Source organism: Arachis ipaensis, chromosome B9, assembly GCF_059453495.1.
Source record: "Arachis ipaensis isolate K30076 ecotype BB chromosome B9, ASM5945349v1, whole genome shotgun sequence".
Taxonomy (NCBI): domain Eukaryota; kingdom Viridiplantae; phylum Streptophyta; class Magnoliopsida; order Fabales; family Fabaceae; genus Arachis; species Arachis ipaensis.
Genome location: NC_142444.1, coordinates 4,272,626 through 4,416,057, shown reverse-complemented (window position 1 = coordinate 4,416,057; position 143,432 = coordinate 4,272,626). Strand labels below are relative to the sequence as shown.

At 30.7% G+C, this 143,432-nt stretch overlaps 14 protein-coding genes, 2 non-coding genes and 1 pseudogene across 20 annotated transcripts; 9 read left to right on the top strand and 8 right to left on the bottom strand.

Moving 5' to 3' along the window:
- Positions 1-3,868: 3,868 nt before the first annotated feature.
- On the bottom strand, positions 3,869-4,711 carry LOC148543564 (uncharacterized). The gene has a single exon (XM_088498570.1). It carries the CDS (start codon positions 4,709-4,711, stop codon positions 3,869-3,871), a length of 843 nt encoding a protein of 280 aa, XP_088354696.1.
- A 1,160-nt stretch (positions 4,712-5,871) lies between these two features.
- LOC148543563 (uncharacterized) lies at positions 5,872-7,458 on the top strand. Its single transcript, XM_088498569.1, has 3 exons — positions 5,872-6,701; positions 6,804-6,879; positions 6,940-7,458. The coding sequence occupies exons 1-3, from the start codon at positions 5,872-5,874 to the stop codon at positions 7,456-7,458; spliced, it is 1,425 nt and encodes a 474-aa protein (XP_088354695.1).
- A 10,195-nt stretch (positions 7,459-17,653) lies between these two features.
- On the bottom strand, positions 17,654-18,714 carry LOC107616595 (dehydration-responsive element-binding protein 3). The gene has a single exon (XM_016318547.3). The coding sequence runs from the start codon at positions 18,673-18,675 to the stop codon at positions 17,881-17,883; it is 795 nt and encodes a 264-aa protein (XP_016174033.3). The 5' UTR covers positions 18,676-18,714; the 3' UTR covers positions 17,654-17,880.
- Positions 18,715-38,799: 20,085 nt separating this feature from the next.
- LOC107619000 (uncharacterized) lies at positions 38,800-42,391 on the top strand. The gene is made up of 9 exons (XM_016321206.3): positions 38,800-39,068; positions 39,667-39,743; positions 40,068-40,296; positions 40,407-40,561; positions 40,698-40,743; positions 40,860-40,951; positions 41,112-41,208; positions 41,446-41,502; positions 41,990-42,391. Exons 1-9 carry the CDS (start codon positions 38,922-38,924, stop codon positions 42,158-42,160), a joined length of 1,071 nt encoding a protein of 356 aa, XP_016176692.1. The 5' UTR covers positions 38,800-38,921; the 3' UTR covers positions 42,161-42,391.
- LOC107618999 (pentatricopeptide repeat-containing protein At2g13420, mitochondrial-like) lies at positions 42,327-44,041 on the bottom strand. The gene has a single exon (XM_016321204.3). It carries the CDS (start codon positions 43,997-43,999, stop codon positions 42,446-42,448), a length of 1,554 nt encoding a protein of 517 aa, XP_016176690.1. The 5' UTR covers positions 44,000-44,041; the 3' UTR covers positions 42,327-42,445.
- Positions 44,042-46,649: 2,608 nt separating this feature from the next.
- On the top strand, positions 46,650-48,968 carry LOC107619492 (uncharacterized). The gene is made up of 4 exons (XM_016321789.3): positions 46,650-46,807; positions 47,028-47,116; positions 47,425-47,522; positions 48,348-48,968. The coding sequence occupies exons 1-4, from the start codon at positions 46,798-46,800 to the stop codon at positions 48,442-48,444; spliced, it is 294 nt and encodes a 97-aa protein (XP_016177275.1). The 5' UTR covers positions 46,650-46,797; the 3' UTR covers positions 48,445-48,968.
- A 186-nt stretch (positions 48,969-49,154) lies between these two features.
- LOC107616797 (uncharacterized) lies at positions 49,155-54,073 on the top strand. Of its 4 annotated transcripts, none has more exons than XM_088500350.1 (14): positions 49,155-49,471; positions 49,984-50,386; positions 50,467-50,558; positions 50,637-50,795; positions 50,895-51,228; positions 51,616-51,734; positions 51,822-51,894; positions 51,969-52,189; positions 52,337-52,393; positions 52,486-52,660; positions 52,912-53,034; positions 53,111-53,281; positions 53,441-53,500; positions 53,588-54,073. In XM_088500350.1, the coding sequence occupies exons 1-14, from the start codon at positions 49,371-49,373 to the stop codon at positions 53,711-53,713; spliced, it is 2,214 nt and encodes a 737-aa protein (XP_088356476.1). In that variant the 5' UTR covers positions 49,155-49,370; the 3' UTR covers positions 53,714-54,073. The 4 variants fall into 4 exon arrangements, 3 of the variants coding, with proteins under 3 accessions (XP_088356476.1, XP_088356475.1, XP_088356474.1); XR_015900063.1 differs by lacking the exon at positions 49,155-49,471 and adding an exon at positions 49,532-49,746 and having other exon boundaries at positions 53,131-53,281; positions 53,588-53,663; XM_088500349.1 differs by lacking the exon at positions 49,155-49,471 and adding an exon at positions 49,532-49,746 and having other exon boundaries at positions 52,035-52,189.
- A 1,988-nt stretch (positions 54,074-56,061) lies between these two features.
- LOC107617951 (ENTH/VHS family protein) lies at positions 56,062-61,102 on the bottom strand. The gene is made up of 5 exons (XM_016319853.3): positions 60,247-61,102; positions 58,836-59,582; positions 58,444-58,599; positions 56,996-57,949; positions 56,062-56,498 (listed from the first exon to the last, which is right to left on the bottom strand). Exons 1-5 carry the CDS (start codon positions 60,451-60,453, stop codon positions 56,457-56,459), a joined length of 2,106 nt encoding a protein of 701 aa, XP_016175339.1. The 5' UTR covers positions 60,454-61,102; the 3' UTR covers positions 56,062-56,456.
- A 20,887-nt stretch (positions 61,103-81,989) lies between these two features.
- LOC107616884 (F-box/kelch-repeat protein At3g23880-like) lies at positions 81,990-83,253 on the bottom strand. Its single transcript, XM_016318773.3, has one exon. The coding sequence runs from the start codon at positions 83,160-83,162 to the stop codon at positions 81,990-81,992; it is 1,173 nt and encodes a 390-aa protein (XP_016174259.1). The 5' UTR covers positions 83,163-83,253.
- Positions 83,254-87,817: 4,564 nt separating this feature from the next.
- LOC148543562 (uncharacterized) lies at positions 87,818-91,067 on the bottom strand (annotated as a pseudogene).
- Positions 91,068-98,712: 7,645 nt separating this feature from the next.
- Positions 98,713-101,112, top strand: LOC107617849 (aquaporin TIP2-1). The gene is made up of 3 exons (XM_016319718.3): positions 98,713-98,975; positions 99,055-99,305; positions 100,429-101,112. The coding sequence occupies exons 1-3, from the start codon at positions 98,849-98,851 to the stop codon at positions 100,795-100,797; spliced, it is 747 nt and encodes a 248-aa protein (XP_016175204.1). The 5' UTR covers positions 98,713-98,848; the 3' UTR covers positions 100,798-101,112.
- Positions 101,113-103,057: 1,945 nt separating this feature from the next.
- TRNAN-GUU (transfer RNA asparagine (anticodon GUU)) lies at positions 103,058-103,131 on the bottom strand. Its single transcript has one exon. It is a non-coding gene; the product is annotated as a tRNA-Asn (tRNA).
- A 690-nt stretch (positions 103,132-103,821) lies between these two features.
- Positions 103,822-104,869, top strand: LOC107617850 (protein THYLAKOID ASSEMBLY 8, chloroplastic). Its single transcript, XM_016319719.3, has one exon. It carries the CDS (start codon positions 104,027-104,029, stop codon positions 104,747-104,749), a length of 723 nt encoding a protein of 240 aa, XP_016175205.1. The 5' UTR covers positions 103,822-104,026; the 3' UTR covers positions 104,750-104,869.
- A 795-nt stretch (positions 104,870-105,664) lies between these two features.
- On the bottom strand, positions 105,665-105,738 carry TRNAN-GUU (transfer RNA asparagine (anticodon GUU)). Its single transcript has one exon. It is a non-coding gene; the product is annotated as a tRNA-Asn (tRNA).
- An 8,529-nt stretch (positions 105,739-114,267) lies between these two features.
- On the top strand, positions 114,268-120,766 carry LOC107617848 (transcription factor bHLH68). The gene is made up of 10 exons (XM_088497789.1): positions 114,268-114,390; positions 114,517-114,724; positions 115,165-115,558; positions 115,929-116,003; positions 116,258-116,323; positions 117,044-117,109; positions 117,985-118,041; positions 118,472-118,516; positions 119,183-119,227; positions 120,207-120,766. The coding sequence occupies exons 2-10, from the start codon at positions 114,558-114,560 to the stop codon at positions 120,336-120,338; spliced, it is 1,047 nt and encodes a 348-aa protein (XP_088353915.1). The 5' UTR covers positions 114,268-114,390; positions 114,517-114,557; the 3' UTR covers positions 120,339-120,766.
- An 11,125-nt stretch (positions 120,767-131,891) lies between these two features.
- On the top strand, positions 131,892-134,428 carry LOC107618604 (putative inactive nicotinamidase At3g16190). 2 transcript variants are annotated; one of them, XM_016320712.3, is made up of 6 exons: positions 131,892-132,025; positions 132,105-132,264; positions 132,356-132,469; positions 132,964-133,198; positions 133,279-133,395; positions 134,028-134,428. In XM_016320712.3, the coding sequence occupies exons 1-6, from the start codon at positions 131,904-131,906 to the stop codon at positions 134,099-134,101; spliced, it is 822 nt and encodes a 273-aa protein (XP_016176198.1). In that variant the 5' UTR covers positions 131,892-131,903; the 3' UTR covers positions 134,102-134,428. The 2 variants fall into 2 exon arrangements, with proteins under 2 accessions (XP_016176198.1, XP_016176199.3); XM_016320713.3 differs by having other exon boundaries at positions 131,894-132,012; positions 132,094-132,264.
- Positions 134,429-134,950: 522 nt separating this feature from the next.
- Positions 134,951-137,171, top strand: LOC148543561 (putative inactive nicotinamidase At3g16190). Its single transcript, XM_088500055.1, has 5 exons — positions 134,951-135,165; positions 135,264-135,371; positions 136,107-136,341; positions 136,643-136,759; positions 136,871-137,171. Exons 1-5 carry the CDS (start codon positions 135,115-135,117, stop codon positions 136,942-136,944), a joined length of 585 nt encoding a protein of 194 aa, XP_088356181.1. The 5' UTR covers positions 134,951-135,114; the 3' UTR covers positions 136,945-137,171.
- The last annotated feature ends 6,261 nt before the right edge of the window (positions 137,172-143,432 follow it).

Below are 143,432 nucleotides of genomic sequence, written 5' to 3'. Positions count from 1 at the left end.
ATCAATCTTAAAGGCCAGGGTGCCTTTCTTTGACTTTGTCTTCTTCATAAAATGGAGAACCTCTTGTGCTACAATGATGTTGTCAGGGGTTCCTCTCCCCGGGATAAACCCTCCTTGAAGGGGCCCAATAATCTCTTTGAGATGGGGACGAAGTCTATTGACCAGGACCTTCGTTATAACTTTGTAAACCACATTACAGAGACTAATTGGTCGGAAATCCTTCATGGAAACCGGGTTTTCTACCTTCGGAATAAGAACCACAAGAGTTTCCATCATCCTTGGATCCATATCCAAACCAGAGAACGCATGACGAACCATAGTCCAAACATCAAAACCAACAATCTTCCAGTATTCTTTAAAGAAGAAAGCCTGAAACCCATCAGGGCCCGGCGCCTTAAAAGAATGCATACTGAAAACAGCCGACTTAACTTTTTCCAGAGTAATTGGCGCTGTGAGGCTACAACAGGCTTCATCATTCAGGGAAGGCAGTGGCACATCACCAAGACAACCTAAGTCTACATCCTCCGACTGGCAGAATAGGTGTTTATAGCACTATGATTGAATTGATTTAATTAAATATACAATAAAATTATAAAAAAATTAATATATAACTAAAAATTGAATATAGCATTCAAAAATTGAACAAACAAAATTTTAACTAAATAAAGACACTAAGTGTTTTATTGTCTCCATCATAAATAGATAATTCAAATTACAAAATTGAATATAGCAATCAAAAATCCAGAATTACAGAATCATAATCAAAAATATTTTATATAAAATTCAAAATAAAAAAATTGAAAAGCAGATTTTGAGTGGTCATCGAATTGTAAAAGAGTCTTTTGTATTTTCGACAACAAACAAACCACACAAGCGGTCAGCACCTATTGAAAATAAGATCATTCATTCATAACAAAGTTCTGTTATAGGGTTTGAACCAACGATGGGTTTAAATACACTTATCTTGAATTAAAAACAAGATCATTCATTCATAACAAGATTATCCATTGAAAACTCTTCTTCCAATATCAAATCAGAGCTAGATCCAGTTGAAGAGCACAAGTATCTCAATTGCATATTGACATATTCATTCCCAGTAAAGTACCATCAACAACTCAGAATTAGAAGTGTTACCTAGATTATTTCTTTATCAATAATAGACTTACCATTGTAATTATTTTTTAGTTAGAGTACATAAAGAGTACATAGTATATAAGGTGTCATTCTCTTCAACAATGATACTCTCCCTCTCTCCCTCTCTTGAAGGCAGAAGTTGGTAGATTCTTGACTTGAATCTTGCATTCCTCACACTGAATCCATATTAAGTGGGATCCAGTGTCCAATGCTAACAGATAAGATTTGTAAGAGATATCACCCTCGATGGTACCAATACCAATCTTTACTACCAAAGGATTTACAAGGTTAAAATGATAAAATGGAGAATTTGGGGGAATGGGGTGGTGGAGGAAGGGGTGATGACATTAATGATAAAACCATGAGGAAGAGGAAGAAGGCTAAAATCATCATTTTCATTAACAGTGGCAATGCCATATATAAATTAGATATTGTTCTGCACACACATATATATATAGGCAAGCAACATCATGGTATCATATCAATTACAAGTGCTTTAATTAATGGTAAGGACTAAGGACACAAATTCAGAAACTGGTGTCACATTTAACAATTCTTTTGCTAATTATTACAAATATTTGATAACAAAAAAAATTAGCCAAAAATAGTTAGAAATTACTTTATTTGGCATTTATAAATATTAAATAAAATTAAAGTTTAGCTATTTTTTTTTACCTTTCTAACATTATGGTAATTTGTTCACCATTCACATATTCTTTTACTAGTATATAATAAAAGAAGCTACCAAATCATTAAATACTCTAATAGTGAAAGAGAGAATAATTTGTTACCATCAACAACTCAGAATTAGAAGTGTTACCTAGATTATTTCTTTATCAATAATAAGTTTACCATTATAATTATTTTTTAGTTAGAGTACATAAAGAGTACATAGTATATAAGGTGTACTCTAATGGGATTTTTCATTCTCTTCAACAATGAGACTCTCCCTCTCTTAAACAAAATTTGTTGAGTTATTACACCTTATATACTATGTACTTTTTATGTACTCTAACTAAAAAAAATTACAATGGTAAGCCTATTATTGATAAAGAAATAATCTAGGTAACAAGAAGAATTAAAAAAAATCAGGAACCAAAATCAGAATCAATATAATAAAACTCAGAAATAAAAATTAATATAACAAACCAAATTTTTAAGTTTAACTAATTTTACTCGGCAACAAGCCAACAACTAGTAAATTAACCCAGAATTAGAAAAAATAACACAAATAACTCAGAAAATTACCAATAATCAACCATAATTAACCCAGAAGTCAGAATAAAATAACAACAATGCAGCAGCTCTGTTAACAACAATGAACAACAAAAAAATTTAACTCAGAAAATAACTAATTAACCCAGAAAAAAATAATCAACAATCACAGAGAGACGGACAAAGCAAAAAAACGCTGACAAGAAACGAACGGCGTGAGCGATGGCGATGAGAGAAGTCCACGACTGAGTTGAGGCGCGCCGGTGGGAGCCATAAGAGAGCTAAACTTAACAAAAACAGAAAAATTCAGCAACTCATGTTCTGGAGCTTGAAGGTGGCTTGACCTTCGATAAGGTTTGGTTCGTTTGAGAGCGAAACTGAAGATATGGTGCTTTTTTTTTTTTTTAATATGTAGTGTAGCGATTAACCACCGATTAACCACCGATTTATCTATTTTTTTGTCAATTTTTTGCAGTTCAGTTTTCAACATCTACTAGACCGATCAGATAATTAATTCTCGATTAATCCGGTCGAATCGATTAATCTGATCTAATTTTCAGAACCTTGTTCTTAACTAAAAAAAATCATTCAATCATCATATATTTATATGTAAATATGCATTACTTAATATACTCATAATATGTATTTGGATTATAATATATATTTCATATAAATAATTAATTTTTAATATATATATATATATATATATATATATAAAATATAGTTGTCCATATAATATAATAATTATCTAATAAAAATGAGTACATTTGAATAGTAAGTCGTCTAATATATTAAAATTTTTTAAATTAACTAATTCATTTAAAATTATAATATAAAAAATTTTAAAAATTAATATAGATATATAAAGTAGTAAAAAGAGATTTATGTGCAAACAATCTTAATATAAATATGATATATCATAGAATATAATGATGTTGTTTAATTCATTTAGCCTATCCTACTTGGTGAAATAACGTTTTATTGTTGTTGTTGTAATGTTGGGTATATGAAGATGGTAAGATGACAAAATCTTATATTTATGTAGTGGTTTCAAGGCACGATTAGATCGCTTTCTTTAGAGAGATATTTGTCCCCACACTTAGTTGCTATAGGGTTAATGACAATACTCTCCCAGGATACAATGAAACCTAAGAATTTCTTAATTAGCAATAATAAGAAATTCTCAACTCTCTTGAACAAAGAAAATCTCTTAATGGTTGAGTAATTTGTACACTTAGTACGTCATATCTGAAATAGTGAACAAGGACTTATTTATACATATTGCACATAGCAATTATGATTGGTTACGTATACAAATGGTTGTGTCTTTTCTATTGCCAATAGATACAATGTTTTGAATATACACAACTCTTAAAGAGTTGTGTCCCTTTAGCCAATAGACACAATGTTTTGAACATACACAATCCTTAAAAGGTTGTGTCCCTTCAACCAAATGGTACTAAACGGTTAGTAACCGTTTATTAATAATATTAATATTAATATCAATAATATTAATTAATCAAATTTGTAAAAGGTTGGTTTTTGATGCTTCCTTTTTCAGAAGTCTACATTCTTTGATATAGTGTCCTTTCTTGTGACAATGATAACACTCTCTTTGTCTCTTCTTATCTTGCTTTGAATCTTTAGAGAACTTTCTTTTCTTCTTATTGATGTTATTTTCATCAATATGATTCACTTTAGAACTTTGAGAAAGATACACAGCATCACGTTTTCGAGTTTCCTCCTCTATACGTATATGCCTTAGTAATTTCTCAATAGTGAAGTCCTCACCAAGATGTAAAAGTTTCTTCCTATAACCATTCCAAGATGAAGGCAATTTTGAAATAATTGCTCCAACTTGTAATGATTCAGGGATCACCACTTGTAGATCACGAAGTCTACTTACAAGGATTTGTAATTCATGAATTTGATCCATGACAGGCATAGTATCATTCATAATAAATTCAAAATATTTCATCATGATAAACTTATCTGTTCCTTGTCGTTCGGTATTGTACTTTTCTTCCAAAGACTTCCAAATCTCTAATGGTGATTGAATTGACATGAAGAGATCATAGAGTCGGTCGGATAAAGTGTTGAGGATATGACCTCGACATGCGAAAGTATCTTCATCACGTTTCTTCTTCAATTGAACGATCTTTTCTTTCTCTTCCGGTATGACGTTTTCAGCGGCATCGGCAATTGGTGTAGTCTTTGGGTCAATCACATATGCAAGATTGAGAACCGAAAGAAGAAACATCATCTTGTCTTTCCAACGGTTGAAGTTCGTTCTATCAAAGCGATCTAACTTGACAAACTCTTGATTCATGACCTTGAACGTGGTGTTTTGATCTTGTGCCATCTTCAACAAATATCTCTCTAAAATTGTTTGGTATATGAAGATGGTAAGATGACAAAATCTTATATTTATGTAATGGTTTCAAGGCACGATTAGATCGCTTTCTTTAGAGAGATATTTGTCCCCACACTTAGTTGCTATAGGGTTAATGACAATACTCTCCCAGGATACAATGAAACCTAAGAATTTCTTAATTAGCAATAGTAAGAAATTCTCAACTCTCTTGAACAAAGAAAATCTCTTAATGGTTGAGTAATTTGTACACTTAGTACGTCATATCTGAAATAGTGAACAAGGACTTATTTATACATATTGCACATAGCAATTATGATTGGTTACGTATACAAATGGTTGTGTCTTTTCTATTGCCAATAGATACAATGTTTTGAATATACACAACTCTTAAAGAGTTGTGTCCCTTTAGCCAATAGACACAATGTTTTGAACATACACAATCCTTAAAAGGTTGTGTCCCTTCAACCAAATGGTACTAAACGGTTAGTAACCGTTTATTAATAATATTAATATTAATATCAATAATATTAATAATATTAATTAATCAAATTTGTAAATACCCTTCATGTAATGTAGAGGGTAAAATACTCAAATAAACTAAAGCTATCCAAATATTACATAGATCACCCAAAGTAAAAAATCTTATGTAAATGTTTCAATTTACATAGGAATGTTGTCTTTACTGTAAATCGAATGAAGCAAACTCAAATTAGAGAAAGTCACAGTAAATCGAATCAAACATACTCGATTTATATGGTGCAAGAATAAAACAAACTATACAAATTCGATTTACATGATAAATCAAAATAGACAAATTTGATTTATAAATATTTGGTGGCAATGGTAAATTGAATCGACCATTGTTGATTTATTATGCATTGAGCTATATCTATAAATCGAATTTGACGAATTCAATTTAGTATGAGACCAACGTATATAAATAGGACCTGAACGTGAAATACTGATGATAGTGTAAGTCACAATGGCTAGTGATGATAGTTTTTAGTTTTGGTGCACTATAGAGGATCGATTAAGAAAAAAAAATGCGTTCCAGAATTAAATTTACTAATAAAGATCAACTTAGTGTTTTCCTAAAAACTTCAACGAGTTTCACCGAGTTTTAGAATACTATAATCAAAAAACTGGGGATGCAAGGCGTGAAACAGGTGGAGAAGTTATTCTACAAAATTTTAATTTCTGTGTTACAGGATGATGTGAAGTACGATTCCTTCATCATAGGCAGCAACGAAGATTTGCAAGTTCTGTTCCATTATCGTCGGCAATTTCCCAAGGTGAGGACCCCTGAGCTATTGGCCAAGCTTGTAGATGTGATCTTTAGTTTAGGAGGTTCGAACCGAAATCTTCAGCCTTCAATCACGATAGCCTGCTCTAGATCGATGCCTGTTGGTGCCTCTACATCTGTGTCCGTGATTGAGCCCGAGGCAGTTTTGGTTGCCTCCCCGTCCATCGTGATTGATCTAAACCACACTCGTGACGGAAAAGTAGGTGATACTGGACCCTTTAGTGATGTTACGATTGCGATGGCCGGTACTCCTAATGTGGTACCGGATTTCCGACAGGGTGGAGCACTAGATGGTGTGAAAGATGTACTGCAGGATGATGATGTGGAGTCCACCACGATTGCCGATGATAGCAATGAAGACATAGCGAGTAGTACTCTAGTTGGGGGTGGTAGAGCGGCTAGTTCAGGAACTCAGCAGTATTTCCCGCACTTTTCAACTATGGACTTGGATGTCATGAGACAGCAGAGGGTACCTGGCGTGCCTGTCGAATTTGGGACCAGAGACACACATGATACAAGAGGACTAGCTAAGTTCCAAGTCAGTCAGCAGTTTCAGGATAAAGAGGAGGTCGTGCTAAGCGTGAATACTTATAGCATCCGACGTGGGATTGAGTATAAAGTGTTGGAATCCAATTATCGTAAGTACCATGGGAAGTGTAAGGAATTCGACAACGGGTGCACATAGTTGATTCGTATCAGTCTCTGCTAGTGCAGAGATATTTGGGAGGTAAAACGGTACAATGGACTGCATACTTGTCTGGCCACTTCGATATCCAGTGATCACAGGAGGCTTGATTACTATGTGATCTCAGCCTTCATACTGATTAGAGCTGATATTGCCGTGTCGATCAAGGTACTGCTGAATACGACAGAGACCTATTTTGGTTTTGGACCTACTTACGGGAGGGTTTAGTTGGCTAAGCAGAAGGCCATTGTTCAGATTTACAGAGACTGGGAAGAGTCATATAATAAGTTTCCGCGATGGGTACTAGGAGTGCAGATGGCGATGTCGGGTAGTATTGCAGTGTTGAGGACGAGTTCTGTGCGAGTGGGCGGGCAAGTTGATGAGTTGCATGCTTATTTCCACCTTCTTTTTTGGACATTCCCACCGTGTATCGAGACCTGCCGACATTGCAAGCCATTGGTTAGTGTTAACGAGACCCACTTGTACAGTAAATACGGTGGTACACTGCTCATGGCGATTGCGATTGCTCAGGATGGGAATTCTAATATCATTCCCGTTGTATTCATACTTGTGGAGGGTGAGAATGCAGAGTCGTGGTCATTCTTCTTATCCCACCTTCGGCAGTATGTAAAGCCTCAATCGGGTATTCTAGTCATATCGGATAGGCACAACGGGATCAAGGCTGCACTAGAGACTCCTGATGGGTGTTGGCTTCCACCTAATGCATACCGGACATTTTATATCTGACACGTGACGACAAATTTTGCCCTGAGTTTTAAGGGCAAGGATGCCAGGAGGTTTCTAGTGAATGCTGTTTATGCGAAGACTGAGGTCGAGTTTGACTACTGGTTTGACATTCTCTTCTCTAAAAATCCTGCAATGTGTGACTGGGCTAATCGGATTGACTATGCCCAGTGGACTCAGCATCGAGATAAAGGTCGGAGGTTCGGGCATATGACTATGATAGTTGTCCGGAACATCAGGCACATGATCCATAGGTGGACCCTGTCCTGGACCTCCCTGCAACGCCTCGGCCGGGATTGCATCTGTTCTAGGGTTTTCGAAGAATAGCTCAGTCGACAAGAATCGCCTACATGCTGATGCCACCACTCTAAGTATGCATGAGAGGGACTTGGATCAGGAATAACATCAAACCGTAAGACATGCAGCGCCCTATTGGTCCAATGAGTGTGCCAACTCTATAAGGTAGTAAGAAACCACCGGTCGCCGCCTCTGCGATGTTCAGTGTGGGTTGCGGCCATTACTACACTTCTCCAAACTGTGCTAGAACTAGATCTACCTAATGCCGCTCTATGACAGCAAAGTAGATTAATGCCGTCATAGACCTCCATAACGCTGTATATCGTAGCTCTAGTATCTTGGGATGCACTACCTGTACTACATCAGGCGAGCTGTACGGCATCCAATCGAACTAAAAAGGAAAATTGGGTCTAAAATAAGGCTTCATGACTAGTAACAAAAAAAAAACTAAAGAAGAAAATGCTAAAGTGTCTGAATCTCACATCGCCAGGAAGAAGTAAATCTATTCTCAGGCTGCAGTGGGTGACTCGAGGTCCCTTCTTGCTCGACATTGGCTGATAACCTGACTACCTGCCACCCAAGATATGTTATCAACAAGTAAAAAAAAAATGGATAAATAGGAACACAGAGAACAACTAGTAATCAATTGAGTACTTCATCGCCAAGGGCCAGTGAAAGGCGTAAAACCTATCCGGCCTAAACCCGAAAACTACCAAAAGATCCATGACTAGAAGAGCTGCAGTGGACCTGCCAACTTAACCACGTGCTTGTTGGCCACACCGCATAGGCAGGAGTATAACCACGATAGAGCGACAGATCCCCAGCTATATCTGTTCATGTCCTCTAACCTCGCTACGTACGACAATCACCTGATATGCATGCAGGTACCAGACTTGTCACTGAAGAGCTAAGTCGATAATAGCATTTTGATGTACGCTTTCGCGTACCTCCTGACTGTCTCTTCGTCTACGCCCTCGGGAAGGTCACTGAATGTCTCCTGCATCCAAGCGCACTTCACAATAAACTTGTCGATGCAGTCCGGTGGTGGCAACACACCCAACAACTCCTCGAACCAAACCCATGCCGGACGACCACCATCGATGTACCGCTCGAATTTCGTCAGACATCCGCTGACATACTGTCCGTTGATCGGGAGCCCTAGTTGGTAGGCTACATCCTGTAGCTTAATCTTGCACTCACCGAATGGCAGGTAAAATGTATGCATCTTCGGACGCTATCTCTCCACAAATGCACTCACTAATGGCTCATCCAACCTAAACCAGTAGTCGTTGAGCCTCGCAAGATCGGCCAAGCCAGTCATCTGCAGGTACGACGTAATCGTATCGTTTAACGGCATGCCATGCTGCCTCCTTATGCTCGTGATATAGTGGTGGGGCTGCATGACATTGAAAAAATTCTCTTAGAATCATAACACTTTAGAAAACAACAATCACTTAAAACATATAATTTTAATCGAAAAATACTTTAACCAGAATTAAATTAAATTCTAACGGAATATAGTTAACCTACAATTTACGGCACACAGTCAAACCCTTTAGTATATAACTAATATTGTAGTGCCTCGTTAATCTACCATTTGATAATTCAAATTTTTGAATAAATTAAATCATTCTAGATCTTGATAATCTTCTGCTGCCTACATAATCCAAAGCTTGAAATCCAGATTAACTTAAATTAAGTTAAATTAAATTAAACTCCACAAAATTTCTAACCTCGTTAAACTTGTAATAATAAAAAATCACAAATCCTAACCAAACCTATTAAATCTACTCGTCAACATACTTAGTTACCCCTTATCCAATATGCATTTGTGATTTCAGTTTTCTAACACACTACTATTCCTATATCAATACTCTAACTACTACTATTTGAGGTTTAAAGATTCTAATCATTATAATATTCAAGTCCTAAACGGTTTAATATCACTACCAATCTTCTAACACACTACTGCCCCTAAATGAATAATACTTTAACTACTACTTGAAGTTTAGATATTCTAATTGTAATGTTTTGAATTTTTTTAGAACATTTTACATTTGATTTCTTTTATTACTAACCAACCATCTAATTTTATTAAAATTTCTATATTACCCTTATTCTGTCTTCCCAACCCTAACCCTAATTTTATCTATACTAACCCTATTCTAACACACACACACTTGAGAAAGAAAGAAAGAAAAAAAAAGAGGTAGAAGAGAACCAAGATGCGAGAGAGAGAAAGAGAAGGAGGCGTCTTCCAGCGTTGTCGTGCCTTGTCGCTGTCGAAGGGAGCTGTTGCTAAGCTTGAGAGAGCGAATGAGTGAGCTTCTTAGAGAGAGAAGGGGGTTCGCAGAGGAGGAAGAACCGCGACGAGGGAAAAAGAGGGGGGTTGCCTCCGTCGCGGACAAGCCATCACCGTTGAGGCCGCCACTGTCTCTGTTGGAGGCCGTCGTCATTGCTGGATGAAGAGGGAGAATTTGAGCTAGCCAGAGAAGGGGAGAAGAGAGTTGCGATGGAGGAGCCGTTCACCATCGTCGTGTCTGCTGTTGCCCTCAACGGAGCTTGTCGTCAAGGGAGCATCATCGACGTAACTGCTAATGAACCGTCTCAGTCCCTGTTTTGGTCTTGCTCAGCCCTATATCCCCTTCATTCTTCTCTCTGAATCAGCACCATTTTCTCTTGTTCTGACTCCATTTGTGAAACTGTAATGCTTCCACCTTTACTCTGCTACATTTTGTTCTTTTCTTACATGCTCTTGTTTTAATTGCGATAATATATGTCTCTGTTTTAGTACTATTACTCTACTTTTGTTGTGTTTCTGCTAGAAATTATCTTGAGTACTGGTAATGGTGCTGTCATAGAACGGTTGGAGCTGTTGATGTTATGATTACATCTGCGATGTAGCTGTGGAAGTTACTGTCACTGTTTCGGTCCAAATTCTCTGCTCTTTCATTCTATTCTTTTCCAACCTTTCTCACCTTTTAATTTGGCACTCTGGACTCGGTCTCTTCGGTCCCTTAGGACCAAGTTGTGAGTAGGCTTTATATTTATAATTATTTAGCTTTACATCTATATTTTTTTTATATATACGGCTTGAATTTATGACTATACTCACAAGTTACCAACAAAGGATTGGAATTTGATTTTAATAATGGATTTATTATAACTAAATATTTATTTCTGTGAAATTCATATTTTCAATCTGCACATGAGACTGTATACATATTTGATGAAGTTTTGTATTATTTTAGAATATTCGATTTTATTTGAATATGTATTTTTGGAACATTGAAGTATTGTTGATACTCACTTTTATACTCTGAATTTGTAAAGTATATTCGACATTTCATATAATTGAAAAGAATTTTTGATGAAAAAGTATTCTTTGATTTGATTTGATACTGTATATATTTGAAAGACCAATTGGTTATATTTGAAATTATATGTTTTGAATTGGTTTGGGAGGCTCGTATTAGAAAATCATAGTTAACGGCGGTTATGACATTAACCTAGATGCATCTGACTCAGACCTTAGCTAGCCTAATGTGTAGGCCACACGTTGGATCTGTTATTTCGTACGGAGACACGAGAAGAAAGGGCTACCCTTAGAGGTGGAGTCGCCTAAGTGCGGACTTTTAATTTAATTTTTGTATGAGAACTCCCTTATTGATTCACTTATTATTATCAACTACTATTTTTTAATTAAAATTACTTTGATAATAATGTTTATATGGTTTCATGTGGATTATAGATGTAATATTTTCCAAGAACAAATACTTGACTACGTGAGACTTTCTATTCAAGAGTCACGATTGCAATGAGTACCTATTCTTTGTTGAGTTCCTAAATGTATATGCTCTATATGTCACAGTCAGGATCCAACCATTCTTAATTATTTTAATTTTGTTAAAAATGTATAATTATTTATTTTAAAACTTGTAAAATATTTGTAACTTTCTTATTCAACTTATATAGACTTGCTAGGGAACTATTTTCTTGAGCGCCGGTCATGGTTCATTGGGTTGTGACACTAATATTTCTAATAATCAACTTCTAAGTGATTTAATATCACTAATAATTATTAATTTCTTAAAGAAAAAAAATTTAAATTTCGTTTACTAATTTCTTTATACACACTACTAGCAATATGAACAATTCTATCCAACCGATAGATTTGATTTAGGTCATCTTCTATTTCCACAATATCAACCTTGTAGTATACCTTACCTTACCTTCTCTGGATTTTCGACTTTTGTGGAGTATGGTGTGGTGAAAAGTAATTCGAATTCTATATATAGAGATTTGTGTGTAAATTGAATGAGGGTGAGTCAATTTACATTGAAGTACGTATATATATAAATAGAATTAGGACTCATAAAATTACATGGAAAGCACGTATAATGAGGGTGAGTCAATTTACATTGAAGTACGTATATATATAAATAGAATTAGGACTCATAAAATTACATGGAAAGCACGTGTGTCTATCTATCTATCTATATATATATATATATATACACCGAATTATCATGTGTCGAGTTACTATGAGTAATTCGAATTCACTCAATTTAATTTACCATGTGCAAAAATTTGTGGGCTAAATCGATATAGCGTATATCAATTTACTATAGGTGATCTCAAAATAATGTACTTCCTTAATAAATCAAAGCTACTTGCATCGATTTACCCTAAATTCTATTAAACTGATATAGATAATTCGATTTACTGTTATAATTCGTAATTTAACAATGCCTAATTCAATTTATATAATTACATAAATAGAGACATCTATATAATATTTTTTATTTTGAATAATTTATGTAATATTTATATGGCTTTGGTTTATTTGAGTATTTTATACTAATGTAAATTTTAACTATCTTTTTAGTAATACAACCTACATATAATTTAACCTATAATTTAATTTCATTAATTTGAAATACAAAAGTAGCTAGGAAAATATGTAATTGAAGGATACTAGCTAGCAATGATTGCAACAACAATTTGAAACCAATTAAAAAACCTACTTACACGAGGATGTGGACTATTTTGGCCCTCATATGAATGAGGAAAAGTTTCGATTATTTAGTACCTATATGGAGTAGGATGGGGAATGAGATCCCCACTAAATAGCCATGAAGATTAATTTACTTAATACTTAAATAATTAATTTATAATATAAGCTCGGCCACATACACACATTCTGATTTTGGCCTTTTTTTTTTTTTTCTTTTCTCATATTTATATATTTGTACGTACCATTGTGATTTATACATTTCTCAAAAATGTATTATTAAATAATATTATAATATACTATGTTATTTTTCCTTTCCTTGCACTGTTGTGTTTTTTAATAAAATCCTGTGGGCGTCCTTGTAGATTTGAAACCCTGCGGGAAATAAGGAATGTGGACCCATGATGAGAATGAAAATGTGTTTTGTGGGAAAAATTACATTTATAAATGATTTGTGAAAAACAATTTTACTGATATGTATATACTTATTTAATTAAATGTTATAATTTGTAAGATTTTTACAAATATACAATCTAATTTCTGAATTCAACCACATTATCTTTTATTTGAGATATATTTGTTAGTACTATAAATTATAGAGGGTATAAAGGAAAATCACATATAAAGTCTTATATTAAAATGAATCAAAATTATTTATATTCATGTAATTAAAAATAAGTTTAATTATTTTATCAGTCTCTATAATTTTATCGAATTTTCAGTTAAATTTTTATATTTTTTTAAATTAAATCTCTATACTATATTATATTTTGTAATTAAGTTCCTACTACTATAACAAAAATATTAAAATTAACATAATATTCTGTTAAATAAATTGAATATATTTAATTATTGATTGAATATTCTATTTTGTTTAAAAAAATATTATATTAATTTTAATTTTTTATTATGATAAAAATTTAATTATAAAATTTAATATAATATAAAAATTCAATTAAAAAATATATATAAAATTTAATTAAAAATTTAGTAAAACTATATAGATAGACAAAAATAATTAAACCTTATAAATATATGTACATATAATATGACGGCGTTACAATTAGTGTATGTGAGGACTACTTGAAGTGGTCTAGTAGGTTACTTTACCAAGCCAAAGATTGGAAAAGTATCTAAAAATTTAATATATTGAAAAGTTAATATTTTAGTGTTTTTTGTTAAGAAATATTATCTGGCGAATATATATTTTTTCGCTTGTATTTAAATTTTTTATTTGAATTAACATTAGGCAACTCTGTATTTTTTTTAACTAAAAATATTAGCTATCTAGTATTCTCTGAATTTTTTTATCAGAATATGTGACATATGTTTACTAAATTTTATAGATAAATATTTGGCAATAGAAAGAAACAATAAATAATTCTGATATTATAATTTATTCAACAAGTTATATTTTATTAAAAGCTTAGTTTTTGGTATAATTGATTAGAAAATGTATTATTTAATTTAGATATACCATTATTTGATCCCAAATGTTCGTTAAATAAAAAAGAGGTTTTGGTGACACAACTTAACTATAAATTAAAATTAATTAATCAATACAGTTGTGATATCAATTTTATGCAAAAATAGTATATTACTATGTTAAGATTACCGGCCAGGATTTATATTAATTAAGCTTCTTCAATAAAAACAAATTAAACAAAATATATAAAAGTGAAGTTAATTAGACATATAATAGGCACCAACTCTAGTGCTAATTAATGTTATAGAAAGGAGTATGTTACTGTTTTAAGATTATATGGACATATCAAATCATGCTCAACTGTAAAGACAAATGAAGAAAATATAAAGAGGGGGAACTTGTAGACAACCAACAACTATCGTACATTATTTAGAATGTCACATGAATCATGTCACGACAAACTTTATCATATTGTATGGAATGGAAAAATGTTTATATTATTAGGAATCTTCCTCAATGTACCATATACTACCCTTACCCGTTGAATGGGGTAACTCTTTCTCTTTTTTTCCTACCAAATGAAAGAAATTAATTAAAGATGTGTATACCGTGAGAAGGGGTCAATGATCCTTTGCTTTCTACGTTCTAGGACTTATTATTATTATTAAAGTAAAACTTTTGTTTATTAGTGACAATTCTTTGTTTAATTAATACTTGAATAAAAGGATTAGTTACCAATTCTCAGTACTTTAATTTATTCATTTCTTATAAATAGTCTCTTCATCAATAACACACAAAATATATCATATATGGTGAAAACTCAGGTGGAGTCGACTTTACGTGAAATTGATAGTTGTGAGTCGTTAGATGAAAATTTAGTCAAATTATCTAACAGCTCTTAGTTATCAAATTACGTAAAATTGATTGCACCTGAGTTTCTACCATATAATATTATGTGATATTTAATTTATTTTTTGTATAATCTATGATAGAAACTCAAGTGTAGTCGACTTCATGTGAAGTTGATAACTAAGAGCTATTAGATGATTTGACTGATTTGACTAAATTTTTATCTAATAATTTTTAACTATCAACTTCACGTAAAATTGAATGCATCTGAATTTTTATCAATAATTTTGTTAAAATAATAAGAGAAGGCGTACTCATAATTATTTAGTTAATTTGAGTCTTGTCTTGAGTGTAAATATTTTGAAAACGTTGTGAAAAATGAGAACTGAGTTTCTAAAAGGTATTTTTATAAGGATTTAACTAACAAAAGGATACTTGTTATAAGGTGTTAAATATAAAAAGTTTTTAATAAAAAATTGAAAATTTTAAAGTTTTCAATGTTTTTGTACATAGTGCATTTATTGAAGATAAAATTAAAAAATATGTACTTTAAGTAACTTCATCAATAAAAGCCCCTTTTATAAATACAAGGAAAAAAGTATATGGAACCAATTCTAAATCAGTCAAGAATAGAACAATTTAATTAATTATAAATATAGTAGTTAGTTTTATTTATTTATGATTTAAAATATTGGTTATTAAATGTTTCACCATATTCAAATTAGGAGGAGATACGTTCAGTATCATTGCAACGTGAATCACAGAAATTGATTCAATTAGCTTTCGTCTCTTCACCCTCCTTCCCTCTCCAAATGCCTAAACATAATAAATCAGAAAACAGATTCAAAACCATCCAATTTACAAAGAAAATGAACATTCTAATGCCTAGCATAAGTACCATCCATGTAAAAGTTTTAAATTCACCCAAAAATATTTAGCTGATTTTTTGCCGAAAGCATCTTGATTCCCTAGCATTATTGTAAATACAATAATAGATGAAATTAAAATTGTGTGTCTTGCCGTTAACTTTTTGTATACTGATCAATTTGAATTAGTTAAATACGGAAATATTTAGTAATAAAAAATAATTAAAATTTATTTTATTTAATATTTATTAATTTTAATAATAATAATTAAAAATATTAAATAAAATAAATTTTGATTATTTTTTTCTAATATTACCAAATTGAATATATATATGTCTAAAAAGACAAGTTTAAAATGATGGTGAATAAGCATTTACATCAAATTAAATTTTATACACTTAGTATGTTAGATATGTGCCATAGATATAATTATTTAATATTTTTTTATTAATTTAAATTTTTTAAAAAATAATTTTATAATATGATGTTAAAATTTTTACGATTCAAAATATCTAGAGTTTAATTTTTTTAGAAATAAAAATATTTAAATTAAGACAAATAAAAAATGTCTATTATGCAAAAATAACTCATGATGTATCTTCTTTTATTATTAGTTTAAGTTTTTAAGAAAAATAATTTCATGAGAATATGAAAGGATGGAATTCAAGTTGATTTTTTTTTTCTTTCTTAAAATTGATTTACAGATTTTAAATGCAAATCAACTTCCGATCCAAAACTGCAAAACAACTTGTTCTTAATGTCAGTTGCTAGTTTGATACACCAAAAAACTGAATCACTGGCCACCTATCCAGAATAAATATTTAATTATTTATTTTCTATTGGTGTATGTATTTCATAACTTGACATAGTCATTGTTGAATGATATTAATATTATTTTCACATTCAAGCCATGTCTACTTAAAATTAATTAGCCCAATTAATTATTTCACTAACCTTCACTTTCACAGGTAGCCATTTTTTTTTTCTTCTAACACAATAAATCTCATTAATTAATTTTGACCTAATCCCCCCTCAGGCAATTAAAACTGCAAAATCTTTAACTAAGCAAAAAAGAAGGAAGCATCAACCTCAAAATAAAATCTGTACAAATCAGTACTACCAATTGTAGTTAAAGAATAAAAAATAATAAAAAAATTAGTCAAAAATAATCAAAAATTATTTCATTTAACATTTATAAATGTTAAATAAAATAAATTTTAACTATTTTTTTTACTTTTCTAACATTATCGTAATTTGTTCACCATTCGCATCTTCTTTTACTAGTATACAATAAAAGAAGCTACCAAATAATTAAATACTCTAATAGTGAAAGAGAGAATAATAAATAATTGAATTCTTCAACATAAGTTGCTAGAGTAGTAGCTGGTAAGTTATGTGATATGAATGATAGATATATTGTAATATAGGAAACATTTCAAGTGCATCGCGAGTACCGGTGCTCCAGTTGTTTTAACCGTTGATCTAAATTATAAAAAATATATATAATATATATTAATTGAAATCAACAGTTAAAACAACTGGTGTACCGGTACTCTCTGGTGCACTTGAAATGTTTCCTGTAGTATATATATAATCACAGCCATGGAAGTGACCCTCCCATCAAATGTAGCCAAACACACCATTGAAGATACCTATCTGTTAATAATGGAACCTTTCTAATAATTTAGAAAAGAAAAGGATAAAAAAAAACCAAATATCCTAACATTAGAATAGAAGAATTAGAAATAGGCACAAAATAGTCAATTTTATTAAAAGTTTATATATAATCCAATTTACTAATATATATATATTTGTATCTATTATTTTTTTCTTCTTATCCACATGACATTATGACATGATCATGTATATCATATGGTTAAGAAAAGAAAAAACAAGAGAGGACTTACTCTATAGTACAATGACAGTGCCAAAAGTGGTGAAGCAAAGTGAATATGAAAAAAAGATCCAAATTTTCAATCATCCCAAATGGGTATCAAAGAGTTACTATCAGCAATGAAATTTGCACAGAATTCAGCACCCTCTAACCCCATTGGAGGATCATACACCCAACCATTGCAGTTATCGACCATGTCGAACCAAATGAACTCGCTCCTTGATGACTCAACCGAGTCAAACCCTTCATCATCTTCAATGTTCGGAAGCTCAACTATCTCGCTCAGTTCAGACGAATCCGTCTCTCTAGACATTGACAATGATGACGATTCCGACGACGGCGATTGTTCTGCCTCTTGCTGCTGCGAGCAAGTCTCAGCATCATCAGACGTGTCTGGGTGGAGCTGAGGCTGTTCGGCAGCAGCAATAGAGTCAAATTTGACCATGGAGGCTGCGGCTGTGGCCGCAGCTTGAATGTCACGTGGGGAACACGTGACTGGACGAGGGAGTGTCCCGGCGAGTTCGGGGAAATTGAGGATGGCGGACTGGCCTTTGATGCACAAGGCGGCGACGTCGTGTGCTCTGGCAGCCATCTCGGGCGTGGCGAAAGTTCCAAGCCAAATCCTGGATTTCTTGCGAGGCTCGCGGATTTCGGAGACCCATTTGCCCCAATTGCGCTTGCGGACGCCATGGTAGAGGGGGTGCTTGCTGCAGTCTCTTGGTCTCTTGGGGTCCTTGTTGGCATGCTCTGTTTTTTGCTTCTTGGAAGAAGAAGAAGATGAGGAGGGTGAGGGTGAGGGTGGTGGTGAAATGGTGCTGGTAGTAGATGTTTCTGAAGAAGAAGAAGAAGAAGATGATGAAGTTGTTAGTGTCATTGTGGAAGTAGAAGAAGAGAAGAGAAAGAATGTTGTGTTGAGGAGAAAACTGAAAAGAGAGAAGAAGAGAAGAAGGGTATAAGTAGTAGAAGTGAATAAAGGAAGGATACGGTATACGCTCTCTCTCTACAGTGACACTTAACCTACCAAGTACCAATAATATGTTTTTCAATTTTTACTCTTTCAAAGATAATTGTTACGGTGAAAATTCAGGTGCAGTCCACTTCACCTGAAATTGATAAATAAGAGCCGTTAGATGAAAATTTAGTCAAATCAGTCAAATTATCTAACGATTATCAGTTATCAACTTCACGTGAAGTCGATTGTACTTAAGTTTCCACTATTCGTTATACTTTTTATATTCACGAGTTTGAGTCTCACTTCTATATTTACAAAAAATAAATCAATAATTAGCTATTTTTTAATAAATACTTAATCTAACTGATGTTTATGTATACTTAAAAATTAATTATTAAATTAATTATTTATATAAAATATATATAAAAATATAAAATATATACTAAAAATTAATTAAATCATATGAATATATATAAATTTTCTTCTCTTAAAATCACTATTGTTAATAAAAAAAATTATGAATTATCCAATGCCTTAAAATTATTTTGTTAAGAAGCTTTGTTATTTATTTTTTTATAAAAAATTATGAGAATTTTTTATTTTTTACTGTATCTTTCTTTCCAATAGATTAAATATTAATTCGTTCCAAATTTAAGTTCTATTTAAAAATGTATCATTAGCCAATAAATTAAATTATAAAGACTTTAATTCAGTAAAAATAAACATGAATAATATTTTTAAGGTTAAATTTTTTTGTTAGATTTTGTGATTTGATGAAATTTATAACAAAAGTATTATTGTGTATATAAGAAATTAATTATAAAATTAATTATTATATATTTATATATAAATATATATTATTTAATTTATTTTTAATATACATTTTATACTCAATTATTTTAATAACTGATTTTTCATATAACCCTAACGTTTTTGAATTTATAAAGTGAGATTGAAATTGTGTATCTGAGTGACAAAGTCTGCAGTGGAAGTTTGTGTGCATGGACTTATGTGCAGAGTGGAAAGCGATTTTGATTGTCTCCCTCTTTTCTTTCTTTTTCTTAATTCAAATAATCATTCTTGTTTGTTACTATTTTCGTACATTTAATATATAACTTAAGTTAATTTAACAGTTGTTACTTTGCATGACGTAATTAAAAATGCTTAATTTTAACATGTTATGTTAACTATTTTTGAATGAGTGATATAAGAAAATGTGAATGATAAAAAAACAAAGCAATAAAAAAAGTGGGTGAAAGATGATATTAAATTTTGACAAGTAGTGTTTATATGAAAGGGTGTGATGAAGGAATGAGTCACTAAGAAGAAGAGGGCCCCACAAGAGAGAAAATAGCACTGACAACGTTCATTAAATGCCACCTCATCAGTTATTTGCCTAAGTCCACATCTCACCTTTCTTGTGTCCGTTGCCGTTGGCCTCAAGCCTCAAATTGTCTTTTTCTTTTGGTGAAATTCATGTGCAGTTGGCTTCACGCAAAATTAATCATTGATAGTTGTTAAATGATTCATGTAAAATTAATCATCAAGAGTCGCCAATGAGTTATAGCTCAAATGGCATAAACTCCCCATACTCAATTAAGAAGTTGCAGGTTCGAGTTACATATCTTTTTAAATTTTTTGCCAATGAGTTATAGCTCAAATAGCATAGTCTCCCCATATGATTTGACTAAATTTTTATCTAATAATTCTCTAATGTTCGACTTCATATAAAGTTATTAGTTAAATATTATTAAATAATAATTTAATCAAATATATTAAATTATTTAATAATTATTAACTAACAATTTTACATAAAAAAGTTATGTGTGAGTTTTTACTCTCATTAAATTAGTTGATATTATTTTGATATTTATATTTTTTAAAATATATTTTATGTATAAATAATGTTATTTTAGAAAATATGCCAACTAATCAGTGATTAATGAGAAATTAGTGTAGTAAGGGTCTTAATTTATGAATTAGCTAGTGGTCTTAATATTATCCATCTTCAATTTACTAATTTTTAATTGTTGAATTTAATTGATTTAAATGTAGATAATTCTATTTAAAAAATAAAAAACAACACCGGGTTAAAACTCAACATAATTATTGTAAATAATCAGACCCTTTCAAATATTTGATCAATTTTGCGATATGAAATAAAAGTAGTAGAAATAAGACTTTAGCCCCCAAAAAAATTAATTTTGGATGAAAGTTTTTTAAAAGAAATAAGTGAATTTGATTAATTTTTTTTAAATAATATGTAACTTATCTAAATGATATATTTTAGTTTTTTATTAATTAATATTTTAAAAAATATTAACAAACAAAATTTTCCCCCAAATCTTGTCCGTTCAAAAAAAAAAAAAAAAAAATCATAATATTCTTCTTTCTCTCAACATGACGGTTATCACTCTCTGTATGGATTGAATTTTTCATTTTTACTAGTATAGACCATTGTTCACCTCAACATACATATATGTCTTTTACATTTTAAACTTTCTAATGTTTTTTAGCTTCGGTATTTTCAACGGCAATCTATTTCATTCTTAAAAGAGAAAAGCCCACACAAAAAATATTATAATGTAAGTTATGGAAGAGTTAGTTGTTTTTTTTTTCATCTTTTTTTTACTACTGAAATTTATGTTTAAATCCTGATTTTGGATTCAATCTTGTTTACCACTGTAATTAATTGAATATCTATCATGCCTACGCTTTTTGTTTTGTTCGACAGAAAAAAGATTTGAAAGAGAAAATTTATTAATACTTTTGAAAATCATATAATGATATATTATAATAAATAAGGGATAAGTACTTTTTTCGTCTCTAAGATTTGAAGTTAAAATCAAAATTGTCTTCGACCTTTTTTTTTATTAAAATCACCTTCAACGTTACAAAATGTTATAAAATTATCATTTTTTATTTTATTTTACCAAATTACTCTTATTAAATAATAAAAATAATTAAAAAATTATAAAATAAAATAAAAAAAGAAAGAAAACAAAAGAGAAGGGGAAGGGGGAATCACGCAGAGGGTGGGGGCAGGGAAAAAGTAGGGGGAAGGGAAAGGGGGAGGACATGCCACCGGCCGTCGCAAACTTGCATGGAGGCACCGCCGCTACCGTCCAACTCCTGACCCTCCGCTGTTCGCTGTTCGCTGTTCGAGTTCTCCCTGCCTCTTCCCGAAGCCGCCACTTGTCCCTGCAAACCCTCGCCGCTTTGTCCTCCGTCTCGATTCCAAGGGAAGACCGCCACCAGGAGTGAGGTCCCGTTGCCATCGCTGGAGTAAGGAAATGAGGGCAGAAAATTAAGGAAAAGGAGGTTTTGGAATTGGCAGCTAGTTCTACTGTTGTTGCAGTTGCTACTGTGTCTTCTATGTTCTCCGGTGCCGGTCGCTGCTACCACTCCATCAACCCAGGGCGTCGCGAGCATCTACTCCCCCTTCACGGAGGTGCCGTCCTCGGCGCCGCTACCTGTTGTCAGATCTGCTGCTGCTTCGTCCTCGACCGGATTTGTTCCCTGCCACGGACGACCACCGGCATTCAAAGGTTGCGTTCCGGCATACAGGTAAGCTGGTCCCTGAATCAGGAAATCTGATTGCAGAATTGAAATTTGGGTTGTTTGTATGTTCAAATTGGTTGAATTTGTTCCTGCAAGAAGATATCTCTGATGCGGTTTTGTTTGGATGTGGAATTAAAAATCTGGATCTAAAATTGTTGATACATTCTGCAAATTTGTTGTGGAATTGTTTGTTGAATATGAGTTTGCATCGAGTTCTTCTTCTGCATCCATGATTTTTGAAGTTTGGCATGAATTTTGTTGTTGTTGCTGAAATTATGGCACCGCATATTTGTAACTATAACTTGACAATGAGGATTGATGAATTGTTGCTTGAACTGCCATTTCTGTTGATTTTGCTTGTTGCTGCTATGGTTGGACTAGGAAACAGAAATCTGATTCTTCTTCTGCGTCTTCTTCATCTTCTTCTTCTGTGTGAACTGAAATTTCTGTTTGTATTGCATAATCTGAGTTTGTTGTGAGATTTTCTGCTTGGATGGAGAGAGAAGAAAGGGAAGAGATAAGGGAGTGGGGGTGCAGGTGGAGGGGGGCAGAAGATAAGATGGCGGTGGCGGTGAGGGGTCCATGAGAGCAGAAATGGTTGAAAGAAGGGGATGGGGAGGGAAGACACTGAAGAGACATGGGGTGGGGTTTTATTTTTATTTTTTAATATTATTTTTATTAATTGATAAGAGTAATTTGGTAAAATAAAATAAAAAAGGACGATTTTATAACATTTTGTAACGTTGAGGATAATTTTAATAACAAAAAAAGGTCGGAGACGATTTTAATTTTGACCTCAAATCTTAGGGACGAAAAAAGTACTTATCCCATAAATTAATTACAATTAATTCTATTATAGTTAAAATATTAATTTTAGTTAAATTTAAACAACTCAAGTTATTAATATAGTTAATAATTAAATTAAAATATTAACTAATAAAAAATTGGCATATTATAAAAAATAAACTACATATTCTTTTAGAAAAGGTTGAATAGACTTTATTAAAAAATATGGTAATTCCTAAATTTTTTTTTACCAAAATGCATATTTTAGGAATCATTTTGATATATTTTATTTGAAAGTTTTTTTTTTATGATCAGACTTGATCATGTCCTAAATAACCGGATTTCGACTAAAATAAGTGAAGTTGTCTAATACGAATTTCGTTTTATTAATTTTAGTTAACTTAATAGTATTAAAATGCATTTATTTTTTATGCATTGATTTGATTTATGATATTTTTGGAGTGAAATAAATAAATCTAAAAAAAAATAGGAGTTAAATTTTATTAGTATAATAAATAAATTCTTTAGTAAATGTATGTTAAAAAGTTCAGATATTTTTTTTAGGGGGCAAAAGCATTTAATTTTCGGATGAAGCAAATTTTTGGAGATCACGATGTTATTTTATATTTTTAGACAATTATACTTTGTAAGAGTAGAAATCTAACGTTGGTTTATTTGTAAAAAAAAAAAAAAATCAAGAAAACCATATGTACTTTGATGTTCAAAAAAGTAATTACTCACTTTTGTTATTAGTTATAATAAAACATCCACAGCCAATTGGTGTTCCACAAGCATGGGCAAAGACTAATACACCATTTGTCCTTGTCTTCCTCTTAGGTTTATTTTCTTTTTATTTTTTGCATTAATGTTTTAGATAATAATGACTTGTTAGGATGATAATGAAGGAATTAGAATCTTATCCTATATTATGTCCTTTCTTATGAGTAATGAGGAATGAACATATCTTATAATAGGCCATATCTCTACCATAGGTAGCAATAATACTAGGAATGAATTTGATTGTCCAACTAGACCCATTATTATTAGGGTCTTAATTATAGTTTCTTATAAAAGATGAAGAAAATTTCTACCATTTTTCTTGCTTGCCTTGTTTAGTTGTGTCATGTGTGTATTAAGAATTAACTAACAACTCAAAATAAAGCCTAATAATATTCTTAGCTATAGGAATGTAAATGCTCTAGAGAGGCTTAGGAGTTAGGGGTGGAAAAAGGCTAGGTGACCTGTCAGGGGCCTGTAACCTGGTCTGTGTTTCGTCTGACTTGACCTGGTCTATTATAAAATAGGCATAGACTTAGACTGTTATAAAAACTTTATTATGTTAATAGGTCAGGTCCAGTTTCACTAATTAGCCTGATCTAACCTGTCAGGTCTGTCTGAACCTTTTAATATATAATTACATATATAAATAATTTTTTTATTATTAATAAAATTATGAGATATTTTAAATTTATTATATTTAATTATAAATAGTTTTGTATATTTTAAATACTTTAAAGTTTAAAAATTCTTATAAATATTAAATATAATATTTTACATACAAATATGTTTATTAAAAAATATTTTTTTAAAATAATATTTTTATTTTTGTAAAAAAAAATTAGCAGACTTTTTAACAAGCTTCAGGCCAATCCAAAATGAATAACAAATTAAATTTAGTACTTTAAAAAAAATTTATAACAAACTGCAAATCAGACTCAAGTCAATCAATTACATGATAGACCAGACCTATTAAAAATAAAGCCTGTCCTATTTTTACCCTAATTAGGAGTTAGGAGTTAAGACTTAGGAACATAGCTCTTGAAATGTATTATTAGATGTGACACTTCAACATGAATTATTGTTTTGGGATTCTTGTTTATAATGGAAGTTAAAATATCAAATTCACTATTTCAACACAAATTGAAGTATTTTATAATTACTGATTTTTATATTGTTAATTATTCCAAATACGCCACACATATGCATTACCACTTTAGTAAACACTATATATGGTACAATAATATTACAAAATAATGTTTTTTTTTTAATGCTATGATTCAACCACTGACATGAACAGTAGCATTGGCTTGTGGAATGGAAGTCTTATTTAATTGGTATTTTAATTTGGAGAAAAAAAAAAGACAAGTATTAATAATAATAACATTTTATAATGGACCCCGGGAATATAAATAATTAGTAATAGCAAGTTTTCATTATGATTAGCATTTGTCTCACATACACGTAATCATTCTCACGCCTCGAAATTACAAAAGATATAGGACAAATCAAGAAAACTAGGAAGTTGTTTAATTATGACCAAGCAGAAGATGGATATTCTTAATTAAGTTTCTAATAAAATAAAATGGGTCTAAAGAAATCATGGTGGCTAACATAAGATTCCAATTTGGAAAGACGATTTATAAATATATATTTAAAATTACTTATTGAATTTTGAGATACATCTTAATTTTGACGAATTCAATTGATGGGTACCAAATTTTCATGTACAGAAATTATTTTTAATAGGTGATGTTTTATTAGTGTATTATAGTATTGTAGAAATTATTTAACATATTTTCACGTATTAGTCAGAATATTATCACGTATTCAACACGCATAAATGTTACCATGTGAACAACATATCCTTACGTGTTGATTCTCTACCTACAAAATTTATTTAATTGTAATTCTAAATAATTTTATTTTTCACAAAAATACTAATATTTTTTTATATAAAAACAAAAATTAGCCCCACATGTAAGGGTGTTTTTTATTTTAATTTTTTCCCAATTTGTCACTACTCTTACAGTCTGACATGTTTACTTGCAAAAGAAAAATAATTGAGCTGGTTTCTTGAAAAGTCTTTTTAAAAAATAAAAATAAAGAACCCTCCTCATGTTTGGTTTCCAAACTTTCCATTATTGGCATGTCTTGAATATAAAATAGAAAGTAACCAACTAAATTGTCAAAAACAGTTTGAATTTATTTTATTTAGTATTTATTATTTATTAATTATTATAATAATTAATAAATATTAAATAAAATAATTTTTTTTTATCTTTTTAGTATTAACAAAAATGAAAATACATTTAATATATAATTTTTCAAAAAAAATATATAAAATAAATTTACATCATTTTCTATGAAAATATTATATGTATAGTATCAATAGACACTTATTAGCAAGACCATGGTACTCATAAAGAAATAATATTAAAGGTGGTTACTTGAAAAGCCTTATCTTTTTTATTTTATTTTTATTTTTAAGGGGTTGGTTTCCATAATGCATCAAACTAACGTGGACATAATTTAAGAAAAAAAATTAAATGGAAGATTCGATAGCCATAAGGCCTTTAAAAAATGAGAATCCAACACTGTCTTGATCACATGATCATTTAATTTGAGTTAGTAAATGGTTAACTTAGGCAAGGGATTTCGATATTCTAACTGTTTAGATCTTTCATATTTCACGTGGTTGATTATCTTAGATAGGTTTATTATGCACTGAGATACATACTTTTTTTTTTTTTAAATGTAAACTTGATAATTAATGGAATAATCTTTAATACCGTAATTGTTTATTTCTTGCTTATTGACTAATAATTACATCATCATAATAAATTAAAGTAGCATAGAGAAAATTAATTAACGTGACTTTTTTTTTTTTCATTCTTATTCAAGTATTTTAGCACTTGTTATTCTTATTCAAGTCCAATGGATAATCTCACCGAAAATACCCTATGGGAAAAATTATTATTATTATTATTATTAAATTAATCTTAAAAGATTACTCGTTCTTTAAACTTGTCTTTGAAAGATTTTATCAATTAGATTAGTCCTTTAAAAATTATAAATTAATTATTTTTGTCTTTCAATCACTCATCACATATAAATTTTTATCAACAGTTAATGATATAGATATACATAACACCTAGCATATCCAATTAGAGGTTGAACAAATATATTTATGAAAATATATTAATTTAGTATCGTTAGATTATATTAAGATTATGGTTTTTCAATTAAAAAATAGACTAAATTGATAAATTTTTATAAAAATATTTATTTAGCGTCCAATTCGACATGCTAGGTATCATGTATGTTATCAAATAATATTTTATATCATCAATCGTTAACGAAAATATTTAATTGACAGAAGGACAAAAATAATTAATTTATAATTTTTGAAAAACTAATTTAATTGATAAAATTTTTTAAGAATAGCATTGAAAAATAACTCATCTTTCGAAAATTAATTTTACCATTAACTCATAATTACTAAGATTAACATTAATTGTCCGTATAGATAAAAAATATTAGCAGAAATTAAGCTTAGCACATTAACCAATATAAATTGTAAGAACTTTGTAATCATTTTTATTAATTTGTAATTTTATTATGTGTCCTTGAGGCACATGTTAGCTAAACTTTAATAATAATAATAATAATAATAATAATAATAATAATAATAATAATAATATCAACCACTAAAAAGTACACTAAATTAATTAATTAATTATAGCCAATGTGATATGAAGAATGTGACGTTATAAAATTAGTAATATTGGACATATGACCTAATTAAATTAACTACTACAATAATTGTCAACTCTTCCCATAACCCTTTTGATCAATTCTCACAAGCCACATACATATGGCTTATTAATTAATCATAATCTTCCATATTCATCTCTGCTGAATTTATTCTTCCAAATTATTAACTCATAATAAGTCATATATATATATATATATATATATATATATATATATATATATATATATATTAATGAGCTATATAATTATTACATTGAGTAAAGTATCATTTTTGTCCCTAACGTTTGGGGTAAGTTTTAAAGTTGTCCCTAATATTTCAATCGTCCTATTTAAGTTCCTAATGTTTTAAAATTGACTCAATGTTGTCCTGCCGTTAGGGATCCGTTAATAGAATTGACGGCGGGACAAAATTGAGACGATTTTGAAACGTTAGGGACTTAACTAGAACGAAAACGTTAGGAAAAAAAATAATATACATAAAAATAAATTTTAATTTAATTTTATCTTTCAATAATATTAATTTTTTACTGTACATAGTATTCAATTATTTTTTAATTACATCTAAATAAATTACACTTAATCACATTACTTTCATTTTAAATAAATTTCATTTTTTATAATTTTAAAGAATTATAATTCATTAGAGACATACAAAAGGTATAATTTATATTTTATTGTATATATATTAATTTTTTTCTGTAAGTTTATATACTAAGTCATTCTACAAACATTTTATGATAACTAAAAATCTTTAAGAGTAAAATTATAAAAAAATAATTTATTTAAAATAAAAGTAATATGATTAAGTGTAATTTACTTAGATGTGATTAAAAAATAATTGAATACTATGTATAGTAAAAAATTAATATTATTGAAGAATAAAATTAAAATTTATTTCTATGTATCATTTTTTTCCCAATGTTTTCGTCCTATTTAAGTCCCTAACGTTTCAAAATCGTCTCAATTTTGTCCCGCCGTCAATTCTGTTAACAAATCCCTAACGACAGGACAACATTGAGTCAGTTTTGAAACGTTTGAGACTTAAATAGAACGATTGAAATGTTAAAACAATTTTAAAACTTACTACAAACAAATATTGGAGACAAAAACGATACTTTACTCTTATTACATTCATCGTTTTCTGAATGAAAATCATTTCACCCCGTTTTGTAATCTTATAATTATTGGAGTAGTAACTAGTTGATTCAATTCATTGACACGTTTAAAATATAAGATGGAGAACGTGCAAAGAACATAGATTTTGAGCAAGTTGGAACATGAAATAAATGTTTATGTATGCGATTTCGCTACGTTACCAACAGCATATCTGCCAACTTCTGCCAACTCTTATTTATAATTATGTTTCATGGAAGTGCGTTCGTGGATGTGTCTAATAAAAATGTCTGTGTTTAATAGAAGTGTCTTTATAGATATATTTTCTGGATGTGTCTCTTTATATATGTATTTAAAATATATTAATTATTAGACACATCCACAAGCATACTTCCATAAAACACAATTATAAATAAGAGTTGGCAAAAATTGTCAGATAATATGTTGCTACCCTATACTTTTCCTTATGTATGTGATGGGTTCAATTTCGAATCAAACATCTCCGATGACTTCATCATCATCATTAGTCTTTGTCTACACTCCATGCTACAACACACACCACCGTCTTCTACTCATTCCAATATCTATTTTTTTTATATATCCATATTTAATTTTTAAATTACATATATTATATGCTTCTTTTATTCCAACATGGATTTGATTCAATCTGACCTTTAATAGAGAGGCTCTAGCCTGGATAATTATTTATATACTTTTATTATATAACAGCTTAAATATTTTAGATAACAATATATATATTTGAGTAATTTACGGTAAAGAATGTTTTTGAATGGACAATTAACGATGTTGTTTTTTTATAAAAGTAAAAATAAAAAAAAAAATTATATACAATGCACCTACTTTTATTAATTTATTGAGAATATTTATTTTTTATCTAATCATTTTCTTCTTCATCAAAGAAATTTTCGATATATTCAACATTTTGACTATTATTAATTAAGTTTTTTATTTGGCACTACAATAAAAATTAAATTTAACTCTCATGAATATTACTAGATAAAATTATTTTATATTCTTAATTCATCCATTACTAATAGTTATATACATATACATACATACATATAACTCAAATAAAAAAGGCTTTATTGAATCAAAGTTCACTACCCTGCATGCTCACTTTCGAAGGGATAACTACTCATAATGAAAATATTAGAATTTTGTGTTTAAAATTAAAATTTTAATTCAATAACATGATATTGATTATTGAGTTCTAGTCTTTCAATTTCTGTTGCAGTCTCTGCAAATAAATATAGCCTAAAAAATTATTTAAAAAAATCAAGTAATGATAGAATATAAAATATAAAAAAATTACATTTAATTTAAATTTTTAGAATATTAAATTTATGAATTTTTTATCTTATAAATTCTTCGCTTATTCTTTTTAATGTGTGATTATTTCTAGCACTTCCTATTCAACACTATGAAAAACTTTGAATCCCCTCTCACTATCTTTTAAATAACACGTAATGAATATAATACTTTGTGGATGAGTGCCAATTTTTTTTTTCCTGAAATACAAAAGCAAATAAATAATAAAATAATATCATATACAAATGTAATATATATATGTTCAAGTCACTCTCGTTTAGCATGCATGCAAATCTCATTATATCGACAAGGAAAAGGACTGAAAGCCAACGAGCTATAGCTCAGATAGCATAATCTCTTCATATTTAATTAAGAGATTGCGAGTTTGAGTGTTATATTTTTAATAAAAAAAAAATCGAAAAAAATGGATAAGCATATATATAGTAAAAAAGAATTTGATATAGGTGTAATATATATATATATATATATATATATATATATATATATATATGAAATCTTTTTTTTTTCTGATTTAAATGAATAAAAAATATATAAATGAAAGAATTTATTTCCAGTAAATAAAAATTAAATTTTAAATTTTTATTTTATCAAACTTTTTTTATATTAATAATTTTTTTAAATTTAAACTGATAAAATAAATACGTGAATCATTATATATCTAATAATTAATAATATAAATACTTTATTTGTAATAGATGGTTAGCTTGGTATAGATGCACATGTATAGTTTGTGGTCGTTTTATAATTGTTTACTCTCTGAATGTGTATATATATAAACAAAGACAACGTCTAATAACAAAAATCAACAAAGACAATGACTAAAACAGTATCTTGATCATTAATATATATATGTTTAATCGAATAAATAATATTATTTATAAACTACTATTAAATAATTAATTTAGGTTGGTTGAGGGTTTAATTCATTTGTTTATTTAGAACCTGTTTGAAAAGTAGTAAAAATTATTTTTTTTAGACATTTAAATTTTGAAAAGTCACATCATGAGTGTTTGGTACCATTTTTTAAAAATATTTTAAATTTTTTGAGAAGTTAATTCAAAACTTTTGAAAAAGTAAAAAATATAATTTCTCTCCTTTTCTATAAATTATTTTATTACTTCTATTAAATTTTTTACTTCAAAATAAAAGAGACCATTGTACTACTTTTATTTTTGGTTCGGTGAAAAATATTTTCTGTTTCTACTAAAAATACTTTCCATCACTATTTTTATGCAATGTTCTATCTGTTATAACTTATAAGTACTGACCTTCTACCACTTTTTTCACGCAATGTTCCATCTGTTAGAAGTATTGGTCCTCCACCACCATTTTCACATAATGTTCTATGTGTAATTTTTTTTATCATTCTATCATTCTATTTTTTTCACATGTGATTTTATTTTTATATACCTGTTATTTTTTTTATAGTTATTACAACAAGTTCTCAACCCCAGTAAAGAAAGAAAAAGTTCTAGTAGGAGTAGCAAAAATAAAAAACACCAATAAGACATATATTTTATATTTATTTTTTATTTTTACCTACCATATTATACACAATAAAATATCAAACACTAACTACACAATATTTTTTTTGGCATTGCCATCAAGATTATTGTGAATTAGAATTTTATTAAAAAGTATTTGTTATCATCGTTATTTTATATCCATTTTTTTATGTAAAAAAATTGTATTTTTTGAGTTATCTAAATGTTATAACTTTAAAACAAGTATTTCTATAACTAAAAATCTAAATATAAAATAATTTATTTATAAGCTGCTATTAATAAACTTATTTAAATTATTTACTCCATCCAACTGAACCTTAAACTATTAGCTAGTTACAAATTCATAAATAGAGCTTACATCGATAATAAATTAGTCATGAGAAAGAATAAATAAACAACGCATATAATAAACAATGAGAACAATGGAGTAAAAAAGAAAAATAAAATTAATTTTAAAATTTAAATCTTTAATTAATTAATTATTATAAGATTTTAAATTCAATTTTTAAATAAATTAAATTAAATTATCATTTTAAATGTATTTTATCCACATTATTGCTTGTTCTTAATTTACGGGACAACATGATTCATAAAGTGACTTGGGCAATGGCGGAAGCAACACAATTCTACGGCACAGACCAAAAGGCCATCCCTCACCGTGAAAAAACTCTAAAACGCCGCTGACCTCCCTCCCCGCAGTTGTGCAGCCGCATCCGCCCGTTTCCGTCACCTTCCCCGTGTTGCCTCCGTCTCTCCTATTCACGTGTATAGGAGTACCGCTGATGCAGTTATTGTCTTGCTGTTTTCACGCTAAGCCCCTCTTCCCTGGCGGCGTTGCTACGTCATCGCACCACCCTCTCGTGGAGTTGTTGCGGTGCCGCTGCTGGCTGCTGCTGCATGAGTAATGCCATTGAGTGCGTTCCCCTTGTGCCACTGCGGCTGTCTCGCATTGTCTCATCGCCGTTCTCCATTCGCCGTCGTGGTTCTCCTCCTCTTCCTCCTCCTCCTCCTTTTCTTCTTCTTCCCCTTTTTCGGATGTGGATGTTCATTTTATTAGGTATGTGGATGGTTGTTTTCATTCTAAAGTGGATGTTCATTTAATTTGGATTGGATTTAAGTAGATACAATGAAATTTGCTGGATGTTCATTTTAATAGGTATGTGGATGGTTATCAATTAAACCCTAGCCATCAACTAACCTTTCGAAGCAGTGACCAGCGACGGCACTAAGAAGCTCGGCGGCGGCCCACGAGCTTGGTGTCTAGTGAGGGAGAGAGCGACGCCGGTGGGGAGATGGTTGGCGAAGCAGCGATGGCGCCCATGAACTTAGCGGCGACGATAATGTCCGGCTGGAGAGAGAGTAACACATGTGCGGGGGCTGGTTATGGAAGCAACGGCGACACTAAGAAACTAGGGGACGACGATGATATCCGATGAGGATAGAGCAATGCCAGTGAAAGGCTGATTGGGGAGCAATGGCACTGATAGGGGTTTTTAGGGGAAGCAACAGTGGCGGATCATTAAAATTCGAAAAGGAAAAGTAAATGGATTTTTTGTTACTTGATTTGGATGAAATTTTTTTTATCTTCGGTAAACCAAAAAATCAACCCATTATTCATGTTGTTTAAATTTTCCGTTGTTTACCTAACGGAGCTCATTAGTCATTAGCAGGTTAGCTTATTCAATGGGGAGATACCATAAAAAAATCAAAATAAAAAATAAACTATTAGCAAGTAGTTTTCTAAATTCCAATGAGGGCGCTTAATTTTCTTTAATACGTATGTAGACTTATGAGAGTCAAATGGTCGTTGTTTGATGTTATTTCTCATCTTTCTAAAATTAACAAATTTGAGCAACTGTATCTTTATGGAGTGATTAGCTGTAGTTTTGTTTCAAAAGAATCTTCTCTTTTATATATGCTATAATATTATCATCTTGACAAAATCATTTTTTTAATCTGCACTTGTTCTAAATAATAATGGATCATATAATTGCAGAAGTTGGTCTAAATTAAGTGGTTTGAAAATATAATTTTCCTTTGCTACAACCATGTATATACTTCATCATCCACATTCCACTCAATATAATTTGTATAGATGCATTCATTTCATAGCAGAAAGTTTTGGCCCATTATTATGAAGCAAAGAATAAAGATGAAGGCCCATATAATAGGCCCAACATAGAGGAAGGTCTAAAAAAAAACGAAAGTTGTTTGGATAACAAGTCCATAACCAACTAGTTTCCATGTCCAAAAGAACTACTTTCAAAACTTGAAACCATTCTGGCAAAAAAATTTTTCTTCCAGCCTCCAAAATAAACAAAAATTTCTGGAAATAATGATAGGAGGAAAAAATAAGTCATTAACCTTTGTTTGGATATAGAAAAGAAAATAAAAAAAAGTAGAGTTATTTATGTATTATTTGGCTAAAAAAAAATAAATAGAAAAATTTTTTTTGTATGTTTAGATGAAAAGAAAGAAAATCATAATAGTATAAAATTACATTAATACTTTTATCATAAAATAAAATATAAATATTTTTATTTATTTATATTTTATTGTATTTTATAAATATTATAATTTTATATATTTAATTTAAATTATTTATCTAATACATATAATGTTTAAATGTGAATCTCTATTATAATAATATATTAAAACTAAATTTATATTAAAAATTATTAATAATAATATAACTAAGGATAGTATTAAAAATACAAAAAATATAGTATTTCTCTCTTATTTTTTTGCTTGTGATGGAAAATTTTTTTTTTAGTAGTATTCACATAAAAATATTCTTTCCTTTCTATTTTCTTTGATATTCATACAAAAAAAATTATTTTTCATTCATTTTTTTATATTTTTTCTTTTTATTTTCTCTCCAACTAAATATAGTGTAAATGTTGTGTTCTTTGTCATTGAGAGAATGGCATGAAGAAAAAAAAAAAGGAATGAAGAAGAGAAAAGGGATGAGAATTTAATGAAAAATAGAAGAGCCAACCTAGACTCCTTATTAGAAATTAACCTTTACTCTAAATTATTACAAAATGGTAATACTTTTCACTAAGTAACTTCACTTACAAATCCCTTACTTATGGTGAAAACTCAGGTGCATTCAACTCCACGTGAAGTTGATAGTTGAGAGTCGTTAGATGAAAATTTAGTCAAATTAGTCAAATTATCTGACGACTCTCATCTATCAACTTCACGTGTAGTCGACTGCACCTGAGTTTCCACCCTTGCTTATAATAGCTCTCTCTCTTCTAATTAACTCTTACATAAATATTGCTATTGAGGACTTTTACTAACTATCAGCTAAACTCATTTAACTAGTTAATATTTTCCCTTAAATTATAGTTTGAGATAAACTGTAACTTACTACTATGATAAAATCCAAACCAAAGAACCCAGAAGAAATAAAAGGAAAAAAATATGAAAAAGAATTGTGATGACAAAATCAAGTAACAGAAGTGGTTGTGTAGGTTCTTGAATTTTCATAGTTTTATAGTCTTTATTGGATATAATTATAGGTTTAATTTATGCTTTATAATTGTCATACATGTATGACATTCATTTACTTATCTGACTAAACTTGCAAGTCTAAATTATAATAAATAAAACTATGTTTAACACAAAAAGGGGTAAAAAATTATTTTCATCGTTTTCAGTTTTTTTTTTCATAAAATTCTATAAAAACATAAAATATTAAAATGAAAACAAAAACCGATTATATCCTATTTTTCTTATTTTATTTCCAAAGTTTAAGCAATCGTCTTTCGGTTGTTTCAAGCAATCTTTAGTAGTAGTGTTCAAAATAAAGAAATATTAATGAATTGAGCTTTGAAAACATTCTTTTTTCCTTTTATCACTAACCGGATACATGAGTTGAGATCAAGAAATTAATTTTTTATGTATAACGACAAATAATATATATAAAAAAATGTTGATGCATTTGATTGGATAGGATGTAAAAGAAAGTAGTTTTGTTAGTGAGTTTGATTACCTAAAGTCCTTGTTTCCATTCTGATGACCATCTTCATCTACCATCTCAATCCTATTTTTGGTACATTCTAAATATTGCCCTTTTAAAATAAAAAAAAAAATCAATAAAAATAGTTCTTTTGACACATTAAATCAAAGTTAACATGGCATTGCATAGAATTTGCAAATTAGTTGGTCAAATGCATCACCAACATCACTTCTTAGTTGTTTTTATAATGATTTGGTGACTATTCTCCCCCAACGGCTCAATGACACCTTTTTTTTTTTTTTTTTTAATTGTCACTAGTGGTATATTTTGAAAAACTTACTAATTTTAATTCAAGATAAAAGAAGGGGGCAAAGAACTTTGTTTATGGTTACATGTTTAATCAATAATATAATTGCAAGTTCCACAAAATTAGATAGAGAAGAACTTTGAAGTGTCCTTCACGTCTTCTTCAACAAAAATATTGTCAAATAATAATGCTATGAGTTATTGAACTATGACTTTATTATTCTGGATTATGAATATTTTAAAGACACGTATTAAAATTTTAAAAATAATATGTATTTGTGTAAAAATAAACTTTTTTAAGCGTGTGATATTTTTAATATATACAAAGAGGGAACAATTATACTAGATAAATGTTAAAAATTTAAGATTGTCAAATGGTCTAAGGCATTTAATTATAAAGTAATTTTTATTATTTCTAATTTCTAGTGTTTATAAATATTCTTTTATTGAGTAATTCTTTTAACAGTCTCTTCACTAGAATGATATCACCTAAAGCTAAGGGGGAAGAAGGGAGAAAAAAATCAGTAAGGAAAAATTGTAAGATTGAATGTGGATAATCTTTTGATGAGTGGGTAGTATAAATAACAAAAATATTATGTCTATTAACTTGCCTTTGTTTTTGAGGATGAGATTAAGATTGAGATTGAATATTGTATTTGGTGATTAAAAAAATTTTAGTTTCCGAATATAAAATCTTAGTAATATTTTAAAAAAGTAGGAACATAAAAGACTAAGATTTTAGAAATGATAACTAAAATTTTAATAATATTTTTTTAAAAAAAAGCTCTCATTTAACTTTTTAAATTTATCACTCAATTCTTATATTTATCTTAAACTAAATATAATATTGAGATCAACAATGCTAAGAAACCAAGAGGGTACCAACAAAAAATCAGCTAAATATCTCTGAGTGAATCCAAAACCTCTACGTAGATAGTGCTTATGCTAGGTATTAGGATGTTTCTTTTCTTTGTAAATTGGATGGTTCTGAATCTATTTTTTTATTTATCATGTTTTAGGCATTTGGAGAGAGAAAGTGGATGAAGAGACGGAAGTTAATTGAATAAGTTTCCGTGATTCACGTTGCAATGATACTGAACGTATCTCCTCCTAATTTGAATGTGGTGAAACATTTAATAACCAATATTTTAAATTATAAATAAATAAAACTAATTACTATATTTATAATTAATTAAGTTGTTCCATTTTTAACTGATTTGGAGTTAGTTCTATATACTTTTTCTATTGAGATATAATTCAATCGAATATATTTTACACCAAATATAATATAAAGACTTAATTTAATTTTTGTCTCTTTATTTTTCAATCCCTCTTTTAAATACAATTTTAAAAATTATTAGTCACCAAATAGTTAGTACAATATATATTAGGGATGTCAATGGGGCAGGGCGGGGGCGGGGGATGCCTCCCGCTCCCCATCCCCGCCCTCAGATTTGCTCCCCATCCCCGCCCCATTCCCCACCGTGGGGGAGTATTGCTCCCCATCCCCATTCCCCATCTACATAATAGTTCTAACTAATTGTTAATTTCCATATGAATAGAGCTGCAAGTATCTATCTTATACAAAAATTGTAAGATTTTATACAAAAAGTCTAAATGATACGATGGTGACTTCTCTCGAAATAACGCAATAGGGGGACGCGACGACGAGTCAAAGGACAAAGCAGTGGACGAGGTAAGAGACGTGGCAACAGAGAGGAGAATGGACACGACGGCAGAGTTATGAAAAAAACGCCGCAAATAGAAATTACGACGCGGTAAGGGTGATGGCACAGTGATGTGTGACGATTCGGTGAGAAGGGTGACGAGGGGGTGGCTGCAGAGAGGTTAGATGGAGTATGGACAGCCTTAGGAATTTCTGAATTGAAGAAGGGTTATGCAAATAAAGATTAGGAGTTTTGGATTTCTATAAATGTGTGTGTGAGAAATGACTAAAAAACATATATGAGAAATAAACTATTAAGGATAATTTAAGGAATTCATAAATTTCGGGGAATAGCGGGGACGGGGCGGGGATCCCCGCTCGGGTCCCCGTGCCTGCTTCGGGGGAATTTCGTCCCCCATCCCCATCCCCGCGGGGAAAATTCCCCACAATCGGATCCCCATTCGAGGCAGTTCCCGCAGGGATCCCCGCGTCTCGGGGAATTTTGCCATCCCTAATATATATATATGGTATAAGGATGTAATAGTAAATAGCTTTTAGTTTTTACTTGATGCATTGATTACAAAATCACGGAGTGGTTTTGGTGCATGACTCCATTTTGCACTTGAGAATTAAGATAGTTACACCCACCCACTTTCTTTCCCTAAAACCGGGCCCATCAACTTTGCATTTTAGTAATGCAAACATTTAGAGACAATAAATAACATGTGGCCAAGCTTAATTAATTAATTAAACAAAATCAACAAATCCTACCCGTTAAATTAAATTATATGGGAAGTTATCAACTTATCATGGTTTTGCACCAAAAAAGCCGGTGAGGTACCACTTTAACCACAAAATTTCTAAGTGCATTCAAAATAGTAATGATATTTGTATTCAAAAGTGAGTATTAAAGTAGACAAAATTCACTCCCTCTAAAGTTCAAGTTAAGAAAAGATCATCTACAAAATGCTAACAATAATAATATTTATTTTTTTTTACTAAAATAAATGTCAATACATATGTGTATTATACTATTATTAAAGAAATGTGAAAAAGCTAAGAGGTTGCGAGTTCGAGTCTCCTATCTTTGATAAAAAAAAAAAGAAATGTGAAAAAGAAAGTAAAAATAGTTTTGACTTTTGGCACATTTGAAATGGAAAGGTCGCAGGTCCCCACGTTTGAGACGTGTGCAACTCGCCGGCGTATAAATTGCTCGCAAAACAACTCAACAAGAAGAAGCAGCAGCTCTCAACACTTAAAAAAGTGTTTACAAGTTACAACACTCAAAACAAAACTAAACAAAAACCGAAATCGGAGAACCTTCGCCGCCGGCGGAAAAAGAAACATTTCCGGCAACGAAATGGCGAACTCCGGTGGTGGCAGTTCGGGCGTGAGATTGGACGAGTCGTTTCGTGCGGTGCCGACGGTGTACCTGACGTTCCTATCGATCTGGTTCGTCTCTGCATTCTCTTGGACAGCTTACACTTACAGGAATCGCCATTCTCAGGTTCCTCAATTTCGAACGCACCTATTCAATTCTTCCTCAATTTCATTGAATTCTATCGACGAAGATTAACGTTTAGTAGTTATGATCATATTGATGCACTTGAGTTTCCAGTTTTGGTAGCTCCGACTCTGTTTCGTTGTTCAAACTTTGATCTTGTTTTTTCTTTTTAATTAATTATTTTAGCTCGATAATATAATTATGGTTAAATTTGTCTAGGTGTGTTGAGAATTTTTGTGTCAATCAAGTATACAATTTCAATTATCTAAGTTTAGTTAAACAGAGACTGATGAGAGATAGAGACTAAAGTCTTTGTATTGGTTTAGCATAAAATGTGCAAGATTGAGTTATGTCTTAGTGTCTTGTTGAAAAAGGAAAAGTGGAGTTATATTTGGAATTTGAAAAGTTGAATAAAGGTAATTTTGAAGGGACTTGAAATATGGTTACTAAACACAATACTGAGTCTCAGTCCTGCTTTCAAACTCTACGTTATAGTTTTTAGTAATAAAATGTGCATTCTTTGAATTTGAAGAAGGTGATTTTTTTTTTCTTCAGCTGTTTGTGACTGCTTTGTTTTTATGATATTATTTTGTTAGAGCAGTGCAATAAGTTGCAGTGGACTCTTACTTCGGTTCCATTGATGAAAGCATTGCAGCTCATGCTATCCTTTCTCTTCTGGTAAATGTTGGACTAGTTATTTCTTCTCTGTTTCTTTCTTTATTATTTATTTTTCTATATGAGAGAAAAAAAAACTTATACAGCTTACGGTTTAGAATTGCTCAATCTTGCATTCAGTATAGAGTATAGACACACACATATTATCTTGGTTGATAGTTCTAGACTTCTACGGACAAATTCATGTTCCATGCCAGTGGCGTGAGTATCAAGTATCAACCAAATAAAGAGAGTAGATTCATAGAAAATTTATTATCCTGGTAATTGAACTCTGTATTTGTTGTTCTCAATGATTTAAGTAAGCTTTTTTTTATACAATTCTTGCAGGTATCCGTGCTACAATTTTCAAGCATGTTCTTTATGGATGTCATTTGGAGTGTATGTAACTGGGGTGCTATTTCAGACAGCTGCTTTTGTCTCCTTTTTGCTCATATCTCATGGTTACTGCATCATGTGTGAGCGTCTTTCTCTAAATGAACGGCGAACAACTGCGGCGCTGGCGTGTGTGTTTTACTTGACACTAGTTGGTTACAAGGCTTGTGTGCCATACTTCACTGTGAGTTTCTTACCTATTTTTACTCAATCTGCAATTTATCTTGTAAATTTATGTGTTTGTTAGTTCTAATTATGATGATTTCTGACTTTTGTAATTGACCAAATGTACAGGTACTTCTGCTACTAAATTATTTTATTTCATTCTATGTGATTTTCCACCACATCTCCCAAAACCTGCTAGTGTTGCGAGAACAATTGAGCATTATAGAAAATGAAGATGTTCATACAATGCATGATGCTGTGTATAAGAAGTACACAATGTTCAAGTAAGTGCCAAAGTATCTCAATTAAAAGTGTTTATTATGACTAATTTTTTCTCAAATATCATATCATATATATACCTTAGCCCTTTTAGAAGAAACTATGCTTAATTATAGACACGCTTTCCTTTCCTTTGTGCAGGAAATTTCAGGGTGCAATGCAGATTGTAGCTATGGCAGAAATTGTGGTATATATATATATATATATATATATATATATATATATATATAATTATGTGTTTCACTCATAAACTTACATACATATTATGAATATAAAAGTGATTTTGACAAGGATTAATTATAGATATGCATGAATGTGGACGACTCTTCGGAGAATTACTGGATTCGCATATTAATCAGAGAATGGGTGCAACTCTGCATCTTTTTGTACATAGGGTATGCATATATATCCAAAGATACAATACTGTCAATACCACTTCAATTCTCTAAACAGTACAAAATGGATCATCATTTTACTACAAAATGCTAGAATACTATTCATGATTTATGTGTCCGTTGCTAACATAAAACTATTATTCTTTTTATTTACCTGCAGATGGATTTTCAAGTCACAAGATTTGGCACCACACTTCTCTATTATGCCTGCCACAAAATGTAAAGGCGAGACTCTGGTGCCTCCCACCTACAGTATTGTAAGTTATCTATCTTCACATTACTGAGGCCAAGAATGCCAACTAAAATGTTATTATATATAAGGAACATTTGTAAGGAACAAGTTGTAAATAGTTTAGATCTTCTATATGTTCTTCTATCATATAAGTGTAGATTAGATCACAAATTATAACCTTTAACCGATTTACTAGGCGTTCATTCCATAATGAATAGAATAATGTCATTCTTTTAACCGTACTGAGTACACTATTGTGTAGGAAATGGATGCAGCAACTTTTAAAGAATTTAGTAGTCATGAATGGCACATTGGGGTGGTAAGTGCTGCTACTTTTTTTTTGGTGTCCCTTTTTTCTTGGTGGTAAGTGTTGCTACTTGAAAACATAGAAAATTGAATAGTCTTTTTTCTTAATTTAATTTCATCAAAATAAGAATTTTATTCAACTGAAAAGAATTGCAAAGATATTCCAACAAAATTTGCCTTTAAGAGGCAATGGCTTAATCAACTAAGATATCTAAAGGAATTTATACTCCTAAACTCTTCCATCATAAAGATCAGCAAAGAGTAAATTTCTTTAGTTGAATATTGCATAGTTTACTACTTCTTGAGTAGTATCTTGTTAATTGTTAAGCAATCATTCAAAGCATGGAACTATCTAAAAGAAGAAATAATTAATCCTCCTCAACATACTTCTGACTACTAAATGAATAAAGAATTGATTGTTTCTTATAATTGAAGACATTGAAAGTATCTCTGTTTTACTTCATCCATCTTTTACTAACACAATCATTATGCTTGTGTAGCCAACTAGTTCACATTATCAAAGCTCCAAAGATGAAGTTCTAGTAATCATTCAGCACCCTGGTGCACAGAGGTCAAGTAAAAAGCTCGATTTTGGTTCTCACAACACGGAATGTTATGTTGTATCAGATCTTCATACGAATTCATATTCAAATCAAGTAGAACTACACTGATTAATTGTACTTTGCATTTCTTGCTTATGCCTTTTTCTTGCAGTTGGCAAGGGCATGAATTATAGTATATCTATATCCAAGATTATTACTTAGGATTAGGAACAGTGAGTTAAGGGTACAGCAATGAGGTTTAGCTCATTTACCAAATGTTAGAGATTAGAGGCAGCTGCAAATATGTATAAATACATTATCAAAAGCAATGATAAATGTGTATATTATTCTTGATCTCAATGTGCCTTTGTGTTTAACTTATGCAACAATCATGTTTAAGGGTTTTGCCATAGTTTATCTCCTATATGGCTTTAATTTATATTCTTCAAACTCCGAACCAAATGTTATGGATTCTTCATCAAGCTTCTTCTTCAATCTCCGCCAAGTTCTCAACATATCAGCCTGTATTAGCCCTTTGTAAAGGCTCTCGAAAGTAACTTTCTGAGGAAGAAATCCTTTCTCTATCATCTCTACAAAATAATGGCAAGCCTCCCTCCAACGCTGTTTTGCACATAGCCCATGAATTAGAATGGTATACATATCCAAATCTGGTCCTACCCCAGTCTCCTTCATATCATTCCATATCTCTTCCACAACCCCAATTTTATTCAGATCCAAAAACATCCTAATCAGAATGCCATATGTATGTGAACTTGGCAAGCATAAACCATCACTCTTCATCTTCTTAAAGAACTTCAAAGCACTACCAGCATCCTTTCTCCCTCTATATTCCTTAAAGAAGCAATTGTATGTTGCAGCATTTGGAGTCACTCCATTCTCCATCATCTCATCAATCAAAGCCTCAGCATCTTCAAGCCACCCACAAGAAGACAGACACTTTATAACCGAAGTATACGTCGCCACCGTCGGACAAATACCTTTCTCCTTCATTAACCTCAATTTATCAAGGGATAACTGCGGTTTATGTCCCCTGCTATAAACATGGAGCACAATAGAAAAACTAGTCACATCTGGCTCAATCCCTTTGCTGCGCATTTCATCGAACATCTCATCTGCTTCTCTTATCGTTCGGTCAAACCTATCTTCAGGGTGAAGACTAGCCCTTCTACAAATCCCATTCAACAACACATTATAAGTAACAAGATTAGGCTCAACTCCTTTATCTACCATCTCACTAAATAGCTCTCTAGCCTTTCGAATTCTCCCTAACTTGCACCAACCATAGATCAGAACAGTGTACATTTTCACATCGGGTCTAAACCTATGCACATTTTTATTGAAAACTTCAACAGCGACTTTTACATAACCGTACTTACAGAGCGTGTCAAGAAGGAGGCAAAATTCTTCTGAACTAACTTTGTTCTCCGCGAAGGCATCGATATCATCGAAAGCACGAATCGCCTGGCGGGTGAGGCCGGCGGCGACAAGGCGGCGGATGAGGAGCAAGAAGGTGTTAGGAGTAGGGGTGAGGCTACGGCGGTCCATGTCGACGATGAGCTGCCAGGCGACATCGAATTGGCGGACCTTGGCCATAACGTCGATGAGGAGGTTGTAAGAGGCGGTGGTGAGAGGAGGGTTAGGGAGGGTCTTGACGTAGGTGAAGAGGGAGAATGCGATCTTCGTATGGTGTCTGAGTCGGAGGAGGGTTTGAGAGAGGAGGTGAGGGGTGATGGTGACGCCGTGGAGTTGGAGGGAGGATTCCACGGCATGGAAAGGGTTGTGGTGAGTGAGGAGGATGCGGGAGAGTGAATCGGCGTCGTTTGAGGGTTGGAGAGTGGGGAGTGAGGATACGGCGTCGTTTTGGAGTGTTGACGCGAAGAAACGGCGAGAGAGGAAGTATGCATAGGTGTGAGGTGTTGATGGAGCTTTGGCAAGTGCCATGTACATGTAGCTTTCTTCTTCTTACGAGTGTTTCAGCTCGGTGAAGTGAAGCACACTTGAAGCAAAGTCTATTCACCGTGTTTATTTATTTATTTTTGAGAATAAGAAATTATTTTAGCCCATGAATGTGAAATTTAGATTTGGATTAAATTTTGAATAATTAATTTATGTAGCCACTTATAAAGATATTTATATGAGAATAATAATTAAAATATAAACACATGTAACATGTAATGGGTTATGCCAAGAAGCAATAGTTCAAATGGTATAGTCTCTTCATACTCAATTAAGAGGTTGCGGATTCGAGTCTCCATATCTTCAGTAAAAAAAAAACATGTAATATGTTATGCCAATGAGTTATAGCTCAAATGGCATAGTCTTCACATACTCAATTATTTTTATATAAATATATTTTTATTTGAGTTTTTAGCTCATGACATCATTTTTATTTTCACATGACTATAAATCAATGTTCTGAAAATCAGACCGGACCGGTCGGTCGAAACGGTCCAACCGCGAATCGGCGTACAAACGGTTCGATCAGATGTGTAAAACCGTTGAAACAAAAACCGGTAAGGAATTGGTGAACCGGCCTGTTGGATCGGACCAGGAATCGGCCGGTTTTAAGGAAACGGCGTCGTTTGCAACTTTGGCCTACTGATTACTGAACTGAACCACTCCACTTCTCAGTTCTCACTCTTCTCAGCCTATGCTCTGCTTGCCTGAATCATTCACTCTCCCTTATCCAACCCTAGCTACTCTTTTCGACCCACTGCCGCCTCTCCGTCGAGCCACTGCCGCGTCCGTCCGTCGAGCTCTGTCGTCGTCTGTCCGTGTAGCCACTGCCCCCAAGTCTCCAACTCCCCTGCTCTCTTCTTCCGCGAGCTCGCCCCATCCCCTACTCTTTGCATCTTCTTGCCGTCGGCTTCATCTTCTTGTCATCGTCTGGTCGGCGTCGTCCATCAATCAAGGGTCTGTTGGCCCCATCCCCTAGTTGTTGTTCGTTTTTTTTTTCTACTTTTTTATGCTGTTTTTGTGATTAGCTCTGGTTTTATGTGCTGCAATTTTATTGATTAATGAATATTTTGTGATTAGCTCAGGTTCTCTACTGATTATTGGTTCTTTACTGATGTGATTAAACACCCTGGCAGTTAGATTACCTCCAGAAACGGTGCCAAGAATTGGGAATCCGCAATATTATTTTTTATTTAAGATTTAGGATTCAATCAAAAATTGGCTTTGTTTACATTTGTTATAGCTGGCTTAGTTAGTTAGCACACTGTGCCAAGAATTTTGCTCTTTGTGCGTATATCTGAGTTCAAGCACCTTTGGTTACTTTGTACAACTTGAGTTACGACGTGCTGTTTGTTGGGAATAATACACCATTCCCCCTTGAGAAAACACCTTTGACAGAGAAATAAAATAGACACAATCACAACACAAGAATTTAACGTGGAAACTCCAATTACCGGAGAAAAAACCACGGCCGTTGTCAAATGACAACCAGAGAATATCACTATGTGAAAATTGTTACAACACATAGACTTCTTTCTCTCACCGGCACCCCAGTACACCCACACTCTCTCAAAGCAAATATCTAACTACACCTCACAACACTCTCTAATAAAGAGTACAGAAGAAAGGAAAAATCAGATACAAGTTTAAAGTGTTTCTGACTGGTGCAAAAACAAATAGAGAACTTAGCCTCATATTTATAGCCTAGGCCACCCACTCCATTTGCTATCCTGAGCAATGTGTGACTAATTCAACCAAATCCTAACACTGTTGTATTAGTTGGGTTCAAGAATTTTATTTTATTTTAAAGCAATTTGTTTGTATTGTGCCAATGAAGTTCATTATTTCTGCTGAATTTTTTGTTCTTGTGTTTGTATTCTGCTGATGGCTCCTAATTATTTTGTTCAAATTTGCTGATGTTTGTATTCTGCTAATGGCTTTGTTTTGTAGATGCTGTATTCTGCTAATGACTTTTAGTGTTTTGTATGCTCCTAATTATTTTTGTTCTGGTGTTTTGTATTCTGCTAATTGCTGGGTGAAGGTCTAGGGTTTTGTGATTGTTGCTGAATGTTGTAGGCTTAATTTAGATATGGTCTTGTTGATGGTTTTTTTATTTTTCATTGTGATGTGGCTGTTTTTAATTTCGTATCTGTTTTATTAATTTCAATTATGGATAATAGTATTAATCAAGAAGCAATTGCTGATAACAAGTTCTTGCTGATTTTGATGATTGATAAATCATGATGTTGGGATTTAATATTTAGATATGTTTTTTTACTATTTAACGGTTGAATTTGTATTTTGATAAGATCATATGGATTTGGTTAATGATATTTTACGTAGTGTTTTAAATTTCGAAGATATTTTAAGATTATATTAGACTATAATTATATTTTAGGATGTTTATTTATAATTTTTTTATTATTTTATTTTAAAATGGTTTTTCGGTTGAATTATCGGTTGGACCGGTTAGACCAATAAACTAATAAACCAGTAACTAGAGCAGTTTGATGACCGGTCCGATTCTAGAACCTTGCTATAAATCTTGAAAAAAAGTATTTGTGTAATTCTAGAATATATTTACTAAACTTCCAAAATTTTTTGATCCAATATATATCTTAAATAAATTTATATAATTCTTAATTTACTAAACAGTGCCTCTTCCTTCTCTTCGGACGGAGCTCCCGCGCTCAACGCTCAACACTCAACAATATTCTCCAAATTCCACCTCACTTCAAAACTCCTCTCTCTCCGATTCCGATTCTGCGAAACCTTTTCCATTCCTACAAATGAGTGCAGGTACCATTTGCTTATTCTATTCCTCACCAAATTTATTATTATTATTAGGGTTTAAGTGGTTTATATAAGCACTAGCTGGATTTAAATTGAAGCGCTTGAGGAATTTTTGCTTAAATTTATGTTTCTTCAAATACGAATTTTTTCTTCTATCGTGTGAATTTGGTGAAATAGTGAAGAAAATGATTGATAGTTGGTTTGATACATTTATTGATTATAATAGGTGGCGCATTTGGTGGCAATAGAGGGCTCCGTCCAGTGCCTCCTGAAAAGGGTATTTTCCCATTAGACCACATGCATTTATGTGACCTGGTAATGCTTTAATCTTAGTTTCTCAATCTGCAACTGAGTCTTAACCTATATTATATCTATGGTTATAGTTGAATTTCGAGGAATAAGCCGTTGCAAGTTGTGTATTTGTTTCTGGACGATTAGTCGAATCGATAATGAGTAAATGTTTCCTTAATGCTAATATTGATACAATCAATATGTTGATACAATCGATATATTAGAAAGTAATTAATTCTTCCCTTATTTGGTAATAAGGACGATATTTACAAGGAATTGTTAGGGGGATAAATCATTTCTCATCAATTTTGTGTGTGTTGCGTTTGTTTCAGGAGAAGAAAGAATATTTGGGTTGTCTGAAAACTGCGGGTCACCAGTCTGAAAAATGCAGGGATTTCTCGAAAAAGTACTTGCAGTGCCGAATGGAAAAGTGAGTCTGGCTTTTCTGTGTTATCGATATCATATTTGATTGGCTCTAGTGTTTTTCTTTGTGTAGGTTAGCATAAGTTGGAATGTTTTTACTTTTTAGTATACTGTTTCTTTTTTCTCTTCTGTCATGTTTTTAATCTTTGGAGCACAATATTGTGGTGTAACTCACTTAGTGTGTGGCATTCTAAAAAATCATATTCAGCGGATTTGGAATAATCATTCTAAAGTTTTTGTGATCTGTTTGAGTGAGCATTCAGTTTTGAGAATGGGAAAAGGAGTGACCGATGCCACTAATATTGATGTCTCATTGAGCATGTGACTAAAAAAAAGTAATAATACAGTCACACGAATTTGCTAATTACCAATCTCCTTGATGACCGTGTCCCAAAGTTAAAAGACTAGGGAGCAATTCTTGAAGAGTTTAATGTGATCAGAAAAAAAAAATGTATATTAAGGCATAAGGTTATTGTAAGATGAGAGGTAAAACAACCAATAGTTTTGAAGAAGGTTCTCTCTTCATTGGATGCAAAATTGTTTTTCAGGCTCTTAAGACTCAGTTTTAGTTGTTCTCTTTGCATAGGAGTTTCACAACATGGGAGTCATATCCACACTCTACCAATTTGTGTAATTTTCGCAGGAAATTTTACATAGGGAAGATGGAATCTAACTTCACATAATCCAAAGTATTTTTCATGTGAAATGTAATGTTTGGAAAGTTTTATTGGTCATCTTTATCTGTTTCCATGCTCAGCGTATATTATTGATACATGATTACTGTTAGCATTATTTTTGGTATACATGGTTCTTATTCATTGGCTTCTTACAGGAACCTAATGGCTAAGCAGGACTTGGCAGAACTTGGTTTTAAGGAAAGAAATGGAGAAACTCCTGAAGGGAAACCCACTGAGAGGATTGATAATTGAAAGACCAATGAACCCAAAGATTTAACAATGTATATTACTTTTGGGATAAGTTTGGCAATGCCATTTCTTTAGTTTGTCATTCGATTCCTCTCGTGAAAATTTTACAAAACCATGTCATGCTCCAATTTTCACCTTTGATAGATGGAGTCAAGTATGGGACCGATAAAAGTATCTAGTTAAGTGGTAAAAACTAACACATGATAAGGTCTTGTAAAATTTTCACACGAGAGGATAAACCTGTAAGTTAGCAATGGTATACACGAGAGTGTGGCTGGGAACAAAAAGTAAAAAATTGATGGGAAAGAGTTTATCCCATTAATGCAAAGTGGTAGTTGATTTGAGGATCTTGCTCCTGAAAATTGATGTAGTCTGGGAAAGGCAAATGATAGGTTTTTTTCTGAGTATCAATTTTGTACTTCAAGTTCAGAACAATTTTGTACTGAATAAGATGTGTTTCCAAACAAATTCTCTTGTCGTTATCCGGTCAACGTTTGTTCATAGAAGTAGTAGAATTCTTTGCACAATTGAAATCCATTATGAAATGACGTTAGCATTATTAAGTTGCTGCAATTTTATCATCATTTGAACCAAGACAATTACATGATCTGATTTAAGTTTTTTTTCTTATGGATTTTCTTTTCACTTTCTCTTTTTAGGGGATAGGAAGTGAAGCGTCAATAGAGATTATTCATATATTTGATAAAGAATTTTTTCTGATCTCATAAAGATATGAGTTTGATTCGATGTGGATTGTGGAGTAAGAAAAAGGGGAAAAAAGAATAGCATACTCTTAACATTAGACAAATAAAGAAACAAAATTTGAATGACCAAAACCATGAATACAACAAACTCACAAGAATTAGAATATTGATTGCACCAAAGTCCAAATGGGTGTTTGAATCTGGAAACATGTTCATAGTTCACACATGAATCCTATGATTATCACAAGGTTACTAAAAACCTTGGCTAAGGAAAAAGGTAAATGTCAGGAGTTAAATCCAAAGGGAATTTGTAATAACAGCATAAGGTATGTTTCAAACTCTTGTCTTTTCTTGTACTTGTAAGCAAAATGGTTATTTATTTGTACCTAACTATCTCTCTTTCTTTCTGTGCCTCGATGACATCGCTTTAATGCTTGCACTTATTTATAGTTCTCCAGAGAAGGGTGGTGTTTGTTTTCTTCCCTTATTTGTATCATTATCATTATCATTATTATTATTTATACCATTTTTCTTTGATTTTCCATTTTCTATCTTCCATGGCTACACCTTTCAATATGCAGCATCAACTGTTTCATCACTTGTAAGCTTCCTTTCTTCCTTTATGTTTTATTACCTTGTTATTATTCTTAATTGTACATTAGACACAGTGCATAATGATGTGAAGTTGAAGTGTTCCCTGAAACTGATTTTGATATTTATTGTATAATAAAAGTGTTGACCCCTTTATTTCTGATGTATATGATTTCATTTGTACAACTCTTTATGCATTTCTAACATGGCAAATCTACAAGTTCAAGAAGCTCATATCTAACTGCAGATCCTTCGGATTAGATATCAGAAAGAATTTAATTGTCTATTCCCTTCAACATGCCAAGTTGAAGAAAGTAGAGGGCTCTTTGAATAATGGCCTGTTGGTTGGGTCCTTGTCTAGATATTACACATCCTTAAGGGAATTCTCATCGCTCGCCAAATCAGTTAAGACTCATTTTTCTTGTATTGATCAAAGAAATGAAGTAGAGGAGGTTACTGATGTTCGATCAAGTAGTACTGAGGGAGTGGAGTTTAATAGAGTGGACTACATTGTTTCGGTATTGCATGAATCTGCTAGGAGCTTTTCTAAAGCTGTTGAGTCCCTTGGAGTCTCAAGATGTGGTCCAGAACTCACAATGGCTTGGATTGGAAAAGATGTTCATGAGTGGCATAGGCGAATCGCTTACCAGGTTAAGCACCAAAATTTTCTTTGATGTTGAAATTTGCAACTACTTAATTACAACAACTGACAACATGCTTGCTTACACAGGTTGCAGTTTATGTTTTGATGAAAACTGCAATTGATTTGGAGATATTGCTATCACATGAACGACACAACGAATTTTCCCCTGTTAGAGAGATGTAAGCTTTTAGATTTTTCTCTTGCATACTTTTTGGAAATGGTATGTGATTAAGAGAAGTAACAAGCTCTAGTTTCAGTTTGAACCCTTTAACAAATCAGGTGGGAGAACACATTGAGCTTCAACTCGGAATGCAGCATCCGGATTTGGTGCATTGGTTTAGAGACACTGAAATGCCACAGATAGCAGCATACTTTATTCCTCTTCTGAAACAATGGTCTGTGGAATATGCTGGAAGGTTTGCCTCAAACAACCTTGTTTTTTCAGAAAGTTATGTCCAAACCATGGATTAAAACTCTTCTAACAGGTCCAATTAGCCTGACAGAAAAGCTTTCAGCGGCATTGCAGGTATAATTGTGGCTATAACCTGCTGTACTGCAGTGGTGAAATTAGGCTGTGGCCGCATCCGTTGCCCCATACCTGTTTTGTGTTTTGAGGATGTTTTGGTCAAGCTCATGGATTTTTCACTCAATCTTGCTTCAGTGGACAAACTACACCAGTTAGCAACTGAGGCAGGATTTGAACTGAATTTCTTGTTGCATTTTGGTAAGAAGATTCTTCCAAGTGAAAAAACCGAGGAGCTTGAGTTTTGGATTGGTTTGGCACATAAGAAACTACAGAAAGCATTCTCTGAAGAAAGCATCATGTCAAACAAGAAAAGTGAACACAAGGTCAAGTTTGCAGACTCATTCAAAACTTTATGGATAATAACTTTAGTTGACTATGACATTTTCCTAAGAATTTATTCCATTCAGAGTGAATATAGTCACAGATTAAATCTACCATGTTCTCTTGATTTCCAGTTAGTTTAATTATACTTTAGTCCTTATAGTTTGACTCATTTTAAGTTAGGTTCTTACAGCATTTCAATATGTGTATATGATTAAAACTATAAAACCATAGGGAATCGTTGAAAGTTGAGTCGAACGATAAGAACATGCTTTGTCAATGTCTTTTCCAGTTTTTTAGCATGTTAATCTTTTCATTTCATAGGTGCACTGATTATTTATATTTATCACTCTTCATTGATCTAGTTTCTTGTACTGCAACTTTTACAGATTCCATCAGATACTTTGGCCATACTGGGACTTTTTGCATATCTTGGAAGAAGGACTAGAATATTTCTGTCAGCAATGGGAATTAAGGATCTTGATGAAATTGTTAAGGACTTACTTAGGTTGATCTCTTTGCTCGTCCATTTCATTTTAGTCGTATTGATCTTCAAGATATCGATACTAATCATTCATTGCCTTTTCCCTCTAAGTTACTTGGAGTGTGGGATTCTTTTCATTTATCCAGATTTTTCCTGCATACCAGTTTATCAATGCTTCATGGAGGTTAGTTTCTGTGAACTTTACCAACTGCTATTTGAGATTAAATGTTACTATTTTTAGTTTATACTATCTTTCAGGTAGTAACTGATGAGATAGGATGGCTTGATTTTTATGCTTCCTATGTCCAAATAAACTGCAAACAGAAAAGACAAAAACACAATGCTCGCCAAGCAGAGAAGGAGATCATTTTATCTGTTGTTTTTACTGTGTGCTATGATGTTTTCTCTGGCTTTGCGCACTTCAATCGCTCGACTCAACAATCGTTGGACACAGCTTCACTGTCATACTTGCTTCACTGGTAACTTTTAGTTTATGGAAAATGTTTCCTAGCCAGAAAATTTTCCAGAATCATGTGGCCAAATAAAATAGGAATACTATAAATTTGTTAATAATTCATGATTTCCATCAAAACCACTTAAAAAACTTCCCCTTATAACATTTCTAGTCAAGGATTGCTAAGCAATTGTCTGCAAGATCATTGGGCTGCTTATGATAAATCAGGGTATGCTGGTTTTGTTGGATTCTTTTACACATTCTCTTCTTTCATAGAAGACAACTTTATGTAATATGATTTAATATATGATCCATTTTCAGTGATTCACTAAATATTATGGACCATGCTGCATCTGACAATCATACATCATCATACATTGGAGGCATAAATGGAACTAAGTTAACTTTGGTGTTTGAAGGACAGCATAGGTCACACGACTTAACTACCAAAGGATTTCCAAAGATTGATTCTCACAACAGTTCTGGATTCCCCAAGGTATATTAATTATGCAATGCTACTTGTTAGATCATTAGAACAACCTCAGTTGCAAAGTTAAGGAACTCATTATCTTTCTAAACAAGAGATGCAAAATTTTATGCCTTGTTATATAAGTAGCAATTACATTACTCTTCATATATGACATAAAGTAACAGTGACAGATAGAAGAGAACAGAGTGAGTATTCGACATGGTCTCGACTTGACATGATAGTAACCACTGTATTTCTTGTCTTACTTCAAATCACAGGCTCCAATTTCGGCAACAAACAAGGAATCATCATTCGGGCAAGTTTCCGTAAATGACAAGTCAAGTCCTCTACATCAAAGTGTTATCAAGCGATACAGCACCAAGTTGGCATTGACAAGTGCGGTAAGAAAGACTTGTATGAGAATTTAAAATCCACATGCTTTTAGAAAGTGTGCTACTTACTATTACTACTCACTAGGACCTTTGGATGGGTACAAGGTTGCTCTTCATGGACATCAAGGTTGCTTTGCAATTACTTGCAATGCAAGCACATGGCTTCAAGGCTTCAAGAAGTCAAAGAAAGAGATTAGAGAGAACCTTGACTGATGTAATAGTCTTAATTCCAATGACAATCTTGATGCTACTTCCTGTAAGCAACTTATGCTTTTTGTTCTATTTTATTTGAAAAATTCTTGCATATATACAAATACGACGAGTAATTTTATCGCAAATGTATCAAAATGGATGAGTTTGATGTGTAAAATTAGAAATAGAGATACAAGTTTTGGCTTTCTCATTTTGTTAACAGGTAACAACAGTAGGCCATGCAGCTATAATAGCAGCCATCAAGAAATATATGCCATTCTTGGTAACAATTTGCTGCCTTGTCACTCATGTTTTGCTGCATTAATTGATGATGTAACAACATTGATGGAGGTTGCTTTTGCATGTGTAGATTCCTTCCTCTTATTCTCCAGAGCGTTTGGATGTTGTAAAACAACTAAAGCAAACTAGAGAGATGATGAGTAAGAGTAACCAGTCATTGCAAAATCAAGAAGATCAGCCACCAACCATTTCATGAACATGATTCTTTCTCAACTCTCAATACAATTTACATTTGGAGAAAGCAACTGTATATAGATGACAGCATTATTATTTTTATATACAATGTGAATGTGACAAACTTCCATTAGGGTACTCAATTGAATGGATCAAGATCCTCTAAAGTGAGGAAGTTGGTAAAGTGAGAAGTTAATTACTCTTAAATTAAGATAGTAGAACACATATTTTATGAAAATTATAAAATCAATGGTGATTAACCCTTCACTTTACCACTTTATCAACTTTCTTACTTTAGAGGATCCAAATTCCAATTGAATAAGGCCCTAAGCCTGTTGGATGTAATGCACATGCAGATTTATCCAAATCATTTATTAAAAGATGCTCCACTTTACAGATCTTCACTACTTGTCTGATGCTACCCTAATTTGGAACCCTCACAACTTTTTTTTTTCTATTTTGGGCACAAACCAACAAAAATGCCCTTAAAATTATCAAATCACTTACAAAAGTAAATTCCGATTTTATTTACAAAAATATTCAACCAACTTAGATTAATTTAGTGGTTAATTCACTAATCTGTTTAAACAAATATTAGCAATTTGAATATTGCCTTGTGTATATAACAATTTCTTGGCCTGTGACAAACCCTTAAATGAAGTTCAAAACCACAGTGGATTAATTCTTTACCTACCGAATTAGGACTTAGTAGATACCGTGAAAAAAAAAAAGACGACAAAAATATTCTCAAAATATTTTAAAATGCAAATTGAATTTAATTTTAGAGGTGATAAATGTAATGTGTGAAGAATCAATGAGTTTCACAATTTAATTTGATAAAAATAAAGGTTGGTATGTAATAAATCTTAATTTTATATGTAAAAAGTAACATTGTTAAAACTAATTGCACAACTATAATTTCTTAATTATTGTCAAATAATAGAAATAACTTTAAGTTAACTATATTTTTTAAGTATTTTCAAATCTGTATAACCACTATAAAATATTCATGATAATTTTTAATAAAATTATTTAAATTATATGGTGAGATATTACATGATTCGAATTACGCATAGGGAAGTTCGAATCACTCTGATTCAAATTATATGATGAGCAATTCCAATTCTATACAATACTCTTCTGCCCATTCTTGATAGCTTATGAATATTTTATTCTATTTAAAATAATTTAAAAAAATATTTTTTAATAAATTTATTTAAATTATATCACAAAAAAATATTTTATTCTATGCAAAATAATTTAAAAAATGGCTTAAAAGATGTTAGAAGTACTATAAAAATTTATAATGTCCTAATGACTTAGGACATTAAAGAAATACTCCACATAGTCACTAATAATTTAGAAATTAAAGAAAAAATATTTTTATCATGTATTTACCTAAATCACTAGAATATTACAAACTTTTATAGTACTCATAACATCTTTTAAGCCATTTTTTAAAATTATTTTGTATAGAATAAAATATATTTTTTAATTATTTTGTATGGAATAAAATATTTTCTTTCATTTCTAAATTATTATTGACTATGTAGAATATTTTATTTAAAATTTGAGTACATGCATGTATTTACCTAAGTTATTATAACATTACAAATTTTTATAGTACTCCTAACATTTTTTAAGCTATTTTTTTAAAAATTATTTTGCATAGAATAAAATATTTTTTGTAGTATAATTTAAAAAAAATTATTAAAAAAATTCATGAGCTATTAAAAATGGACAGAAAAGTATTGTATGGAATTCGAATTGATAACTCATTAATATTTTAAAGAAGTCTCGTAATTCAATATTTTGTTAGCTATTTTTTAACGTATGAAATAAAATATATATATTTTTAATTTTTAAATTATTAATTTTTTTAATAAATTTTTTTAATAAATTATTAATTTTTTAACAGTATAATTTGAATTATACCATGAATTACTGTGTATGTAATTCGAACTAAGCTGGTTCTAATTAAGCTGGTTCTAATTAGTGTGTGCTTGTGTTTGTGTGTAATTCGAACCAAGCTGGTTCGAATTAGTATGTGCGTGTATTTGTGTATAATTCGAACCAAGCTGGTTCGAATTATGTAGAAATAGATTTCGAACCAAGCTGGTTCGAATTACATATAAATGTGTATTGGTGGATTCATGAAGCAATTTTCGTTTTGGCTTATTCACGTAAATTATTTTCTCCCTTGGCTTATTTCTGTTTTTTACCCTAGAAATAACTTTAAGTTAACTATATTTTTTAAGTATTTTCAAATCTGTATAACCACGGTAACCACTATAAAATGCACCTTCTAATAATTGTTTGTTTAGGGTCTGGTATAAATTGCTGCATACCAAAATACCTCTCATAACATGGTTTTTGCATAACCTAGTAGTTTATTTGGCTGTCTAATGCATACAATTGACTAAAAATAATTTAAGGCATACTACAAACACACCTCAAATAAGAGAAGTTGTATTGCTCTTATGGCCTGAATTACAACTGCAAAATCTCAACTATTACCTACATACTCAACGGAAACAACTCCAAATAGACAAGAAAAGAAAAGTATAACACTACACAACATTCTCGTATATTCAATTCTGGTAACAATTTTGAACTTCTTCCGTGTCCAAAATGTTTTCTCTTGTTTTATTGTGTTTTTGCTAACAAGAACATGTAGAATATGACCTGACATGCTTCCATAACTGTAAGAAAATCAACCTCTTTTCTCATAGAAAGCCACACCAATCCAACACAAGATCTATATATCAAATCACTCTCCTTGAATCACGGGCAGAAGCAATGTGGTCCTACAAACATGAAACGATGTAATCAGGTTTATGCCAAGTCTCTTACTGAGAAATCATAAAATGATAATCCAGTGAAAACATCATCAATTTACAGAAAGTAGTAAACGAAAGGAGTCAATATAAGGAGGAGAATTAATTAAAAGTAATTGTGTCAATCCTTAAATTTATCAAACAATAAGATGTTTTCAATCATTCTTAGATAGTTAGATATGCCTCATTAAATTGAGGACTAAAGCGAGAAGATTTTATGTTGGCAGCACTCTTGTTTGCTCCATGTTTCAACTATGAGTTCTTGTTTCAAGCTTATCATTCATAGATGAATATCTTGTTTCGGAAGATACATCAAACTTCGTTCAAGTTGTAAAAAGTCAACACTAAACCCGATCCCATAAAGCAGTATATTCAAACAATGCTAAGATTAAATCGGCGAAATACTGTCAAATAAAGAAGAGATTAAATCGACAAAGGTACAAACAGGGATTTACATCCAGACTTACCGAGATAAAGTCAAATGCTTTAGTATCTTCTTTCTTTGAATTGTTCATCAGTGAGGTAGGAGGTTGGTTTGAGAAATTTGGTTGAAATATATCGGGAAGAGGTGTACTTCCATTGGGTCCAGTCATTTGAGCAGCACTAGCATTTTGCATGTTGGCATTATTAAGGTGTTGGAAATTAGCCATTGTTGCAAGGAGTTGCTGCTGAGCCAAGAGAGTCCCCATGGCACCATAATTAAAGGGCTGAGAAGCATACGGGTGGTTCAACATCATACCGGGTTGCACACCATAAGGCAGCTGACCCGTAGGAAACATGGGATTTACATTGAACCCAACTGTCTGAGAACCCAACATGCCACCTAAATTATTATCTGGAACCTGACTATTTAAACCCGAAAATAAAGATTCCGATTGCATTGTTGTCGCAGGGGGAGATGGTTTATGATTTGAACTTGAGGTATTTTCCTCTAATGACAAGCCACCCATTAAATCACCAACAAATTCTTTATGATTTGTTTGCTCGGGATTGGAAGCAAAGAGGTCAAAGGGTTGGGGATCACTCCTACTTGTCTGTCCACGACTTCCATGATCAACTGGTTTATCACCACCAACATCCATCCCGGAAAAGAGATCAGCTGCATGTTCTTTCTTCTCACTTGTATGAAATGATACACCAGCAAAAGGGTCGTCATCATTTTTTGGTTCATTAGTAGCTCCAACAGAACCACTAAAATCTCCAAATAAATCATCAACGAGAGGAGGTCTGGATGATGTCAAATTTTCTATATTCTGATCAAGCACATTCTTTGTAGTATTCTCCATTTCGAGATTATCATTTGAATCTCCAGTGTCAATCAAGTCAGGCAACTCAACAGCAGTAGTACTTTCTGTCTTCACGGCCTTCTCTGAATTAATACCAAAGCTATTTGAGTGGCCTACACCTAGAAGCCCAATAACCTGTCAATCAAGGGACAAAGGGCAATGTACTAAATTAAATTAGAAAGGTTGATCTTAGACTTTTCTGCTGACATTGGCTATAATCATTAGTGTTATTCAAGAGAAAATTACAAATGACACTCGGTTACCGGCATATGAGATAATTTATTTCTTGTGTAAGTGACTAAGAAAAAGAGAACTGAAATTACAAGGGTATGAAATGCATAAAACATGCGTCAAAAGTATGTCAATATCCATACTTCCATAAACAACAATAAATGAAAATATCAATTATCTAGGGTGCTTCGCAATTTAGATTCAATTTATCAACTAGCATCCTGCCATATCCTACAAATTCTGCTAGAATCTCCAGTGCCACACAAGCCAAAATTTTCAAACCTTAAGAGAGAAGGGGAGGGGGGATGAGGCTTGACCAATATTAAAATGTAATGAATAAGATGAAATTTCATGATTTCATGTGATAATTTTCTTTCAGATTTTGGTTATAAAGTTACCCTGACTGCCTTTTCCCTCAAAGAAGATTGGGGAGATTCTGAACATTTCACCACTGCATCACTATTTTCAGTGAAGTAAGAAAAAACAACTGAAAAATGATCATCATCCTTCTTTCTAAGCATGGCTTCGAGCACGCAAACAGCTTTCATGCGAACCTGAAAATAATATTCTCATAATAAGCTAAATAACATATAGGTTAATATGCAGAAAAATTTTCAAATATTTACTCCAATAAGATGACAAAAACAACAAAACCAATAAATGAATCATTAGTTTATGTGAAGCCTTTTTTAAAAAAATGTATATAATTATGTGCATTCCTTTGTAATTGATATGGACTTTTGATCAGTGACTTCATATTGTTGTAGAAACATTAACATCGAAGACATGCCTGCCACATGGGAGATTGAAGCTTTGGTTCAAGGGCATGACATAAAGCCACAGCATCCAACTTGGCAGCCTCTGTTAGAAAAACTTGAATAGCATCTCGAGTGGGTTGTAGCCGAATACCCCCTGAAGTTACAATTGTCTCCAGCAACCTATCCTCCCTTGTCTTACCTTCCGAATAACTTGCACCAGAATCACCATTTGATGTTTCCGTCTTAGTTACCCTTGAATCCTGACTCCAAGGACCACTGGACTTTGGAAGCTCAAAACTACTCTGATTTTCATTTCGGTATTTAACCGGTTCATATCTCTCACCACGTTCTTCTTCTATGGTCAATGACCTTCGAAGATTTGGACTCCTGTAGCTTCCAGTATCATTCTTCATTAGTGAATGTCCCTGTGTTAAGCTACTAAGTCCTTGCTTAATTGATGCACTTCCAATACCGACTACCTCACTAATAAAAGATTTCTTATCTTCTGATGGTGGTTCATAGTTTGTATTCCCAAACCCTTGTATTCGCCTGTTAATATCTTCAGTAGGCGCTGCCACTGGCTTATTTTCTTCTGAAAAGATGGCAGAGATAGCCTCATGAGCCGTGTCTCGCACAGCCTTATTTAGTGCATCACCTTTCAAAGGATCCAACTGTCCCTTGTAATGAAACAATTGACGAACTGCCACCGAATGTCTCTGCATTTCCCTTCTAAACTCTACACCAGATTTTCCAACACAATACTTTATCAATCTTAAAGCCTGCCAACAATAATGGAAAAGAAAATGAACTGAGTACACATAACTGACTTTATACAAATAACGAGCCTATCATCAAAGTATCTAACAACAGAAACATTATAATCCTTTCTTTCATATCCCTTAGTCAAGTTCCTGTAAACTAGAAGTTAGAACTTAGAACACATAACCACATTACAGAATAACACAATTTCAAGGACAACTAGAACAACTCATATTAGGATTTACCGTTTTAAGGATAATTTAGTATTGGAAGCAAAAGATGGACATCGCTCACCTCACAAGCACAACATATATAGATCAGTGGATTGCAGTATAGAAACCTAAAGCAGCAAAAAGCACATCCTAACAATAATGCCTAAATATTCACAATCACATTACTCAATCAGCAACAAAAATTGTACACATTCCCTAGCCAATTTAATTTAAGCTAATAAGAGATTCGTAGGCAGAGTCTATCAAGTTCATCTATTAACCTGTTAGGTACCCTAAATCATTATCTAACATGTGCAATGGCTTTGATAAAAAAAACTGCTTTTCGAAACAAAAATATTCACCCCAAACAATAAATATTCAAACTTTGAACCAGCCAGATCCACCTCGTCCAACTAAAACATAACCACGGAAAACCAGTAACAATACCAATTTTTCTTTCTTTTGTGTATACCTTCTGTTTCACAATTGGGCTCTTATGATCGAGTCTCTTCAACACAAACTCTGAAAGCTCCTTCACAATACTAACATGCGATGTCCTCAAAAGATCGCAGATTTCCTCCAATTTGTAAACCGGAGTGACCTTATCTTCATCCGAAGTAGCTGAATCGATCAACCTCGACCTCCAATATGACTCCACAGCTCTTCGACTCGATTCCATATTCCCCCAAACTCAATCAAATTAAAAACCCTAAAAGAACAAACTTTGCAAAGTGATCACAAACCCACCACGCGGAAACTTCCCCGATCAGAAACTAACCTAAGACCCAGAACCCAAAATGCCCTGAATTGGAAAACCCAACACTGTATCGAGGTTACTGTTATTTTTTTCAGGGTGATGAAGAATCCAGGAAACAGAAATGCAAGCGCGAATGATTTAAGAGTTGTGGAAAAGGGGGATAAAGAAATGGAAAACGATGTCGAAAGGGGGGTAAAGATGCGAAAAGGAAGAGATTGTATGAGAATTGGGGGGAATCTGAAACGGGTTGGGTGTCTGTGTAACTGTTTCTGTTGTGTAACTTTTGTGATTTGGGAATCGATTTAAAAAGAAAAAAAGAAAAAAGAAAAAAGAAAAAGAAACTCAGAATTGTATTGAAATTGAAGGATTAGAGAGAGAGAGAGAGAAGGTGAGAATGATTTGTGGCAGCAAAACGATGAAAAGAAGCATGGAAGGCGTGGCAGATGAGTGAATTAGAGTTGATTTGTCTCGAGTCTCAAGTCTCAACATAATTGCGAGTTCACTGCGCACGTTAGCACCCGCCGCCGCAAGCTGCCAATCCACCTCCGTAGTTATTTTTTCAAAAATACGCAAAAAAAAATTTAATATTTTTTCTTCATTTTCGATTGAATAACAAAAGTAGGAATCTTATAACAAAAAGTGAAAAATTGGAAAATTTCTTTTTATTCTCAAGAAAGAGATTTGCTATCTACACATAAATTTTAAAATTTTATAAAATATTTTTTATATAAATCATAATAATATTTTGATATTATATTAATATTAACATAAATTGATTCTTTAATTATTTTTAATGTTTTATTTTATTTATATAAAGTGTTTAAAATATTTTTTGTTTTAATAAATAATATATACTATTTCTAAATTTATTTCAAGAATATATATTAAGAATAAGACTGGATATGCTAACACGTGTCTGAAATGTGTCCGACACGTGAACACGATAACTCAACGAAGTGTTCGTGCCTCATACTCTACTACACATCCAAGCATTATTGTCATTCAAGTTCAACCAAGTAGACTCAACACTAACAAAGAGTGTGATTATACACATTCACATCATTCTTCCAACCAAGTCATTTATGTTCACGCACGGAACTTTACGTTATCGTCATCGTCTTCTTCTTCTTTTTTGCGTTCTTCCTCCTCCTTTTCCTTCTTCCTCTTCTTCGCGTTCTTTCTTCTTCGTATGTTTTTTCCTTATCGACATAGGCTGATTTCTTTCGATATGAAAAACACATTGGAGTTGTGCAATGAAATGGACATATGGACAAAATTTTCACTGATATGGTGTCAGCCCAAAACGTAGGTTACGTTTTGCTCTTGTCCCTCACTTTTTTTTTGTTTTGGAAAATAAAGGAACGGAGCTTGCATTTTGGATTTTTGGAAGCTTTTAAAAAAAATTATTTTCGTTTAGCCCAAACGCAACCTGCGTTTTGTGATGGGCTGTTTATTTTTTTGTTTGGATTAACAAAATGCAGCTTGCGTTTTGCTTTTTATGTCAACCTTTTTTTTTTTGAGATGCAAAACACAGGCTACTTTTTTTGAGGTGTCAGATTTTTTTTTTGGAAAACCAAAAACGCAGGTTGCGTTTTGTGCAAAAAAAATATTTTAATCAGGAGGCCTGCCTATAAATAAGAAGCAAGACTCGCTCAAGTGGCTTCACTCCACTTCTACTCATCCTATTCTTCTTTCTTGTACATATGTTGTAGTTCTTAGTTTCTTTGGCAGTTAGGTGTGTCAAAAAAGTCGGATTAGGTGAGGTTGAATTTATGGAAAATATTATAAATTTGTGAGTGTATTATAACGGTGAGGTTATACCAAACACACATGAAGGTAGGGGTGCACATGGGCCGGGTGAAGCCGGGTTTGATGTGACCCAGACCCGACCCGAAATATACACCGGGTCTATTTATTAGACCCGAACCCGACCCTAGACCCGATGAAACCAATACACTTTCGGGCCACAATTATACCGGATAAAAACCGGGTGAAAACCGTGCCGTTAACATTACATTATGTTGATACCTTCTTGTAAGCTAGCATGTAAAAATATCCAAATTTCCAAGACTCCAACCATTATTTAACATGGTAAAATTCACTTAGAAAAATATAACAAGAACCAACCCTTCTTTAAAATGAAAGCATAACCACAATCAATACTAAAGCAAAACCACAATCAATACTAATATTGTCTAATAATACCAAATATTTAAATCAATATAAACAATGAAATATTATGCATTAGTCTAAAGTCTTATGCATTCTAAACATAAAACATTAACTTATAGTCTTATAATGACTAATAACACAAAATATTAAGGTTTATAATATTTAAATTCTACATAAGAATAGTCAAGATTCATCACTAATAACACAAAATATTAATTGTGTATGATGACCGGGCCACCGGGCTGACTTCGGGTGACCCGAGCTATGGCCCGGACCCGACCCGAAATAATGACCGGGTCTATTTTTGAGACCCTTACCCGACCCTAAACCCGATGAAATCACACCAAATTAGCCCCTAAAGTGTTCGGGACCGGGCCGGGCCTTCGGGCCGGGCCGGGTCTGTGCACCCCTACATGAAGGAGTGACTTTTGTTTGTGAATGTCCGTTGTCATTTGCTATTCCATGTACCATGAGTTTTGTCGAGTTGAAAAATGGATTCTGTAATAACATTCAAAACCACATTTTGAAAAGGGTGAGCAACCTTTTATACAGGAATCCTGTGCAAATATTTGGTGGGCTGATACAGTTTCAAATAATGCTCATCACTGACGATGCTAGTATGCAGCAGATGTTGTGTATTTATCAACAAACCCAATTTCACGTGCCGTTGATAGAGCTGCACGTTGAGTTCGAACAGCAGTCAGGGTTGGGCATGGTCGGCGAGGAGGTCAATGTTGATGAGCTGGGGATATAGATTGGGAAGAAGATAATAATGACAGTGAAGAGGAGTTTGAAACCAACTATGAAGTCGATGACGAAAACGATGACGGAGACTTGGCAGGCCATCCAGCGGTGCAAAATGAAGCAGATGCGATTGTAAGCCACCAACCGTTCGGTGTTCCGTCTTTTATGCGAACTCTAGATCTCGAAGCCATGCATGCCCCAGAATTTTCTGAGTATGCGAATACGGGTATGTTATGATTATTAATTCAAGTTTCCTACAGTGTTTATTTTATTTGCCTTATCTGACAGATGGTGGTGCGCATGTCGTAGGTGAAGGCAACGCTGCGGCAGAAGATGGCGAGTTTAGTGTCGGAATGGAATTTGGTTCGAGAGAGTCGGTGATATCTGCAATCAAAAGCTACACTATCTCTAGAGGAGTTGATTACACTGTGTATGAGTCTGAGCCGCAGACATTCTACGCGAAATGCAAGGGTTATGGTGCAGGGTGCGATTGGCTTATCCGAGCTAGCTTAATTCGAAAGAAAGCTTGTTGGGAAATCAAGAGATACAATGGCAAGCACACGTGCACTATGGGCACGATTTCACAAGATCATGCCAAGTTGGACTCAGACACAATTGTAGAGGCCATTAGGCCGTTGGTCGAAGCAGACCCGTCGATAAAGGTGAAGTCTGTTATTGTAGAAGTTCAATCTAGGTTCAACTACACTGTAAGTTACCATAAGGCTTGGTTGGCAAAGCAGAAAGCTGTCGCAAAGGTTTTCGGTGATTGGAAAGTTTCTTACCAGACTCTGCCAGTATGTTTGAAAGTAATGACTGTGAAGATGCCAAGGTCTCGTGTTCAAATTAAAACGCTCCCCAACGGACTAAAGTGACCCTCGGCTGGAATTACCAAATGTGGTATGTAGGGCTCAGGTGCCTGATGTGGCTGTGGTTCCGCTATATATGGTGCTTGGTTGTTGCTGTTGGCCGTAAACCGGATCCTGAAATTGATGGGCATATGCCGGATCCTGAAACTGCTGGGAATATACCGACATCTGATACTGGTGCTCATATGCCGGGACCTGATAGTGGTGCTCATATGCCGGAACCTAGTTAACAATTAATTACAATGAATAGTAATTAATGATAATAGATAAACCTAAACAATAATAATTAATTATAATTAATAGATAAACCTAACCAATAAAATAATAATAATAATAATAATAATAATACTAGTAATTAATAATAATACTTGAAACTGCTGCTCATGAGGCGGGACTTGCTACTGAGGTCCAGCTGGTTCTTCCTGTTACTGCTGTGGTTTATTGGCGCCAACCTCTTTACCTGCAACTCTATCTGACAGTCGTAGGTGAACCCCGTACTGTTGTGTGTACCACTCGTAGTACACTGGGAGAGGATGCAAGTCAATAATCTCCTTACCTAACTGCAATGTGTTATAGCGGTCAGATCTCCACCTGTTAACCCATTCACTGTAAATCTCTCTCCAGTCATGGTTTTGTGCTCCTGTCAACCGCTTGCAATAATCACGAACAAGGTCGAACACCAGGTCTGGTGGAAGCTGTTGCATCCCGAACTATCGTCTAACTCGGTTTGTCAGGTGCCATTCTATGCACTCGAATGACACTAGCGGCGACTGGATAGAGCACATAAACAAATTGGCAGCGAGGTCATTCGGAACCCCCACTCCCATATACGGCCGCCATATAAACTGCATATTAGTTACCAAGAGGCCGATTAGAAAAATTATTCTTCTGAATAAAAACATTGGACATTAACGGTTACAACTTACATCGTCAACTCCCATGTCGTCGAGTCCTCGCCTAAAATGCGCAGTAGGCCTCTGTATATATCTTGTATGTCGGCGCCAATGACTCCACCTAACAAAAAACAGAATAATAATAATAATAATAATAATAATAATAATAATAATAATAATAATAATAATAATAATAATAATAATAATAAAACAATACCATCGCGCCAGTGGAATACCAACATCGCCGAGCTGATCGCGGGGTATAGGTGTCAAGAGCGGCATACGCTTCCACGCCCAAACAAAAAGCAGTATCAGTGGGCCATCCATCTCTTTACAGTTGTATCGTGATGCACGACACAACAATCTGTATAGGTGTTCCAGACTGGCTGCCCCCTAACTGTATGCTGAAATCCGGTTGAAATCCCGAAATAGCGGTAGAAACTTCGAGTTCAACGAAGTGGCTGACTTATCTGGAAACACAACTGTTTCGAGCACGCAGAAAATGTGTGCTCGGACATACCGCTCAACAGACTCCTGAGTGTCACACGGCTTGGTGTCTCTGCACCGTCGGACCCATGCAAGATTAACATTTCCCAACACGTGATATTGCGGACCAGGCTCCCGACCAAAACACGCAATGCAGTTCTCCACCAAAAACTGGTGACTGCTGTCTGATCTACCCGTAACAGCCTCCCCATTAATCGGGAGACCAAGAATATAGCTCACATCTTTCAGCGTCACCGTCACTTTCCCGACCGGAAGATGAAACGTGTAAGTTTTGGGCCTCCACCGTTCCTCCAATGCACTTAACAGTGCAGATTGGCATCTTATTTCGCCTACTCGTGAAACGTGTTGAAACCTAGTCAATGCCAGTGCCACTGCAGCTACCTCGTTAAAGGTATCTGGCGGATCAAGTTTTCTGAGCAACAAATTCCTGATAGTCTGCAAAAAGAAAAATGATAATTATTTAAATTCTAAATAATGTCAGTTAATAATTTATTCAAAAAATAATAGCAACAGTAATTAAACATTATTATTATTATTATTATTATTATTATTATTATTATTATTATTATTATCTTAAATAAAAGATAATAAATTTTTATTTATTAAACAGTATTATTTATTTATTTGTATATTATTAGAAAATAATATAATTATTATACAGTGTTCTATAATAACTAACAATTATAATAATAATGTCAATAATAATAATAATAATAATAATAATAATAATAATAATAATAATAATAATAATAAAGACGGTAACTAAACAGTATTATTACTATTATTATCTTAAAAAATAATAATAAATTATTAAAAAATAATAAAAAATTGTTAAATATTATTTATTTATTATTAAAAAATAATAATTTATTATTACTATTCTAAACGATATTCTATTATTAAACATAGAAAATGTTACTAAATTATTAAAAAATAATATACATTTGTTTGTTAAACAGTATTAATTATTAATTATTAGAAAATATTAATAATTTATTATTATTATTCTACACAGTATATTATTATTACACTACTCATGATAACAATTTATTTTCAAAAGACTTAAGCATAGTAAAAATAATAAACCGTAATGAGAAATAAATAATAATATAATAATAGTAATAATAATATTAATAATGATAATAGTAATAAAATTACTAATTACAACACAAATAAATAAAATTCGAATAAATATATATATCCTTCATTAAATATTGAAAAAAATTACTTACTCATTGAGAATGATCCAAATATTCAATAATATGTTCTTCCAGTTTGGTAAAATCACGAACCATTTTTTCTTTCTGCACCGTATACTTCTTCTCCCACACTTTACTTTTTCACTCTTAACTCTCTTCACTCTTGCTTCCTCATTCTTGTTTCACTCTTCTTCAGATTCAGTAACGTTACTTCATTTTTACTTGGCCTCCCCTATATGCGTTTTGGCTTTTAAAGACTGAAGTGACCACCCTCCATGACACGTGTTGCGCATGCAGCTAGGAAGGTTACAAAACGCAACTTGCGCTTCAGGGGCGGAACTACATTGTAGCAAAGGGGGACAATGGCCCCCCTAATTTTAATTTTTTACATGTAAATTATATGTAAATTTTAGTTTAGCCCCCTTAAAATTTTATTTTAGTTTTATTTTATTATATAAATATTTTTGGCCCCCTCTAATCTTTCATCTAGCTTCGCCCCTGCTGCGCTTTGCTCTGCAAGGCTGACAAATGCAACCTGCGTTTTGCCTAACCCAATGCTGGTCAACACCTGCTCCTGTCAGCATGCAGGAGACACCGGGGCACGTTTCGCAACTTGGTTCCCTTCCCAGCCCAATCGCAGACTACGTTTTGCAGCAGCTGCACATTTTTTGTTTCATCGCCTGCAAAACGTTACTTGCGTTTTGCAGTTCACTGAGCAATGCAGGTCCACATTTGTGGACAACTCACCATGCATCCATATTCATGTTTATTACCATTATTTTATCCATAACTAAATTAATTTCTGTACTTATGAGGGGGGAGGTATTTACCATCTTCCCTCCCATCATTTTCCCATTTGATTGTGACGACTTTATGATTGCTTACTAAACATGTTTGGGCTCATTTTTTTTTTGTTATAGAACAAATATTGGTGTTGTCCAATATAATGGACATATGGACAAATTTTTTCTGCTATGGTGTCAGGCTTAAAACGTACGATACGTTTTATTTTCGGCTGATTTTTTTGTTTTTTTGTTCAGAAAACAAAACAAACGCAGCCTGCATTTTGTTTTTTGCATGGTTTCCAATTTTTTTTATTTTGTTTTAGCCCAAACACAGCTTGCGTTTAGTGATGGACAGTATTTTAATTTTTTTAAACCACAAAATGCAGCTTGCGTTTTACTTTTTTTTTGTCAGATGTTTTTTGGAAGATGCAAAATGCAAGTTGCGTTTTATAAACTATCAGATTTTTTTTTTTGAAAACTGAAAACGCAGGTTGCGTTTTGTTTAAAAAATATATTTTAATCAAGAGTTCCGCCTATAAATACGAAGCAAGACTCTTATTCAACTTGCCTCGTTCCACTTCCACTCATTCTATTCTTCTTTTTTGCACATATGTCATAGTTCTTAATTTTTTTGGCAGTTAGATATGTCAAAAAAGTCAGATTAGGTGAGGTTGAAGTTATGAAAAATATTGCAAATTTGCGAGTGTATTATAACGGTGAGGTTATACCAAACACACATGAAGGAGTGATTTTTGTTTGTGAATGTCTGTTGTCATTTGCTATTCCATGTACCATGAGTTTTGTGGAGTTACAAAATAGTCTTTGTAATAACATTGATAGCCACGTTTCAAAAAGGGTGAGCAACATTTTATACAGAAATCATGTACAAGTATTTGGTGGGTTGATACACTTTTGAATGATGTCCATCACTGACGATGCCAGTATGCAGCAGATGTTATGTATTTATCAACAAATCTAATTTCACGTGCCAATGATAGAGCTGTATGTTGAGTTCGAACAGCAGTCGGGGTTGGACGCGGTGGGCGAGGAGGTCAATGTTGATGAGCTCGGGGATATAGATTGAGAAAAAGATAATAATGACAGTGAAGAGGAGTTCGAAGCCAACTATGAAGTCGATGACGAAAACGATGACGGAGACTTGGCAGGCAATCCGGTGGTGCAAAATGAAGCGGATGCGATTGTAAGCCAGCACCCGTTCAGTGTTCCGTCTTTTATGCGGACTCTAGATCTCGAAGCCATGCATGCCCAGGAATTTCCTGAGTACGCGAACATGGGTATGTTATGATTATTAATTCAAGTTATGCGTAGTGTATATTTTATTTGCCTTGTCTGACTGATGGTGGTGCGCATGTCGTAGGTGAAGGCAACATTGCGGCGGAAGATGGTGAATTTAGTGTCGGAATAGAATTTAGTTCGAGAGAGTCGATTATATCTACAATCAAAAGCTACACTATCACTAGAGGAGTTGATTACACTGTGTATGAGTCTGAGCCGCAGACATTCTATGCGAAATGCAACGGTCACGGTGTAGGGTGCGATTTGCTTATCCGAGCTAGCTTGATTCGAAAGAAAGCTTGTTGGAAGATCAGAAGATACAATGGCAAACACACGTGCACCATGGGCACGATTTCACAAGATCATGCCAAGTTGGACTCAAACACAATTGCAGAGGCTATTAGGCCGTTAGTCGAAGCAGACCCGTCGATAAAGGTGAAGTCTATTATTGCAGAAGTTCAATCCAGGTTCAACTACACTGTAAGTTACCGCAAGGCTTGTTGGCAAAGCAGAAATCTGTTGCAAAAGTTTTCAGTGATTAGGAAGTTTCTTACCAGACTCTGCTAGTATAGTTGAAAGCAATGACTGTGAAGATGCCAAGGTCTCGTGTGCAAATTAAAATGCTCCTCATTTACTGTGAGAGTGAGGAGGTTCAAGGTATAAGAGTACTGCACCGCGTTTTTTGGAGCTTCTATCCGTGTATTGTAGCATTCAAGCATTGCAAGCCACTGGTGCAGGTTGATGGTATGCACTTGTACGTTAAATATAAAAGTGCACTTTTGGTTGCGGTTGCACAAGATGGGAACCAAAACATTGTGCCCATTACACTTGCGATAGTCGAGGGTGAGACGGCAGACGCGTGGGAGTTTTTCCTGACCAATTTGTGGAGATATGTTGTTACCATTAAAGTCATGGGCATTATTTCTGACCGCCATACCTCTATTGACGCTGCAGTAGCTCGCAGTAACGGTGCATGGTCACCACCAAAAGCGTGGCACATGTACTGCATTAGGCACATCAGGTCCAACTTCTTAAGGAGGTTCAAGGCTCCGTATTTGCATAAACTGATGGTTAACATAGGTATTTCATTTCACTGTTATGGTCCTATTCATAGTAATTTTGTGGTCAATCCTTACGATTAACTGAATTGTTGAATAGGCTATTCTAGGACGGAACAAGAGTACCAAAAAAAAAAACTACTAGAGGCTTAAAAAGCGGGGTGAGGCATATACTCAATAGTGCGATGACATCGGTGTTGAGAGATGGGTGTTGGCATTCGATGGGGTCATCGTTGGGAACATATGACGACAAACTTGGTAGAGTGCATAAATTCTGTCCTAAAGGGTGCACGCAACCTTCCTGTGACTGTCATTGTTAGGTCTACTTTCTATCGGCTGAATGAACTGTTTACTCGGAAGAGCGCCGAGGCTCATGAGCGTCTCTGCAACGGATTCATGTATTCAGAGGTTGCAATGAAGAGAGTTGAAGAAAGCTTTCGACGTGCAGGAAACATTGTGGTCAATCGGTTCGACAAGCGGAATGAGATGTTTGAGGTTCGCGAGATGCAATATGGTTCCGTTTACACGGTTAACCTTACGCAACAACACTGCGACTGTGGCCATTTCTAGGTCAAGCGACTCCCATGTCGCCACGTTCTTGCATGTTGCGCTAACCAGCGTCTTGATTGGCAATTATATGTGCACGACGTGTACAAGATGTTTGAAATTTGCAAGGTGTACAGAGACGAGTTTGTTCCGATGGGTGACCCATCTATGTGGGATAGATATAAAGAAGCGAAGGTGATCGCCAACTGGACATTGAGACACGCGACGAAAGGAAGACCGAAGTCAACCCGCTACTTGAATGAGATGGATTCGCAGGATATGCGTGGTCCTCGCCGGTGCACTATATGTGGACGCGAGGGACATAGCCGCAGCCGATGTCCTCAGCGCGCAGGTCCAAGCACCGCTGGAGGTCATTAGTGGTTAACATTTTCAATGTAACCTTGATATGACCTACTTCACAATTATATGTAACTTTTTATGTAATCTCGTCATTTTTGTTAACCTAGTTAACAATTTGTAATAAATAAAGTTTTTAATAAATAAATATTTCGTTACAAAAGTGCAATATGATAATCTCAAACAGAGTTATACGAGACCAAAGCTAAATATATAATGATAATAATACTAAACTGAATACAACACTGAATACAAGATCAACTGCAATAGACTACTTCCTTGGCGCCTTTTTCAAATACAAGGATGGGGTGTATTTGTCCGGAGGCAATCTGTGTCCGTAAGTTATACGGATGACCCTGAAACACACCGGCATTCAGCCAACTGCCAATGTCAAGACCACCGAAATCTGTCATGCTCGCACCACCAGTGTCATACAAACCGGAACCACTCATCTCCGGAGCACTCACTTCACCAAGATCATACCAGTGCTGCAAGTCATGTCCCAAATCTCCCTCTTCCTGCTGCGGGTACTCATTCGAATCAAACAATTGGGTACGCGGTGGTGCGGAAGGACCGGGCGGATCTCCTCACCTAACTGCAATGTGTTATAGCGGTCAGATCTCCACCTGTTAACCCATTCACTGTAATTCTCTCTCCAGTCATGGTTCTGTGCTCCTGTCAACTGCTTGCAATGATCACGACCAAGGTCGAACGCCGGGCCTGATGGAAGCTGTTGCATCCCGAACTGTCATCTAACTCGGTCTGTCAGGGGCCATTCTATGCACTCGAATGACACTAGCAGCGACTGAATGGAGCACATAAACAAATGGGCAGCGAGGACATCCGGAACCCCTACTCCCATATACGGCCGCCATATAAACTGCACATTAGTTATTAGGAGGCCGATTAAAAAAATTATTCTTCTGAATAAAAACATTGGACATTAAATGGTTACAACTTACATCGTCAACTCCCATGTCGTCGAGTCCTCGCCTAAAATGCGCAGTAGGCCTCCGTATATATCTTGTATGTCGGCGCCAATGACTCCACCTAACAAAAAACAGAATAATAGTATTAATAAGAATAACAAATTAATAACAACAACAACAACAACAACAACAACAACAACAACAACAACAACAACAAGAATAAAAAACAATACCGTCGCGCAAGTGGAATACCAACATCGCCGAGCTGATCGCGGGATATAGGTACCAGGAGCGGCATACGCTCCCACGCCCAAACAAAAAGCAATATCAGTGGGCCATCAATCTCTTTACAGTTATATCGTGATGCATGACACAACGATCTGTATAGGTGTGCTAGACTGGCTGCCCCCAACTGTATGCTAAAATCCGGTGGAAATCCCGAAGTAGCGGTAGAAACTTCGAGTTCAACGAAGTGTTCGACTTATCCGAAAACACAACTGTTCCGAGCACGCAGAAAATGTGCGTCCGGACGTACCGCTCAACAGACTTCTGAGTGTCACACGGCTCGGTGTCTCTGCACCGCCAGATCCACGCAAGATTAACCTTCCCCAACACGTGATCTTGCGGACCGGGCTCACGACCAAAACACGCAATGCAGTTCATTACCAAAAACTGGTGATTGCTGTCTGATCTACTCGTAACGGCCTCTCCATTAATCGGGAGACCAAGAATATAACTCACATCTTTCACCGTCACCGTCACTTCACCGAACGGAAGATGAAATGTGTGAGTCTCCGGCCTCCAGCGTTCCACCAAGGCACTCAGTAGTACAGAATGACCTCTCATTTCGTCTACTCGCGAAACGTGTTGAAACCCAGTAAATACCAGTGCCACTGCAGCTACCTCCTTAAAGGTATCTGGCGAATCGAGTTTTTTGGACAACAAATTTCTGATAGCTTATAAAAAAAATATAATAATCATAATAATTAATCACAACAACGTTACTCATAATAGTAATTATTATAACAAAATTACTAATAATAACAATAATATTAACATTATAATAATGATATAATAAAAATAATAACAATAATGCAAATAATAATAATAATAATAATAATAATAATAATAATAATAATAATAATAATAATAATGAGGACGATGACATACTCTACTCATAATAACAATAATCATAATAAAAAAAATATTTAATTAACTAAAATTAATAAAAAAACTTCTACACAGTTTTATTTATTATACTTTATTACACAACTGTATCATAAAAATTAATAATAAATTATTTAAAAATAATAAAAAACTTATAATTTATTACACATTGCGGTTAGTATCATAAAAATTAATAATAAATTATTAAAAAGTAATAAAATCTCATTAAAACTAATACAAAATTTATTAAACAGTATTTTTTATTATTAAATAATAATAATAATAAAATTAATAATAACAATATCAAAATAAAAAAATATTTACCCATTGAGGATAATCCAAATATTCAATAATGTGTTCTTTCGATTTGGTAAAATTACGAACCATTTTTTCTTCCTTCACCCTATACTTCTTTTTCTCCCACACTTCTTTTTCACTTTTGCTTCTTTAGTTTTTTCACTCTTCTTTTCTTATTCTCGTTTCACTTTTGGTTCATCACTGCTTCTCCTATCTGCGTTTGATTTTGGCTTTTATAAACAAATTTACCACCCTTCATGACACGTGTCGCGCATGCAGCTAAGGTGGCTGCCAAACGCAACCTCCGCTTTGTCCTGGAAGGCTGACAAATGCAACCTGCGTTTTGCCTTCTCCAACGCTGGTCAAAAGTGCTCCGGTTTGCATGCAGGGGACACAGGACCACGTTTCATCATTTGGTTGCCCTGGCCTGCCAAACGCAGGCTGCATTTTGCAGCTTGCTACACTTCCTTTTTTTCGTCCCAGCCAAAATGTAATCTGCGTTTTGTGTTCTCTGACAATACCAGCTCCACATTTGTGAATAACACACCATGCATCCATTTTTTACCAATTCACCATTTTTTTATCCATTTACGAATTAATTTCTGTCATTTTTTGCTGCTGTATTTTTCTTTTCTTTTCCTCCTACTCTCTTTGGTGATTTTGTAACATTATGTATTTCTTCTTCTTCTTCTTTGTTTGGTTTTTCTTCTCTTTTTCTTGGTTTTATTTCTCTCAACAGAGTGAAATAAGAAGAATTATAACAAAATGAAATAAGAAGAAGATGAAGAAGAAAAAAATAAAAAAAAAAAAAGAAAAAGAAGCAGTAGAAGATGAGGAGGAAGAGTTTTGAATTGTGCAGAACAACGAGACCAAATACACTTTAATTCACTCATAAATGTAGGAGTGAGTACGGGTCGGGTTGGTTCGGATTTAAGGTGAAATTAGAACCAGACCAATTGAATTGTAATTGGTTCGGTTTGGTTCGGATTTGCATTTTTTTATGTGTGTACCCGAACCAAACCAAACCGATTAAAAACGGATTGATTCGGTTCGGGTAATTAGGTACCCAATGAAACAGAAATTCATAAAAAAAAAATAAAAAAACAAAATTTTTATCTTAAAGATTTTGTAAGTACAATAAACATGTAACATTAATAGAAATAATCCAAACATGTTAAACGCCAAATACATTAAAAATTAAACACATTAAAATCTAAATATATTAAACACTAAAGACATTAAAATCCAAACATATTCAAAGGCATAAATATATTTTAAATTTTTATTTTTTTATTTAATTAATATATAGTCGGGTCTACGGGTTGGTTCGGGTTCTGCACCCCAAAACTGTTATCCGAACCAATTATTAGAGAGAGTCATTGGTTTGGTTCAGGTTGGACCCGATTACCCGTTGATTCCAGAACCAATTTAATTAGTTTGGTTCAGATTCGGACGAGTAATCGGGTACCCGCGACCCGTGCTCACCCTTACATAAATGAACCAAAATTAAATTGGAAAATGAACCGAAATTAGTTCAAACTTGAACAAAAACTAACTAAACAACCACACATGAACAAGTTCAGCAAATTCAAGTGAAACGAAACTAAATGAACCAAAATAAAACTAAGAAATTAACCGAAATTTCTTAAGAAAAAAAATTGGTAAATACTTAACAGCAGCATCAAGTGAACCTCAGTTAATTCACAAATGAATCAAAAAATAAATTCTGAATGAACCGAAATTATTTAATGATGACGATACACAAACAAGCTCGTTTCAAAACAAGCACAGACCAAGTCAATTTTAAACAAAAATCCATCCAAATCAATTTTAGATCAGACAATATCATCAATATGGCAAAAATTCAATGATAACGATAACAATAACGGCGATACGTATTAGAAGAAGACAATGACGATAACGATGATGACCATGATGATGATGATGATGATAAAGAAGGAGAAGGATGAAAAGAAAAGAGGAGAAGAAATTTCAATAAGAAATGAATAAGGAGAAGGAGGAGGAAGAGAAGGAGGAGGAGGAGGTGTCGTTGGTGGTGACGACAGTAATAAAATTGGAAAATAATGAAAAATGAGGAAAAGAAGAAGAAGATGTAGTATCAAGGGTGAAGAAGAAGAAGACATAAAAAAGAAGCGTGTAAATTTAAAAGACTTAATTGAAACTGGTTGATTAAATTACTTGAATGGGAAATTTTATTGTTCAAAAAAATTATTCTCTAATGGATTAAGATACTTGTTGCTTTAACTTAAGATCTCGATATCAATGAGTTATTGGTTAAAAATGTATTAATGAACTTTTTGTTTACTAAAAAATTCAGAATTTATTTATTGGTTGTTATAAAATAAGAATGAAAGTGAGTTGAATTGAGTTGAATTAAATTAGAGTAAACTCAAATTTTATTTATAAAAATTGAATTTAACTTGTGATTCAACTCATTAATAATCGAAATTATTAATAGAATTCAAATTCAATGTAATTAGTATAATTAGATTTAGTCTCAATTAATATAAATAAGTTTGAAGCTCAATGTAATGACATAAAAATTATTTTATTTGTAATGAATATAATATATATTTTAAAAAATGATGTTTTTTTATTAGGAGTATTCATAGATTAGATTCTATCGGTAAATCTACAATATTTATCTATATCCAATTTATAATTTGTGGATATGATCTGATTCGCAAGATGATTGGATCGAATCGCACATGTCATATTTATATCTACTGATCTGCACCAATAATAAATATATATGTTGTATTTATATTTTATTTCAATTAATAATTATTGTTCATATACATGTTATATTTTTGTTATATAAAAAAATTGGTTTAATAATATTTTAAAAATAAACATATTTAAAACCATAAAAAAGGGTCGAATTTGTCATTAATTAGTTCACTTAAATAAATATTGGAATTCGAATCCACCTTATACATCGAGTGATCTATTGACCAACAACAAATTCTTAAATAAATCTCCACATAAGACTATATGATAGATATTCTACGATCAGTTGCTTATTTTTTTTGCATATGACTCGATTTTTTCTGTAAAACTAATAGATAGAAAAGTCAGTGTCGTCTACTAAAAGTGTTAGAAGATTGTAGGTTGTGTTTGTTTACAGGGATGAGACACAAAGATACAAAATTCAAAAATTGTGTTTGACATATGAGATATGGATAAAGACATTGTGTTTAGAGACACTGACTTAGTATATTTTGTGTTCATCCTGACAAAAAAGACACAAAAATATTAACAAATGATATAACTTATTTTTCATTTTTTCTTTTATTATTCTTGTTAATTTTTTATAATTATATTTTTTTATTATTATATTTTTCTTTTAAAATTTTTTAAATAAAAAAAATAAAAAAAATAAATTTTTATAATTTATTTTACTTTATTATTAAATAAAATACAAAAACATTAAATTCTATATTTATATTATTTATGTCTTATTCTCAATATCTTATCTTATCCTATTTTCAAAAACAAAAGCATAACATAAACAAGTTGTAAACTTAAACAAATCTTTTATATTCTTACGCAAAAATACCTCCCGCTAACTTAAACTAGGAAAAATTTAATCAGCTACAGTTATAAAGAACTGATATCGGTGCATAAATCCTTCACTTGCCACTCACGTTCAACTTTAATCCCAATACCAAAAAGAAAAAAGAAAGATCCAATTCACCAAGTCATCATAAACTCTTGATAAATCACAAACAAGAAAAAGAAAACAGCTATTGCATTAGCTGATGAGTTTTCTTTACTAGTTATTAAGAGGAACAAACTTAGATCTTCTAAAATTAAATAAAATAACATAAAAAAATTAATTATTATTAATTTTATAAGTTTTATAAAACAGTCTCATTATATATTTAAATTTTTTTAATAATTAAGTCTAAATAATTTTATTCAAATTTAATAAAATCTACTCATACAACATATGTATAAAATTATATCGTTTTTTTTTTTCTGTATTTTTTCGTGCACCTCTTACTTCTTCTATTGGTGTTATTATTACTGCGTTTTATCTTCTCCTCTTATTTCTTATGTGATATTGCAGTTATTTTTTTCTTTAATTTTTTTTGTTTTATTCTTTTTAAAAGAGTGAAACAAAAATAATTGTGAGAAAATAAAATAAAAAAAAAATAAAAAAATAAAAAAGGAGAAGAAGCATTATCAAAAGATGATGATGAAAAAGATACAGAATTTGTTGGAAAAATAACATCGAAATTTTTTAACAATAACAGATAAATTTTTTTGTTTTTGCACTAAAATTTTGTTACAAAACACAAAAATGTCATCTTTAAAGTTATATTTTTTCTTCATTTTATTATTTTTTTTCTTTTTTTTTTCTGTTGTTCTTATTTCTTTTTCTATGAGCATTGCTTCTCATATTAGACTTAAATATAATGAGCATGTTTGAAATATATTACAATCTTATTTAGTTGAATGAATGTATATTTCTCTTTTTTCTTATGATTTTGCAGCATTATATATTTCTTCTTCTTTGTTTATTTTTATTCTTGTTAAAAAAAGTAAAACAAGAAGAATTATGAGAATGTAAGATGGCAAAAGATTTGATGGTCCTATAACAAAACATGTTTTTTAAGTTTTTCAATAACTGCTAAATAGTCCGTTTCTAATTTTAATTACAAATTAACCCCATATATTTTATTTAATCATAAAAACTATTTTTTATTTTATAAATTATTATTTTATCATTCATCTATGTTTATTAATAATAAAAAACAAAAGCAATAACGAATTAGATCTTCCATTGATCATAATAACTTTTTGGCAATCCCAATCGATTAAAAATTTATCTTTGATCTATTACATCCGTCGAGGAGTTTGAAATCATGTTTATTAGAAAATCAATCGATTGGATTAACAAAACAATCGATTGAATTTCAGGTTTCTCATAACTCAATCGATTGGACTTTAGGTTACCAAAAAACAATAGATTGAAAGTTACAAGGCAATATGGTTTTCGCAAAAATAATCGATTGGTCATATTACCTAATCGATTGAACGATGACTAGAATGTAGGTTTTTTATAATTCAATCGATTGTTTATATTACCCAATCGATTGAAGGCCGCTATTAAAATATATATGAAGGTTTAATCGATTGATATGATAATACAATCGATTAAATTTTGTACGTGACTAATGGTATATTCCAATTCAATCGATTGGTATGATCATTCTATCGATTGAAATGTGACGTAAATAAGTTTTTTCTGCATTCAATCGATTGGTAGGATAATCCAATCGATTGAATTTTGAATCGTGCCATTCTCAATTTTCATATCTTTTTATAAAATTTGAATCGCGCTGTGACTAATGGTTTATAAATTTTCATATTACCCAATCGATTGAGTTATGGGAAACCTGAAATTCAATCGATTGTTTTGTTAATCCAATCGATTGATTTTCTAAGAAACACGATTTCAAAATTCTCGACGGATGTAATGGATCAAAGATAAACTTTTAATCGATTGGAATCACCAAAAAGTTATTACGATCTAATTCGTTATTATTTTTATTTTTTATTATTAATAAACATAATAGATGAATGATAAAATAATAATTTATAAAATAAAAAATAATTTTTATAATTAAATAAAATATATGGGGTTAATTTGTAATTAAAATTAGAAACAGACTATTTAGCAGTTATTGAAAAACTTAAAAAACATGTTTTGTTATGGGACCATTTAATGGTCCAAACGTTCTGAGACTATTGAATCCGGTGCCAGCAAAGCGTATAATCATTTTTAAATTAAGAATTTTTTTGGAAGGTTAGGAATTAGAATTTATTTAAAAATTATTCTTTTTATTTTCGAACAACTAAAAATAAATAATTTAAATTTCAGAATTCTAATTTTCAGTTTTTTTTAATTATAAATCAAAATAAAAAATATCTAATTTCCAAATCAACTCTCATACTCTTTAAACTTAAATTCTATTATATTAATATATTATAGTCGTTTTAATTTTTAAATCATAAAATTAAGTTTTAAATTGAAATGAATTCTTTTTTTAAAAGAAATAAATTTTTTTCTCATGTTAAATAATTTTTAAACAAACTCTAAGATTTTAAAAAAAAAATTAATAAAATAATAAAATAAAAAATTAATCAAACAAAATATTTAACCTAAATCTAATCAAGTTATTATAACTATATTCAACATCACGCACATCACGTGCTTCTTCTACAAATGATAACAAAATAAAGAGCGTGAATATTCAATTGAATGAATGTACGTAGAATTGAGCATTGCAAATGACGGTAACCGTAGAAAAAGAAAGTAGTTACGTGGAATGGAACCCTAAGAAAAAAGAGAGCTGCAAGATGAAGAAGAATTGAAGAGGATGGTGTGATATGTATGCAGAGAAAGAGAATAGGATTCGTATGAAGTATGAATGTGATTTCGTTGTCACCGTCATCACGTACTATTTCTATTTCCTCCTTTTTTTTTTTTTTTTCTTTTTCTTTTTATTTGAATTTTTTTATTTTTTTTCTTTTTTTTTATTTTAATTTTTTTCTTCTTTTTTTTTTCTCTTCCTCCACTATCATTGTTTTCATCGTTATTGTTAATATAATTATTATCATCTTCATTTTTTTTATATGTATAACAATTTAAAACAAGTTTAAACTAAAATGCACCTTATTAAAATTCAAAACGCACTTAAATTAAATCCAAAATGCACCGAAATTATTTATTGATGACAACACACAAACAAACTTAGTTCATAACAAGCACAAACCAAAAGTACACCTTATTTAAATCTGGAATAAAAAACAAAAATAATAATAAATTAGATATTCCATTAATCGTAATAATTTTTTGGCAATCTTAATCGATTAAAATTTTATCTTTGATCCGTTACATTCGTATAAGGTTGTGAAATCGTGTTTCTTATAAAATCAATCGATTGGATTAATAAAACAATCGATTGAATTTCAGATTTCCCATAATTCAATCGATTAGTATTCATGTTTCCACAAAACAATCAATTGAATGATGATTAGAATGTGAGTTTTTTCTAATTCAATCAATTGTTATCCAATCGATTGAATTGTGCACTACGTTATATGTTACGCCGTTCTCAATTTTCTTACTCGTGTTTATAAATTATTATTTTATTATCCATCTATTTTATTTTTAAAATTCTATCTTCAATTTTTAAGGTTTTTTTTTATTTAAATACTCTAATCTTATCTCTTCTTTAATATTAAGGTTATAAATTGGTGAATATAGAACTTTCACCCTCAACTCTAACTCTTCTTGTGTTTTTAGTAGCGCATATCAAAATTCAATCGATTGTATTAAGGAAAAAACCTTATTTACGTCAAGACTTCGGGAAGGAATCAAGCGAGAGAACATAAGATGAGATGACACCACCTCCAACTCAAAACCTTAAGGTAGTAAGTTAATGGGTCTCTCATCTTATAAACTCCTCACTCTTCCTTGCTTTCTTTGATGTGGGACTAACTTCAATACTTTTCTTTGATGTGGGACTAACTTCAATACTTCTCACACTTGCAACATTAACAATCTACCTCTCAAGTGTGAGCCTCCACATCAACCCTCATCAACTCCCCCTCTTTCTAGCTCATACCGCCGCAAAACACCGCGGGACACACCGCCCGGACCACCTTTGTCGGGAAGACTTTCGATGCTTCACCTTGAATACTCCTTAAAACCAGACCGATTAAACCATCGGCTCTGATACCATTTTGTTGGATCAACCGTGGGAAGCTTTCGACAATCAGGGAGACTTCGGGGAGGAATCAAGCGAGAGAACATAAGATGAGATGACACCACCTCCAATTCAAAACCTTAAGATAGTAAGTTAATGGGTCTCTCATCTTATAAACTCCTCACTCTTCCTTGCTTTCTTTGATGTGGGACTAACTTCAACACTCCTCACACTTGCAACATTAACAGTATTATCATATCAATGGATGAAACTTTCATATATCATTCTAATAGCGTAAGTCAATCGATTGGGTAATAGAACCAATCGATTGAATTAACTAAACCCAGATTGATTTGATGATCAATTGGGTAATATTACCAATTGATTGAATAAGAAAAACCCCACATGCTTTGCAAAATTCAATCGATTGTATATCAATTCCAATCGATTGAATTTCTAACAAACACGATTTTTTCAATCTAATACGTATATAACGGATCAATGATAAAATTATGATCGATTAAGAATGCAAAATATTTATTACGATTAACGAAAGATCTAATTTATTATTGTTTTAGTTTTTTATTATTAATAAACATGATAGATGAATGATAAAATGATGATTTATAAAATAAAAAATAAATTTTATAATTAAATAATATATAAAAGACTAATTTATATTTAACAGTTTTTAAAAAACTTTAAAAATATGTTTTATTATGAAACCATTTAATAATCTAAAAATTTTGGTACAATCGAATTTAGTGCCGGTAAGCAGTAATAAAAACTCATATGCAATTTCATGTAAAGTTTATAATTAAAAATGGTTAACTTCCTATGAAAAGAACTACATGTTACTTTGTACCTAGTGTTTAAGAGGCAACGGGTTTGATGAAGCGGCTAGCTACTTGCAATAGCATAGTGTGACGGCGAAACTAAACTTTCATGATAAACATAGAAGCACCTTGCATATGTACACTGAGAGAGTAGATAATAATGATCAAAATAATCATCAACAAATTGGTCAACAATAATGGGAACTAAGACGTGTTTCTCCTTTAAATCACACAAAACAATTCTGAAAGACGGAGTAATGGCGAGAAGAGCATCATTATCCGAGATGTACAGGGGTCGCAAACAACGAACATCATTAGGCTTAACCACTTGCCGTGGAATCAAAGCCAATCTACTCCAAGATTCAGTTACTCCATACTCCTCCATCACCCACACAGCCCAATCACTTCTCTTATGCTCAAAACAAACTGCTAGACGGTTCCTCAACACCGATAATTCCACGCTAACTCTCACATCATCTTTCGGATCTCTTTCAGGGAGAGGAAAATAACTGTAAGTCTCGTTCCCTAAGTCAAGGGAAAGAATCACGTCATTCATCCCTACCCAATTAAGAGTGTTATTGTTACTGGAGCTAACAAATTCTCCGTCTCTGTTATTCACGTCGATCGGACCAAGTAGGTCCAAATCCACATCCTGAATCGTTCTCCATGACGAATTAGGGGCAAATGTGTAAATTACAGTCCTGCGTTCATATGATGCCAAATCTGTTAGCATCCCGAAGAGCTTGTAACTGTCACTGACGCGATCGTAACCGAAGCCGCAAACAACGAAGAAACCACCGATTTCTGGCGTCGGTTCGGATGTGAATCCGGTACAGGGGTTCCACAAGATGGCATTCACGGTGTTAGGAGCAGTTTCATCAACCAAACAGAGCAATCCATTGCAAGAGCCAATGACTCTGAAGTAGCGTTGTGTCTGGTGCTCGTAGCGCGCGACTTGAGTAGGCTCACGAAAAGTGCTCTCGAAGACGGATCGTATTGAGAAGATTCCGATTCCTCGGTATTTGTAGTCAACGCCGTAATAAGCAATTTGTGGATGTGTCAAGGTTGGATCCACCAAGATTGAACGTCGGGCATGGTCATGGGCGAATTTGGAGCTCGAAATTAGGGTTCTCCATGAGCGGCAGACGGTTCTTAAAGGAAGAAGCGAACTCACGGGAAGCCTGAGTAGAATCTCCTCCACGATTTCGTCGGGAAGCTCAAAGATTTGCAGCGACATGACAGTAAAGAGAATGCAGAATTGAATCACACCATGCAAAGGGTTTGGTAAATATTGATTCAATCTAACTAACTTCAAATTTTAAATTTGAGTTTATATAACCTGTGCCCAAGATATATAAGATTGATAAATTAAGATTTTTTTTTAAATACAAAAAATTTAAATTTTTAACATATTTATTTTTTATTTATTAAATAAAAGGGTAAAGTATATTTTTTGTCCCTGAAGTTTGGCAAAAGTTTCAAAAATACCTTAAGTTTTATTTTATTTCAATTTTGTCCCAAAAGTTTTCGATTTGCATCAAATATACCCCCGACGGTTAAATTTTCAAAAAATTTAAAACTAATCTAACAATGATGCTTAATTTACCTGTGTTAAGGGTTGTTCTTACGAAATTATTGTTGAATTGGTCTTAAATTTTTTGAAAAATTAGCCGCCAAGGGTATATTTGATGCAAATCGAAAACTTTTGGGACAAAATTGAAACAAAATAAAACTTAGGAATATTTTTAAAACTTTTGTCAAACTTCAGGGATAAAAAGTATACTTTACCCTAAATAAAATATTTTATTAATAATAATTTTATCATGTATTTTTAAGATATAAGTTAGATAAATTTTTTAAATTTTATTTTAATTTAATTTAATTCCATTATTATGATAACCAAATGCTGGTTTTGATTTAAATTCGGGTCAAAAAGGACGCTTTTATCATGATGAGGAGGGGTCAACTATTGCCTTTGCATCACTATAGAGCATCCAAAGATGTTTTCTCAAGTTGGATTGCTATTTACATGTCAAAAAATAATTACTTATCAAGATATTGATTTTAAATTGTTAAAATTATGTCTATATTAATATTATCTTCTTTTGCTTCTTTTATTTATTTTTACATATGATGTGTAATATTGCATAAATTTAAGAAAAAGTTAGAAAAAAAAAAGTCATATCCTATGTCTTATGAAAGACAATGATGTTAATTGTTAAGTATAAGTATAGAGTATACGATTTCTATTTTCTAGTGAGTTATTATTAGGTGCTGTAAATTATTATTCTTGCCCTCGTCAACTAATTATTTTCGACATTACTATAAAAAATAAAAATATTAATAAAATAAAAACTATCAATAATATAACAAATAATAAAGAATAAAAGCATTTATTTGTTCTAACTATAGATATATGAGATATTGACATGTGGAAGGGAGTAGTACTATTGACCCGGAAGACGTTATAACTTCTCTAAGTACGCACGTTAAGCATTTTAGTTTGGTTAATTAAGAAAACAGAGAAAGAGAAATAAAGAAAATGAAAAAATAAAACAAAAACAAAAGTAAGGGTAACATATATTTTTGCCCATAGGAAACCCTCGGTCACTTCTTGTTTAGTGCAATAACTTTTTTGCTTTAGCTGGCCCAACAAAAAACCAAAAAAGCCAATTTGTCCTAGACATAGACATTTGCACACTGTTACATATGTTCATCTCCAATTTTGGGAGGCTCTTAGACTAATGACAAATATCTAAGCCTCCTAAACCACATTTTTAGGTTCGACTCTTGATAGAAACAGTAGATTAAGAACCCTTAAATAGAGAGCGTCTGAGAGTTATATGACCAAAAAAAGAACTACTCTCATCTAAACTCCTGCATCCAGGTTCTCCTTTACTTCAACACCATGAAATTTGGGATTAACAATGACACCTTAAACAACCATTTACAATAGGGTATTTTTGGAGACAATATTAATCCTAACACGTGTACTTCCTAACTGTTAATGTATGAGTAACTAATACATGCATGATATATGAAAGTGGCGGTGATAGATAGTGGCTATTAATGCATGAATTATATAAAGCTGATAGATGATAATGATATTGTGTGATACTAGTAGATGATGCTTTAGATTGTTAGTGAGAGAAAAAGAATAATGTGGAGATAACAAATATAACAAGTGTATATATTATATGAGTAAATACCCTTTTCGACCCCTTTTCATTTTAAAAATTGACAACACGCTCCCTAACGATTGTAAATTATCATATCGGCCCTTATCGATATACTCTGTGATACCAATTAGCCCTTGAGTTGGTTTCTCCGTTCAAAGTCGACGGAAAATGCTGAGGTGTAACGTGCAGCCTGTGACGTGGCGTTGGATCATCAAACGTGGATTGCCCAATTAAAAAGAAGGCCTCTGGCTCGTTTAGGGTGAAATCTCATTCTCTCCATTTCTGAACCCTAACACTAGTGCCCGAAACATGAGCGATCCAGAGCAATCTTCAACCTCTAACACACGCCGTGTCTGGAGGAAGAATATGGTGGGTTCGAGTAGCAATGCAAGTGAGGATAAGAAGGCCAAGTTCCAGCACCCTAAATGCAAGTGTGGCACCTATGCAGTCATGCAACAGTCTGGGACAGCCAAGAACCCAGACAGAATCTTCCTGGGTTGTTCTTACTATGGCGTAAGTGTGCATCCATCTTGAGTTTATGTAATCAACTTCCTATGTTGTTTAACAAGTTGTATTCACTATAATGGCGATTGTAGATGGAGCAACGTCACTGCAACTTTTTTGTCTGGCTGGACGAACTGATTGCTAAACATTTTGAGTATGAAGATGACAATGATGTTCAATAAATAATGATGATGTTGGAGAATAGATTGGAGCAACTGGAATTCAAGATTGAGGATGAATATGAAGGAAAATCCAAAAAATGTAGTAATACCCATGGTGTATTTGTTACGCTGGCAATGTTAATTCTGTTAACAGTAATTGTGTTTGTAGTGTTTTAGGTTATATTGTGTTGCTGTAAGTGATGCATGGACAAGGTTAAGAGTTGGGTTAATTTTCTCTGTAATTGTAGATTCTAAATGAATTGAATGTGAATTTTTTTTGTAATAATGTAAAGGCTGAACCCATGATAACTCTGCACAATGTTGTATAAGCTAAAAGCACAATGTTTATATCATACTGCTAAGCACAAAGGCTATTACATATTGAGCCAAAATCATCAGCACATGTCTGAATTCACAAAACAAAAAATATGTTCCAGTAGTGTTAAGTGTATTGCTCCTTATAACTTGACAACCAAAAAACTTCACACCAAAATATTCATAACTATAACCACAATTATGTCATTTCTGAATTCTTGGTGGCCTAAACCCCATATGTTGGCTTGAATCTATGGGGTGCATTTAGGCCTGGTGTGGGGATAAACGTGAAAGGAGTTGTGGCAGTCCCTGAGCCAGTTGCTCCTTCAGTTGGAAGTTGCTGCTGAGTTGATGGTTGTGATATTGGGGTTGTTGCTTACTGTAGAGGTGGCTGAATTATTGGGGCTGTGTCCTGCTGCATAGGTTGCTGAACTGTTGGGGTTGTAGCCTGCTGTTGAGGGTGGTGAACTGTAGGTGCTAGAGGTATAGTTATTGCTTGCTTGGGTCTGAGATTTGGCCCGTGATTGGGTGTAGTTGGGGTAGCAGGGTTTGAGGGCTCAGTGTTGTAGTCCACACCCTAAACCACATAAAAACAATTCAATTTAGTGTATATGCTCTAGGGCCAACTAATTTTATAGTTAAAGGACATGAATCTGTAAAATAACATTACCTCTACTGGTGGTTGGGCAGAGTGTGAAGATTGAGTGTCAACCCTTAGGGGTGTCCGCGGATCGGATATGGCCAAAATTTCGATCCGATCCGCACTACAATCATCGGATCGGATCGGATCCAATATCCACAGTTTTTAGGGTTGGATCCGATCCGCACATTTGCGGATCGGATCAGATCGGATATTGGATATATCCGCAAAATACAAAAATATTTTTAAAAGCTTATTTTTATTAAAAAAATATCAATAAAAATTTATTTTTTCTATTCTTTTAAATATGTTTACTCTTAAAATAATATTAAACATACTTTTCTTGAATAATAAATTAAAATAATTTAACATATATGATAATTATTAGTTAAAATAAAACATAAAAAGAATATTTTATTTATTTATTTCTTTATTTTTGCGGATACGCGGATATGCGGATACCAACACAAAATCCGCAATCCGATCCGATTAGTGTGTGGATCCGATCCGATCCGATCCGATCCGATCCGATCCGAAAGCCTTGCGGATCGGATCCATATCCGCAATTTTCAGATCAAATTCGGATAAACACCGCGGATATGCGGATCGGATCCGATCCATGGACACCCCTATCAACCCTTGTCTCTTGTTGGACTGAATTCGGGTTGGAGGTCTTCGGGACTTTTTTCTTTTGCCTTTTTGCTTTACCCTGTGAAAGACACATGAGAAGCAAAGTAAGCACAGCCATGATATGAAAAAAAACTTAAGTTTAGGATCTCAGACAATGGACTACCACTGGATCAATAGATGTGGCAGTAACATTTTGGGGAACATTGGTTCCAACTCCGTCCCCGGCCTGTTCAAATCCAAAAATAATATCTCAACTACTATAATTCTCAATTGAACAGAGGAAATAACAACTACTACAATGAAAAAGAAAAACATGAAGAACTCCTTTAACCTGTGCTTCCTGCCGATCTGGAGGTAGCTGTGATGATTGGTTTTCAGTTTGTTGTTGCTTTGCCTTCTTTCGTTTTGGCTGCCAATTCGGATTTGAAGGAGGGCCTTTGCAAGTCATGTGGTAGTGTCCCTTTTACCCACATTTACTGCACGTGACTTGGAATGACTTCCTCACCTTGTGACCTTGCTGCTGCATTTGTGACTCAGCCACCACATCAATAGCCCTTTTTTTGGTTGGTCTCCCAGGGGGTCTCCTAATGATTGGTGCCTCTGGACGCAGCCTGTTGGTTTCTTCCCAAAACTCCTCAGAATTCATTGGTTTAATGGAGTCCCCATAAGTAGCCCGGACAGCTTCCATTGTAAGCCATTTGTGTGCAAAATTCTCTGGCCTCAGCCCTTCTTTCCTTAACCTTGAGATAGCAGCCACTGCATGCTTGCATGGCAACCCTGGTAGGATAGATACATAAATCCGACTTTTACTCAATCAATATTTACCTAAATCACATAAGTATTATTGCCAAGAAATCAGTTGATGATTAAACCTGTTAGTTGCCAAACGTTGCAAGCACATGTTTGTCTTTGCAAATTAACAGCCACTCTGATCTGGTACCTCTGGACTTCAAACAATACCCTTGCTTCATCCCTAGCCCACTTTGCTGTCCACTTGTTGCTGTCAGGAATGATGTACTCATCCAACCTTAGTTGTTGAACTGGAGCCAATTTGCCCTTGCATTTGCTTATTCTGTGCTTGTGTCCTGTCATCTTTCGCATAATGTAACTTCGAAGCTCCTCGCACATAGTTAAAATCGGTTTCTCTCTATACTCCACGATCTTCGCATTCCAAACTTCGCACATGTTATTGGTGATATTGTCACACTTCGGGCCATGGCTAAAGTAAGCCTTCGTCCATGCACCAGGATCAAACTTCCGTAGATATTCCCAAGCAGCCTTGTTCACCTTCTTCACAAGTTTCATTGAGTCTTTGAATTCCCTCATTGTTGTGCTCTTAGCAGCCTTCCAAACTAGCCCTTTTGTGTGCTTGTCCTTAAAGTGCTTGATGAAGTTTTTCCACATATGTAAGACGCAATTCCTATGATGGGCTTGTGGCATTACCTCATGCAATGCCTTAGCCAACCCCTGCAATAACAATTCAGCCAACAGTTGAATTAACAAGTAAGCACAGAACACAAACCATATAACAAAAAAAAAAACACAAAGAAGGAAGTAATGTAACCTTCTGCTGGTCGGACATGAAGTTCCACCCATTGGCAGCCACAGGACCAAGATCATCGTGCAGGATTGAAAGAAACCATTTTCAGAAATCAGTGTTCTCATCTTCAACTACAGCAAACGCAATTACAAAGAAACTATTATTGGCATCCTGCCCCACAGCTGACAAAAGATGACCACCAAAGTACCCTTTTAAGAAGCATCCATCCAATCCGATCAGAGGACGACAACCCGCCTTGAAGCCTTTCTTGCAAGCATCCAGTGAAATGTACAACCTATTGAACAGTGGGCGACCTTCCAGTTGAGGAATTACATCAATCATGCCAATGGATCCAGGATTGCTTCTGTGAATTTCATTTAAGTAGTCATGTAGCTTTCCATATTGTTCTCGCTCCTTTTCAATTACTTGCTCTCTAGCAGCTTTCAAGGCTCTGTATATCATCCTATAGTTTATATGGACATTATAGTCCTGTTTCATGTGCTCTAGTGCCTCTTTCGGAGTCATTAGAGGTTGAGTTACCAACCTTTTTACCAATTTACTTGTCACCCAAGCTCTATCAGCCATGTTACTGCTCAAATTCCTACCACAGTTGTGCTCTCCAATGAATGTCTTTATTTGAAAACTTAGACTCTGACTATTATGAGAGCAAAACACCAGCCATGGACAACCCTCCTTAGCACACCTTGCTCTAATCCTCTTTGGCTCATTCTTCAAATACATAAGCTCTTTTCCCTCATATACAAAGTAGTCTTTAAGTGCTTGCTTGAACATTGACATGGTCTCAAAGTGTTGTCCAACCTGAAACTGAACCTCACCATACTCTGCATCCTCATTGAAGTCAGGATATCTTGCCTTATGCTCCTCATCTGAGTCAGAAATTGGGGAGTTAAATGCCTCTGACTCATATTCATATGGCTTATCTTGGTCTGAGTCCAATTCCTCATCCACTGGATCTGAATTGAGCTTATCCCTTGCCTCATCATTTGAGTTTTCCTCACCTGGCCCATTACCTTGATCTCCACTAGGCCCACTGTTTGGCTCATTGTCTGCTTCTTGTTGGGATAGAACATGTTTTCTTTTTCTTCCAACATACCTTTTTGCCTTCTTCTTTTTAGTCCTAGGAGACATGTCCTTATCAGCAAAACTACCAGGTGGCACATTCTTCTTCTTTTTAGGTGTCTGTTGTCTAACACACCTCTTCTTTCTAGCACCCTTCTGTCCAGCATCCATTGCCTCTTTCATCCTCACACTAGGCTGCTTCTTCCTCACACTCTTCCTCTATACATTAACATCCTCATCACTACTACTACTATCAGATTCGAATCCAGGTGGAGGGGGTTTGTAGGGTTCATCTTCAGTTGTCTCATATCCGTCATGGGAAGAAGGTGAATCTACCTCAACAACATCAGGCCCATATACTGGTTGACTAACATCATGCTCAAAGTAAATAACCAGCAAATCTGACTCCACATTCTCCATCTTTTTATCACACATTTCATTGATTTCCTTATCTCCTTTAAGAACATGCAACACAGACTCTAAATCAAGGACACTGCCATCATACCAATACATCTGTTTGTAACTTGTATACCCTAAACCCTTGAACATTTCCTCCAAATCCTTGAAATTAACATAATCTATGTCTAATGGAGAAAATGTCTCAACACTTCCGTCGCGGTAGTGCAGTGCACCATCTTCATCCCGTTCAAACCAACCCCCATTATAAAAAACAGGGACTATTTCATATGACATCTATTAGAATAACAATGTGCAATAATTAACAAAAACATGCATGGGGTGATCACTGATCCAAATCATCATTAACAAAAACCAAGTTCAGTAAAAAAAATGGAGCAACACAAGCTAACGATGCTTCAAGCTCAGATAGCGACACTATCCTTAGTAGCGCCGTCAGTTCCTCCGTCTGCAGCACCGTCAACACCTCCCTGTTGGAAGTCTCTGTCAGCTTGCTTGGAGGGAAACGTTTCATTCTCTTAGGGTTTCTTCGTAATTTTGAGGAGAGAACGAGGGTGATGTATGGTAATTGAGGTGTGTACAAGGGGGAGAATGGGATTTCACCCCAAACGAGCAAAAGGATGCCAAACAAAACGACGTCGTTTTGCTGAGTGTGCAGGGGCTTATTTGTCCACATGCCCACAGAGCAATCCACGTTTGATGATCCAACGCCACGTCACAGGCTGCACGTTACACCTCAGCGTTGTCCGTCGACTTTGAACGGAGAAACCAACTCAAGGGCTAATTGGTATCACGGAGTATATGGATAAGGGCCGATATGGTAATTTATAAACGTTAGGGGACGTGTTGTTAATTTTCAAAATGGACAGGAGTCGAAAAGGGTATTTACTCAAAAATATAATTTTAAAAGGATTAAATAAATAGTATATCTTGTAAAGGATTGACAGTACACATCACAAAAGAACGAAAATGCAAAATTGAATCAAATTGATTCAATTTAACCAACTTCAAATTTTTTAATTTTACTTTAATTTAATTCCATTATTATGTTAACGAAATGCTGATTTTAATTTAGATTCAGGTGAAAAACAATGTTAATTTCTATCATGAGAAAAGTTAACTATTGCATTTGCATCACTATAAAAAAAAACTAATTAAAAATTGAATGAAATTATAAAGATTAACAAAATAATTAATTAAACTTATTAAGTACAAGATGCGATTTCTAGTTTTTAGTGAGTTATTATTGGGTGATTTAACTACAAGTTATTATTCTTGCTCTCATCAATTAATTATTTTTCACATCAATATTATAAGAAAAATAAAAATATTAATAAAAATAAAAACTAACATAAAAATAATACAATAAATGATAATGAATATAAGAGCATCTAGCAATGATACCTTAAACAAACATTTACAATAGGGTATTTTTGGAGACAATCCCAACACGTGTACTTGCTAACTCCAACCATCATATACCCATGTTAAGGAAGAAGGAACTTGTTCTCATTGAAACATTCAGAAAATAAAATTACGTTTACACCATGCGGTTATTTTTTAATTTCCACAAATATCGTTGCGGTAAAAATCTTTGGTTTACGTCCAAGGGGTTAATTAAGCAGCGTTTAGTATGTAACCACAGAGTTAATTGGACATTCAATTTTGACAAGCGTCAACAATTTATTAGAAGATTAGCACTTAGCCACTTATAGCCACCTTTAACTTAGCTACCATAATCGTCGCCTAAGTATACCGTCACCAAATTCAAAAGATAATGTCACATTTTATAAATTAACTAATATTATGTTTAATATTGGTTAATTTCAATTAACTGAGTATACGTTATACCCAAATATCATTTTGATTTTGATGTCTCCTATATATATAATATTCGGCTCCAAAATATCAGGCTGGCAATACAGAAGCAAGGCAATTTGGAAATAAAAGAAATGATCCATGCTATGTTCATATTGCATATTCTATAGTCTGACAAGTTTATAGTATCTTCTAATATAGTTGGCAGATAAGGATTCTAACTAATTAGTGGCTTATATATACAACCAACCATTGAGACAAATCATGTGCTGCTGAAATGAAATTATATGGTTTAAGACCTTATCTTCACATAAAAATACAGAGTGTACAAATTACTTCGATTAGCTGGTTATTTATATAAATAATTTTGGTATTAGTTTTTTAACAATAAAACTTTACATCTAAATCATAACCCGAATTAAATTCAATTAAATATTTTAAATTCACGCACACATATTTTAAATCAACTTCAACGATTTTAAATTGAATAGAATAAAATAGAATGAAATCTAATGCACAGGGGAGGCAAGTATTGCACAAGAAGGGCAATGGTCTCCCAAATTAAAAATTTTAATGTATAGAAGTCATTAATTTTTATATAACCTCCCTTAATTTTATTTTTTTTCTTCTAGAATTATACTTTTATGTTGGTCCTAAGAATTATTCTAGCTCTGCTCCTGCTAATGCAATTGAATAAAGTGATAATAAATAATTTTATTATTGTTGTTTATGAATTTGAATTTGGATAGAATATATGAGTTTCTGAATTTATAGAATGCACAATTTTCGGTTCATTTATTATTACACAATGGTGTTGTTATAATAATATTTCGGTTCATTTGCTGTCTAGGTATATTGTGAATGAACAATTTACTCTAAAGATTGAGATGACTTTTAAGACAAATTGAATGGTGGGGTGTTCACGGGTATCGGGTATCCGATTACCCGTGAGAATTCGAACTGAACCAATTAAATTAGTTCTGAAATTAATGGGTAATCGACTACAACCCGAACTGATGACACTCTCTGTTAATTAGTTCAGGTAATGATTTTTGAGATGCAAAACCAAACTAATCCGTAGACCCAAATCCTTTATTAATTAAATTAAAAAATATATAAGTTTATATATATATATATATATAAAACTTTTACTGATTATTTACGACAATGACTTAAGTATTTGGCTATAATTATGGATTATTATAGATATTTTGTTATTATTAGCATATTATTGATTTGTTTATTGATTTTACATGTTTATTAATTATTATATTTATAAGAATTTTAAAATAAAATTTTTGTTTTCTTATTTTTTATTTTTATAAATTTCTATTTTATCGGGTACCCAATTATCCGAACCGAACCAATCCATTTTTAATCAGTTTCATTTGCTTCGGGTACACACAAAAAAATGTAAATTCGAACCAATTACAAATTCAATTGGTTCGGTCCTAATTTTACCCAAAATCCGAACCAAACAGACCCATGAACACCCATATTGAATGGAATAGAATAGAATCTAATGCAATTGAATAAAGTGATAATGAATAATTTCATTCTTCTTTACAAAAAAATTTGGTCAATACTAACTTCAATTAACACACAAATGAACCGAAATTAGTTCATATTTGAACCAACAGTCAAAAGGACTCAATCATTAACAAAAAGCGCATCGAATTCATTTCTAGATCCAAACTCTCAATTAAACTAATAAATGAACCGAAATTACTTAAGGAATAAAAAAATTGATAAATATTTATCAGCAACATCAAGTAAACCTCAATTAACACATAAATGAACCGAAATTAGTTCAGATTTGAACAAGCAGTTAAAAAGACTCAATCATCGACAAAAATACATCGAATTCATTTCTGGATCCAAATGAATCTCAAATAAACTAAGAAATAAACTGAAATTATTTAATGATGTCACCAGATAAAATCATAACCAATAATGATATTAGCAAAATGTTGGTGTTGTTGGTGATGACGATAACGAAAGAGAAAGATAACGAAGAACGGTTTTTCATATTAGAGCGCGAAGAGTAATATTTGTTTGGGAGGTTTCGAATGCGTCTTTTAATGAGAGTAGTTTTTGTTCGTGTTGGATCTGCTTAGTTGAACTTAAATGACAATATCATTTGAATGTGTAGATCTAATTTTCTTAATTAGTGGTATTGAGTTCAAATTTTGAGAATGAAAATAATTTTTTGGTAAACCTCTATTTTCTATACTAGTGAGCGCGGATCGTGTACCAAGACTTTATTTTAAAGAGGAGTGCTAGGGGGCAGTACTTTTGTTAAATTTTGGTCAGTACTTAACCATTAAAAGAATACCCCATCCGGCCCCTGACAATTATCTCGAAAGGACAACGAGGCCCCCAAGAAAAAAAAACACCCAATCCGGCTCCTGATAAATTTTTTTTGGGACAGATTAGCCCCTGTGCTAAAAAAAATAACATTGATTTTTTTTTGGCACAGGGGCCTCGTTGTCCTTTCGAAGTAATTGTCAGGGGCCGGGTTGGGTTTATTTTTTTTGTCAGGGGCCGGGTTGGGGTTTTTTTTTTGTTAGGGGCCTCGTTGTCTTTCGAGGTAATTGTTAGGGGCTGATTTGGGTTTTTCTCTTAAAAGAAAATTGAATGATTCTATACTATTAGATGCAAATTTCACACCATTAAAAACATCATTAATGACTAAAAACTACAAAATCTATTGGTCCCTAAACTTTTTCTATTTTAAATTGATAATATAAATAGTTTAACAACATAATTGGATAATTATGCATTTAAGTATTATTGTGGACTGCTTATACTACACACTTATTGATGGTAAAAAATAGCATGAAGTAGTTTAGAAATATGTTAATTCATTTAATATAGTCGTTTAAGCTAGAATAGGAATGGAAAAAATATATAAAAAAAAATTGTGTAAAGTATTCTTTATTTGGATATATGTTTGACTTGTGATTTTGAAATAAATATTCCGTATGCAAAATCTAAAATTAATTTTTATCACTATATATATAAAGGCTACGCTCATGTGAAATCCCTTCCATTATTTATAAATGGAACTTTTTTTAAAATATGAATACAGATTATTAGCTTCATGTGATATTGTACTTAAATAACTTTCAAAGCCACCTACCTAATAAGTTACCCATATTAAATATTGAGGTGGCAAAATTAACTGTTGAAGTAAGATAAGTCACCTACTTCTTCCACCAATTAAATGGCATGGAAATCTTGAAAAAGGAAATCTTACCGATTTAAAAATATATATAAAATACTTCACAAAATATAATTAGAAGACGAATGTTGACAGTTCAAGCGGGACAAAAAAAAACTTAGATACTTACATGTTTAATCCGTAGTTAGAATCGAAAAGTTGATCAAACCCATTAAGATATTGGTTTATTAGTTTATTGATTTAATTGATAAATTATTAGTTGAATCGATAAAATTAATCTCACGTAAATAAAAAATAAAAAATAGTAAAAAACTTAAAACTAAAATTTAAAATATATATCTTTATTAACATTCTACGAAGAATTAAGTCTTAAATTTTAAAAATAACTAATATAAAAAATATAAAAAATTTTAGTATTACTACAATAGTATTTTAATTTGATACAATAAGAGTAACAGTTAATTCATAAAGTCTATCATCTAATTATAATATAAGTAGATTTTAATATTAGTATCAAAACAAATAATTTTAATCACAATACTAACAATAAAATAGATCAAACAGATTAATAAATTTGTAATAAAAATTATATTTATATTACTAATGATACATAATTAAAATATAATTAATTCGAAACATGAAGAATACAAAATTAAATTAAATTAAATATCTATAAAATATGTAATTGAATATATACTATATAATTACTATTTGTCAAACATAAACATGATAATGAGAAGCATGATCCCTGAGTGGCGAGGGAAAGATGTTTTAACATTAAAGTTCTTAGTTCGAATCGATTTAAAATTTGATTCACTGATTTTTCGATTAAATCGTTCGCTCCGGTTCGATTTTATAATTATTGTTTAATCTAAATCAATGAATTTTCTACATAATTAACCAAATATAATTAGAATTTTTGCTAGAAATAATGATGATGGTTAAAATAAACAGTCATGGTATTTTTTTAATTTAATTTTAATGCATTATCAGTATAAAGTAGTTATATATATATATATATATATATATTAATAAAATAATTATTTTTTATATTAACAATATAAATAATTATCAAAAAAATGAATATAATTATACAACTGTATAAATGATCTACAATTTCAATGCATCAAAATTAAATTTTTTTTTTTTCATCCAAAAAGGATAATGCTAACTCATTTTGACAACAAAATTCTAGTAAAACATCCCGTTTCTTAGTAGTATTGGATATTTCCCAAATCAAATTTTTCTAAAATTTAATACAGAGAACTGGTTCAGTGCATGGATCCTTCACTAGCCACTCACGTTCAACCTTAATCCATATACAAAAAGAACAAAATAAACACACAAGTGGACAGGTGTATAACAATGCTCTGTTTCATTTTAAATACTTTTGGATAACATAAATTAAAAATAGTTAATGATGGGTTTGTTGGTGATTAAGTGATTAATGATGACATTATCATAATTGATCGAATCTGTCTCTTCCTTTCATAAACAGAAGCGCCAAAAAGTCTATGCATATTTCTTTAACTAGTACTAGTTAACCGACCAATATAAAATTTAATTTTGATATACTTTCATAATAAAATCGTTTTACACATACATCTAATCACATAACCTGACATTAACAAGAAATTTAGAGTTGTACATGGTTTAGTTAATCCAAAAATCAAATCTATTTTTGAATTAGCCAAAAATATAATTTGGTTAATTAACCAAATTGATTTTATATATAAAACTGGTTATTAATCGTTTAGAAAATTTAAAAACCAATTTTTAACCGACTATAAAAATAAAAAACAATTTTAAAAAATAGTCGGTTCTTTTTTTAAAAAATTGCATAGAAAAATTAAATTTTTTAAAAATCAAAATTAAAAACCGGTTTTTATTAACCGGTTAAAAACTATTTTTAATCAGTTAACCAATTTGATCACAAGAGTTGCATAAAATTTGGTTTTAGTTTTGGTTAACCGATTAAAAATTGGTTTTTAAAATTTAGTTTTGATTAACTACTTTTTAACAATATGGATATAATTTTTTAAAATTGTTTTATTAAATTGGTTAACTAAAATGTAGTTATGGTTTTTTAATCGGTTAACCACAATTTAGTTATTTTTTGTACATTCCTAACAAGAATAACTATCTTTTATATTGACCGTGTAAATAATTATCTAAAAAAATAGTTATAATTACACGACTGTTTAATACATTTTACACTATTAGTGTATGAAAATTAAACTCTTATTAATATATACTTTAAACTATAAACACTAATGAATTTGTACTCACTCATGGTTCGAATTCCATGATGCCTTTGCAATTTTTATAAGAGTATGGCCGGTGCTATTTGTGGCCCAAACTTGGTCATGTTCTCCACTTCTTTGCAAATTTGGTCATGATGATTATTTCATTCACAATTTTCTACCCTACCAAACACTACCTCTAATCTCTATTCCTCACATGGAGGAATCATTCATTCGCTTCCAGACATTTCTAATAAAGCAGGCCAATGACAGCTAATTAAAATTGGCAAAAATAACACCTCATTGTGATTGGACATGCATGCATGATGTGTTATAACTTATAACTTTTAGATCAAGAAGAAAAGTGATTTTCTTCATTTATTTACTTTTTTTTAAAAAATTAAATAAAATTTACAGACCATCACTATTTATTACTACTATTCTTTTTGTGATGGTATACTTTACTTTATCTATTAACATGTGAAGTTACAAATAGTATGCAACTATATATATATTTTGTATTTGAAATATATGTATAGTAGTGATATTTAAATAAACTAAAATTTGATATTTTTTGGAAATTTAACAAAATCTAAACATACAAAAACAAAAGTTTTAGATATTAAAAATAAAAAATTAAGTCTGGTGCATTCTCTAAATGTAAAAGAATTTAACATTGATATTTAATTAATTATGTATTATTATATCAGTAAAAAAAACATACGCATGCGCGCAGCGCACATGCAAATAATCAAATTCATGAAATAAAAAACTAAATAAATTAAATGTTTAATTACTCTACTGGTCTCTATAGTTTCGCAAAATTTTCAATTAGGTCCCTATATTTTTTTTTTCTTTTAATTAAGTCCTTGCACCAAATTTTTTTTTTAATTGAGTCCTTACACTTTTTTTTCCTTATATTTAGGTTAATAAGAGGGACTTAATTGAAAAAAAAAATTTGGTGCAAGACCCAAATAAAAAGAAAAAAAGTATAAGGACCTAATTGAAAATTTCACGAAACTATAGGACCAATAGAGTAATTAAACTTAAATTAAATAATCCTGAATACATACACTATTTGAAAAACTAATAATTTTGTGCTATATATATAACGTTCCAGAGAAGCCTTTTGTGCTACATTTCTAAAGCATTTTCCTTCTTTTCATCTTATCCTTAATATCTGCTTCTTCAACTCACTAGAAACCTCTGAAGATGCCTGCCATAGCATTCGGGCGTTTTGATGATTCTTTCAGCTTTGGCTCCATCAAAGCTTACATTGCTGAGTTCATCTCAACATTGATCTTTGTTTTTGCTGGTGTTGGTTCAGCAATAGCCTATGGTAATTACTGATTTAATTAGTTTTGAGTTATTAGAAGATGTTGAACAAATTTGTTCATGTTTGATTTAAATTTGTGTAGGAAAGCTGACATCAGATGCAGCACTTGACCCTGCTGGATTGGTAGCAGTAGCTGTGTGCCATGGATTTGCTCTCTTTGTGGCGGTTTCTGTTGGAGCCAACATCTCTGGTGGCCATGTCAACCCTGCTGTCACTTTTGGTTTGGCACTTGGAGGCCAAATCACACTACTTTCTGGAATCTTCTACTGGATTGCTCAGCTTCTTGGTTCCATTGTTTCATGTTTCCTCCTTTCTTATGTCACCGGTGGATTGGTAAGTTTATAACCATAGATAAGTTTACATTGCCTATAGAGAAAGTCTAGGAATTCAGCACTTTTGTTAAAATATAACCATTACTTAACCATTAAAAGAAAAATGATTAATCTTACACTATTAAATTTATCTCACACCATTGAAAATATTAATGATGGCTAATTGATAGTTAAACATCACAAATTCTACTAGTCCCTAACACTCCTCTTATCTATAAATGCACATAAATAATTTTTTGTCTAATAGAATCAATCTTATAAGACAATATTTTTGTATCTTCTAAAAAGATATATTACTTTTTTCTATATTATTTTCTATTTTATTATACAATAATTCATAAAAAAACTTAGAGTAATTATCCAAATCAGTCTCCAAAGATTTTAAAATCGGACATTTTAGTCCTCAAGAAAAATTAATACACAAATCAATCCCCAAGGTTTTACTCCAACAGACAAATCAGTCCCAATTCTTTTTCTGACAAACTAATTACCCAGATCAGTCCCCAAAGATTTTAAAAATGGACATTTTAGTCTCTAAGAAAAATTAATGTACAAATCAATCTCCAACGTTTCTCTCTATTAGACATAACAGTCCTCCGTACAAAAATAAAATAAAATAAAATAATAATAATAATAATAATAATAATAATAATTATTATTATTATTATTATTATTATTATTATTATTATTATTATTATTAATTGTATAATAATGCTATACTATATTTTTTGGACAAAAATAATATATATATATATATATATAAAATAAATAAATTTCTGATTTTTTATCGTGAAAATAAACAAATCTCTCGTCAAATTAAAATTTAGGTAAATTTTTTATCTTTGTAAATGGAAAACACATAGATCCTTTTAACAATGGTTTGAATCCGACACAAAAAATTTTATACTTTTGCTATTTATATATCTTCAAAATAAAAATTCAGAAACCTATTTGTAATTTCCTCATAATATTAATAAGAGAACATATGTTGGGTCCCAAAATGAAAATGCACCTATGCCAAAGTATTCTATGTAGAGAAGCATTTCTCAAATTAAATCCAATAAGGATAAAAACAAAAAGAATGTGACATTGTTACAAGATTTTGTTGAATTATTTGGATGCAGACAACTCCAATCCACAGTGTGGCAGAAGGAGTAGGAGCATTTGAAGGAGTAGTGACTGAAATCATAATCACATTTGGATTGGTGTACACTGTGTATGCCACAGCAGCTGACCCCAAGAAGGGCTCACTAGGCACCATTGCACCCATTGCAATTGGTTTCATTGTTGGTGCCAACATCTTGGCCGCCGGTCCCTTCTCCGGCGGCTCCATGAACCCGGCTCGCTCCTTCGGCCCTGCCGTCGTCAGCGGCAACTTCCATGACAACTGGATCTACTGGGTTGGACCCCTCATTGGTGGTGGCCTTGCTGGCCTTATCTATGCCAATGTCTTCTTGCCCTCTGACCATGCACCTCTTTCAAGTGAATTTTGATTTCATTAATTATTTGAGACTTATTAAGACTTGAGAGTTGCAATTTGTAATTTCATCTTTTAATTTCTCCACAATAAAAGGAGGAAAATCAAGAATTATTTTCTTGCTTTTCTTTCTTTTATCTCTTTCTCTCTTGCTTTTGCTTTGATTGTAAAGGGTCTGTTTGGTGATGTGCATTATTAATTAGTCCTTTTCAAATTATGATCCCTGTAAGATTTACTTTTAATTTTGGATTCCTTTTATCTTGGATGCTATGAGGACTAGTGTATGTGCTACAACATTTACAGTTATTATATGTCATTATCTTTAATTAGATATAATAAGTTGACATAAGTAGCAAGAAGATGGGATAAGAACTTCTGTTTTTTCTTTTTTTTTTTTTTAAATTATTGTCCATGGGAAGAATTAGATAATGAAATGGTGCAACTGAAAATAATATCCAGTTGGTATTTGCAAATTAAAACAGGCATGAATTGCTAATAAATTATTAATTCTTAATAACTAAGAACAAATTATAATAGAGATAAAAAATAGAGAAAAGGATAAATAGGTCCTTGACCTTTTGCCCTGCGAACATTTTCGTCCCTGACCATTAAAAAATACTTTTAAGTCTCTTCACAAAACTTAGACGGATCAGTCCCTGACGGAGGCATTTGGACGGATCAGTCCTTGACAGAGGCATTTGGACGGAGGGACTGATCCGTCCAAATTTTGTGACTTAAAAATATTTTTCATTGGTCAGGAATAAAAATGTCTGCAAGACAAAAAATTAGGAACCTATTTGTCCTTTTTTCTATTTAAAAGTCTAACTTTACTACTTGATAAATATGCCAACTTGTCATACTACTAGATAAGCACGCTTACATAATTATGATAAATTTTAGTCATAAATTTTAACTATTTTTTTTATAATTTGATTAATTTTGACTTGTGAAACTCGATACAATTTCTATAATCTTTTATAATTTGTTCTTATCAAAACATTAATAAATTTAATTTTTACTTCTCGTAAACACTTGGATATGAGTTGTTATATTAAAACTTTTATAATTTTCTAAAATTATAATTTAACTTGAATTTTTTAATTTAGTTATTGATAATTGATAAACTTAATTTAATTTTCAACAATAAAAGGGTACAAAAACAGGAATCCAATGAACAAAGAAACATTATTCCATTACATGAAATGCATAATGTCAACAACAAATGTGCTATGGCCTATGACTTTATGTTTGTCCAATATAATCATATAAAGTTGTTGATGTGGTCCGAACCATCAAGTGCTAATAATAATAATAATTGATATCTAAGATGGATAAGTCCAAGCCATACAAGCCAGAAAAAAAAAATTAAGAGTGGCATCTTTTCAAACATGGTTTGTACTTTGTAGGAATGGGTCCATGCTTGTTTGGAAGAATCTTTCCCTGGCAGATTTGAACATACCTACAAAAAGTAGAGTGATTGTGAAAGTGTTCTAATAAATAAGTCTTGGAAATCAATTGCAATAGGTGTTCTGAATTAATCAAGGTTCAACTCCTGGAAGAGTTCTGGTCATCTGGTCATGGTAGCAAAGGGAAGCTGCCGCATTGAAGAGGGTCTCAAGAACAGCATGAAGAGGGAATTGATTGTTTGAATTGAGGGTTGGGTTGGGGGTTTGGTTTTCTATCTTGGGTCTGGGCCAGTTTTGGCCTGGATACCTGACCAAAAAAAAAAACTCCTGGAAGAGTTTTATAACTGCAGAAGCAATAGAAATTTAATTATAAGAATCTATATACTGGGTTTATTGACCAAAAAAGGAAGAGTTTCCCAAGTTGACCATTCATAAAAAACCTTAGGCATTCCTATTCAAAATCAAGGGGTGTTTGATATCTAGGAAATTTATGAAGAACTGAAGATAAAATTGATGTATGGAAGCAAGGGCATGCCATACTAATTATTAAAGATCTTTGGTAGGGGTGTGCATGGGTCGGGAAAAATCGGGTTTGATGTGATTCAGATCCGACTCGAAATATATACCGGGCCTATTTATTAGACCCGAACCCGGTCCTAAACTCGATAAAACCTATATACACTTTCGGGCCACAATTATACCGGGTGAAAACTAGACCGTTAATATTACATTACCCTTACCCGACCCTAGACCCGGTGAAATCACACCATTAGCCCCTAAAGTGTTCGGGACCGGGTCGGGTCAGGCCATGCACACCCCTAGTCTTTAGAGGTCAACATGGAAACAAGAATAAATAAATAAATGAAAAAACGCTAGAAGAAGGGCTTGAACCTTCGACCTTGTGGTTAACAGCCACACGCTCTAACCATCTGAGCTACTCCAGCTAATGTTATAAGATTTCAGTTAATAACTATGTATAGAAAATCAGGCGTGGACCTTTAGCATGACTCTTCAGTATAGTATGTGCATATTAGTGTTATTTAGATTATTTTTTTATTAGTTTAAAGTTGATAGTAATTAATTATAACAGAAGTTTATAAGGAGAACATAATGTTAATCACAAAATATTAAATTAATAAAAAAATAATTAGTGTATAATTTTTTTTTCCAAATTCAACTTTCATGACTCATTTTACCTCTATTTTTTTTTTTTAATTTGATGATTACAGATTGGCAATAAAATATTAATGAGTTTAACTTTAATGCACTAACAGTATAAATATTTTACATAGTGGTATAATTATATATTTTTTTTGAGATAATCATTCACATAGTCAATGTAAAAAAAAATTATTTTTGTCAATGTAGTGTTATATAAGTAGATGTATATAAGTATATTTAAAACTATTTTTAAACAAATATATATTTTATTCCTTATGTTATATAGACTATAACTTATGGCCAGTAAGTATCGATTTTATGATCCAAACAGTATAACATCACTGCCAAAAGCCATACAATGTACTCATATAAAGCACCTTTTACATCTCAATTAAGAATTTAATTTGAAATTAGCACTTTCACTTTTGTTATTAACTCTCAAAAAGAATTCGAATGATGAACTCCGTCTCCAATAAATTACATCCCATAGATATAGTTTTCAGCCCAAAGCGATGTCCAAATACTTTCATAAACAAAAATACTTTTTTTTCCTATAAAAACCTTCAATCCGCACTCTTACTCATTTATATACAAGGGCAAGACCGTCATTGTGTACTGTAGATAACCCTCACTGCTATTCTTCCCTTCTTCCATGCCACTCGCAAGTCGCAACAACCCATGGCTTCCTCTCTCCGTCTCCAAAACCCCACTTTCCACAAACCCCACGCTCCACCACCAACATGTACTCCCACGCGCCACCGCATCAATTACGTTCCCGTGCGGTGCGGCGGCCCGCGGTCACAGCGCGGACCCTTACTCAAAGGTCGAATCCTAAGCATCGAAGCAATCCAAGCCATACAAACCATAAAACGAATCCACCGAACCAACCCTCCTAACCACCAAACCCTAATATCCAACACCCTCACGCGCCTCATCAAAAACGACCTACTCGCCACTCTACGTGAGCTTCTACGCCAGCAACAGTGCACTCTCGCGCTCCGCGTGTTCTCCGCCGTTAGATCAGAGTACGGCGCCGATCTCACGCTCTACGCCGAGATGGTCAACGCGCTCGCAAGTAAAAGTATGGGTGACGACGTGGACCGTCTGATTTTGGAGTTGGATGGGATTGAGTTCGCTGACGTGGCGGATCAGAAGGGGATGGTGAGTTTGATCAAGGCCGTTGTTGGTGCTGGGAGGAGGGAATCAACGGTCAGGATTTACGAGATGATGAAGAAGGGTGGGTGGTGTGAGAATGTTGAACCCGATGAGTATTTGGTTAATGTTTTGGTTAATGGGCTCAAGGGTTTTGGTGAAATGGAACTTGCTAAGCAGGTTCAGAATGAGGCTAATAGGGCTTTTGCTAGGTTCTCTAGGCCCAATTTGGAGTCATTGAGATTGTAGTAAGATTTATAAGATTCTTATGTGTTTGTATGCTGGTTCTTATAAATCTTATGTGAAGTTTTTTTGATAAAAAATCTTGTATATTATCTAGGTATCTGTTATATTGTTTTTGAGTTTATACTTTATAGTCTATCCTTTTTTTATTTACTCATTAGTATCGTATATAAAAAAAAGGCAAGAATAGGATCATTTTAAAAATGTTATGCTATTTTGATTATCTGCTAAGAATTAGAGGATAATAGAATAATAATAAGTCCATTGCTTGAGGTTTATGCTTCACGTGTAGGTTGGAACTTGGAAGAAGACAAGACAAAAAATATAGTAAATTCTTGATGGTTCAAAATTTTAGAATAATAATCTTGGTGGAATCGAATAGGAAAATTAAACCCTCTGCCTGAATTTGTTGCTGGAAACTCGGAACTTGCTTTAGTGGCAGTATCACTGTTCCATTTATGTATAGATGTTTTTTTGCCTTTGTATGAACCCTAAACCACACTCAGAAAAAGTGTGTTAATGATTAATACAATGTAGATTGAGTATCATCTATAACAATTACCCCCATAATCCATGACTATTAATAAAGGGGAATGGAGCTTTTGGTGCACAAGTTTTGCATGCATAACTCTTAAGTCTTAAGCAATACCTACTCTCCCAATGCTATATCTCCATTTTTTTATCACCGAGTAAAAGTACTCATTATTTTTGTGCAACTTAATTTTTATTTTACACAAATATTTATTTTCTTATAAACGAACATAATTCATATTATAAAACTTTACTGGGTTTAATTAGATTGTATTAAAATAACAATAAAATAAAAGATTTATTATGTTGTAAACAAGTTAGTTGAGCCCCACTTTTGTGCATATTTTTTGAAGTTATATACATAACTAGAATATAAAATAATATATACAGCGCTAGAAGAAGGGCTTGAACCTTCGACCTTGTGGTTAACAGCCACACGCTCTAACCATCTGAGCTATTCCAGCTATACTTTCATGATTTTCCTTATTACTTTATTTCAAGATGAAACTGTTGATAACCATATTTATGTCTTGATTAAATTAAATCTGAGATTAAAGCCTAAGGAGTATATGCCGGCATGCTGCCTAGTGCCTTTCATCACATTATTATCTCTTAATGAATTTCCTGATATTACTAAACAAAAAGAATATATAATATCATGAAGCAATAAAAAGTAATAATTCAAAAGACTTATTTGAATTCTGTCAAAAAGTTCAAGGATTGATCTTATCTATTTTATCTTCTTCTTTGTATATGTTATGAACTTGTTGGATATATATATATCACCAAAGAGGTACAAGAGACACTTTTGATTTTTCAGAATTTGAAATAAATTGATCATCAATATTATATTAAATAATTTGTTATTTTAAAATTTGAAAAATTAGAATAATTTGTTATTTAAAGGAAAAAAGTTTAGATAACTTCAAAACTAAAAGGTTAGGGAAGAAAACATAAATGATGTCATATAATTTTACATATGTCAAAATAGTGAGTGGGAGGAAAGCAAAGGAAATTGAAAGTGAAAGAAAATGAGACAAAAGATATGATATCTCTTGCCACCAAGAAAATAGACTTTACATACATTATGAAATAAAAGTGATGGTTGAGCTGATGAGTTCCATATGTATAGGGACAACCCAATTTCTTAGTGGAACTTACGTGTGAGGAATCTTTTGAACATGAAAAAGACTCTAGTTGCAATGGGCTTCATAAAGTATTATGTTCATTCATGCAAAATATCATTTCAAATTTTAAGCATATCCTTGATGTAAAAGTATATAAATGGTTTTAAATTTAACATATATCTTTTGAAAAAAAAAATGTTAGGCACATATAAAAAATAAGTCAACATACATGCATTTATATATAAATCAATATATTGTTTAATTTATTTTTAATGTATATTTATATTTAAAAAACATGTATTAATTTAACATATATCTTTTGAAACAAAAAATGTTAGGTACATATAAAAATAAGTAAATATGTATTTATATATAAATAAATATATTGTTTAATTTATTTTTAATATATATTTATATTTAAACATGTATTTTATATAAATAATTAATTTATTAATTTATTTTTTATATGTACATGTAGCATAGTTGTATGTTCTTTTGATATAAAATTCTTTTTGATGAATTTGGTAGGTAAATAATGTATATATAGATTTATTTTGTCTCGAACTAAAAATTTATTTATATTTTAGAAGAAAGAACCAATAAGAGTTAAATTATAGACCTTATATATAATTATATAAATTTTGATGATAACATGTGATGAAATTATTTATTCTAAAAATTTAGATTGTTATGCAATATACATAAATAATTATATATCTAATAATACATATGCATCAAATATATGCAAACAAACTCGTTAAAATTATTTTGTAATAATATAGAAATTAAAATATACTCAAATAGAGAATAAAAAATAACTCGTCGGATTAAAAAAAAAAAAAGAAGACATTTCATAATTTATATATTATCTTCATTGGAATTAGTTTACTGTTACAAATACCTTTTTGATTATTATATATTTTATTTTTCTTCTACTTAAATTAATTAAGATTTAAATCCACAAATCATATTTAATTAAAGGAAAACCTAAATGTTATACATAGTTTCTCTTTTTCTTTTTCTGACAAATAAATCTTAACTTATAGTTTCTAAACATGGCATCTTTTTTGGGCACTAATAACACAGAAATGGTATTTTGCATTAGACATTTTCCAAAAATGAAAAAACAACCTTATGGAATATACAAATATAGTGCTTTTGCTTTCAAATCTTGAGTCTCAGCTTAAAATTTGTTGGCATCACATTGTCAACAACGAAAAGAAAAAATAAAAAATAAAAAATAAAAAGGAGAAACTTAAAACAAGAAACAAAATAAACATCCAGTCAAAATCAGTCAAAAACACTTTATCCTATTTTTTTCTTCATGCATGCATGATTAAGTAAAAGTGCATAATAATTGATGAATTAAAAGGGATTGGTAGATATCACTTAACTAGCTTCAATTCGAGCCTGTCGGAGAGAATTTTTTAACTTTCTAATTATTGTTTTGGATATTTTTTTAGTGGAAGACCAATGGTCAAAAGAAATATATATCTTTTACAAAATCCTTGTATATCATCACGTCTCATCTTCTATTGATTTAGGTCATACACAACATGTGGCATGTAGAATTAATTCCTTTTATTTTTTATTTAAAAAAGGTATTAATGAAATTTGAGATAATATACCACCTTTATTTTTTATTTTTTCTTTTTTCTTTTTCTTTTTCCTTTTACTTTTGTTTTCTTTTTTTATTTTCCTCCATATATTACGTTATCAACTTATCATCTTTCATTTTCGTTGATTTTATTGTGACGGAAAAAAACGTTCACTCATAGAAAAAGGGCTCCTTTTAGAAAAGAGAAGTGATAGGGGCACTAATTTTTGTGATTTATAGCCATCACATAATTATTAATAATATTTTAATAATGTGAGATTGGTGTAAGATTTCATCAAATGACTCACTTTTTTTTACTGGTTACATGCTTGCCAGAATTTGAAAAAATTGTTAGCCCTAGACTTTTTCTTTTGAAAATTCGACTATTCAAAAAATTAAAGCTATATACAATTATGCATGCTTGAGCTAACAACTTCCGTGTGCAAATATATTTTGAGATTTGAACAAGTAATTATTTATTTTAAAATATTATTTATACACTAAAATCAATCATTATATATTTATACCAAAAAATTATAAATATATGTGTTATTTAATTTATTTTAAATGTATATTTTATATTTTAATATATATTTTATACTAATAACTGATTTTAATATACATATAATATAGTTATTATTTACCTATTTTGTTTATTTTGAAGGATTGCTTTATCAAATTAAATGCGTTTTGGTGAACAACTTGCATTGGAAATTTTTTTAGATTTAATTATTTATTTGATCTTTATAGTTTCATCAAATTTTTAATTAAAATTTTATTTTATTTTTTTAATTGGATCTTTACACTATTTTTAATTTTATAATTAATTTTTTTTTATGTCAAATATGTTAAAATTAACAGAATATTTCTTCTAAAATACATGCGGTCAAAAATCTAATTAAGTTTTTAATTATGAATACCTTTAATTTATAAAAAAATATTCAAATATATTAAGAAGGACCTAATTATAAAATTAAAAGTAGTATAGAAATTCAATTAAAAGAAAAAAAATATAAGACTTTAATTAAAAATTTAATAAAATTATAGAGACTAATAAAATAATTAAATTATTTTTTATTAATTATATATAGAATTTAATTTTAATTTATATAACTTTTAAAATTTATGAATTTAAATGAAATTTTAAATAATATATTTAAATATTAATTATTTTTACTAATGTAATGATACAAAATTAGATTTTGATCAAAACTTCTATAAACTAAATCATGATTATAAAGACACCAAAAAAAAAAAATTCATGATTATAAGGTTTCAACGCAAATATATACACATATTAGACATATACATACACAGCATGGACATAAAATTACAGAATTTAACTCCAAAAATATACGTGCTAGCAGAACGTACAATACCATCATCATCATCACGAGTAGTTATCAAATTGAAAACTAGCTATTTGGCGTTTGGGGAATGTAATTTTCTTCTTGTTGCATTTCGTTCTTTTTGTTGTTTTTGGATCATAGTGCACAGTGTGTGATATTTTTGGTCGGTACTCGGTGATGATGTTTGTCTACAATTATACCAATTATCCAATATATGTTACAAAGTTTTTCTTTCTTGAAATAAATTTTAAGCTGAAATTCAATATTTATTAACATATTATACTATTTTTTATTTGGACGTGGAAACATAAGAAGGTTTATTTAATCCAAATAAATGAGGATCATCAATTTCTTTTAGGAAAAGTATATGAACCAAGAGGTGATCAGTCAAAAAATAAATAATTTAATTAATTTATAATTATATTTAATTAATTTTATTTGTTTTTAATTTATAATATTTGATATTAATTGCTTCTCACCCTAAATTAAAATTATGAATGATACGTTGAAAAAATAGGGGCGGGGATAATGAAACTTCCAACAATCCTGATTCTTAATATATAAAAAAATTTATAAAATATATAAAAGAACATCCATTTAGTATGAAAAAGAAACATTCTGATACATAGTAGAAGAAACATCCTAATATCTAGCATAAATACCACATAGAGATTTTGGATTCACCCAAAAGCATTTAGCTAATTTTTGGCTGATATCCTTGGTTTCTAGCATTGTTGTTTTAGTTAACATTAGGGAAATTTTGTTCTTAATTAAGTCAATGAGACTTTTAAAGACAAAGTTATTATTGTAAAAAGTAAAATAATATATTTATGTGTATTTCATGTTTATACATAAACCAAGCTCCTAAGTCAAAATTACACACACTGTTTTACTCTCTACTAGATATATTTATAAAAAGTACACTAGATATATTTTTTTTAGGGAAAGGTATTATTATTTTAGTTTTTAACGTTTGGACTAAGTTTTATTTTGGTCTCTAATGTTTCAAATATTTTATTTTTAGTTTTAAAAAAATTTTAAACGTTCTATTTTAATTTAAAATAGTTTTGAATGGATTTAATGTTGTCTAACTGTTAAATTTGATACGAACAATTCACATATTAAAGAATCAATAATGTTCGATGATTGATTCTGAAGCACTGATGATGATGGTTAGAATTTGGAGTTTTGTACAATAAAAAAATGTTATAAAAAGATTTTGATTATATTTTGGTGATATGACTTAACCAATAACATTGTGATATCTACGTCACTCGCTCCGTTAATAATTCGTGTCAAATTTAACGATAACACAATATTAAACTAATTTAAAATTTTTTAAACAAAAACAAAATATTAAAAATATTAAAAATAAAATTTAAACGTTAAGACAAAAAGAATACTTTACCCTTTTTTCGTAGTTAACCCGCCTCCCAAGAGTCAACAAGGCAGTGAGTTCAGTTACAATAGTACATACACTAGATATTTATCTGATTGTTCGCATTGTTAGTAGCCAAATTAGTTATATTAGTTATGTAAAGTTAGTTAGAATTCTGTTTTCTGTTTGTGATGAATTGGCAAGTTAGTTACAGCTCCTTGCCTGTGAGTATAAGCTGAACTTCAGTTATCAATGAATCATAATTCATAATTCTCATTCCTCTCATAACTTTGTTACAAACTTACAACACACTATCATAACCCTCATGACCACTCATTATGCTTTTATAGGTAGCATTTTTTTTCCCCTTCAAACAACCATGCATATATAGGATTGCGAATTGGACTTGGCTATTGCACATGCTATCCTGCATCTTAAGCTGAAAATTACATTATTATTATTATTATTATTATTATTATTATTATTATTATTATTATTTTGAAGGTGATGACTTAGTTAATATTTTTGCTTGAATTTTTGCATTAAATTTTTTTATTTACTTTATACTAATTTTTTTTTATCTTTTGAGATTGATTAAAAATTAAATTTTAAATATTTATTTTAAACATAAAATTTTTAATACTATATTATGATATTATTTTTTTAAAAAAATTTAAAATTAATAAAATAAAATATATAAATAATTATATCTCTAATAAATAATTAATTAGTTGATGATATTGTTTACATAATTGACTAAAACTTTCAACAATTTGACCACATAATGATTAGATTTCTTTCCATAATTATTATGGATAATACTAGAAAGACAAAAAAAAAATCAGAATTTATCTTATTTAATATTTATTAATTATTATAATAAGGTAAGTAGTTCTGTTTGTTTTTGTCTAACTTTTTTTTGTTATCAAATATTTCGAATGAAGAGTGTTAGGAGGTCAGTAAATTTTGTGATTTATAGTTATCAATTAGTCATTATTAATATTTTTAATGATGTAAAATTATATCTAATAATGTATAGAATTATTCACTTTATTTACTATTAAATACCGACTAAATTTTAATAGAAGTGTTGGCACTCTAGACTTTCTCATTTCGAATTATTATTTATGTACCTCTAATCTCTATGATAGAGTTATATATGGATATAGTAGACTATAATAAAAATTGTAATTATCAAAAAAATTTAGACCCATATTCTGTTTTAATAATGGATCACTTACTTACCAACTACCACTGCACTCAATTCTTTTTGTTGACTGTATAAGTATGTTTGTGCGTATTTAATAATTGTGCAAAATAAACATTATTTATCCAAGCAATGGTTCTGTGGAAAGTGGAAACTGCTCTTAATTATTATATAATAATATGTAGATGAAAAATTATATTTAATATATTTTTTAATTTACGTAAATTTTATAAAGATCTTTTTTTATATTTTATTATGAATCACTTTACACAAAAAATTAAATTTAATAGATAAAAATATAATATGAATAATTATATCTAACAATTTAAATCAATTGAAATATTAAATGTTCCTAACTTTTAGTTAAAGTTCAATTTTGTTCTCAATAATATTTAAAATAGTTTAATTTTATTCGTAATATTTTTAAAGTGTTTCAATTATATATTTATATTTTTATTGTTAAATTATTAATAGTGTTGTCACTTTTTTTTCTCAAATTTTTCTTGTATCCTCCACGCACCATTTCCAGTGCCATTGTCCCTGCTACCATTGTTGTTACCACTATTTTTTAATATAAAAATGAGAAATAGAAAAAAAAAAAAAACGCATAAGATAAGAAACAAAAAAAAATTAAGAAAAAGGAGAAGAAATAGAAAAAAAAATGTGTTTTCTTTAAAGATTTTGTATTTGGTTTTATACAATTTTTATATTATTCTAAAACAAACTAGTAATAGTTTAATAATAAAAATTTAATTACAAAAATACCCCGTTCATTATTCAATATTATTTATCGTGTATATTTAAAAATAATATATTATATATCATTGTGCAAATAAAGAAAAATATATACTATAGTGCATTATTACTGTTCTAGAAAGAATTATGAATATATTAAGCTAATGAGTATTTGTTTCCTTTGTATGAATTCATGGTTTGGTGTTATTATTTTAATGAGGCACTTAGATTCTGTTGTTTTGTTTGTTAAGCGAATTATTGGTGAAGGGAATAAATAAAGCATCTGACATTGATCTCCATACTTGTATGCCGTACCCCTAACCCTAGGTATAGTCCCAACAATCCCAATAAGCTCCGAACCCAAATTGAGGAACTAAGTCTCTCATATTAATTTATTTTATTTATTTATACCCTCAAAAAACCAAAGGCCACCACCACGCCAGCTTTTGCGTTTCCACACTTTAATTAATTTATTCATTAAAAAGGAATACTAAGCTATCATGGGTTGTTAATGTAGCAATAAAAGTTTGTCACATATTTTATAAAGGCGTGTATAGATTTTGTTTTTTTACTAGGCAATTACTTTGATTGTTTTAAGAGAGAATGAATTAGAGGATAAATTGTTTTTTATTGTTAATTATTGTATAATAGGTTTAATTTAATTATATATACATTTAATGTATAATAATGATGATACTTTTAATCAATTAATTAAACTCATTAAATTTGGAAAAGACTTAAATTATCTTAGAGCAGCTAGCTACCCGTTAAATATATCTTAAAATTGCATAAATATTTTTTAAATTTCATATTATAGAAGTATTTTAGTTATTTTTTATAATAGGGTAGTGTAGTCATTTTTTATAAAAAATAATATTAATTTAGATTAATTCAAGATTTGATTCACCATTTTTCGGTCAAATTAATTTGTCTAGTCTAATTTTGATAAAAATAACACGATTTAATTGATTATATGTGTTAAATTTTAATTATTAAAAAACATCTTTATAAAAAGACGTTTTCAACGTCTTTATCTGAATGGCTCCCTTTAATCAATTAAACTCATTAAATTTGAAAAAAACTTTAATTATTTTAGAGCACCTAGCTACCCGTTAAGTATATCATAAAATTGCATAAATATTTTTTAAAATTTTATACTATTAAACTACCAATGATGTAATAAATTAATTAATTAACACTTAATTTAAATATTATACTTTATTGGATTATTCAAATGAAAATATATAATAAGATTTATTTCATGTATTAAATGTATGCATAATTAGACATATGATATAATAATACATGATAAAATTTTATAATTATCCAAAATTTATTTGACAAATGATATATAAGTCTTTCTATAAATAAATATATACACTGATTATTAAATCTTAAATAAAAAAGTATTTTAATTTGATATATGTTGTTGGTGAATTTTACAAATAATGAAGTCATGTAAACTTTTGTTAATGAAAAGATATAAAAATAAAAAAGATGAAAGGGAATGGTGATGAGTCAATGAAAGTAAAGGAGAAAAGAAAAAGCAAGTTGTGCAAAGTTTCAGAGTCTATAAAATACATGAGAGCCTCAAAACTTTAGGTTCTTCATTGAATAGAGGGAGGGAGGTAGTAGCTACTAAGAAAGCAAAAAAACACAACCTCTCAAAGCTTTATTAGGCAAAGCCCTTGTTTGGGTGCACATACAAGGAAATAGCACAAAGGTGTGTCAAGAAAGATAACAAGAAAGTAGAGAAGAAAAATTAAAGGAGAATAATATTATTATTATCAAAGATTTTTAAAAATAGTTCATTATTTTCTTCTTTGTATATGTTTTATGTTTTTTGAAGGCTTATATCATCATCACATAGAAGAGTGAGAAGTGAAGCAAATGATGGCTGGGAACCCTAATAATTGGTGGAGCATGAATCCATCTTCTTTGATCCCTTATACTCAATATGTGCTTGGATCTTCTTCTTCTTCTTCTTCAATTCCTTTCAATCCTTTGGTGGCTGAAATTCCAGAACCTTCTCCTCAGTCTTGGAGCCAACTTCTTTTGTAAGATCTTTCTTTCAATCCTTTGTATTATTATTATTATTATTATTATTCATAACATCCATTGTTATTATATAGTTTGTATTATGGATTAGTCCAATGAATAGGCCTTTCTTTACTTGAAAAAATTACAAGATAATATTTTCAGATTCGAAAATGTTTGGTAAACAAAGAAAATCAACCAAAAACTGTCGTAACTTAGCTTATTTAGCATTTATTAATTGTTACGACAATTAATTAATGTTAAATAAGGTAAGGTCTCGCTGTTCTTTGAGATTAAAGATTATGTTAAAATATGTTAATAAACATGACTTTATTATCTTGATATTTTGAAATAAAATGAAGCTCAATCTTCACCTTTTTTTCTTTGTTTTCTTTTTAAAGCAACATGAACATTTAATAATTATCAAAGGGCCCTTTTATATTTCCTTTGATTTTTGCAGCACTGGGTTACCAGGAGAAGAAGAGAGACTTGGATTCAATCATTTTCATCAATCAAAAAAGTTAGAAAACTGGGATGACCATAACATCCTCCTCAACAACAACAATAATCAACACAACACAAGAGTTGGTCCAAATAATAATAATAATAATAATAATATGATTGTTGATGGAATAATAAAGCAAGAGGTTTCCCAAAGTGGCAACTTGTACGGCCAAGAGGAGTTTCATGCTTCTAATGGGTCAACTTGGTCAACACATATGGTTCCCATTAATTCTTCATCACCTAGGTCAAGTGTCACTACCAATAATAATAACAATAATAATTTATTGGATTTCTCTTATAACAAGGTTGATCATAGCAAGAACAACCAACTACCTTATGCCACACCTCAGGTATATATAGATAAAAAGATTAGCTAGCACTAATAATTATTATTACTATTATTTTGCTAATAATTAGCATCTTAGTATATATATTCTTTCTTTTTCCTTTCATGTATGTATATGTACTTTAATTAAGTGTTGAATTTCTAATTTAGTCATGCATGTACTGATTTTTATCTTTTATGTATAATAAATATTGTGAAAACTTACGTATAATTGTCTTTATATAAAGTTAAAAATTAAGAATTGTTAGATCATAATATAGTCAAATCTGTCAAATTATCTAACAGTTTTTAATTATCAATTTTACGTGAAGATAACTGCAGGTGAGTTTCTTTAAATTAATTAATTTCTTTAATTTCCTCTTGTGCCCTAATAGTGTAATAGCACATCAAGTGCTGGAATTTGCAAGAAAGCTAAGGGTCAATCAACTTCAAGCTTACCACCATTGAAGGTCCTCTCTCTCTCTTTCCTTCTCTCTCTAAAACACAAACATACATAGTTGGTGTATTGTTGTGTGTTGTCTTTTTTTGGTTTGTTTGTCTCTCTAAGACTGTAATATTCTTTCTGCTCAGCTGAAAACACATATCATTGTTAACAGGGAGCAAAAAAAAAAAAAAGAAGCATATATATAAAAATTATGAATGAATTCATTTATGTCCTCATTCACTTCCATTTATGAAATCTGAAATTTGTACTCATCATCAGGTGAGAAAGGAGAAGCTTGGTGATAGAATAACAGCACTTCACCAGCTAGTTTCCCCATTTGGAAAGGTATCAATAATAATATTAATAATTAATTCAATTATTGTTATCACACTCCATTAGCCACAAATGATAATGTCACACAATATCAAGTTTAATTATTTACTTATATATTCATTATAAAAAACATAATAAAATATAAATTTAATTTTAATGTATTATCAGTGTAAAAATAATTACCTTTAACATTGATGACATAAATGATGATTTAAAAAAACGAATATAATTAAATAATTATATAAAATATTTTATATCATCAAAGTATCAAGATTAAACTGATAAAATATATACTTAAATATTTATATTAATTCATACATTGAAATTAATTAAAGAACCATTACAATACAAGTAGTGATATTATTGTATAAAAAAGTTTTTAAATGAAACATTGATGTTTCACTAATTTTAATCGTTAATTTTAATTAATAAATATTATATATATTTTTTATAATTAAAATTAACGGTTAAAATTATTAGAATATCGATCGGTGTATCTTGTACATTTAAACTATTGTATGTATTTGGTTACAGTGTTTACTAGTCCATTCCCATGAATAGTTATTTTCCAGCTTTGTATGATCCAATATCCAATAATCTAGACTTTAGGTCTTTATTAATATGATCTTTTTGTGATTGATTTTAAGCAAAAAAGAGAAAATAAAAAGAGAAAGAAAAGAAAGGTGAAAAGAAAGATGACCGGGCCTTGTGGTATGTGTTTAACTTTTGCAGACTGACACAGCTTCTGTGTTGTTAGAAGCCATTGGATATATTAGATTCCTTCAGAGTCAAATTGAGGTGATGTTTCTCTCTACACACTCACTCACTCTCTCATCTGCAACTGCAAGCTATTCATCAGTGTCAGTAGTGTTAATTAGAGCATGCACTTAAAGTACTGTTACCACCCATATCATCTTTCTCCATCTCACAATTCAAAAACATTCTTTAGCCATGGAAGTTATCAATTTTTAATTTATACACACATGTTATAGTTTTAATTTTAAATTGGTTTAATTATTTTGTTAATATTTATAGTTTTATCAAATTTTTAATTAGGTTATTATATTTTTTTATTTTAAATTAGATACCTACACTGCTTTTAATTTTGTAATTACGTCATTTTTATATTAAAAATGTTAAAATTAACATAATATTTTTACCAAAATACATGCGGTCAAAGATTTAATTAAGTTTTTAATTATAAATACTTTTAATTTGTAAAAAAATATTCAGTTAACTCTGATATTTTTTACACTATAAAAGGCTTAATTACAAAATTAAAACAATGCAGGAATCTAATTAAAAAAAAATATAAGAACTTAATTAAAAATTTAATAAAACTATAAAGACCAACAAAGTAATTAAACCTTTAAAATTTTATTTGTAACGTTCTTATATGAGTTAATTATAAATTAGGAAGAATTTTAAATATTTTTAAAATATCGGTGTTTTGATAATTTTAATTATAAATATATATAAAATTAATAATTAAAATTACTGAAATATTAATATTTCAAGAACATTTAATTTTTTTATAAGTTATATAATATTTCAAGATTAAACGAATTTTTGAACATAATGCCACTCATTAGAAAGTTTTATTAATTATTATTATTTGTAATAATGATGTGATTTATTAATTTTTAATTTATTTTTTCACTCACTTGGTGCAGGCACTTAGTTCTCCTTACTTAGGCAATGGATCAAAAAACATGAGGAGTCAGCAGTATGTAAGTACCAATTTTCCAATTCAATATAACAAATTATACATGTGTTAAACATATAATAAATATAGTAAGGGAGAGCTATATACTAATGTGAATCTTTTTTTTTTAATCTTGATTTGATAATGTATGTCAATTTGAATTATTAGATGATAAAAAGGGGAGAAAGTATATGAACATTAAAAGTATGGTTGTAGTAAAATAAGATTATATATATATATAATGTCCAAATAATTTATAAACACTAACTTTTTCCAAAGCCTCTTTTTCTCTTCAAACTCTCACGCGTTTGAGAGAAGGACAAAAATATCCATATTGTATGTTATGTAACTATAACAGGGACAGTTCCATATAATTGAAGGAAAAGTTCCCACTTTTTAATTTTTTTATTTTTTTAATTTTTTAATTTTTAATTTTTATTTTATCAAACAAACAGGTACATGGAGAAAGAAATTCTGTATTTCCTGAGGACCCCGGTCAGGTATACATGCTTTATTGGATCCATCAACTTTTTCATTATAATTAAATTAATTATTAGGAGGCTCATAATGCAATATTCTAATTAATTATTTAATTAATTAAACCCTAGAGAAAGAAGAAAGGATAGAATTGAAAAATGACATGGTTTCTCAGCTTTTTAAAACACCCTTTTAAAGCCACTTTTTAATTTAGATGTGGTTGGAGAAATGGTATAGGATGTAGTTATGGAGTGTATAAGTGCTTTACGTAACTGTGGTGTCAAAAATAAAAATCGGATCTTGCGATTTGTGTATCCCAAATTTTTTTAACGTTTTAAACATAAATCGGAGGATCCGATTACTTTTGCCAAAATTAAAATTTTTTCTTTCACACTAATCGGACTGTTTGATTAGTAGGCTTAACTTTTTTTTAAAAAAAATCGAATGGTCCAATTTTTTCATCTTTTATTTTAAAAAAAACTGTCTCACATCCATATCTAATACCCACATTCTTTACAATAACGCATAACACACACATACTTCTCATATTAAAAAAAATGAGCCTTTTAAAGCTACTAGTGAAAAGCATAATGTGAGGCTACAATGCTATTAAGTCAAAAAGTGAAATTACTAATTAAACTTTTTTAAATATATATATTTTTTTAATATAATTTTTTATTCCTATCTAGCTGTTGAATGATACTGGCCTGAAAAGAAAGGCAGCTTCAAGCCAGGTATTCTTTCTTTCTTTTCATACAAAGCTGTCCCATGATAAGTTTAGTATATTCTCCCTTCATTGACTCAATGTTATTTTTGGGTGTTTTATAAGTGTGAATTCAACCTAATCATTATTTTCTTTTGATAAACTCTGCCTAATCATTATCATTGTGTATCAAGTTATGAAGCATTTTAAGCTTTTTTCATTACTTAATGATGAAGATAACATATTAAATTCAAGTACATGCATGTTATTTCTTTCTTCAATCCCGGGGAAAAACCAATGGCTATGAGCATCTTATTCATTCTAAAGTTATAAAAAAAATCTTATAAATTAAATGCTACAAAATTTTGTTTTGGTCTTTGTGAATTTTTTATGACAATGTTAGTCCACACATTTTCGAAAACATGTTATTTAAAAAAAAATAGTTTTATAGTAGTTGGGAAACCAGATTATCATTACTACTCTTTAGGAATTAAATTAAAATATTTTTAAATTAGATTTAATTACTCTATTAGTCTCTATAATTTCATCAAATTTATAATTAGACCTCTGTAATACTATTTTTAATTTTGTAATTAGTTTATTTTCATATAAAAAATATTAAAATTAATAAAATATTTTTCCTAAAATATGTGTGATAAAAAATTTAGTTAGATTCTTAATTAATTATAGATACCTTTAATTTGTGAAAAAAATATCCAATTAATTCTAATATTTTTTACACTAAAAAGAATCTCATTATAAAATTGAAAGTAATATAGGAACTCAATTAAAAAGAAAAAAATATAGGGACCTAATTGAAAATTCGGTGAAATTATAGAGACCAATAGAGTAATTAAACCTTTAAACAATAAACTTAATTATTTCAAAAATAAAATTATTTTAGAAATAGTTGAAATGTTTGGACTAAAAAAAATTGGAATTCTTTAATGTAAGGAAAAAATTATTTAAACCTATTAATTAATTAATTTTATTTATGAAAAAAAATTCAGGATTCAAAAGATAATAAGGCAAAGGATTTGAGGAGTAGAGGATTGTGCTTGGTACCTGTATCCTTCACCCAACATGTTGGAAATGAAAATGGAGCTGATTTCTGGGCACCTGCATATGGTAGTGGATTCTAATTAACATGTATGAGTATGAATCCTTTTTTGGTAAACAAATTAAAATGTGACAATATATAACATCTTGAGCAGTCAATCTGTAACAATGAGAGAAGGAGAAGGTTGATTCCTCACGATGCTATATGGCATTAATTATTTATGATAATGAAAAAAAAAAGTGTCCATAGTGTATTGTCACTAATCTAATTATTAGGATATATTAATTATTAAGTTGTTTGAGACGTCAAAACTATTTTAGCTATTGTAATTTAATTTTAATTATATATTCTTAATTACTATGCATTTTCTACTGATGAGGTAGTATAATAGTATACCTTCTTTAATTTATTCGGAATTGAAGGAGGATTATGTTTGTATGTACGATGCAAGATTATAATTAATATTGATATTTAATAAAATTAAGAAAAGAAAAGATGAATAATTTTTATTGTACGTTATTGTTGTTAGTTGTATATGAGAAAACAATGTTGTTTATTTATACTAATTATTAAATTTATTTTAAATTTTAAAATAAGCTAAAATAACCAAAATCTTTAAATGATTCTATCATAGAAAGATAAGTATAACTAACTTAAAAAAAGATAAACATAATAAATTGGGAGTCACTCAGATAAAGACGCTTAAAACGTCTTTTTTTTTTAAAAATATTTTTCAGTAATTAAAATTTAACCTATAATCAATTAAATCATGTTATTTTTGTCAAAATTAGGCTAGACAAATTGATTTAACCAAAAAAATGGTGAATCAAATCAAATCTTGCACTGATCTAAATTAATATTATGTTTTTATAAAAAATGACTACAATATTCTTATTATAGAAAAATATTAAAATATTCTTATTATATATATATATATATATATATATATATATATATATATATATTAATTTTAAAAATTCTAAACCCTAATCCTATAATAGAAAAATAAAAGACTAAAATTTAGGATTCTCAAAATTAATATATATAATAGAAGTATTTTAGTCATTTTCTATAATAACGTATTGTAGTCATTTTCTATAAAAAATAATATTAATTTAGACTAGTTCAAGATTTCATTTACCATTTTTCGGTCAAATCAATTTGTCTAGCCTAATTTTGACAAAAACAACATGATTTAATCGATTATATATGTTAAATTTTAATTATTAAAAAACATCTTTATAAAAAGACGTTTTCAGCATCTTTATCTGAGTGGCTCCCTAACATATTTTATTTCTAAAAGAGAAAGATAAGATAACAAATAAAAATAACACAAGAATTTAATAATATTTGTGAAAAGAATTTTTATACTACTAGTACTACTACTATTCATAATTATATTTAAATTTGATCTAATCAGGTCGTTATAAAATTTATGAACAATTTGTCAGTGAGTGAGTGACTGGTGTAGAAGCGTTTCTTTTAAAGCAAGTTACTAAGATACAAAATTCAAACTAAATCAAGATATATTTTGATATTATAAATAAATTTATGTTCTACGATAGAGATAGAGAGATATAGATAACCTTAATATCGAATTACAATCTCAATATTTGTACCGTTTTAAACAACTTTATATAACAATTAATTTTGTATTTTTAAGGAATTAAAATTAAATTTGGTTATTTAAATTTGATTTGAAATTGTTTCTATTTCTTTATAAGTTGATTCTTTTGGTAATTTTCTCTTAATTAATTATCTTAATCTATCTTATTTTTTTTTTTACTAAAGATAGAAGATTTGAACCCACAACCTCTTAATTGAGTATGAAAAAATTATGCCATTTGAGGTATAACTCATTGGCCTTAATCTATCTTATCTTCTTTGGTATCTAAATATCTATTTCATAATCGGTTATAAACACATGATATATATATATATATATATACGACATAATCTTAAAAAAACTCATCACCCCATAACTAAAATCTATTACTCCATATATCAAATATTCTGAAAGGTCTTCTTTGCTGCTGCTGCTGCCAAGAACACCTGCCTTCTCCATCATGGATGATCAACGTAGCCTCTTCCGTATTTTGTTCTCACTCTTGAGATTTTGTATCGTAGCTTTTGGAATTTTTTCTTGTTATGTCTTCCTTTGTTTTTCTTTTCAAATTTTGTCAATTCTTAGGGGTGTAATTTTACTTCTATTTCGTTATCTTATAGAGGGCAATTAATTTTATTTTTTAATTCATGACATGGTTCTCGGTTCTCTTTTCCTAGTGAGGGTACGAAGAATGCACGAATTTATAAAATAAGAGAAGTGCTAGGTGGCCAGTAACTTTTGGTATTTGTAGCCATCAAATAGTCATTAATAATGATTTTAATCGTGTGAGATTGATGTGAGATTTCATCCAATGGCTCACTTTTTTTTACTGATTACATGCTGGCCAGAATTTGAAAAAGTTGCTGACTCCTAGACTTTTCCATAAAATAATTAGATAAAGACTATGCCATTTAAACTATAACTCATTGGCATTATATTTTAATCGTTTACACCCGCTATATTTTGTCTATTTTATTACGATTTATATTCAATTAGATCATTTTTATGTGTTTAAAAAAGTTTGACTAACGAAGCTCTAATTATAAATTTTTTATCTACTTTTTTTTATACAATTTTGTTTTTTGTCGCATTTATTACTTTATTTTGTTTGTTTATAAACCGCCACACTCTATAATAATTCATGCTACCATTCTGTTAAAACCTAAATTGGGATAGTGATGTTAACAATTTATATTTTGTGTGAGTTTGAATATAAGTCACCATATAGTATAATAATTTCGTGTAAATGGTTAAAACACGATAGGAAATTGCGGTCTATGTAAAAAAAATAAAAAATGTAAGCAGTTTCATAATGTTGTAATTTATGTAAATTTTTTCTCTAATTATTTTATATATGTAATTTGTCGAATTTATTATATTTGATTAAAAAAGAGGAAGCGAATATATATTGATGTTTCAACAAATTTTGCTTAATCAAATTTTTTCTTGAATCTTATAAAAGAGAAAAAAAAAAAAAAAGGAACAATGTCTCGGATAGTAAAAAAAAATAAGGACAAATTTATGCCGAGTATTCATATACATGCAGATTCTGCAAAAATAAATTGGTTGGTTTTGAAAGGGAGGCTAATTGTTATACTTGCACATAAACGAATAAATGGCATGCAATGCAATACGATGATCATGAATGATAATATATTATACATCATTACAGTCACTAATATTTTATACCTTTTTTTTTTCCCTTAAGTTAATTGAGGCTTCTAATCTCATTCCAAATTCTGGTTATTTTGTAGGAATATTTATACTACTAATATTATTCTGATAGAAATAAATGAGTGTGTCTTTTATTTATCACAAAACATTATTATAGTGGTTAAAATTTAACTTTATACCATAAATAATATTTTTGGTAGTTATATTTTTTGTTAATATGCTATGACTATTCTGTCTTAAATAAATTTATTAATGTATAGTATTTTTTTAAAATTTTCAGGTAAAAATATTTACAAAATGTACCTAATATATAATTTTTATTATATTGTTTCATGTATAATGAGTAAATAATTAAATGATAATACATTGTTTAAATCTTCAACTATCAACGATATGAAATGAGAGATTGTGATGGTTATATATTTATTAAAGGGTAAAAAACCTTAATAAGCCAAGTCAAGAATCATGTAACGTAAATACGCCAAAGTGAAAATCGTTTCAGCAATAAGCCCAATCATATTTTTATATAATTCGAACCATGCTTGTTCGAATTCCATTTCTACATAATTCGAACCAGCTTGGTTCGAATTATACACAAACACATGCATACACGTAATTCGAACCAGCTTGGTTCGAATTACACACAAACACACGCACACACGCAATTCGAACCAGCTTGGTTCGAATTACACACAAACACACGCACACACTAATTCGAACCAGGTTGGTTCGAATTACACACAGTAATTCATGGTATAATTCGAATTATGCTGTTAAAAAATTAATAATTTATTTTAAAAAATTTATTAAAAAAATTAATAATTTAAAAATTAAAAAATATATATTTTTATTTCATACGTTAAAAAAAGCTAACAAAATATTTAATTACGAGACTTCTTTAAAATATTAAGGAGCTATCAATTCGAATTCCATACAATACTTTTCTGTCCATTTTTAATAGTTCATGAATATTTTTTAATAAATTTTTTTAATAAATTTTTTTAAATTATAGTACAAAAAATATTTTATCCTATGCAAAACAATTTAAAAAAAATGGTTTAAAAAATGTTAGGAGTACTATAAAAATTTGTAATGTTATAATAACTTAGGTAAATACATGCATGTACTCAAATTTTAAATAAAATACTCTACATAGTCAATAATAATTTAGAAATGAAAGAAAATATTTTATTCTATACAAAATAATTAAAAAATATATTTTATTCTATACAAAATAATTTTAAAAAATGGCTTAAAAGATGTTATGAGTACTATAAAAGTTTGTAATATTCTAGTGATTTAGGTAAATACATGATAAAAATATTTTTTCTTTAATTTCTAAATTATTAGTGACTATGTGGAGTATTTCTTTAATGTCTTTAAGTCATTAGGACATTACAAATTTTTATAGTACTTCTAACATCTTTTAAGCCATTTTTTAAATTATTTTGCATAGAATAAAATATTTTTTTATGATATAATTTAAATAAATTTATTAAAAAATATTCATGATAATTTTTTAATAAAATTATTTAAATTATATGGTGAGATATTACATGATTCGAATTACGCATAGGGAAGTTCGAATTACTCTGATTCAAATGATATGGTGAGCAATTCGAATTCTATACAATACTCTTCTGTCCATTCTTGATAGCTCATGAATATTTTTTAATAAATTTATTTAAATTATACCACAAAAAAATATTTTATTCTATACAAAATAATTTAAAAAATGGCTTAAAAGATGTTAGAAGTACTATAAAAATTTGTAATGTCCTAATGACTTAGGACATTAAAGAAATACTCCACATAGTCACTAATAATTTAGAAATTAAAGAAAAAATATTTTTATCATGTATTTACCTAAATCACTAGAATATTACAAACTTTTATAGTACTCATAACATCTTTTAAGCCATTTTTTAAAATTATTTTGTATAGAATAAAATATATTTTTTATTTATTTTGTATGGAATAAAATATTTTCTTTCATTTCTAAATTATTATTGACTATGTAGAGTATTTTATTTAAAATTTGAGTACATGCATGTATTTACCTAAGTTATTATAACATTACAAATTTTTATAGTACTCCTAACATTTTTTAAGCCATTTTTTTTAAATTGTTTTACATAGGATAAAATATTTTTTGTACTATAATTTAAAAAAATTTATTAAAAAAATTTATTAAAAAATATTCATGAACTATTAAAAATGGACAGAAAAGTATTGTATGGAATTCGAATTGATAGCTCATTAATATTTTAAAGAAGTCTCGTAATTAAATATTTTGTTAGCTTTTTTTAACGTATGAAATAAAAATATATTTTTTTAATTTTTAAATTATTAATTTTTTAATAAATTTTTTTAAATAAATTATTAATTTTTTAACTGCATAATTCGAATTATACCATGAATTACTGTGTGTAATTCGAACCAAGTTGGTTCGAATTAGTGTGTGCGTATATTTGTGTGTAATTCGAACCAAGCTGGTTCGAATTATGTGTGTGTTTGTGTGTAATTCGAACTTACGTGTATGCATGTGTTTGTGTATAATTCGAACCAAGCTAGTTCGAATTATGTAGAAATGGAATTCGAACCAGCATGGTTCGAATTATATAAAAATATAATTTGGCTTATTGCTGAAACGATTTTCGCTTTGGCGTATTTACGTTACATGATTCTTGATTTGGCTTATTAAGGTTTTTTACCCTTTATTAAAGTAGTTTTTTGGTTATTTATTATTATAATAAAAATTAAAGATAAAAATACTACAGACTCAAAATTTAAATTTAAATTGAAATTTTTAATCATATTTGACCATTAAAAAATAAATAAATAACTATTGTATTAAAAATAAAATAATTTAAAGTATATTTAGTAGATAATAAATAGTGAAATAGAAAAAAATATTCTTAAGATTAAAGAAAGTTAAAAGACTATCTAAACAACAATGACCAAGCTGAATTTTTAAGATTTAAAATTTTAATATGCGCTTAATTTCTGAGTTAGCTTTTCGCGGAAAGTCAAAGTAATCAGGACAAATTTCAATATAACTTCCCATTATTCACGTTGTCTTTTAATTTCTACTTTTCTGCAGCACCTGAAAGCACTTTTCTTAACCACATTATATGAATCCTATCATATGATAGGTATCCTCTGAACTTAAAATAACTATTTTTTCTTTCTTCGTTTTGGTGTTATTTGTTGGTCTTTTTAGCAGATTCTTTCGTGAAGAAAAATGTGATAATTTAAGAGAGGCACTTTTAGCAGAACTACGATCATCACATAATATCAACAACAATAAAGAATTTACAGAAAGTTTGGACGAAATAAGTCTCAACCAACTGTACCTACCAGAAAATATTAGAATGACCCTTTAGTTGTGAATGTCAAAGGTAAATGAAATTTCAAATTTTTACGTGATTTTTTGAGTTCTAATATTTAGTTTATTTCTTTTATTCAATTTTGTATTCAGTTGTAGACACTTCTGCGGGAGAAATCACAACTGGCAAAAGGACGACAATTCAAGTTTGGCATTTGAAAAATGACGAAAAAGACATTATGAAACTTGATGAGCATGGACAAAGTCAAGATAATGACGCAAATTTATTAATACGATTTCTGAGTGTAATGACCCGTAGAGCAATGCCGTAAATTGAAAAGGTCTTAGGTGCTGAAAATTTAGAACGTGTGATAAATTTAGAGAAATGGTTGAAATTTTAGAGAAAAAACTATGAATATGAAGAAACCAAAATTCAGTTGGCAGTTTTGTACAAATTTTTGTTATCAAAATATAATGATAAAGTACTTAACATTTAATTAGTGTATTTCATAAGTAATAATTAAAATTTAAATATATTTATTCTAGAAGGAATTAAGATTTATTTTATTTATGTTACAATTTTTCTTATTTCTTATTATATATAAGTTTAGACTTGTATTATTATTATTATTCTTATTATCATTACACTGAATCTTTATTAGTATTTTCTTATAAAAAATGTTAGATATTATATATTTAAAACGGTTGATTTTTGTTATTAATGTTATATATATAAATATAATTTAAATTTAATAAAATTGTTCGATTAGAGCAAATTAATACAAATTAGCCACGAATTGTACGTGAAAAATAGAGTGGGTTAGCTACGAAAATAGTGTGATTAAATAACCCAACGTTAACCATAAAAAAAATTGTGGCTGAAAAATTCGACCTACACAAATTAAGCTCCGGATGAAGTGTGGTAGCATTATATTTTTCGATTTGATTATTCTTATTTAGCCACGACATTATGTGTGGACAATGATATACAAATTGTGGCTCCTTGAAGGTCTCCATGATGTTTAAACTGTAGCTAATAACTCTAGAATCGTGGCAAATTGAAAATGCAACCTCTGATTAACCATAAATATTCTTTCGTGGCCAATGTATGGTTGCTACGGTTATCTTAGAGTTTAGCCACGATTTTTTTTGTGGCTAAACCCCTTATTTCTTGTAGTGTTATTAGACACTAATAAACTACGAAGTACGGACACTTTGTTGAGTTGTCGTGTTTGTGTATCAGACACATTTTGAACACGACACTCACCGACACTCGTCTGATACGCGTGTCTGCTGTGTCCAACCATGTCTTAATAAAAAATAAAAAAATTCTTCTTCGGACACACCTAAATACCATTACTTGTCAGCATGTCCAATCTTATTCTTAACGTATATTTTTGAAATGAATTTAGATATAGTATATATTATTATTTATTAAAATAAAAAATATTTTAAATACTTGATATAATTAAAATAAAATATTAAAAATAATTTTAAAAAATAATTTATATATAAATATCAATAAAATATCATTAAGATTTATCTAAAAAATACTTTATATTTTATATGTATCCGTGTCTCCGTATCTTATAAAATTTTAAAATTTACGTGTCGACGTGTCCCATGTCATATCCCATATTCATATCAATATCCGTGCATCATTGCATAATAATCATGAATATCACGCACGTGATATAAATGTTTACAAAATGTTTATCTTTTACTGTTATTTTTTATCATTAAATTTGTTTTCTCTTAAATTATAGGATGTCCAGAAGTCTAAAAATTGATGGTATATAAAATCACTATCATTGTTTCACAAATTTATTAGGAACAAAATCATTTTACATGTGTATGATGGTTTGCCTAGAGCTACTAAAAAAAATAAAAAATAAAAATTCACTTCAATTTACCGTCAATTTTTTTCTTCAAATCCAATATATTACCATTCGTCAATAATTTATTATTGTCAAATTTTAAAATTCCATGTAATATTATTAACCTTAACATGAGAAAATTTGACTATAAATTTAATATTTGAGAAAAAATAAATAGATCTTAAATTTTTTAACTCAAAAATAAATAAATCTCTAACAAATTAAAATACAAAAATATGTTTTATTTTTTAAAATACGAGATATTTAAATCTTTTTGTCTAAAATTTACGAGAACAAATATATCTTTAAAAAAATTTAGATGTCTTACATTTTTAAAAATTAAAGATATTTTTTATATTTTTAATTAATTAAAAATTTATTTATCTTTAAATTAAAATTAAAGGTCAATGACTTATTTAATGTTTTTTCGTTGTATTTTTATGGACCTTCCAACAACAAAGTATGAGTAACTTGCCAAGAGTTTATGGCTATGAAATTCATGTAAGTGGCTTGTGGATAGATCTAGCTATAGCTAGGGTTGGTATATATATATATACCCCATTTATTTTATTTACTTTCGGTCACATTTTACAGAAACCTTTTGGCTGTTTATAAAACAAAATATGATGAGTATAATTACATTATATTTTCAATACACATGCATAATGCTCCAAAATCTCCTAATAAAAAATGTTCACATTAATTATGGACCACATAGATTTTAGAATAAACAATACTCAAGTGCTCCATGCCCCATTCCTTCCACGCTCCCTTCAAATTCCTCAAGTGGCGCTTTCATCATACCTACGCTTCATATTGCATCATCCAAACACTAAAAAGCTTCTTCTCTTCCTTTAATCAATTTTTGTCTTTGCCTTCAATCTTGTCTTAATCAATTTCCACTTTCAAATGAAAATTCCAATGGGGTAATGACTTGTGATCACCTTTTATCCACTCGAATAATTAATTAAATTCACATTAGAATAATATGATCACGTTAATTAGTATATGTAATTAATATTTAAATGAATTAGTTAGATGATGATTAGTCCATTACGTAACGTGGCTCTCATCAATTTAATTATTGGCCTAAACATTTCATGTTTTGTTTTAGAATGACGTACTCCTGTGGAAGGTTATAGATTAGAATTGTTTTTATACATAAAAAAAGATAAATATGAGGAAAAAGTAGATAAAGTTAAAAAGTTTGAATGTGATTGTATCATTTGTTTTCTAGCATGGTGTTTTTATCGCTTTTGTTTGCTTCAGCAGTCAATATATAATTATATATATATATAATTTATTATTAGATTAAGATATTAAAATTATTATTTCAGATTATATAATAAGTAGAATTTATTTAATCTCATTTTAATAAATCGTAGTTTATACGTATATATTTTAATTTATACGACACAATAAACATGTAACAATAATTTAGTAGTTAAAGAATATGTATAAGAAGTATAATGAAATAATATTTTTTTTTCTAAAAAGTTGAAAATAGAAGAGTTTTTTTTTTTTTGGTGACTAAATAGAAGAGTTTATGACGGTTAAAAATTTATGTCTTTAAAAGATATTAAAAGAATTATTTATCTTTATCCCTTAATTAATTTATTTAATCCTTAGGCACGTGTATGTGCACACGTACTATAGATGATGATGATGATAATAGTACTATTAATAAGACGAAGGAACAGGAATGATATGGGCTAAAGAATAAAGAACAAAAAGAAGTGGTTAGGAATTAAAAGACTCAATTTTCAAAGTAATTAAGTTGTTTATTCTTGGGTCATGTTCCTTTATCTTTATATGTTGCCAACTATGGGAATACAAGTGTATATGATAGCTTAGGTTAGGTTAAAAAGTAGAAGTAAAAAATGAAATTCAAGAAATATTTTAAGAGTAATCTTATCTTGCAAATAAATATTATCATTTTTTTTATCGATATTTAGTTAATAATAATTTGTATTTATATTTATAAAAATTTTATACATAATAAATGTATAATTTAAATTTATATTTATCAAAATTTTATACACATAAATTAATACCGTTTATATTTATATTTTTTCAAAATTTATGTACTTAAATTAATAAAATTTATTTATTAAAAGAATATTTATATTAATCAAATAATAACTAAAAGTACTAAAAATCATCATTCCTAAGAATTTCTCTTTGTAATATATGTTCCAAACGAATTCATTAACACAAAATAAAAAAATTTCATTACATCAAATAGATTATGTAATTGAAGAACTAAAATTTTGTAGTTTACCTCTACTATCTGTTTTTTTTAAATAATTATTATTATGCCAGTCTATTGGATCATATTGGCTTGATATTTAATTTTATTGCCACACTAACAATGCTAAAAGAGGCCATCTTTTTTTTATATAATCCACAGAGATAGCATTTTTTTATCATTATATAAGAAATGAAAATTGATAATAAAAAAAATTGAATTTTAACAATTGTAATTATAAATAATATAAATTAACTTTGTTAGAAATGTAATTAACTTCAAAAAATAAATGAATTTAAATTTTATGCATATTGACAGTGCAACCGAATTTTATATATACATCAAATTATATATTATCTCATCATTAAAAGGCAATTAATTATTAAATTTATTATTTAAAAATTATCTAAATGTACATATTTAAACTCGAATTAAATATAAACCAGTGTTAAATAATTTTTTCTAACATTTTAGTAATTTTGTCAAATTAAATAAAAAAAAGTTTTGATTATATTATAATAATACTGTATTTTAAATATAGTCAAAACTCGAGTGCAGTTCATGTAAAATTAATAACTAAAAATCGTTACATAATAATTTAATCAAATTTATTAAATTATTTAACAAATTTTTAACTATTAACTTCACGTGAAATTAATCACACGAGTTTTCACCTTCAATTATTTTTGGATAAAAATTCAGGTGAAGTCGACTTCACGTGAAGTGAAGTTGATACTTGAGAGCCGTTAGATAAAAATTTAGTTAAATCAGTCAACTCATTTAACGACTCTCAAGTCAACTCATTTAACGACTCTCAGTATCAACTTCACGTGAAGTCGACTCCACCTGAGTTTTCACGTTGTTATTGATATTAGTATTATTTTTGAGGTTGCAGCATATGAAACAAAGAACTCATGGCCAAAACTGTGGCTTTTACTAATGCAAAGCCACCGTCTAATCTCCATAGCCATAGAACCACATCACAAACTCACACCGTCTCCTTTCTCAATCTCAACAACCTCAGTTTCGTATCTTGGTACTTCCCTTTTCTTTGTTTTTCTTTTCTTTTCTTTTTTCACTAATTTGTGGTTTTCATGTTGCAAGCTTCTGTGCAGTGCTCTGACTCTGAGACACAAGAATAAGCAACCCAATTGGTCCAAACCTTCGTTGGTACGCTCAAAATCTGGGCTTGGGCTTGGGCTTGGGCCTGTTGACCCATTGGAAATGGCAGCAGGGGCTTGGAATCGCACTGCTCTTCTTGTAATTGACATGCAGGTCTGTTCCTAAATCCTAGCTGTGTTTTGTTGTTTTTGTAGGATGTGTTGGGAGAAATTAAGGATTTTGTTGTGTGTTTTGATGGTTTCAGAGAGATTTTATAGAAAATCAGGGTCCTATGCTGGTAAAAGGAGGGAAAGAAATTGTCCCAAATGTGATCAAAGCTGTGGAAGTTGCAAGGCAACGTGGAATTCTCATAGTTTGGGTAATCATTTACTTCATCACTTCATATGTGGTGGATAGTTAATTTAATTTCGATATTATTGTTGGGTATTAGGCAAATCATTTGAAAGTGTATAGTAGTATTAAGATTGTTGGATATTAGATAAACACATGTGTTTTTCTTTGGCTTGTGAAGTTATGGATACAACTTTTCTTTAGCATTTCTGTTGTAGGCATTGACATTAGGAAATGGGATAAGAAAGATGTGTTTTTTATAATTATTGCTGGTGAAAACATAAATATGGAAAATGAAAACTTATCATCAAATGTTGTTTTCCTTGAATTATCCCCCCTATATTGTTATGCTGTAAAAAATGAGGACACTAAAAGATAGCTTTGTGATAAGCATTTGAATTGTTTGCAATTATAACAAGTTGAACAAATATCTCAGTTGGGTGCTTCTTGGTCATGCATTTAGTAGTCAAGAAAACAATTCAATATATACTAGTTGAATTGTGACTCTCAAAATGTTTTCAGGTTGTCCGCGAACATGATCCTTTAGGAAGAGATGTTGAACTCTTTCGCCGGCATCTATACGCGACAGGTGAAGTTGGTCCAACCTCTAAGGGAAGCCCAGGTGCGGAGTTAGTTGACGGGCTAGAAATCAGAGAAGGGGATTATAAACTCGTCAAGACTCGGTTCAGTGCATTCTTTGCTACACATCTTCACTCAGTTCTTCAAGGAGCAGGAATTAACAATCTGGTTATCACTGGTGAGTATATAGTAATTGTTCTATTACACAAAGTTAACTACTTTACATTTCTTATGTTTACTAATTCATTTTGTTTGCAGGGGTTCAAACTCCAAATTGTATAAGGCAAACTGTCTATGATGCCGTAGCATTAGACTATCAACCTGTAACTGTTGTTGTTGATGCCACAGCCGCTGCCACGCCTGATATTCATCTTGGTAGGTATTTTTTCAGTTTCTTGGTAGCATTACAATATCCTATAATTCTAAATATTTGATCAGCTTTACAATATTGTATTTTCGTTTAAACTTTCAATGTTTTGTTCTTGAATCCTTGCTTGAATATGTTGAGTAGTGTCTCTGGAATAGTATCTGCTATTAGTTGCACACATATTTTGCACAATCGAGAACTATGATCGAATTCGGTTTGAACTTGTGCTGAAGTTGGTTAGATCATGTATTTTTTCTGGTTTAGTTGCTTAGTTATCTAACTCTGCAGATGCCTAATTTAGTTAGCAGCAGCTTTGTTAGAGTGTGTGCTTATCTGATATGAAATCTATAACTAAAGGAATTCTTCATGCTAGTTTCAGACAAAAATTATTTTTTGAGAGGAACTAAAATACATGTATGTACCATACTGTTGAATGGTGGCATGTATGAGGAACTTCTTGGTGAATTATTACCTTTTCCTCTGTAATCTTGTGGTATAAGTATAACACATACACGAGTGTATTTCTTTTGTGGCTCCATTATGGTGTTATGGATTCCTTCAAGGCATGTTCATTATGTTATTCTTCTCCAAAATAACTCTATGATGATCAAATTTCATATCTGATGATGTGTGGTTTCAGCCAATGTGTTTGACATGAAAAACATTGGAGTCGCAACCCCAACGCTACAAGAATGGACCAACTTCAAAGCTTGACGTCGAGGGACAGTGGAGCAGACAACTTGGTGTGCCTTGATGATGTTCAATTCAAGACTCAAAAAGTTGCTTATGTCTCTGTCAAGTTAAAATGTAGAGAGTGAAAAAAAAATGAGAAAAATGTATGATGTTTTGCTTTGCTGCTGCCCATATGTATATACGCATAGTGGCTAAAATTTCGATTTAACTTTCAAAATCCTCAGACATTACAGTTTTTAATGAGTCAACTAATTTTATAAAATTTGTACTAAATTTGACGATTTTACAGTTTAAATCTTGTTATAATTTTATGTTCTATGTAATTAATTTACTTTTCAAGTTTCCAAAGCTACTTGTCCTTGTGTTGTATAGTACATTCTAACAGAGAAAATCACAAGTTGCTAATTTCAACTCAAATCTATTCTTCAAATGCACTTCTAAATTGACTTTTGGAAATATTGGTCAATTTTTTTATAATATTTATTTTTAAATTTTTTTCGAACTATTATAATTCTTAAAAAACTAAAAAAGCACTATAAGCAACTATAACAAATTATTTACCTCATAATACTCATCTAAAAATTTCTTTATAAAGAATACATTATTGTCGATGTTACAAAATTTTTCACTCATTACAAATTATAATCAAACTTAAACCATCTATCTAGAAGTGACTCAAGATATTATAACATATAATTAACCATGACTAATAAAAACAAGTTTTTTCAATCATAGTCAAAGCCTTGATGAAAACTGATCTTGACTTTTATAAAGTGAGAACCAATTATCACGTGCATTTTAAATGGAGCAATCTCAAGTAAGCCAAATGCTCATCATAAGAACGCGTGTCCAAAACTGCCCCTCTCACTAAAGCATCCTCATCTTTTGCAAACCCACCGACTAATCCATTCTCACTTTAAAAAACCTCATTTTCTCTGACTCTCAGACACAAGCATAAGCAACCCAATTGGGCGAAACCTCCGTTGCTACGCTCAAAATCTGGGCTTGGGCTTGGGCCAGTTGAGCCATTGGAAATGGCAGCACAAGGATGGAATGGCACTGCTCTACTTGTACTTGACATGCAGGCCTGTTCCCAAATCCTAGATATGTTATGTTGTGTGTTGTGGGATGTGTTGGGAATAAAATAATTAAGGGTTTTATTGTGTGTTTTTGATGGTTTCAGAAAGATTTTATAGAGGGTCCTATAGCTGTAAAAGGAGGGAAAGAAATTGTCCCAAACGTGATCAAAGCTGTGCAAGTTGCCAGGGAACGTGGAATTCTCATAGTTTGGGTAATCATTTACTTCTTCATTTTATTGCCAATAAAGACGCTTAAAATCTTTTTTTTTAAAATGTATTTTAGTAATTAAAATTTAATACATATAATTAATTAAATCGATTTATTTTTGTTAAAATTATATCAAATAAATTAATTTTGACCAAAAAATTGATGAAGTATATTTTTAATCGATTTAAATTAATATTTTTTATAAATAAATGACTATAATATTTTTATTATAAAAATAACTAAAATAATCTTATTATTATTATTATATAAATTTTGAGAATCGAAAATCCTAACCCTTCTCTTATTTCTGTGTCATCATAAAATTATGATTTATGATTTTTAAATTTTAAATATATATATAATATGAATATTTTAATCATTTTTTATAATAAAATTATTGTAGTTATTTTTTTATAAAAAAAATATTAATTTAGTCAATTCAAAATTTAGTTTACTAATTTTTTGACTAAATTAATTTGTCTGATCTAATTTTAATAAAAATAATATAATTTAATTAATTATATATATTAAATTTTAATTATTAAAAATTGTTTTTAAAATAAATACGTTTTAAATATCTTTATATGAGTGGTTCCGAAATTATTTGAAAGTGTAGAGTAGTATTAAGAAAGTTCTTGGTCATGCACATAAGTTTTGAATTTTAAACTTTTTCATGAGCTCCTAAGGTGGTTAATTCAATAATATACTAGCTAAATTGTGTGCCCCAAAATGCTTTCAGGTTGTCCGAGAAAACGATCCTTTAGGAAGAGATGTTGAACTCTTTCGTCGACATTATTATGCTGGAGGTCAAGTTGGTCCAGCCTCTAAGGGAAGCCCAGGTGCAGAGTTAGTTGAGGGGCTAGTAATCAGAGAAGGGGACTATAAACTCGTCAAGACTCGCTTCAGTGCATTCTTTGCTACACACCTTCACTCACTTCTTCAAGGAGCAGGAATTAACAATCTGGTCATCACTGGTGAGTAAATAGTAATTGTTCTATTCTATGAAACATGAATATTTTACTAAGTTATGGTTTTTTGCGTGTCAGACACATTTTATATACGAAACTAATGCAACACTTATTTGACAAATCGACACATATCTAAAAAATTTTTTATATTATATATATAGTGTGTCTCCATATTTTATAAAAAATTAAAATTCGTATGTATGCTTGTGTCATCTTTTTATAAGTTTTAACGAATATATAAAGTTAACTACATTAGTACATTACATTTCTTGTGATTACTAATTTACTTAATATATTTGATTTGTAGGAGTTCAAACTCCAAATTGTGTTAGGCAAACTGTCTTTGATGCCGTAGCATTAGACTACCAACCTGTAACTGTTATTGTGGATGCCACAGCCGCTGCCACGCCTGAAATTCATCTTGGTATGTGTTCTTTCAATTTCTTGGTAGCGTTACAATATCATATAATTTCTATTGATCACTTGATCAGCTTTACAAGTCAAATGGTTATGGTGATATGTGGTTTAATTTCAGCTAATGTGTTTGACATGAAAAACATTGGAGTCGCAACCCCAACGCTACAAGAATGGATCGACTTCAAAGCTTGATGTCAAGGTGGAGCAGACAAGTTGGTGTGCCTTGATGATGTTCAATTCAAGATTCAAAAACTTGTTTAAGAATCTGTTTATATCTTATAAAACTAAGAATAATTTATATTGCCGTAGTAAACATCACAACTTATTTAGATGAAAGAGAGATTGAAAAAAAAAAGTAGGATTCACACTTTAAATAATAATAAAATAATAAAAAATAACTATAAAAGAATTTTATTTTCTCTCTCTATACCACTTCAATCTATATATATAGTAGAGTGCCCCTTATTTTAATCATCTATTAATCTCACTGGTAAGTTGTAAGCCATGACTTATTGTTATGTATATCACAACTAATAAAACTAGGTATCTATGCATTTTTTAAAAGTTAAATTACACAGTTGGTCCCTACACTTTCAGTGAAATTGTAAATTGTTCCTTTCACTTTAAAAGTTTGTAATTAGTCCTTAAAGAGAATTAAAATTTGCAATTTAGTCTCCATCGTTCAAAAATTGTTTGATTTAACAGAATATTCTCAGCATATTCTCTATTTTAACAGAATATTCTTAGTATATTCTGAGAATATTCTGTTAAATCAACACTTTTTGACCGACGGGAACTAAATTACAAATTTTAATTCTTTTTAGGGACCAAATTATAAATTTTTAAAGTGTAGGAATCAATTAACAATTTCACTAAAAGTGTAGGGATCAACTGTGTAATTTAACCTTTTTTAAACTAAATCTCCATATAAGTGGTCGCTGTCATTTTTTTTATATATATGTGTAGTTGCTATTTTTTCTTTTTCTTTTTCTTTTTTATTCTCCTCTTTCATTGTCTTTTCTTTTTTTGCGTGCTTTTTTCTTCAACAACGCCATTATCATTGTCACTATCTTCTTCTTTTTTTTTACTATATGTCCAACAAAGGTATTGAGTATAAAAATTTTGACAGTATACAAAAATTTTGATGTATAACACAACAAAATTTCTATGTTATTTGTATAAATTTATGGGTCCATCTAGTGTACAAATGTATTTTGGTACAGATTTACAGATTTTTGTTTTTATTTGGTTGTTTATTGATTTAAAAGCGTATCACTAAAAGTGTTGCTTAAAGAGAAAGTGTTACCCTTAATTGTTAACTTGGCTCTGATACCAATTTTTAAAGTCGACTTTTCTTTTAATTTCTTTTTCGAAATTTCTATTAACTCTTCATATTTTACTTCGAATAAGTTTATAATTTGTATAGAATAATTTGCAAATTCATAATCAAAAGTGTTGTCCATTTCTATTATTACTAGTATTTATAATTCTGATTCCATTTTTATAATTTTTCAATCTTGTTTTAGTTTATAATATTCTTTTTTGCATGGATTATTGTATATAAAATCTTTTATCTGTTTGTCTTTTTCTTTAATATAATTTCTCAAATCTTCAATAACTTTTTTTATTTCTACACTTTCTGTTGTTTCTAAATATCTTTTTAATTTTTCAACTTCATTCTCCATTTTTTCTTTCAACAGCTTTAATTCTTTTAAGTCATAATATGGTTTTCCAGGCATTTATAAATTTTTTAAGTTTAACTCCAATTTGTTTATATTTATTCTTATTTCTATCCTTTTTATTATAAGGTCATCAATTTCGATCTGAAGATTATCTAATTCCCTTTTATACTCTTTTATTTTACTTTTTAATTTTTTCGCCCTTTTTCTTTTTATTTTATTTTCTGGTCTTTTCAATCTTTGTATGCTTCATTATTTATTTTAGAATTTCTGCAAATTCTATCATCGATTCATCACTATTTTCTAGAGATTCTATTAATTTTTCTAGCTCTTCAACTTCTCTTTTCAACTTGTCATAGATTATTTTTAGAGCTTCAAATGCTCTTTGATTTATTTCAGAAAACTGTAAATAATTCAACCGATTTTCTCTTTCAAAGAGCTCTTGTTTCTTGTCTTGATAAGTTACATATATTTTTTCTTTATTTATTGTCATAATTTAGTGTTTAGGGTTTCATTTAGTTTTTCGACCTTTTTTGTTAATTCTTTTATTTCAGAGTTTTCTTCTTTAATATTTAACTTAGATAAACTTAAAGGGCTATTAATTTTAGATTCTCTTATTTGAAAATTCGATGAAATTAATTTTCCTGATGGTTCTTTTAATAATAGAACTGGGTTTTCAATAGCTTTATATTTTGGTATTTCTGTTTTTACAATTTTCTGAAATAATTCATCGACATAAATTCTTTCTCTGTTTTTAAATATTATACTATGATGGCTATTTGTTAAAGCATAATTTATTGCATATGTAATCGAAAATGGTCATCGTCTTGTTCCATTAGATTCTTTCTGTGAAATTTATAAGCCAAACTTATAGATCTTCCAAGATTTTCAGTTGATAAAGGTATAGCATATCCAAGATGGGCATTGAATTTAACATTTACGTTTGCCAAGTTTCCATGAACAATTCCAATTATTTGATCTATTGGGTCATCAGTAATTCTTTTGTCACAGATTGCTAAGCTTATTGGTGAATTAATTCCTTTCATATATGTAGATTTGATTAAGACTTGTATAGTACTAATATGAATCCATCCAATTTTAGATCTTTTTTGTTGATCCTTAATTTTCTCAATTCGTTTACTCAATTCTTCATCATTTATCAAAGCTATTTCAAGTTCTCCATTGGCGGATTTTATCTTTATAGGGGCTTCAAGTTGAATTTTTCCATAGTATATTATATTTTTTCTATTAAAAACTTCTTTTAAAAGATTTTGTTTATTAAAATTTTCATTTGATTTGAGATTTAATTCTGTTTTTAGAACAGCCTATTTTTCATTATCTAATAAAGCAGTTAATCTATAATAATCAGATTCTTTTGTTAATTCTAAACTTTCTAAATAATTCATAATTGAAAGACTAGGATAAAGATGTACCTTTCTAGAGAAAAACTTCCTTTATTTAGTATATTTTACATAAGGTGTTTTTATCTCCAGAGGGGAGATTGTAGATACTAACTCCAAAGGGGAGTTTAGAATTTTTTCCTAAGGGAATTCTTCCTCAGACTATAGAATCGCCTCGGCAGCTTCCTCCTTGCTCTCCTAGCATATGAGTACTCTTAGCCTCCTGCTTCCTATTGTCTGCTGCTTCTACAATTGCCTAAGCAACCTATTTATAATAGTTGGGTTTGATGGACAATTCCCATCCTTACCCTTCTTATGACGTCATTGCTTACGTCATTGTTTGTTCTCTTTCACCAGCTACATTGTTGGTGCTCTATGACCTAAATGCTTACGTCACTATGCAATAATGTTGAGAGATGCTTCAGATGCACTGTCCTCCTCTTTTATCATGTGACCCTCAGATGCATTGTCTTCTTCCTTCATCATGTGAGTTTATTCCGTTTCATTATTGCTTTCTTCAAATATCTCTGAGGCACATAGCTGGCACTTGTGGTCTTCTCTGTCTTTTATCAAATAGCAGAGATTTCTCTTTATCCTTTCAGGGAGCTTTTCTAAAAGTCCAGATAAATTGTAGAATGCTGATTCAAATTCCACCAAGAGTCTCATCTCTCTTTCTTCAATTTCATTTCTTTTACTGGACACAAGCAGAGTATTTCTACTTTTATAATTAATCCTTGTGTGAGATTCCTTCGTTATTTTTTGAGTTCTTTCAAAGACCCTTGCTAATGTGCTGGCTAGCCTTCCTTCATGACTGTAAATTGTTAAATCTTGAATCTGATCAATTGGTTGAAAATTTCCTGGGAAGACGGACATGAATATTACTTGGTGTGCTGGAACCAAGCATTCTTCTTCTTCATTAAAAAAAGGTTGACTGTTTGTAAATTTTAGGGATATATCCCTTGGATTTACATTGTCAATCATATTTTTAAATCTCTTTACTGCATCAACGAATCCTGCAGGAAACTCACTAATAATTTTTAGATCATTAAAAATTAAAATTGTATCAATTAATCCATACTAGAAAAACTGATAGGTGTCAGATGGGGAAGCATATGGAAATATAACCAGCTTTGTTAGCTGTTCTTTGGCAATAGGATAATATTCCAAAATTGCCCTTTTTTCTTCAGTCCAATTTAGGACTATGTTAAGGGTTTCTCTGAGATTAGATCTACAGACCCTTTTCTTTTCTTTAATTTCAGCCCTTGTAGGAATGTTTCTTATTATCCCTATTCTCTGGGTTTGAATTGGAGCTTTATCTGCTCTTTTTAGGATTTGCTCTGGATGGAGAGCTTCATATTCCCTGAAGGATTCATTTGCCTCTTTCAGTGTTAGAAACCCTCCTTTATGAATTATCCTTGATTGATGTGTGAATTGTGCTGCTTTTTCCCAGGCATCATATACTCCTTTCATGGGCCATTATAAATTACATAATATTTTTTATCTTGAGTGGATTTTTTAATGATTTCAGCAATTGTTTTATTTTCTGAAATTTTTTCTTCACCTGATTTGTCCACCATGCTTAGCTGGCTGAACTCTGATGGTTTTGTTTGTTGTGTTGATTTCATTACTTCAATGGCCTTCTTGAGGGATTGGATCAGTGTCCTTATTTGCTGACAATGCTTGCATCTTTCGAGTTCTTGCTCATATTTTTGAATTTCTTGATCTAATGCGTTGTAGACGAACTCCATTCTCTTGTTAATGTATCTGCAATAACATTTTTGTCACCCTTAATATATTCAATTCTTATTGGATATTGTAACAAAAATATTTGCCATCTTACCAATCGTCCATGATTATAATCAACTTTTAAATTATATCGTATGAAACCTGTTAGGTAACTTGAATCTGTCCTTAATGTAAATTCTCTGGGTAGTAAATCAATTTTCCATTTCTTAAGAGATTTAATTGCTGCTAGAGTTTCTTTTTCATGAGTGGTATATCTCTGTTCTGTTGGAGTAAAAGTCCCTGAAATATACCTGCAAAGTAATTCCTTTGAGGAATATTTAGAATCTAGTGATTCTTTTTCTTGTTCCAAACTTTTTATAGCTTTCTTAGCTTTTAGACATCCTGACCAGGTTATGTCTGAAGCATCTGTTTCTACTATTAAGTAGTCATTTTCTTTTGAAATATAAAGTTCTGGAAGTTTTTCACATAATTTTTTAATTCTTTGAATTTGCATACTATCTTTTTCATCCCATTTCCATTCTTTTTTAGTACTTATTTTTGGAAATAAGCTTTTAGTGTATTCTGTTATATTTTTTAAAAATCCTTGATCAGAAATATAATTTATACACCCTAAAAATCTTTGTAATTGTTTTCTATCTTCTATTTTATTAGGAAATAAATTTACCTTTTCTAGAACATTTGGTTGAAGTTTTAGCTTTCCTTGAGTGGATAGAATCAATTCAAGAAACTCTATTTCTTGTTTTGCTATTCTTGCTTTCTTTTTGCTAAGAACTAATCCTTTTTCTTTACATCTTTCTAAAACTATTAATAATTTTTGAAGATGATCTTATTTATCCTGTTTTGTAAAAATTAGTATATCATCAATGTACACTAAAACAAATTCATTTAACTCTTTTAGATTTTCTTCCATAAATCTTTGATAAATACCTGGGGCTTGTTTTAATCCGAATGGTAATACATTCCATTCATAGAGCAACACACTTGTTGATTCTTTTGTTGGACAAGTAAAAGCAGTTAATTTCTTTGTTTCTTCGTCTAAACGAAGTTGCTAATATCCTGATTTTGCATCAAGAGATGAAAACCAAGTTGCTCCTTTGATTTTTTCTAAAATAGAATCTTTTTTTGGAAGTTTATGAGCATCACCAATAGTTGCTTCATTCATCTTCTTATAGTTAATAACCATTCTTCGTTTTTCCCTTTTAATTTCATTATTGTTTTCGATATAAAAGGCTGGAGCCGCATGAGGGCTTTTACTTAATCTTATAAATCCTTTTTTCAAAAGATCTCTACATTCTAATGAGAACTCTTCTCTATCTCTTGCGGAATAAGGAATTTTATTTGGAACATTTATCTCTTTTGTAGGATCTTTTAATTTAATGCTTACTAATTCGTTATTTGTATTTTTAATATCTAAAGGATTTTCAGCACAAATTTCATCCAAAAGTTCTTCTATCTTTATTTCAAGATTATTTTTTGGGATATTTATCTGAAAGTATAAATTTAAATAACATGTCTCTAATATAGAAAATATTTTAAATTTTAAGATCTTATCTATAGTAGTAGTTGGTATTTTTATACGTTTTGATTTTTGATTTATTGAAGAATCATGTGGAGCTTTTAAAACTATATATGTTAATTCTTGAATGAATGGATGATATAGCTTTAAAAAGTTATTTCCTATGATAAAATCCATTCCAGAATCTAACATATATATAGATGGAACAATGAACCTATAATTTTGAATAAAAATTTCAGCCATCTCTGCTTTTTGGTCAATTTTATGTATTGATTTGTCAGCTATTCTAACTCTTAATGGTTTCTTTAATTTTTTCCAATCAAGTTTTATATTTGAACT

Bases quoted from the DNA above. Each gene is read 5' to 3' on its own strand.
- LOC148543564 (XM_088498570.1), bottom strand. From the start codon at position 4,711: ATGGCACAAGATCAAAACACCACGTTCAAGGTCATGAATCAAGAGTTT.
- LOC148543563 (XM_088498569.1), top strand. From the start codon at position 5,872: ATGCAAGGCGTGAAACAGGTGGAGAAGTTATTCTACAAAATTTTAATT. The intron at 6,702-6,803 runs GTGCACATAGTT...TTCGATATCCAG, and splicing joins TGTAAGGAATTCGACAACGG to TGATCACAGGAGGCTTGATT. The intron at 6,880-6,939 runs GTACTGCTGAAT...GGGAGGGTTTAG, and splicing joins ATATTGCCGTGTCGATCAAG to TTGGCTAAGCAGAAGGCCAT.
- LOC107616595 (XM_016318547.3), bottom strand. From the start codon at position 18,675: ATGACACTAACAACTTCATCATCTTCTTCTTCTTCTTCTTCAGAAACA.
- LOC107619000 (XM_016321206.3), top strand. From the start codon at position 38,922: ATGGCGAACTCCGGTGGTGGCAGTTCGGGCGTGAGATTGGACGAGTCG. The intron at 39,069-39,666 runs GTTCCTCAATTT...TTGTTAGAGCAG, and splicing joins ACAGGAATCGCCATTCTCAG to TGCAATAAGTTGCAGTGGAC. The intron at 40,952-41,111 runs GTATGCATATAT...ATTTACCTGCAG, and splicing joins TGCATCTTTTTGTACATAGG to ATGGATTTTCAAGTCACAAG.
- LOC107618999 (XM_016321204.3), bottom strand. From the start codon at position 43,999: ATGTACATGGCACTTGCCAAAGCTCCATCAACACCTCACACCTATGCA.
- LOC107619492 (XM_016321789.3), top strand. The intron at 47,117-47,424 runs GTAATGCTTTAA...CGTTTGTTTCAG, and splicing joins ACATGCATTTATGTGACCTG to GAGAAGAAAGAATATTTGGG. The intron at 47,523-48,347 runs GTGAGTCTGGCT...GGCTTCTTACAG, and splicing joins TTGCAGTGCCGAATGGAAAA to GAACCTAATGGCTAAGCAGG.
- LOC107616797 (XM_088500350.1), top strand. From the start codon at position 49,371: ATGAATCCTATGATTATCACAAGGTTACTAAAAACCTTGGCTAAGGAA. The intron at 52,394-52,485 runs GTATGCTGGTTT...ATCCATTTTCAG, and splicing joins GCTGCTTATGATAAATCAGG to TGATTCACTAAATATTATGG. The intron at 53,035-53,110 runs GTAAGAAAGACT...ACTACTCACTAG, and splicing joins AGTTGGCATTGACAAGTGCG to GACCTTTGGATGGGTACAAG.
- LOC107617951 (XM_016319853.3), bottom strand. From the start codon at position 60,453: ATGGAATCGAGTCGAAGAGCTGTGGAGTCATATTGGAGGTCGAGGTTG. The intron at 58,600-58,835 runs GCATGTCTTCGA...TATTATTTTCAG, and splicing joins TTCAATCTCCCATGTGGCAG to GTTCGCATGAAAGCTGTTTG. The intron at 56,499-56,995 runs GTAAGTCTGGAT...TCATGTTTGTAG, and splicing joins AAGCATTTGACTTTATCTCG to GACCACATTGCTTCTGCCCG.
- LOC107616884 (XM_016318773.3), bottom strand. From the start codon at position 83,162: ATGTCGCTGCAAATCTTTGAGCTTCCCGACGAAATCGTGGAGGAGATT.
- LOC107617849 (XM_016319718.3), top strand. From the start codon at position 98,849: ATGCCTGCCATAGCATTCGGGCGTTTTGATGATTCTTTCAGCTTTGGC. The intron at 98,976-99,054 runs GTAATTACTGAT...AAATTTGTGTAG, and splicing joins TGGTTCAGCAATAGCCTATG to GAAAGCTGACATCAGATGCA. The intron at 99,306-100,428 runs GTAAGTTTATAA...ATTTGGATGCAG, and splicing joins CTTATGTCACCGGTGGATTG to ACAACTCCAATCCACAGTGT.
- LOC107617850 (XM_016319719.3), top strand. From the start codon at position 104,027: ATGGCTTCCTCTCTCCGTCTCCAAAACCCCACTTTCCACAAACCCCAC.
- LOC107617848 (XM_088497789.1), top strand. From the start codon at position 114,558: ATGATGGCTGGGAACCCTAATAATTGGTGGAGCATGAATCCATCTTCT. The intron at 118,042-118,471 runs GTAAGTACCAAT...TCAAACAAACAG, and splicing joins ACATGAGGAGTCAGCAGTAT to GTACATGGAGAAAGAAATTC. The intron at 119,228-120,206 runs GTATTCTTTCTT...AAAAAAATTCAG, and splicing joins GAAAGGCAGCTTCAAGCCAG to GATTCAAAAGATAATAAGGC.
- LOC107618604 (XM_016320712.3), top strand. From the start codon at position 131,904: ATGGCCAAAACTGTGGCTTTTACTAATGCAAAGCCACCGTCTAATCTC. The intron at 132,265-132,355 runs GTCTGTTCCTAA...TGATGGTTTCAG, and splicing joins TTCTTGTAATTGACATGCAG to AGAGATTTTATAGAAAATCA. The intron at 132,470-132,963 runs GTAATCATTTAC...AAATGTTTTCAG, and splicing joins GTGGAATTCTCATAGTTTGG to GTTGTCCGCGAACATGATCC.
- LOC148543561 (XM_088500055.1), top strand. From the start codon at position 135,115: ATGGCAGCACAAGGATGGAATGGCACTGCTCTACTTGTACTTGACATG. The intron at 135,166-135,263 runs GCCTGTTCCCAA...TGATGGTTTCAG, and splicing joins TACTTGTACTTGACATGCAG to AAAGATTTTATAGAGGGTCC. The intron at 136,760-136,870 runs GTATGTGTTCTT...GTTTAATTTCAG, and splicing joins CACGCCTGAAATTCATCTTG to CTAATGTGTTTGACATGAAA.